This window comes from Talpa occidentalis, unplaced genomic scaffold (assembly GCF_014898055.3).
Source record: "Talpa occidentalis isolate TD23 unplaced genomic scaffold, MPIMG_talOcc4v2.1 talOcc4.8, whole genome shotgun sequence".
Classification (NCBI taxonomy): Eukaryota; Metazoa; Chordata; class Mammalia; order Eulipotyphla; family Talpidae; genus Talpa; species Talpa occidentalis.
This window is the reverse complement of record NW_023605194.1, coordinates 63,610,053-63,754,231: the sequence shown is the minus strand read 5'-3', so window position 1 is coordinate 63,754,231 and position 144,179 is coordinate 63,610,053. Positions and strand designations below refer to the sequence as shown.

At 43.1% G+C, this 144,179-nt stretch overlaps 1 protein-coding gene and 2 pseudogenes across 1 annotated transcript; 1 reads left to right on the top strand and 2 right to left on the bottom strand.

Moving 5' to 3' along the window:
• Window positions 1–8,935: 8,935 nt before the first annotated feature.
• Window positions 8,936–10,134, top strand: LOC119234564 (SWI/SNF-related matrix-associated actin-dependent regulator of chromatin subfamily E member 1-like; annotated as a pseudogene).
• A 31,513-nt stretch (window positions 10,135–41,647) lies between these two features.
• Window positions 41,648–111,110, bottom strand: LOC119234666 (uncharacterized). The gene is given in 5 exon segments (XM_054690680.1): window positions 41,648–42,821; window positions 42,894–45,297; window positions 45,574–45,648; window positions 45,745–46,545; window positions 111,045–111,110. Coding segments are annotated over 5 exon segments (4,500 nt in total). The 3' UTR covers window positions 41,648–41,667.
• Window positions 111,111–116,424: 5,314 nt separating this feature from the next.
• LOC119234665 (40S ribosomal protein S7-like) lies at window positions 116,425–116,980 on the bottom strand (annotated as a pseudogene).
• Window positions 116,981–144,179: the final 27,199 nt, after the last annotated feature.

The window sequence follows — 144,179 nt, the reverse complement described above, 5'->3', positions numbered from 1 at the left end:
GGCAGATCCACTGAAATACACTGCTAAGGGCAGCAGCAGGAGAGACAGGAGAGGTCTGCTGTGCCACGTGGGTAGCTCTCTGGCTGGGGATCGAACCCAGACCATAGTGGTGATAGCTCAGACTCAACCCCTAGGCCATCAGGGAGGCCCAATATATTTAGTAGCTTAGAATATACCCACTCACCCCTTGTTTCCCTGCTACAGACAGTGATATCTCCCTACTCTTCTTTTTTGGTGACTATAATGAATTGCATATTATTGCAATTCTGTTCCATGTAATCTTGCATGCTACTTTCTCTCCATGAAGTTTTGGAATTTATCTGTGTTGGTGTGGGTAACTACCTATAATTTATTAATTTTCTCTGTTGTGAAATGATATTCCTTCATATGCATTGCTACAATTTATTGATTTGTTCTGTGCTGGTGGGCACATGGGTTGTGTTCACTTTTTCCTATTATTAGCATTGCTCCAACCAACCTGAAAGATGCATGGGCAAGAATTTCCCCTGTGTGCGTGCAAGTGTGTGTGTGTGTGTATTTGTCTATACCATCTATATCCTTGTCTAGGTACTTACAGAAGAGAAGTGCTGGCTTGCAGGGTACACCTGCATAGGTCATATCTTGTGGGTAATGCCAAACTGTTACTCAGAGTGGTTTGTACCAACTTTGGCTCTGCCAGCAGTCATGAGAACTCCCATTGCTCATCATTACCAATACTAGGGCTGAACTATTAAATTGTTGTCAATCTGGAGGGTATAAAATGGTATCTTATCATGGTTTTAATTTGTGTTTCTCTCATCAGTAACATAATCAAGCATCTTTTCATATTTTATTGGCCATTCAGGTTTTTTGTGACTTCTTGAAAATCTCCAGTTTTTTGAGAAATTTTCTATTGGGTTCTTTTTCTTTTACTTTTGTGTTGGAACCTCTCACCAGGTGCTCCTCTCTTCTCACCCCTGAACTTGGCAACCTCATATTGGAGACTTGAAATTGGTTCCATAAGAGTATTTATATCACAGAAAACAGCAAATAGGAACTTTATTCTGGAGAGAACACCGGTATTTATAGGCATCCTTTATATTCAGGCACTAGTCATTTGTTGAAGATATGTGTTGCATATCCCATATCATGGTTTTTAAAAATTGTTTCATTTGAAATGAGTTAAATTTACAGATGTTGATATTTTTAAGGTGGCTATATCTTTTTTTCCTAGAGGCATAGTATGTTTCATGTTTTAAGAAATTTCCCTCACTCTAAATATGTTTTCATATTTTCTTCTGAAATTTTTGGTATTTTGCATTTTCCATTTGAGTAATATATCTGAAATTGGTTTGTGTGGGTTGTGAAATAGGAGATCAATTTTTTTTTTATTTTGGAAAGCCTAGATCTCTTATACATCTCCATAGATCATAGATACAATATGATACATTATCTGATAGCTGTTATAAATTGAGTGAGATAAGGCAAAAAATCCAATAACTGAGTTAGAATATGCTGTAGTAATAAGATGTCCAAATATTTCATTATTTTATGTCTGTAATTTGAATGAATTGTTCCAAGACACACATCTGCAAAGCACCCAGTGTGATAGATTACAGAGAAAGGCCCAATTATTTGTGTTGCCCTATAACCAATCACTTAGGGAGAGTCCCCCAACATTGATGCTGGATTTGGTGTCATGACTTTGGGGTAGTAGCAGAGGCATGGAAGAGCAATTATAGATTTTCACTCTTTTCTTGTTAGTTCTGCCACTACCTGGTGTGGCCACTAGAAGGATGCACATAATGAATACAAGAGAGATGAGTCATTTCATCTGGAGCCTCCCCCAGATGTTCAGAACAGGTCTTCCCAAGACTTTGGTACATGGATTATTTTGTGCTGAGGTCAACCAAAGACCTGTAAGCCCAAGGGAAACTTTTTACCACTCCCTTAACTATCTAAAGAATGAAGATAGGGGGTAGGTGTATCTCCAGAAATAACCTTTCTATCAGAGAAACTCATCTACATGGCAGGGCAAATATTGAGTTACAGAGTATCTGGTTTTTGTCCTACAAGTGACTCTGTCCTCGCCACACTAGTCCCCTTCTCTCTCCCTGAAGACCCAGGCACTTATTTTATTCCTTTGCTCAGGATAAATACCCGAATTTTGCCCCCATTTTCTTTGGAACCTACATCCATGTATTAAAGATTCTCCATAGGCATGTAATTAAATATTACATTCTCCATAGGCATGTAATTAAATATTTTCTCCTGCTAGTCTATCTGATATTAATTTGATTGCTCAACCAGCCTAAGAAAAATCCAGAGGGTTGGGGAAATTTCCTCTTCATCCCTACATCATTCTAGATTGACCAGTTTCCAGTCAACACATCAGTTGATTATTAATGAGCCCAGCCAAGATCAGCTAAGTCCAGCCAAGAGTACAGGACTGCCCACTAACCTCTGAACTCATGAGAAGTAATCTATGGTTACTGTTTTAAAGTAACGGTTAAGTAACCACTAAGTTTTGGGGGTGTTGTTACACAGAAATACCTAACTGATACATCAATTATCTGGAAGAGTTCACATCTTTAAAAAACTCAGTGACACTGTTTTATTTAGATTATAAATGTACTGAATACCTTCTAAACATGATGTTCTTTTAAAATTTTAGTCAAGTTTACCATTTTTTTTAAAGATTTATTTATATAAGCACAAGGTACAATCAGAAGCGCGGGAGGGTGAGAGAATTCACCAGAGCCAGAGCGGGGAGCAGAACAGGCAGAAGGACCAAAGTACACTGCTGAGGGGAGCAGCAGGCAGCAGGAGAGGTCTGCTGCGCCATGTGGGACCCTCCTCCGGTGGCCAGGGAGTCAGATCGAACCAGCTGCGGGCAGCTTCACAACCCAGCGCTCAACCGCTGCGCCACCGGGGAGGCCCCAAGTTTACCATTTTTTTAATAGTGTTCAGGCCTGTTATTGTTATGGTTATATTTTTGTTATTTCCTCCAAGGCATATTTCTCAAACTTGATAAGCACTCTGTCATTTCAGCATGCTGAGAGCTTTAGTAGCACTTGTGAAGAACCAAAATATAATGGTTATGGTTAATGAAAATCTGTTAATTTTTTTGGGAATTAACTGATTTTTTTTCATTAGAAGCATCAATGATACTTATGAAAAACTGCTCTCACTTAAGTGTTGATGATATTGTTTTAGTGGAGTCAATATTTCTACAAATATTATTTCACCTTTTATATGTGCACAAGAAAACTTGAAACTTAAAGTGAGAGAAATTAATTTATGATAAATAGTAACTTGATCTAAGTGAAAAGTCATGTTTCACATAGTGGTATATAACATACCTTCTGTGGATAGTTATTAAAACATAGTCGTTTCAGGCAGAGCGCAGCAGATATTGATGCTTCTTTAGCAGATTAGTGTCAATTGTTCTTTTTAAATTTTAAAGCCATTTAAAACTATAGATTCACCACTGAGCATAGATAGCTTTGACAGCTTCTTTGGTTATGAAATATTTTGCTTTTATCATCTGTTATTTTACTCCAAATGTATTCTTGATGCAAAAATTATTCAGTAGTTGAAGAAAATTGGTGCCAAGTTCTGAATCCCACATGGGTATCCTTGGCTTCTTCTCTATTCAGGTATAATCATTTATCTGCTCTCACCTTTTTAGCTCTGTACTGACCACCTGATTTTGTTCCTCTCCAGGAAAGATAGGTAGTAGATCCTGGCAGAAATAGAACACAATGTTTTTAGAATCTGGATTTGGATTTATTCAAATTCTTTTAAATAGTACATGATGTAAGTTTTGGATTATGAAGAGACATAAATGATTAGAGGATTCTTTTTGCTATTCCAATAATAATAATAATAATGTATAAAGATAGCATTTATGTGTGCCAGGCACTTTTGTAAGCATTATAGATACACTGGCTCATGTTAATCTTCAAAACAATCGAGGAAGATAGCGCCTACTGAAATACCTATTCTGTGATAAAGGAAATAGAGCTTTAGCAGTAAATGAATTTGACCAAGATCACATAGCTTGTAAGTATAACAGGGATTTAGTAATCTAGTTATGTATTTATAATCTTGTTATGGTTATATTTTTGTTATTTCCTCCAAGGCATATTTCTCCAACTTGATAAACACTCTGTCATTTCAGCATGCTAAGAGCTTTAGCAAGATATAATGGTAATGTTTAATGAAAATATCTTTTAGGGCCTCCCTGGTGGTGCAGGCGGTTGAGCGCCGCACTATGAAGCTGTCTGCAGCCTCTGCAGCACAGGTGCGATCCCAGCTGGCAGCGAGAATCCCACATGCACGGCAGACCTCTCCTCTCTCAACCACTACTCCCCTCAGCAGTGTAATTTGTCAGTCTGCCTGTTCTGTTCCCCGCTCTGTCTGTGGTGAATCCTCTCACCCTCCCACGTATCTGGCCTGTACCCCAGTTCTTGTATAAATAAATAATTCTTTAACAAAAAAGAAAATATCTTTTAATTTTTGGGGGGAATTAACTGTTTTTTTTTTTTATTAGAAGCATCAATGATACTTATGAAAAACTGATCTCACTCAGTGAACACTCAGTGAACACTACTGTGTTCATAGCCAAGATAGTGATAGGCTATATCCCAATATTAGCAGCACTGCACACCATCCTGTAATAAGCGTGAGGGTTGGCTTCAAACATCCAAGCAGCCTTGGTTAGACTCCTGAGCTGACATGACTGGCCTGGTTTTAGAATGAACACAGAGAAATTTATCTGCAACTCACATTCCCTGTCTATGTATCTTTCACATTGAGTCACCAGTAATATTTTGTCCTACTTGTTCTTTCTTTCTCCCTCTCTCTCCCTCCCTGTCTCTCTCTCTCCCTCCCTCCCCTCCTCCCTCCCACAAGTACCATTTGTGAATAAGTTGCAGATATCATAACAATCCCTAAATATTTTAACCTGTCTTCTTTTATAGAACCATAATGTAATCATTTAATTTGACACTGATTTTTTGGGACAATTTTTAAGAATATAGGGTAGTTGCTTTGTGGAATGTGTTTTATTTGAGTTTGATGTTCGTTCACGATTAAAGTCATACATTTTTGTAGGGTATGTATTTTGTGATTGAAATTCATTCATGGACTCATTCATTCTTTCGTTCATTTGACAAGAACATTGTAGGTTGATGTATCTCTCTCTGGGCATTCATCTGGACTCCAGTTTGTTGTATTACTAGTGATGTTAAATTTGAGTCAACATCACTGTCTGCCAGATCTTTCCACTGTAAAGGTTTCTTTTCTCCCCTTCAAAATTCATAAATAAGCTGTACAAAGAACATATCCATCCTGTTAACTTCCATCTAGTGGAATTTAGGATCCATTGATATTTCCATTGATAATCAATTATGACATTGGTGTTTACACCATAGAGTTTCTAACTCTATATCATTCCTTATAAAGAATGATTTATTCATTTTTTTCATTCAGTTGTTCACTTTATTTTTTTAAAGATGTATAAAATTTATGTATACAAGAACTGGGGTACAGGCCAGAGGTGTTGGGGGTGAGAGGATTCACCAGAGACAGAGTGGGGAACAGGAGTGATGAGTACAATTAGATCTTGCTTTCTAAATGCCATTTCCTCACTAAACTGAATCAAGGCTTCTTGATAAAATGGCAGATTGACTGAAATACACTGCTGAGGGGAGCACCGGGTGAGTCGGGAGAGGTCTGATGCACCATGTGGCTAGTTCACTGCCCAGGGATCGAACTCGTGCTGCAGTGGCTGAGGATAGCTTCATAGGTTGCATCTTAACTTCTTGCACCACCAGAGATGCTCCCAGTTGTTCACTTTATTGCTTGTACTAATACAATGATACCAAGTATTCTATTTTTATTTGCTAACTTATATTACATTATTGTTTCTATTCCTTTTAATGCTCAGATTTTCTCATATTTGGCTAGTGGGAGCTTGTTCAAGTTGAATTCTGTGCCCTTTTCATGCCCTGATCAATTTTCAAGCATTTCCTTACTTTCTGGCACAACAAGATATTCTAGATTCACAATGCATTTTCCTGCCCCAGTCTTAGATTTAGCCATTTTATCAAGAAGCCTTGATTCAGTTTAGTGAGGAAATGGCATTTAGAAAGCAAGATCTAATTGCACTCATCACTTCTGGAGTGCCAGGCTTCACAGCCTTTTCTGTGAACAAAGGGAGGAAATAGATGGGGTTTTTATTTGTTTGCTTGTTTTTTAAATTAAGAGTTTGTACTATTGGCTCTAGTTCTAATCCAACATAGGATTCTTCTCCTTGCTTCATTCATTCTTTTATTTCCTTCTTTCAAAAGGATAGGCTATTTATTTATTCATTTGCTCAATTCTGTAATATACACAAAGTGGTTTTAGAATTACTTCTGGGTTTTCAAGTAATTTGCAAATCATCTCCTATAATCTTTAGTTTCTGTATTTCAGTGATTTTTTTCAACTTGTTTTTTATTTTATATTTCCTTTTTAACATTTTTTGCTAAATCATCAGAATTTCAATCAATCAATTAGTTTTATTTTTCTGTTCTCAAACTTATTCATTTTTGATTTTATCTTTATTTTATCTTCATGCCTTTTTTAATATTTTATTTTAATAATAAAAAATAATAATTCTTACATCATTTTTCATCTTTGCACAATGTATGCATTTTCATTATGGTTATATTCCCCATACAATTGCACCCCCCCCCTTATTTTGACTCTAGTCCTTCCTCTCCCTGCCCCTCACTCCCCACCCCTGCCCCATAGAGTGTCTCTGGTTTATAGCTGCTTGTTGATTTTTGTTTTTACTTAAACACATGTAGTTTGCAGCAACATGGATGGAGCTAGAAGGGATCATGCTCAGCGAAATAAGTCAGAAAGAAAAAGAAAAATACCAGATGGTCTCACTCATAGCAGGAATTTAGAAAACTTAAATAAGAGACCAGGAAAAAGATTAATCATTACAAAGTAAAAATCAAAATCTTTATGCCTTTTTTGGTTGATTTTGTCATCCACTTTTGGATTTATGAACGAACATGTACTTCAGATTATAAATTTGTCTTTGACCATACACTAAGTAAAGCATTTCTATTATCTTTATTTTTTAGTCATTCTATATTATTTACTTCTATTTTTTCTTTCATCGAGTATCTTAATAGAAAAATTTTAATTTTCAGAGTGAATGACTTTTTAAAAATTTGGTATTAATTTCCAATTATTTTTGTAAATTGATAAAAATGTTGGTTTTCACCTCATGGAACTTATTGATGTATTCACATGTAATCAATTTTATGAACATTCCATGTACACTTGAGAAGAAAGTATATTCTCTATTACCAAGGTGTAATATTCAATATGTGGTCATAAGATTTACTTTTTCAATATATAGTCATAAGACTTACTTTATCAATTATGTTGTTTAGATATTCTTTATTTCTAGTCATTTTTTGGTTCAGTTGATCTCTTTTGTATGTTAAAGTCTCCTCATTTTGGTGTTTCTCTATCAACTTCTCCTTAAAGATATTCATCATTTTGATGAGCATAAATTCATCAACTTTTGCCTATGGTTCATCATTTGAGATTTTGTATAAGGCCTCCTTTTCCATCATTAGGTCACAAAGGTATTCCTTTATGTTTTGTTGCCTTTAGAGTTTGACATTTTGTAGTTTGTCTTTTATTCATCTGGATTTCATCTTTGCATATTGTGTTAGGTAGTAATTCAATTTTATTATTTCTATAGAGTAAGTCAGTTTTACCAACCACTAAACATAAATTTTGTTTTTAATGTTCTGTTTTTAGCATAAATGTTCTGCTAAACATAAATTTTGTTTTAAGTTTCCACATATATCTATATAATATGTTTTTTATTTTACATTCTATATTACATTATATATCTGAGATCTCAATTCTGTTTCCTTGGTCTGTTTGGCTGTTCCTGCATCAATACCATATTATGTGGGTGGTAATTTTGTAGTATTCCTTAATCTTAATATCTGCTCAGTAAAACAAATTATCATTTGTTACTCTTCTTTATAAAATTATCTAATTCATAGCCTTTATTTTTTCATATAAATTTTATGTTATTTACCTAGTTTCTCACAAAATGTAACTGAACTTTACTAGGACTGAGTTGAATTTGTAGCTTAGGAGAAAATTGACATTTAAGAAATGTCTCATTCAAGAGTTTGAACTGTTCCTCCGTATTTCAAATCATCTTATCTTTTTTTTTTTTAAAGTTTTACTTATTTATGCATACAAGAGCTGGGGTGTAGGCTAGAGGTGCAGGGGGAGGAGTGAGAGGATTCATCAGAGACAGAGTGGGGAACAGAACAGGCAGACTGACTGAAATACACTGCTGAGGGAATCAGCAGGTGAGACAGGAGAGGTCTGCTGCGCCATGTGGGTCACCTCCCTGGCCGGGGATCGAACTCATGTTGCAGTGGCTGAGGATAGCTTCATAGTGCTGAGACTTAACTCCTTGTGCCAGCAGGGAGGCCCTTCATTTTATCTTTTTACAAAAAAAAAAAAATTTTAAAGATTTATTTATTTATTTATACAAGCACTGGGTACAGTCAGAAGCGCAGGAAGGTGAGAGGATTCACCAGAGCCAGAGCAGGGAACAGAACAGGCAGACTGACGAAATACACTGCTGAGGGGAGCAGTGGGCGCGGCAGGCGAGGTCTGTCGCACCATGTGGGACACTTGCTGGCAGCTGAGGATCGAACCGATGCTGCAGAGGCTGTGGGCAGTTTCTCAGGCCAGCGCTCAACTGCTGCGCCACCAGGGGAGGCCCTTGACAAAAATTTTTAAGAAATTTCCAGGAGGAAGACAAAAGGAAGCAACACCAGAGGTGTGGGCATTTTTTTCCTGCCCACTGTGTCTGAGATTCATTCTTAAGGAACTGAGAACTTAATCTTCCAAAATGTGAAAAAGACCATTTTATGTCCCATCTCCCACTCTAGCTCCTCAACAAAAATGCCCAGGACACCAGAGTTTGTGGGATACAGTCCGTACAGTCATCTCACCTTCAAAAACAGGCTGAAGGGAGTGTGGCATCAACAGCTGGTCATGGGTATTATGGGTACCAACACAAGTCACCAGATAAGCCACTGATGCCCTACACAAGGTACAGCAGAAAGATCTGGGACCAAGTAAAACCTTCCAACCCTGACTTAAAGTTGTGGTATAATGGCAAGATTATTGGTGGCATGTGGCAAGATCTCACTGATGAAGAAAAGAAAGAATATTTAGTTAAACATGAAGCAGAAAAGACAGTACAATGAATCTATCAAGGGCTTTCATAACCCACCATACCTTGCATATGCAACCATACCTAGCATACACAAATGCAAACATCATGCAGAAACTGCTTTAGAGGAAGAAAGTCAGCAGAGACAGTCTTGCATGAAAAGGAGGACCTTACACGAATGCTCAGCCTGCTGAAGATCCAGGTGATTGCGCTGATGACTTTTCAGGGAAGCATACAGCCACTGCCTCTTTCCAGAGAAACCACCGTGTCATCAGTGAAATCCTCAGTGAGAGTGTGTGTCAGACATCTGGTCAGTAGTCACAACAGCTAGAATGCAGGTCCTCAAATGAAAGGACCAGTCCTTAATAATGATCCATCAGTGAAAACTAGAAGCTGAACTCAGATATAGGAACCACACCAGGAAAAGAAGAGGAAATTCCTGGAAAGCACAGATTCATTTAACAACAAACTGAAAGGATTGTGCAGCTTGAAAGTAGAAGTGGATGTGGAAAAAAATGCAGCTGAAATTGCACAGGCAGAGGAGCAGTCTCTCAAAAGGGAGGAGGATAGGGAGAAAGAGGCAGCAGTGAAGTCAGAGGAGCTTAGTTCCTGAGGAAGAGCAAGGAGCTACTAAGATGGAAGAAAAGAAAGAAGGTGAAACCATTCCAATGGAAACATAGGAGACACATCTAGAAGAAAGATGGAAAGTCAAGAAAATGGGGAAGAAGGATTGTTTTCTCCTGATGACAAGGAGAGTGGGCAGCGGTGGGTGGACAGTGTGGCAGAGGAAGAGACCAGTGATAGGAAACCAGCTGGCAGCCTCACTGAAGGAGCTGCCAACAGATCCCATACCAGGATATGAGAAAGAATAAATATTGTCATGTTTTATGTGTTCCTAATACTTTTTAAAATGAAGTGATGTTTTTGGGGAAAAGAACTTTGCAGCAAAGATAAAAATATAGAGAAAGATATTCTTTTTCAGATTATATGAGCATATCCTCTGCAAATAAGAGTTTTAAATCTTCCCTTCCAATGCATACACATCTTCTCTCTACTTCCTTACAGTCTAAAACAAGTCTTCCATTCTTGTCTTACTATTGACGTTAAAGGGTATGCATCTAATGTTTCTTCATTAAATCTGACATTTGCTGCAGGATTTTAAGATATAATCCGAACCAAGTTAATAAAATTGCATCATAATCATAGGTTAAAAAGTGTTCTTTAAAAAATTATGTGTTGAACTTTATTAAAATACTTTTCTCAATCAAGTGAGATAATCACATCATATTCCTCCAGCCAGTTGTGCTAAATTACATTGGTAGATTTTATGATGTTGAGACATCCTTGCTTTCTTACAGTAGACACTATTGGCTTATATTTTATAATTTTATAAAATGTAATGACTGTCTTTTAGGTCCATAATAAAATGTCTCTATAATTTTATCTTGTCTAAGTTTGTCCTTAATTAGTGTTGGCATCAAAATCTTCTTAGGATGAATGGGTGGATGTGTCCCTTTTGGCCATATTTTGGAACAACTTGTGTAACTTGAACATTTGTATATAATTTGAAAATTTTGTAGAATTTACCTTTAAAATCACTTTGGCCTGGAATTGTTTGTTTGTCTAAGGGCTGGGGTGGTGGAAGGGAGCTTTGACAACAAAGTTCAATTTTGTTAATGTTTCCTGGTTTACCTATTTATACTTGCCTTATGCAATTTGACTTTCTATTTTTTATTTTATTCATTTCATTTAGGGTTTCATTTTTTCCCACATATTACAAAATACCCCTTTGTAATTTTTAAAATAGCAGCTGTGCCTGCAGCTATTACTTCTTTTTTGTCCTATATCTTCTCTATTCGTTTTATATTTATCTTTTTTCTTGATGAATATATTGTGAAATATGTCTCTCTAATTTTTACAAAGATTTCATTTTTGCTTTTGTTAGTATCTGCATTGTTTTCTTTGATTGATCTTCACTCTAATACTTTCTTTCTGCTCTGTTTCTTTGGTTTTATTTTGTGCAATTTTCCAGCTGTTTAAATCAAATTGCTTGCCCTTCATCTTCTTTTTTCCCAAGAAATGCATATAAAGATATAATTTTCCCTCTAAGGTGAATTTTTTGACAAATGCTGTTTTTGTTTACATTTATTTTTTAGTATCACTCAATTTCCTTCCCAAGGGCTACTTTTACTTCCCCCATATATGGGATTAAAAGATCTCTCTCATGTTGTTTTAGTTGTATTGGTGGTATATTATATTCGTAGTAAATGTGTAAATATGTGTTTAGTGAACAGTTTTTTTTTGTGAAATTAATTCTTTGGAATCTGTGGGTACTTCCTTTATGTCCTAATGCATGGCCAATATTTGTACATGTTGCATGCGAGGTCTAATTCAATGTGAATCATCTATTTGTTGGAGTTAAATATCTGTTTGTTTATGTATACTTACAGTAGTTAAATCTTGATATGTGTGCTTATTGTGTTTTATCTGCTTAATCTCTTGGTTTCTGAGATGGTATGTTGAAATATACTATCATAATTGTTGATTCATCTGTTCATAACATCTGTTATTTTGTTAGCTGTTGCTTTATATATTGTGATGTTGTAGTGATAGGGACACATCTTTTTCGTGATGGCAACATGTGCAATTCATTTTTCTTTAAGTAGTTTATAACATTCTTATTTTCCCTAACATTGTATCCTAAATTGTATTTTGTAAGATATCATATTTTATTATTTTAAGTCAAGCATCCTTCCATATTTTAGCATCTCTAAATTGAGTTGCTTCTTACACTTACTGTAAGGGAAGCAACAGATGTGACCTACTTGTCATTGCCTGTACTTATGTGAACATAATAATAGTTGTTCTTTTCGTCATTATTTCAATTGAATTATGTGTGTTGTTGGTATTATATGTGTTGAGTTTAACTGCTGTTTAATGTTTTCAAAAGCTTATTATAATCTGGCACTGAAATAAAAGGTTATTATGTATGCAGAAAGACATGAAAATAGAACAACATGGAGTATGTTTGATGTAAAAAATATTATTTGTCATCGGAGAAATGATTGCAATTCTAAATTTTCATGCTAAGCAATAATGAAATGCTTTTAGGAATCCAAGAATTGAAGATACCCTTGGGTAGATAGAGGTGTAATACATTTGTTACTAAGATTCATGAAAAAAGATTATCTGTCATAACAAGTACTCCTGTCAAATCCTTTGGAATGGATGAACAAAAATTGAAGACATTGTGTAGCACGATAGTCGAAGTGTCACATATCAATTGCCAGAAACTTCCTGTTGACTTGATCAGAGGTTATTTAGCTTCCAGTTACTTATGATTCAGTTGAGAAAAACCATGACACAATGAATTAAATAAAATAAGAAGTGCTAATAAACCCTGATATTTTATGGAGTCATTGCTGAAGTGTGAGTGCAGGTTATAAAAAGTAGTGCATCACTCTGATGCTATGAATAACTACCAAAGATCAAAAGTTGCCACCATACTTAATTTTAAACTGCAGAGCAATAAGAGTGTGATATTTCCCTAAATATGTTACTGTGCTTGCACTAAAAAGAAAAGTAGGACATTTGTAAATTGACAGCAGATTAACTAAAAGAATTTGGAACAGGTGTCCATGAAACCTAAGTAACTAACCATGTGTATTTGTTTCAATGCATCTGATCAGCTGAAAAATATACTCACTAAAAGTGAATTGAATTGTTTGTTATTCCAGGATATATGGACAGAGTAGGACCCCTTAATGATTCTATCAACAAACTGTTTAGGAGCTATTTGAAAAAGAAACATGACTCTGTTTTCTGAAAACCTTCTACCAGCAAATTCTGGTAAGATCATGAAACACTAGAATCAGCTAGTAGAATTGTGTCATTATCTTGGAAGAAAAATGCCAAAGAGAATAGTGGAATGCTCTTCAATTCACCACAAATTCTATTATATCACAGGAATTTTTTTTTAAGATCTTTTTTTTGGTTTTTTAATTTTGTATATTTTTTACATCCTTTTTCATTTTTTGTACAATGTATGCATTTTCATCTTGGTTATAGTCCCCATACAATTCCAACCCCCCTTGTTTTGATCCTATTCCCTTCTCCCCCTAGCCCCGTAGTGTGTCTCTGGTTTATAGTTGCTTGTTGATTTTGATTTTTACTTTATTATAATTAGTCTTTTTCCTGATCCCTTGTTTAGGTTTTCTAAATTCCTGCTATGAGTGAGACCATCCGGTATTTTTCTTTTCTTTCTGGCTTATTTTGCTGAGCATCATCCCTTCGAGCTCCATCCATGTTGCTGCAAATTGCACGAGTTTATCTTTTTTGATTGCTGAGTAATATTCCATTGTGTATATGTACCACATCTCCTTGATCCAGTCATCTAATTTTGGGCATTTGAGTTGTTTCCATAGCTTACCTAATGTAAATAGTGCTGCGATAAACATAGGGGTGCAGGTGCCCTTTGGAATTAATGTTTCTGTGTCATTTAGGTAAATACCTAGGAGTGGAATTGCTGGGTCATATGGAAGCTCCATCTTTAGCAGATTGAGGAATCTCCACACAGCTCTCCATAGTGGCTGGACCAGTTTGCACTCCTGCCAGCAGTGCAGGAGAGTTCCTTTTTTCTCCACACCCTCGCCAACATTTGTTGTTGCTAGTTTTCTTAGTATGTGCCATTCGCACTCTTGTAAGGTCGTATCTCATTGTAGTTTTGATTTGCATTTCCCTGATTATCAGTGATGTTGAACATTTTTTTGTATGCCTATTGGCCATTTGCATTTCATCCCTGGAGAAGTTTCTTTTTAGCTCTTCTACCCATTCTTTGACTGGGTTATTTACTTTGTTTTTGTTGAGTCTCATCAGCTCTTTGTAGATTTTTGTGATCAGTCCTTTATCATTAGTATATCACAGGACATTTTAGTATGTGTATAAGCTTGGGTAACTAAGTGAAAATAACTCAGAAAAGTTTTACTCTGATGCAAAGAAGTTTTAATTTTCCTTTTTATTTATTAATAAGAGTGATTGATAATAAACATCTAAATAGATTAAAAGTTATTTTAATATATCTAAACTGAAAATTCTAAGCAATGAGAAAGCATTGTTTTGTGATTTTATTGGTAGAGATTTTTTCTTTCTTAGTTATACATAAAATAATAATCTTATTGAAAGGACTGGTACTGTAAAGAAAAGGAAAGCCAGGCCAAGTTTCTCAGAGGCAGGAAATTTATTGCACTCCCGGGCGAGGTTCACCGACCCCCGTGGGGGTCAGAGAAGTCTCACCCGTTGGGGGATAAGGGCAAGCTTTTATAGGGTGGGGTCTGGCCTTGGTGGCAAGTGGAGAATGCGGAGTCGAAGTTGCTTTTCAAAGAAGTTTTTTTCTCTCGGAACTGGTTGTTCTTTCAGTGCTGCTTATCAGGGCCCATGCAAACCTGGCAGAGCCGGCTCCTAGGATGCAGGTGCAGCAGTCTCAAGTCCCCCCGCCCATACCCCATCTCTACCCTGGCCTCGACCTTACACTTACAACTCATGAGTCTCAGATGAATGCAATATAGATATTTCAATTTCTCCACAATCATTTTATTCATTAACTTATATTTTTTTATAGAGTGTCTATTTCCAGCTTTTCTTTTCAATGTGTCCCTTTATCTGAAAAATTCTGGAGACCACCTATTTTTGAATTCTGTTTTTGTTTTAATCACATCTGAGATTCTAAGTCTTTTAATCATTAGTTAAGCCATTTATATTTTTATAATTGCTATTATAGTAGTGGTTATTTCTGCTAACCGATTTTATATTTCCATTTATGTTGTCCATTAAATATATTATTTTCTTTCATTGACTTAAAGCTTACAGTGGTTATTTTTACTCTAGTGGCAATTGTCCTATGGTCAAACATATCTTTTTACCATTTTTGTTTATTTTTTTCCCACTACTATCCATTATATCCCCTCTTTCTCCCTGACCCTCCCTTTTACCTCAGGGCCCTATCTACTTTTATCAATGCCCACTAGATTTAGTGAGTATTTTACTTTGTCAAACCATCTGTTATATAAATGTCCAGTATTTGTTTCAGAGAATGATATTCTCTGAAATGATATTCTCTGCCTTGCTTTACTACACAAAGTCCCTTGAAATTCCTCCATTTTGCTATAAATGGTTGCACTATATCTTTCCTTATGGATGAATGGTATTCCATAGTGTGGATATCCTGCTTCTTCTTGATCTACTCATGTATTGGTTATTTAGGCTGCTTGCATGTCCTCACTATTGTAAATGCCACACATTGTAGAGCACATAGTTTTTTGCATTCACAGTTTCATGTTTTTTTTTTTTTTGTTTGTTTGTTTGTTTTTGTGGGCCCCTCGCCAGTGGCCTGGGATTGAACTGGCGCTGCAGAGACTGCGGGCAGCCTCGCAACGTAGCGCTCAACCACTGTGCCAACGGGGGGGAGGCCCTCATGTTTTTTTTGACACCCAAGAGTGGGATTGCTGAATTGTTCAGTATTTTCCATTTTCAGTTCTTCAGATGAATCCATACTACTTTCCATAATGACCACAGTTTAAATTCTTACAACAGTGCAACAGGGTTCCTCTTTCTCTAGCACTTGCTGTTTTGTGTCTTTTTAATATCTGCCATTTTCACTGGTGTGAGGTGTTACCTCATTGTGGTTGTAACATTTATCTCTCTTACTGGAAGCGATGGTGAAGATTTTTTCATAGATTTATTGGTTTTCTGGATATCCAGTGTCTTCTGCCCATTTATTAATTGAGTTGTTTGTTTTCCTGTTGTTAAATTGTGTAAGTTTTTAAATATACATCTTGTATATTACCCCGTCAGTAATATATTATATGAATATTTTCTCCCATTCAGTAAGTGTCTTTTTAATCTTAAATATTTTTTCACAGTGTAAAACCTTATTAATTTGAGGTAATCTCAGTTATTTATTTTTGCTTTTATTCCCCTTGCCATAGGGATCAAGGCTCCAAAAATATATTTTTTTAAAATTTTAATTAATTAATTTGTTTATACAAGCACTGGGTATAGTCAGAAGCGCGGGAGGGTGAGAGAATTCACCAGAGCCAGAGCGGGGAGCAGAGCAGGCAGAAGGACCGAAGTACACTGCTGAGGGGAGCAGCGGGCGGCAGGAGAGGTCTGCGCGCCATGTGGGACCCTCCTCCGGTGGCCGGGGAGCAGCCGGGGATCAAACCAGCGCTGCAGAGGCTGAGGGCAGCTTCGCAACCCAGCGCTCAACCGCTGCGCCACCGGGAGGCCCTCCAAAAATATCTTTATAGTTGATGTCATGGAACATATTGTGAAAGTTTTCTTCTAAATATTTTATCATTGCAAGTCTTATATATAAATCTTTAATCTGTTTGGAGTTCAGTTTTGTGCATGAAGATAGAGTGATTCAAATTCATTGTTTTACTTGTGACCTTTGGTTTTCCCAGCATCTTTTATTAAAGAGAGTTTCCTTTCTCCATTACATGGTCATGGTTGCTTTATTATAATATGTATGTGATAGGTGTGTAGATTATTTCTGGGCCATCAATTCTATTCTACTGCTTCATGTATTTATTTTTGTACCAATTCCATATTGTTTTCAATATGGTTTCTTTCCTTTTTTCCCCAGAATTGTTTTTGCTATTTGAGGCCTTTTGTGATTCCAAATAAATTTTAATATATTTTGTTCAATTTATTTGAAAGATATTGTTGGTATTTTGATGGGAGATTGCATTAAATTTATATAATTTATGTATCACTCTAGGTTATCTATATAGGATATCTATCTATCTATCTATCTATCTATCTATCTATCTATCTATCTATCTATCTATCTATCTATCTATCTATCTCATACTGTCTGTGAATAAGTGATAGTTTCATTTCATTTTCAGTTTTGTATTTGCTTTATTTATTGCTTTGTCTGATACTTCTGGCCAAAGCCACTATTACTAAGTTAAAAGTGGCAGTGGGTATCCTTTCTCTTGTTCCTGATTTTAAAGAGAAAAGCTTCCAGTTTTTCATCATTAAGTATTATATTGGCTACTGGTTTATAATATATTACCTTAATTACAGTGAGATAGGTTACTTCAATTCTCACCTTGTTTAAAACGTTATAAAAAATGGGTACTGAATCTCATCAAACACTTCCTCTTTATCTATTGATATTATCATGATTTTTGTCTTTTGTTGATATGATGGATTATATTGATTGACTTATGTATGTTAAACCATTCTAGTATTCTTGTGATAAATCCCACTTGTTCATGATGCAAAATCTATGACATATTGTTGAATTCAATTTATTAGTGTTTTGCTGAAGATTTTTGCATCAAAGTTAATCAGGGATTTTGGTCTGTAATTTTCTTGTGCTTTATTTATCTGCTTTCAGTATTAAGGTGATGGTATTGTAAAATGTAGTAGGGAGTGATCCCTCTTGTGTTTAAAAAAAACTATTTGACCAAGAAAAAGACTAATTATAATAAAGTAAAAATCAAAATCAACAAGCAACTATAAACCAGAGACACACCGGGTGGGGGAAGGGAGGAGGGATTAGGGTCAAAACAAGGGGTGGGTAGGAATTGTATGGGGAATATAACCAATATGAAAATGCATATATTGTACAAAAATGAAAAATGATGTAAAAATATATAAAATAAAAAATAAAATAACAAAAATAAATTTATATATAATAAAAAAAAACTTTTTGAGCAAGATGGGCATTAATTCTTTGAAGATTTGATAACATTAATTTGTAAAGTCATCTGGTCCTGGGTTTTTGCTTTTGGTAAGATTTTTTATTGTTGTTTCAATTTCCATGCTAGTGATCAGTTTGTTCAATTCTTGTATTTCTTCCTGGGTTTGGTTTTCTATATTGAGCTAGAGACTTGTCCATTTCTTCAAGGTTACCAAATTTCTTAGTATATAATTCATAGTAATCTCTTATGAGCCTTTGTATTTCTATGTTCTATGTGGTAATTTCTCTTCCTTTATTTCTGATTCTTTGTTAATGTTTTCCCTCTTCTTTTCTTTGTTAACCCAGCTAGAGCCTTGTCTATTTTGTTTATCTTGTCTAAGAACCAACTCTTGGTTTCATTGATCTTTTGAATAGTCTCTTTTGATTTCCATTTCACTCTTTCCACTATGATTTTGTTATTCTTCCCTTTTACTAACTTTGAGTCTTGTTTGTTCCTCTTTTTCAAAGTGTTGTAAGTGTAGTATTAGGTTGTTTATTTGGGTGAGTTTTTATTTGTTTGTTTGTTTAGTTTCTTATTGAGGGCCTGTATAGCAATTATCTTCCCTCTTATGACTACTTTTGCTATTTCCCATTGATTCTGGTAGCTTGTGCCCCTGCATTTTCATTAATGTCAAGGTATTTTTTCATTTCTGTTTCAATTTCCTTTTTTTATCCAATGGCTATTAAGCAGCTTATTGTTCAGTTTTTCCCTTTTTATAATTGATTTCTAGCATTATAGTGTTATGGTCAGAGAGTATGTGGTATAATTCTGATCTTTGTGGTTTCATTGACAATTGAATTGTGTCCCAAACATATGGTCTATTCTTGAAACTATTCTATGTGCACTTGTGAAAAATGTATATGCAGTGGTTTTTGGGTGGAGTGTTCTGTAAATATCTTTTAAACCTATTTGGTCTAACTTCTCATTTAAGACTATTGTTTCCTGATTTGTTCTTTGTCTTATTGATCTGTCCATAGTTGTAAGTGGAATATTAAAATCCTCTAGTATTATTATATTGTCAATAACTCTCTTTAGCGCTGTTAGATATTATCTTATGCATCTTGGTGCTCCATCATTCAGTGCATGTTTTTTTAATGAGTGTTATTTCTTCTTGTTTTATTAGACCATCTTTATCTTGTATTACCCTTTTAAATTGGAGGTCTATTTTTTATCTAATATAAGCATAGCTATTTTGGACTTTTCAAATTTATCACTTGTTTGTGGTATTGTCTTCCAATCTGTAGCTCTAAGACTGCTTATCTTTGTTGGTAAAATGGGTCATTTGTCAAAAACAAGAGGCTGGACTCTGTTTTGAAATCCATTTTGGAATCTGTTCAGTCACTGTGCACATTTGACTAGTGTCAGGCCATTTTTTTCTTACATCGTTGGTCACCTTTTTATATTTATTCTTTCCCTTAGGTGTGGTCCTCTCACCAATATTCCATCCATGAATCACCACCTCACTCTTCTGCATCTCTCTCTCTCTTCCTCCCCCCCAACCCCTGATCATTCCAACTCTTCCCTGCATGCTTAGATCAATGGTTGGCCCAAGAATTTTGTCCTTTTCCTAGAACTTTGTTCTTTTTCTGAAACCTTGTCCTTTTCCTGGGTGAGGGCCTATGCTCCTGGACCATGGCAGACCAGGCTGCTCAGATTCCCAGGAGCAACTGTGAGGATCAAGGCAGAGCACCTCAGGACCCGCTTATAGGGCAGGTATATGGAGTTGTTCTCCAGACTCCTTGATTCTGGAACTTTCCATGTTATAGGAGACTGTCCTAATTTCTCCAGACCTATTTTCTCTGGGTTCTGTGCCTCCTCATTCACACTGATTGTCCCATCCACTCTGATGAATGTCACATGATGCTGCTTCTGAGTCTTATAATTCTGGTGTCAGCAACCCAGCTCCCAGCCAATATTAGTGGGAAAGTTCCCCAGTGGGGACACTCTCAGCAGTTGGTCAGTCTAGTTCCTCTCATGGTTTCTAGTCCTGCCCTGGGTCATCAGTCACATCTCTGATGTTTTCTTCCTCCAGCTGGAAAGGAGGAAGCCTCACTCATGTTGCATACATTTCTGGACCAGAGGTTTTGTTCCCCAGCCTCTGGAGATATTGCAGGTGGAGCTCACGTCACCACACCAACTCATCTCCCAGTCTTCTCTCTCATGGCTCCAACCATGCTGTTTGGATCCGCCCCAAATGATGACTGTGTCCATGGCTTTGATTTGTCCCTCTCATCTCCTGGAGGCAAGACCCTGGAGGTCTGCAGTGGGAGTGCCTGAATGACAGGTGCCTTGCACAGATCTGAATGAAGCGGGGGCCAGCCTAGAGGGAGACAACCCTCCTTTAGCCCACACACTTGCCACCACCACTGGCCTGTGGCCTAGGTCACAATGGGTTGGGTTAGAGTCCCCTTCCCAGGACCCAGGTCAAGCTGGGGTGCCTGGCTCCTAACTCCAGTCCACGACTCCAGTCTCCTAGAGGTGGGCCTGGTGTCAGGCCATTTTTACTTTAGGTGACTAATGAGCATGGGTACTCATTGACTTTTTTGTTTGTTTGTTTGTCTTTTTTTCTTTTTTGATGTCTTTCTTTTATGTTTTGTTTAAGTTCCATTTTTCATGTCTTATGTGTTACTTTTATTGATTTTTGCTTGAAAGTTCTACTGAGGTTAATATAAGATGGACTATTTGAATGACTTGTTGGATGGTCTAGTCTCAAATTGATTATGATGGGCCACAATGTTACTCTCTCCTCCTCCATAGTCCATAATTAGGTGTCTGTTACCACCATATTTGTTGTTCTGTTGCTTTACTACTCCATTCATGTGTGGATTTATGTGGACAAATTCTTTTAGTTTTTGCTTTTAGAAAAAACTCCTTGCCGTTTCTTCTGCATTGAATGTTAATCTAACAGGCAAAAGGATTCTAGGCTGGAAATTGTTTTCTTTTGTTACTTTAAACATTTCCTGCCAATCCCTTCTTGTTTACAGTATTTCTACTGAAAATTGTACTGACAATATGATTGGTGTTATCTTACAGGTTACCCTTTTTTTTTTCTTTGATTTTTTTTTTTTTAAAATATTAAATTTTATTTTTATATTCCCCCATAGATTTTTTTTTTTTGTATTCTGTCCTTGCCATTGGCTTTCAGCAGTTGTATTATATATGTCTTGCTGTATGTCTATCTGGCATTATTTTGTTTAGAACTTTTTGGACCTCTTGGAACACAACATCTGGCTTGTTTCTCAGATTGAGTTGGTTCTCAGTGATTATTTCTTTAAATAAATTTTCTATGCCTTTCTCTTTCTCTTTTCCTTCTGGGATCCCAATGTTACAGATGTTACTTTTCTTTAGATTTTTCCAAAAGCTCCTATGGTACTTACATTTCATTTAAAATTTTTTTTCTATTTGTGTGTTCTCTGATATTGTGCTTTCAAGCTCAGAAAATCTAAATTCTCTCCATTAATTGCATTTGTTTGCTGTTGAGGCCCTCTATTGTGATTTTTAATTTGTTTATAGTATTTTTTAGATCCATTAATTCTGATTGTAGCTTAACTGTTATTTTTTCTTGACTTCATTCTGTTTTTGTTTTATGTCATCCTTTCTTTTTATTTCTCTAAGCATTATTGTAACTGTTACTTTAAACTCCTCTTCAGGCATATTCTATTGATCTGCCAGATAAAGATTTCTCTCAGGTTTTTTTTTTTTTCTCTAGCATTTATGATAGTTCTTCTTTATCTTTATTTTTTGTTTTTTATGGATGGTAATAGGTATAGACTTTCACAGTGCTGGCTTTGTACCTGTTGAAGTGATCAGAGAACCAATACCAGGAAGGGATAATTGGTCAAAAGAAATTGGAGAAGTAGGAAACTGGAGGTTCCTCCAATGAATGTCCAGATTCAAGTTTCCTACTGTACCAGATTTGTATGGTGGAGATCCACAGTGATCCTCATCTCTAGACCAACTTCTTGGTCAAAGTGTCTCCTACTTGTGTCAGTTTCCACCTCTAGGTTATGTCCGAGCATTGGATGCAGTGCTAGGCATGATTATAGTTAGGTGGTATCACAAGCTGGGAGCTGTTCTCTTTTCTTTTTTAGTGCAGAAACTTATTCTGGGATGTTTACTCCTGTTGTTAACAAGTACTTAAGTTCTCTTTATTGAAAGTATTTAATTGTTGTCTTAGTTTTAGACTTGAATGGGGAGTTGGTGGTGGGTGTTTTGAAAATTCCAGCATCAGGCTTTTAGTAGTAGCCTCTTTTATGAAGAGCCAGGTGATCTAAACTGGTTCTCACCTGTTTTTTTTCAGGCTTTAGTTGTTCTATATTGAGAGTTGCAGGCTCGAGTCAGTAATCCTATAGCTGCACCCCTGCTCCTATAGCTCTCCTATAATGTACTCTCTGTTCTGGACACCAACTATGTGCACCCCCTTATCTAGCACACTGTTGTATCTCCTGAGTCCCCAATGTGTGTATATACCCGGGTCAACAACTACATGGGGGCTCCATACAATAGCCACCCCTCCCTCTCAAAGGTTGTAATACCCTGATATTGCTGAAAACACTGTTCAATTAAAGTTTTTCCTACCCTTTTCTGCTAGATGATTGCTCCTGAAGTGTACTGCAGTTGTTCATTTATCTTTCAGATGTTATTGGTTTTTTTTTTTCTGCTGCAATTTAGTTGTGAGTATTGGAAGAGGAGAGTCTGCCATATTCACTTTGCCACCATCTTGCTGGACTCCCCCCCCTTATTTTTTAAGCCTATTAATACATTTGTCTTTCCCCTAACAATGTAAGTTCATTGGATGTTCACAATTCCTTTGATCTCTCCTTCCTGCTCCTTCAATCTTGGTCATGTGATATTGTTTAGAATTTTAGTTCTTAGTAGTTGCCATGGATATGTTTTCTTCTTTTCTTTTGTCTTGTATGTTCCTTCCTTCTTCCTTTCTTTACTTCAATTATTCCTTCCTTCCATCTTCCTTTCTTCTTGACTTATTTTTTTCTCTTTCTTCCTTTTATTCTTTCATTTTTTTCTTTTTTTTTCTTTTTTTTTAAAGATTTATTGATTGACTGATTGATCCATACAGACATATAAGCACTGGGTACAGTCAAAAGCGCGGGAGGGTGAGAGAACTCACCAGAGCCAGAGCGGGGAGCAGAGCAGGCAGAAGGACCGAAGTACTCTGCTGAGGGGAGCAGCGGGCGGCAGGAGAGGTCTGCGCGCCACGGGGGACCCTCCTCCGGTGGCTGGGGAGCCGCCGGGGATCGAACTGGCACAGCAGAAGCTATGGGTGGCTTCGCAACCCAGCGCTCAACCACTGCGCCACCAGGAAGGCCCTCTTTCATTTCTTTCTAAGACAAAGATACTTGCAAAGATGTATTTTATTTGGGGACTTTCTTGCTTATATCTCTTGCTTCATCCTTCTGAATTTGTTTTTCTTTTTATTTCTGCATTTTTATTCTGGGTCTTTGTGTGGCAAACCTGAGATCCTATGTGCCTGAGCATACTTTGAATATACTCAGGTTTTCATGAAAAAAATTTTGGACATAAAAATTCTAGCTTTGAAATACCTTTTCTTCAAAACCTTAAAGTATTTCCTTGTTATCTTATTGCTTTCCATGTTGCTTTTGAAAAGATTAATGCTAGTGTGATGCTCATACATATAAGAGTGCTCTCTGGATGTTTTTAGGATTTTTCTTTGTCTTTTATTTTCTTAAATTTCACTGTGATGTATCTGGTAGTTTTTTTTATCTTTTCTGACTGACACTTTATGAGTCCTTTCAATATGAAGTCTTTATTTTGGTGAAATTTTCTTTACCTTTATTAAATAATTCCATTTTCTCCCCTTTTTTGGAGGGGAGGGAATCCTTCCCCCACCCCCTTTGGAATATTGACACTACACATCTATCCTTTATGCCTTTTAGCTTTCTCCTGCAGTTTTAAAATCTTTGTTTTTTTTTTTCCTTCTGAAACATTATTAACCTTTGCATCAAGTCCCGAACCTGCTCTTCCTCTGTTCAACATGCTATAAAGCCCATGCTGATAAACATTTAAGTAGTTTCCAAACAATGTTTATCCTAACACGCAGTGCTTCAGTGACTAACCTACACTATTTTAAAGATCTGAAAGAATGTCTATAGGGTAAATCCCCCCCACATTGCAACTGCTAAGTCAAATGGGCATATGTTTTTCTGATTTCTGATAGTTGAACTGCTCTCCACAGGCTGGATCAGTCTATATTCCCATCAGCAATGTGTATAGGAGACTGTTACACTCCAGGCACAAACCAAAATTCTCACATTTTAAAAAGATTTTGCCAACTGATAGGTGAAAACTTGTTATTAACATAGGTTGAATTTGCATTTTCCCCAAGCTGAGTAAGTTAACACCTTTCCAGAGTTCTTTGTATTTTTTAAAATTTTTTTTTAAACATTACATGCATATGGGTGACATGCTTTGTTTTTGTTTTTGTTTTTAAGATTTATTTATTTATTCATACAAGCACTGGGCACAGTCAGAAGCGCGGGAGGGTGAGAGGACTCACCAGAGCCAGAGCAGGGAACAGAACAGGCAGATTGACGAAGTACACTGCTGAGGGGAGCAGCAGGCGGGCAGCAGGAATGGTCTGCGCACCATGTGGGACCCTCGCCGGTGGATGGGGATCAAACTGGCACTGCAGAGGCCATGGGCAGCCTCACAGCCCAGCATTCAACCGCTGCGCCACCAAGGGAGGCCCCTGTTCTTTGTATTTTTTTATGAACTTTTTATTCAATGCTTTTACACATTTAAAAATTAAATATTTGGTTTTATTCATGATAATTCCTAGTAGCTCTTTGTATATTAAGGAATTCAGCTCTCTGTCTGATGTAAGATACTGTGTTTCCCCCAGATTATCATGTGTCTTTTTCTGGAGATTCAAAATTCTCTTATAGACACACTTATCAATCTTTTCATTCATGGAATTTAGATTTTGAGTCATGGTAAGAAAATATCCCCACTTCAAAGTTTAAAAAGAATATTTTACTGCTTTCTTCTAGAACTTTTAATGCTCATTTAAAAATATTGTAAACTTTGATCTATTCAGAATTTATCTTGATTTAAGGAGTCAAGGACAGGCATACTATTTTTTCAAGATGGTTGCTAAGTTGTCACCACATTATTCATCAAAAGAAAAACTATGTTCCTCCATTGTTTGAGTTGCACCTATATTGCATATTAATTTGCTCTCTCTCTCTCTCTATATATATATGTATATGAATCTGTTACTATATTTTAAATATATTTCCTTGGGGCCAGCAGTCCGAGCCCGGAGGGGGAGCGGGCACCCACAGCCAGGGCAGCCGGCGCTCAGGGGAGTGCGTCTCCGCATCACCATTTTAGAACAGGGACCTTTCTTCAATAAAGACTGCTTGAAACCAGCAGAAGGCTCCCTGCAGAGCCAGAGGTGAGCTGGGAAGTTCGCCCATGCCAGGCCCTTTCTGGCCAGCAGTCCAAGCCCTGAGGGGGAGTGGCACCCAAGGCCGGGGTAGACCGTGCAGGGGAGTTCGTCTCTGCATCGCCATTTTAGAACAGGGACCTTTCTTCAATAAAGACTGCATGAAATTGGCAGAAGTCTCCCCATGGAGCCAGAGGGAGAAGGTTCCCTGCACAGTCAGAGGTGAGCTGAAGGCCCTCACAAGCCTGGTCCACCTGGCAGGAAGTCGGAGCCCAGAGGGGGATCCAGTGATTTGGAAGCCACAGTGCAATCCAGCTGCCCCACCTCCAGGGAAGTTTGTGGGACTTTAAGACACACCTTTGTAATTAAACCCAGAAGGAGGAGATATTCTGTAACAGCGACCATTAATATACTCAAAGTACCACTGCCTCACTAGACTTCTGGCATAACAGTATTTGAATCATTTGGACTGCAAGCTTCCAAAACCCCACAAAGAGCACACCAAAAAGATGCCGGCCAGATCCAGCAACACAGTGTCCCAACGCATATGGCAAATTAGAAAACAGGCAGCAGGGAGAAGAAAAACTACATGCAACCTAGCAACTCCTCAGGAAAAAGACAAACCACAAAAAGAAAACCACCTACCAGATTGCAACGACAGTGACTTGGAAGAACTTCTGATCCTTCCAGAAAGAGAATTTACAATTGCCATGATTAAAAATCTGAAGAAAGTAAAAAATGACATGGGAAAAATAATCAACAATCAGAAGAATGAAATTGAGTCCCTAAAGAGGGAAGTAAAAGAAATTCAGGAGATCAAAGAATCAATGGAGGTGCTAAAGAACTCTGGGAAAAGCAATGAAAGCAGAATAGATGAAATGGAAGAACGAATAATCACTCTTGAAGACACAGAACTAAAAAGAACCAAAACAGAAAAGGAAAGAGAAGTATGAAGGAAAAAGACCAAAGAAAGACTTCAGGAACTCTCTGACTCTATGAGGAAAGGAAATATAAGAGTTACAGGAATCCCAGAGGAGAGGAGAGAGATGTAGGAACAGAGAAAATTTTCGAGGAAATAATTGAAGAAAACTTCCCAAACATGAAGGAGCAGAAAATAGACATACAAGAAGCAAGAAGAACACCAAACTTCCATGATGAAAGGAAAAATAGAGCAAGACATATAATAGTAAAGCTCCCAAGAATCCAAGGCAAGAAAAAAATAATGAAGCTGACAAGAGGGAAGAAACAGATAACATTCAAAGGAAAACCAGTCAGACTGACATCAGACTTCTCGGAAGAAACACTCCGGGCAAGGAGAGAGTGGAGGGACATAGTCAACAGACTCTAAGACAACAAATGCCAACCAAGAATACCAAAATATATCAGACAACTATTATCATCTTTGAAAACAGACATCAGAGAAAACACATATGTAGTAGGAGACCAACACATCACCATCAACAATGGATAGATCAACAAGACAAACAATAAGTAAAGACACTAAATCTCTAAATAATGATCTAGAGTGCTTGGGTTTAACAGTCATATATAGAACACTAAACCCCAAAAAATCTGAGTACACATTTTTCTCAAGCGCACATGGATCATTCTCCAGGAACAATCACATACTGGGACACAAGGCAAACATCAACAGATACACCAAGATTGAAATCATACCAACCATCTTCTCTGACCATGAAGGCATCAAACTAGAAATAAACCATAAAAGAAGGCAAGGAATCCTCTCACCTCATGGAGATTGAAACCCACACTACTAGAAGACCACTGGACTAATGAGGAGATCAAAGAAGAAATTTAAAAATTCTTTGAGTTGAACAACAAGGAGGACACCAATTCCTAAATGTATAGGATGCAGCAAAAGCAGTAATAAGAGGAAAATATATAGCAATAGAGGCTCACATCAAGGAACAAGAAAGAACTCAAAGAAACAATCTACTCTCAAAGATCAAAGAACTAGAAAAAGAACAACAACAAAAAAAACCCCTAAAACCAGTTGAAGAAAAGAAATAATAAAAACCAAAGCAGAAATAAATGAAATTGAAACTAAAAAAAATCCAAAAGATCAAAGAAACCAAGCTGGTTCTTTGAAAAAATCAATAAAATAGACAAACCCCTAGCCAGGCTCACAAATGAAAAACGGGAGAAAGCACGAATAAACAGGATCACAAATGAAAGACGAGAAATCACAACGAACACAGCAGAAATCAAAAGAATAATCAGAAACTACTATGAACAATTATATGGAAACAAGTTCAACAATCTAGAGGAGATGGACAAATTCCTACAACTCTACAATCACCCAAAGCTAGATAAAGAAGAAATAGAACACCTAAACAAACCAATTACATGCAGTGAAATTGAAATAGTACTCAAAAACCTCCCCCAAAACAAAAGCCCAGGACCTGATGGATTTACAAACGAATTCTACCAAACATTCAGAGACGAATTAGTGCCTATCCTTCACAAACTCTTCCAAAAAATTGAGAAGGAAGGGATAATACCAAACACGTTCTATGAAGCCAACATTACACTAATACCAAAACTGAATAAGGACAACACAAAAAAAGAAAACTACAGGCCAATCTCCCTAATGAACACTGATGCAAAAATCCTCAATAAAAATTTAGCTATCAGAATCCAACAATGTATCCATAAGATAATTCACCTTGACCAAGTAGAATTCATTCCAGGGACACAAGGATGGTTCAACATCCAAAAATCAATCAAGGTCATCCAACACATCAACAAAAAGAAATATAAAAACCATATGATAATATCAATAGATGCTGAGAAAGCTTTTGACAAAGTACTACACCCACTCATGATAAAAGCCCTTGAAATTCTTGGGATACAAGGAACATACCTCAACATCATAAAGACCATATACGACAAGCCAACAGCCAGTATCATTCTCAATGGCGAAAGCTGAAGGCATTTCCATTAAGATCTGGAATAAGACAAGGATGTCCACTCTCACCACTGCTTTTCAATATAATACTGGAAGCCCTAGCCAGAGCAATAAGACAAGAGAAAGACATACAAGGAATCCAAATAGGAAAAGAAGAAGTTAAACTATCACTATTTGCAGATGATATGATAATATACATAGAGAAACCCAAAAATTCCACAGAAAAACTAATTAAACTAATCAATCAGTTTAGTAAAGTGGCAGGATACGAAATCAACCTGCAAAAATCAGTAGCCTTCCTATACACAAACAATAAATCTGAAGAAGAAGAAATAAAAAAAAACATACCTTTTATTATTGAAACAAAAAAATCAAATACTTGGGAATAAATCTAACAAAAGAGGTAAAGGACCTATACAAAGAAAACTATAAAACACTGTTAAAGAAACAGAAGAAGACACAAAGAAATGGAAAGACATCCCCTGCTTATGGACTGGAAGAATTAACATTATCAAAGTGGCCATCCTCCCAAAAGCAATATACAGATACAATGCTATACCAATAAAAATTTCAATGACATTCTTCAAAGAAATAGAACAATTACTGATGAAATTCATATGGAATCACCAAAATCCCTGAATAGACAAAGTTCTTCTGAAAAAAAAAAAGAAGGAAATAGAGGCATCACACTCCCAGATTTCAAACTATACTACAAAGCCATAATCATCGAAACTGCATGATATTGGAACAAGAACAGACACATAGACCAATGGAATTGAATAGAAATCCAGAAATAAACCCACAGATTTATGGTCAACTAATCTTTGACAAAGGAGCAAAGAATATGCAATGGAGCAAAGAAAGTTTGTTCAATAAATGGTGCTGAGAAAACTGGGTCGCTATATGCAAAAGAATGAAGCTTGACCACTACCTCACAGCATGCATAAAAACCAACTCAAAATGGATTAAAGAACTAGACATAAGACCTGAAACCATAAAATACATAGAAGAAAATATAGGCGAAACACTACATGACATGCACATCAAAGACATCTTTACAGACACATCACCCAAAGCAGTGATAGTGAAGGCAAAGATAAACAGCTGGGACTACATCAAATTAAAGAGCTTCTGCACAGCAAAAGAGACAATAACAAAAACAAAGAGAAACCCCACCAACTGGGAGAACATTTTTGCACACAACACTAATGATAAAGGACTGATCACAAAAATCTACAAAGAGCTGATGAAACTCAACAAAAACAAAGAAAATAATCCAGTCAAAAATGGGCAGAAGAGCTAAAAAGAAACTTCTTTGAAGAAGAAATGCAAATGGCCAACAGGCATATGAAAAAATGTTCAACATCACTTGTAACCAGGGAAATGCAAATCAAAACTAGGAGGAGATACCATCTTACACCAGTGAGAATGGCACATATTAAAAAAACTAGCAACAGGGACTCCCCTGGTGGCACAGACATTGAGCGGTGGGCTGCGAGGCTGCCCACAGCCTCTGCAGTGCCAGTTCATTCCCTGGCTGCTGGCAAGGGTCCCACAAAAAAAACAAAAAAACTAAAAAAACATAACTAGCAACAACAAATGTTGGCGAGGTTGTGGAGAAAAAGGAACTCTCCTGCACTGCCGGTGGGAGTGCAAACTGGTCCAACCACTATGGAAAGCTGTGTGGAGATTTCTTGAACTACTGAACATAGAGCTTCCATATAATCCAGCAATTCCTCTCCTAGGTATTTACCCAAATGACACAGAAACAGTAATTTCAAAGGGCACCTGCATGCCTGTGTTTATAGCAGCCCTGTTTACAATAGCTAAGCTATGGAAACAACCCAAATGCCCAAAAATAGATGACTGGATCAAGAAGATGTGGTACATATACACAATGGAATATTACTCAGCAATCAAAAAAGATAAACACATGCAGTTTGTAGCAACATGGATGGAGCTAGAAGGGATCATGCTCAGCAAAATAAGTCAGAAAGAAAAAGAAAAATACCAGATGGTCTCACTCATAGGAGGAATTTAGAAAACCTAAATAAGATACCAGGAAAAAGACTAATCAATACAAAGTAAAAATCAAAATCAACAAGCAACTATAAACCAGAGACACACTTGTGGGGGGGGGGAGGGAGGAGTGGGGAAAGGAAGGACTACAGTCCAAATAAGGGGGGGGTGCAATTGTATGGGGAATATAACCATAATGAAAATGCATACATTGTGCGAAGATGAAAAATGATGTAAGAATTATATAAAATGAAATATAAAAAAACTGTTTTAAAAAAAAAATAAATGTATTTTATTGGACCATCTGTCTGTTCATGAAGTCAAAACCATATTGTTTCAGTTATTGAGATTTTCAAATATTTTTTATAACTGACAATCGTGCTACCCTGTCATTACTTTTTTCCTCAGAATTGAACTGAACATTCTTTTCACTCTCCAATGTATAGTATAGGAATAGTTTTATGTTAAAAATAAGTGTTACATTTTCATAGAATTCCCATTAAATTTGTGACGTTAGGGAAAATCTCTCTTTTTATGTTACTTATTCTTCATGTACTATATCATGTTATATCTTTTCATTTGATCAAGATTTTGTATATTTTTCTTCAGTGTTACTTTCATAACTTAAGTTTTTTTCTTTAAATTTAACATATCACTCTTGCATATTTCATGAGTTTATTCCTAGGTATTTTAACTGAATCCCATATTTTCTCTTTTTTTGAGCTTTATTGACTGTATTTCACACATCATAAACTTCATGCATTTTAAGTGTGTTTAGCATATTAACAAAGTTGTGCAACAACACTACAATCTAATTTTAGAACATCTTCAATACCCCAGAGGAAACCTGGCATATAGTAGCAGTTGTGTTTCTCCTCCCCCTGCTCCAGCCCCACGCACCCACTAATCTGCTATCTGCCACTGTAGATTTACCTGTTCTCGATATTTTACATAATGTGTGATCTTTTGTGACTACTTTTTTTGCATAACATTTTTTCAAAGTTCATCTGTGCTACATCATGAATGAGTAATTCATTTTGTACCCAATAACATTCCAAATTTTGGAATTCATTTTGTACCAAATAATATTGTATGGAATATTTTGTATATCTATTTACTAGTTGATAAGCATTTTGGTCATTTACACATTTTGACTACTACAGTTAATGCTACTATGGTATAAAACTTTGTTTAGACATATGTTTTTAATTATCTTGGGTATTAAGAAGTTCTGGAACCAATTCCAATGGGTGGTGGTTCCCATACCACTAGGCAAATTTTGGATACTGTTTGAGTGTCCTACAATTCAATTCAATTCTGAGACTTATCTACATGGAGAGAGAATGAGATTCCACTGATTAAGAGCTCAGTCCTAGAAGACTTCAACTCCCCTCACGTTGGATGCCAACTGCAGCTCCAGGTTGTTCTCTGGATTTCTGACTGACTCACTGCAGTCCAGATGTTCCAAGGACACCCTCCTTTTTCAATTTGCTAGGGTGGCTCACAGAATTCACATTTACTTCCTAGATCACTGGTTTATTATAAAAGATTTAACCTGGAAAACTCGATAGAAGAGATGCATAGGATAATGTTTGGGGAAAGGGCACAGATTCCATGCTCTCTCCCTCAGGGTATCACTGACCTCAAATCTCCACATGGTCACCAACCCAGAATCTTTTGAGAGTTTTTATGGAGGCTGCATTACGTAAGTATTGTAGATTAAATCATGGACCATCAGTGATTGATTCAACCTCCAGCCTTTCTCCCTTGCTAAGAAATCAGGGGTTCCTCTGGTAACCAGGCCCCATTCTTAGGTGCTTTCCAAAATCTAGTTTATTGTAGAAAGGGATCTGTTATGAATAACAAGATCCCTTAAGTGATTTCTTCATATCTGAATATTTGAGGACCAGATATTATAACAAAAGATGTTTCCATTGCTTTCACATTCAGGAAATCCCAAGGATTTTGAAAGCTGTGAACCAGGAGCTGTGAAGGAAGACCAAATGCATATGAAAAATACAAATTTTTCATCTGAATGACCAAATGTATATTTTTTGTAAATCACAATGCAACAGTGCACACCAAGGAGTGGAATTGCTGGGTCATTTTATAACTATTTTTAACATTTTGAAGAATCATTAAATGGTACTCTAAAGTAACTGGCCTGAGAACCACCACAGGTCCCACCCATGAGCCCTAGCTGCCCTGACCTGATGGCCAGTCCATCACTTGCTCAGACCCATGCCAGGGAAGGCCCCAGCTACTGTACCCACCACCGGGTAAACACTCAGAATATTGGGAGAGGGAAACCCATATCAACAGAAGCCCCATCTACAGCAGAGCAAATCTGAAAGTAAACAATGGCAAGAAAGAAAAATACAAATGGTCAAGCAAGCACTAAGTGGAACAATACAACACAGAAAGAAAATCAATCTCCAGACCCCAATAACACAGACATGAAAGAGATTTTCTTTACATTAGAGAAAGAATTCAAAATTGTCATAATTAAGAAAGTCAACAAATAAGAGCAATACAAAGAAAACTTAGAAAAACAGATCAGAGATATATAAGGAAACTCAGAAAAGGAAAAGAATGCTGTGAGAAATACCATCAATGAACAGAAGATAGAGAGTGAAACTTTAAATAAGAAAATTAGGGAACTGCGTGATATAAAAAGATCAGTGGAGGAGGTAAAAATATTCTGGAAAAAAGCATGAAAATAGAATAAAAGATATGGAAGAATGAATGAATAATCTTGAAGATGCAGGTATGAAAAGAATCAAGTTAGAAAGATACAAAGGAAAACAAATGAAGAAACACTTTGAGGATTATCTGATGCCATGAGGAAAGAAAATATGAGTCATAGGAATCCCAGAAGGATAAGAGAGAGAGAAGGGAGCTGAAAATCTATTTAAGGAAATAATTGAAGAAAACTTCCAGACTTTGAAGAAGGAAATGAAAATAGACATACAAGAAGCAAACTACCTTAATAAAAGGAGATATATAACAAGACATATAATGGTTAAACTTCCAAGAATCCAAGACAAAGAAATAAAATGAAGTTGAATAGGGGGAAGAAACAGATAACCTATAAAGAAACTGGTTATGTTAGTATCAGACTTCTCTGAAGAAACACTATGGGTAAGACAAGAATGGAATGACATATTAAAAAAACTCTAAGACAAAAGGTGTCAAGAATATTTTATCCTGCAGAGCTCACCTTCCTATATAAGGGATAAATAAGGGCATTTTTCAAACAAACAAAATCTTTGGGAATTTGCTACTACTAAGCCCTAACTCCAAGATATATCAAAAGGAGACTTAAGAATTAAACTAAAGAAAGGAATGAACACAAAGAACTGAATAAGGAATTAAATATAGCCACAAAACAATGAACATAATGTCAGTAACAGACTTTCACATATCAACAATCACCCTAAACATTAATGGACTAAACTCACCAATAAAAAGACACACAGAGTAACATGTTAGATTAGGAAACAGAATCCAGCCTTATGTTGCCTCCAGGAAACATACCTAAGTTCCAAAGATAAATATAATCAGAAAGTAAAGCATTGGAAAACAATTCTACAAGCAAATGGCACTAAAAAGATGACAAGGGCAGCTTAATTTATATCAGATAAAATAGACTTCCATGACAAACATGGATAGACAGAATACAATGATCAAAGGGACAATGCACAGGAAGACATAACACTCATCAATATATAACTCACTAAACAATGGAACAACAAAATACATTAGGCAATTACTCTCATCTCTGAAAACAGACATCGGAGAATATACATATGTGGTAGGAGACTTCAACACCCCACTTTAACTAATGGACAGGTCAATGGGAAAGAAAATAAACAAGGACACAATTGCCTTAAAAAGGTTCTAGAGTACATGGGTCTCATAGATACCACACCCCCTAAAACTTGAATACACATTTTTCTCAAGATCACATGGATCATTCTCCAGGATTGACCACATACTGGGTCACCAGACAAATACCAACAAGAACATTGAAATCATACCAAGTATCTTTTCTGACCATAAAGCTATGAAACTAGCAATCAACTTCAAAAAGAAAGTTTCATTACATGGAGACTGAACAACATGCTACTGAAAGACAACTAGATTAAAGAGGAAATTAAAAAATACCTTGAGAAAAATGGTATGGGGACACAACCTTCTAGAATATATGGGACACAGCAAATGCAGTAATAAGAGGAAAGTATATAGCAATACAGGCTCACATCAAGAAACAAGAAGGAATCCAAAGAAACAACCTAATCTCCCAGTTTGATCTGTGGTAAGTTTTGTCTTTTTCCTGACCCTTTGCTTGGTTTATATATATTCCACATATAAATGAAACCATCCAATATTTGTCTTTCTCTTTCTGACTTATTTCACTAGTTCTTTGAAAAAATAAAATAGACAAACCTCTAGCTATGCACACTAAGGAGTAAAGCAGAAAATTCAGATAAAATGCATAAAAAATGAAAGGGAAGTCATAACAGACACTGCAGAAATTTAGAAGATAAGAGATTGCTATGAACATTTTATGTGCAAACAAGTTCATACAAGGATGAGTAAAAAGAAATAGACAACATAAACGAACCAATTACAAGCAAGGAAATTGAAATAGTAATCAAAACTCTTCCAAAAACAAAAATCCAGGACCAGATGGTTTTCATAAGTGAGTTTTACCAAACATTCAAAGATGAACTATTCTGTCCAAACTCAGTCAAAAAACTGAGAAAGAAGGAATACTTCCAAATATGTTTTATGAGGCCAACAATGCGCTAATACCAAAACCAAGCAAAGACAACAAACAAAAAAAGAAAACTACAGAGCAATCTCTCTGATGAACACAGATGCTAAAATCCTCAATAAAATCTTAGCAAACAGAATCCAACAATGCATCAAAAGGATTATACACCATGACCAAGTGGGATTTCTTACAGGGACACAAGGATGGTTCAATATCTAAAAACAATTAATGTAATTCACCACATCATCAAAAAGAAAAATAAAAACCATATGATTCTATCAATAGATGTGAGAAAGCATTTGATAAAATTCAGCATCTACCTATGATGAAATACTTGGATAAAAGGAACATATATTAATATAATAACAGCCATATATGTCAAAACCAGAGGTAACACCATTCTCAAAGGTGCATTCTCAAAGGTGAAAAACTGAAAGCCTTTCCAATAAGATCTGGGACAAGATAAAGATGTCACTCTCACCACTACTATTCAATATAGTACTGGAAGTCCTAGGTAGAGCAATTTGGTAAGAGGAAGATATAAAAGGAATCCAAAGAAGAAGTAAAGCTATCATTATTTGCAGATAATATTATAATATGTAGAGAGAACCCTTAAAAATCCATGGAAAAACTAATTAAAATAATAAACCAGTTCAGTAAAGTAGCAGGTTACAAAATCAAAAATCAGTACCCTTCCTATATGCAAACAATCATTCTGAAGAGGAAGAAATTAAGAAAACTATCCCTTTTACAATTGTACAAAAAAAAAAAAATAGGTCCTCCCTGGTGGCGCAGGTGGTTGCATGCTGCACTGTGAAGCTGTCCGCAGCCTCTGCAGCACAGGTTTGATCCTGGCCAGCTGGCGAGAATCCTACATGGCAGGGTGGACCTCTCCTGTCTCGCCCACTGCTCCTCTCAGCAGTGTATTTCGTCAGTCTGCCTGTTCTGTTCCCCGCTCTGTTGCTCTGTCTCTGTAAGACCTGACCCCATAGAAGAAAATCTAGGCAAAATACTCCATGACATAAACTTCAGAAATATCTTTGGGGACTGTCTCCAAAATCAAAGAAAACAAAGATGACTAGAAACAGCTAGGAATACATCAAACTAAAGAGCCTCTATATAGCAAAAAAGCCAGCAACCAAAATAACACCCCAATGAATGGGAGAAAGTATATGCACACCATATATCCAATAAGGGACTGAAAAGGAAGATCAACAAAGAGCTCTCACAGCTCAACAAAAAATAAAGAAAACGCCCAATCAAAAAATGGGCAGAAAAGCAGACACTTCTCCAAAAAAATGCAAGTGACCAACGGGCACATGAAAAATGTTCAATATCACTTATTATTATCAGGGAAATGCAAATCAAAGTCACAATGAGATGCCAACTCACAACGATGAGAATGGCCTATATTAAAAAAAAAAACAGAAACAAGTGCTGGCAAGGATGTGGTGAAAAAGGAACCTTCTTACATTGCTGGTGGGAATGTCAACTGGTCAAACCACTATGGAAAGATGTGTGGCAGTTCCTCAGAACACTGAAAATGGATCTACTATAGGACCCAGCTATTCCACTCCTAGGAATCTACTCAAAGGACACAAAAATATTAATTCAAAAGGAAATCTGCTTTTCTGTGTTTATTGCAGCACCATTTACAATAGCCAAGAAATGGAAACAACTTAAATTCCCCAAAACAGTTTTTTTTAAAGATTTATTTATGCATACAGGAACTGGGGTATAGGCCAGAGGTACAGGGCATGAGAGGATTCACCAGAGACAGAGTGGAGAACAGAACAGGCAAACTGATCGAAACACACTGCTGAGGGCAGCAGTGGGCAAGACAGTAGAGATCTGATGTGCCATGTGGGTTGCTCCCTGGCCGGCTGGGATTGAACTCATGCTGTAGAGGCTGCAGATAGCTTCCAGTGCTGTGCTTAACTCCTTGCACCACCAGGGAGGCCCCTCCCCAAAACACATAAATGGATCAAGAACATGTAGTTTATATACATAATGAAATATTACAGTGATTAAAAAGATAAATGCCATTTTATGCCAATATGGATGGAACTAGAAAGGATTTTGCTAAACTAGATAAGTCAGAAGGAAAAAGATAAATATTGGATGAATTCACTTACATGTGGAATAAGAGAAACCAAATAAAGTATCAGAAAAGAGAAAAAACTTGCAAGTTGACCATAGATCTGAGGCATCAAGAAGGAGAGGGGTTTGGTGAGTGGTAGAAACAGGTGAGAGAAAAGCACAAGGGACTGTCGTGATGGATCATGGAGGCTATGGTAGCAGAAGAACTAGGGGGACTACAACTGAGGGGACAAATCGAATATTGTCCAAAAATTAACAATGTAAGAAAGAAAAAAAAATGAAATAAAATATAAAAACTAAAAGGATAAAGTATCTGGACCATTTTATATGACCTTATATAAAGGTTATATTGAAGGTTTTCAGTTCTATATAACCTTGTTATTATCTGTCTTATTTTTTATTTTAGCCATTCTAGAGACTGTGAAGTGGTATTTCATTGTGGTTTTGATTTATGTTTCCCTAATGACTAATTATGTTGAACATCTTTTTATATGTTTATTGACCACTTGTACATCTTCTTCAAATATATATTCATGTCTTTGACCTATTTTGAAAATAAAGTTATTTTTCTTTTTGTTAATGGGTTGGTAATATTTTCTATTTGACCATTGCTTTTATATGTGAAAAGTTATAAATTTTGGTGTAAAAAATCATATTCTTTGCTAGTTTAGTGTGTTTTCTTATTTGTTATTTTTTTTTCATTATCTTGCATTTTTCAGGGATATAATCATATCATCTACTGAGTTAGAGTTCCCCCACCCCATTTATTTATTTATTTCTCTTATTTAAGTTATTAAATAATAATTGCAATAATAATAATAATTGCAACATTAGTGATATTCCTTTTATTGTTCGTTTGTTTGGCTTAGATATACATTTGCTACAGGACCCATTGGACCTAGATCTTACTTGCTTAATTCTATAGTTAACGCAACGACTGACTAATCAGAATTCTGTCAAGCACCAGTGAGAACAGACTCTCCACCTTGCGGAATCTCACTGGTTTCAGGCAATGGTTCCACAACCAGCTGAAACCTGCTGGCAGCATAGATGCAGAAGGCAGAAAGCTGACCTACAAGTAACGTAGGACTCATTAGCATGCTAAAATGCACAACTGTGGGTGGAGACTCAAGATGTTAATGAGACAAATGAAGAAGGCTGTAACCGGCCCTGCTACCCATCTCGCACCCCCGCCCCGCCCCGCCCCGCCCCCGCGCCTTACCGCAGCCTCTCCCGCCTGAAACCTGCTATCCCACCTGGTAACCAACACTAGAAAACCGGCCCCCCCCACACCTCCCGCATCCCTCCCCCCTGCAACTCTCAAACTTGGGCAGTTGCTTCCCCTCTTCTATTGTGTGAGCCACACAATAAATGCTACTCGCTTGAAACCTGTTACTGTTTTTTTCAGTTTGGGGCGGAGGATTAATTGGTGGAAGCCCAACAAAGACCCTTTGGAATCTGTAACACTTGTATTATGTTATGAAGTATTCACCTAGTCTTATTTCATGTAAAATATTAAAACTAAGACTGGATGTAAAATTTTAATGTCTATGGAGGTGAGCATGTTACTTTTCTCTTTAGAGCCACTGATCTCACTAATATCCAGTCAGCCTATCTTTCCTGGAATAAATTCTGTTTAGTCACAATGGTGTATTTTTATTTTAATGTACTGTTAAATTCTGTTTTGTAATATTTTATTGAGTATATTTAAATTAGAACTTAATAATTAAGATTGTTCTATGCCTTCCCCTCTTTCGTGGGTACACTCCTCATCAGGTTTCAATGTGTACTTGTAGAATGTGTACTTGTGTTGTGCCCACGTCGACCAGTGCAGCCCCCAAGGACACAGACAACCGATGCAAGGGCACAAAGGAGTTTAATACGGGCTCGAGACCGGGCCCTCGACACGCACCGATGCAACGGCAGAGGTCGAGAGCCCCGAACAGAGGAAGCTGGGACATCTTATAGGGTCGCGAGTGGCGGGAACTTTGAAAGAAGTTGGCAATTATTCATTGGCTACTACAAAGGCACTTTGGGCGCGCGCGGTTACAGTTTCAAACTGATTGGACGGTTAGAGATGCTGTCCCATTTATGGACAGGATTGCCCTCATTGGTGGCTGGGGTGGTCTGCTTTTTCGTCACCAAGTGGAGTGAGGGTTGTGACTGCTGAAACTATCTCCGGAATGCGGCAGGACAAGGACTAACATATCAAGGTGGAGGATATACAAAATGGCGAAACCTCAGCTAAGCTTGGTTCCACATTTCCCCATTTTTTTTTTTTTTTTGAAAAAAAAACGGCTAGTCAGTTAAGAAAATAACACAGCTACCAAGCCTTTTATCAGTTAGTCAGTCTCAGAATTATGGTTACGTTTAGTCACACTATGTGTCATTTTGTTGTTCATTCACAGGGTTATAGGTCCAGCAAAAGTTCTCAGCCACAAATGAGAATTACTCTGCTTAAACAAGAGATGTTTCTTTAGTTGTTTTTATCCCTGAAGCCTTCCTAAACTCCTTAGAGGTCCTCTTTTGTACTGTTCCTGAAACTTGCTTAATCACCCTAACTCGCCCTATGTCTCATTCCTCCCTTTTTGGGAATGGAGCCCCTAACTGCAGTCAGGGAAAAGGGGCGTCGTTCTGATCAGTAACTGCTTCCTGCTGAAAGTGGGCGATGAGGGGAAACAGTCAGGGCTCCACTCCTATGTATTGGGAGGGGTCCTGTTTTAGGGGTTGTTGGGGAGAGTTATATTGGCGTAAGGGGGCATATTGGGAGCGCAGCACCATTAACTGGACCGTGTTTACCCGTTGTTTAATAAAGGCCACGAGTCGATTAATGACACAGGGCCCGATAGACAGAATTAAGAAGAGGGTAACGACTGGGCCCAGAAGAGGCAAGAGATAGGGCAGCCATCCTCCTAAGCCTTCCCAAAGAAATGCATTGTTGTCTTCTAGCTTTTTTCTCCGGTGTTCTAGTTCCTCTTGTAATTGCTTAATTTTATTTCTAACTATTCCTGACTTGTTAGCATAGAAGCAACATTCTTCCCGCAGGTAGAGACAGATGCCTCCTTCCTTTGCTGTGAGAAGATCTAGCCCGCGGCGGTTTTGCAGGACCACCGCGGCCAAAGAGTCTAACTGAGACTGTAACTCTAAGGTTGTATCTGCTAGCCGCCCAATGTCCCCCACCAGCTGAGCTGAAATTTTTTGGTAAAGGTTAACAGAGGTCCCAATTCCAGCAACTCCGGTCCCCACTCCGGCTGCCACCCCCAGGCCGAGCAGTAGTGGGGTAATTATGGCCCGCTTATGTCCGGCAGGCACAGACTGGATGAGCTGTATGGGAAGGCTTTGGTTGCCTGGGACCACTCCCACATCGGGCATGAGATATGTTAAAATGCACAAGCCCGACCAGTTAGCAGGGAGTACGGGGTAGGCTGTGGTGCCACAGAAGAAAATAGTGCCCAGTGCCGGCGGGCACATAGAGGCAGAGCCATTAAAACTGGGCGCCTTAGTTGCACTGACTACTGAACTGCAGAGTACCTTATTTACTTGACCCACTCTTAAGGTCCCATTGTGACTAAGGCATGGCATCTGAGCAACTGTTGGGGAGAGCTTGACATTATTGATGGGCAAGGTCTGGTTACACGTATGGGTTGGGCCCTTTAGGTTCGTCCAATTAATCCAGTTGTACACAGCAGGGATCGCTGTGTAACGGGGGGGGTCCTTCTCTTAGACATAACCAGCAATCGCTGGCCAGGGTTGGGTTGGTCTTGTTTAAAAATTGTAGGGCTGAGTCTAACATGGCCTGTACTGTCTTTTCCAATTTAAGGGAACCCACCGGGCCTGGGATGTGTATCGGCTTGAACCACCGATCCTGTGTTTGGGCAACTTGTTCAAAAACCCTCTGAACTTCCTGCTTTCGTGCGTGGTCTTGCACACCCCCACCATCTGTCATCCCCCAGTGGGTTTGCAGAGTCCAACAAAAGGGTTTTCCTGCTTTGACAGGGCATACATGTCCCGCGTTATTTCCTAAGGATATACCAGTCCAGAAAGTTTGATTGGACTCTGTGCACTGATAAACAGTAGACCTTTCATAGCACTGTGAATGAACAAAGGTATAGGCTGAAAAACTCCCCCCTTTTTACAGTGATTGCAACTTTTATTTTTAGGCGGCATTTGATTTAAACGCTTCCAACAGACCACCCTCCCCACTGTACCTGGACATCCATGGGTGGTGCCCTTAATCAGGGTCGCCACAAACAGAGGAACTCCCTTAAGGCTGCAAGCACGCTTACTAACATAGCACTTGCTCTGAATATGACCGAATATGCCTTCGGTGATGCACCGTCGGCAGGGATCCCAGTCAGCCCCGACAAGGAGAAAAAAAGGAAGGACAGTAGGTAGCCAACATTACAGTTTGGTGTCATTTTTCACGGCGTGGGCAGTGGTCTGGGAGCGATGGGTTGTAGCCGGGAGCGCCTGAAGAGTCAGCTTGAGTGGATTGGTGGGATGCTTCCGGGCTCGCCACTGCAGCTGGGAGTCATCAGTTGGTGCCGTCTTGACGTGTGAGTGATGAACCCAGGCCGCGATGCCGTCCACTTTGAGTGCGGTGGGTGTGGTCAGGAGGACGATGTAGGGACCCTTCCACCGGGGCTGGAGGCCACGACCGTCGGTCTTGTGTCGGCGGACAAGGACAAGATCTCCAGGCTGAAATTTGTGGGCTGTCTGAGAAGGTCCTCCCCCTTCATAGAGCGCTCTGAGGCGGGGCCAGACCTCCTGGTGAGCCTGCTGTACAGCCCACACAGAAAGAAAAAGTTCACAATCAGAAGGCAAATCACAAGCTAACTGCGCACCGTGCGGTGTGGTTGGGGGGGCGGTTCCATAGATAATCTTGAACGGAGACAGACCCAGACGATAAGGGGAATTGCGAGCCCGGAAGAGGGCATAGGGAAGGAGAGTCACCCAGTCCCCGCCAGACTCTAAAGTTAATTTAGTTAAAGTTTCTTTTAAAGTTCTGTTCATTCTCTCCACCTGCCCTGAACTCTGGGGCCGATAGGCACAATGGAGCTTCCACTCTGCTCCCAGGGCAGAAGCCACAGATTTTGATACCTGAGAGACAAAGGCTGGTCCATTGTCTGACCCAATGGTCACTGGAAACCCAAATCTAGGAAAAATGTTTTCCAACAGGATTTTGGCTACCACTCGAGCTGACTCACCTCTTGTCGGGAACGCCTCCGGCCATCCGGAAAACGTGTCCACCAGGACCAGCAGGTATCGATAGCCAAATTTACCTGGTCTTACCTCGGTGAAGTCTATTTCTCAATGGACCCCCGGGCGCGTTCCTCGCGGCCTCATTCCTGGTTCACCGGTTGTCTTGGTGGCGTTTACCATGGCACACGACTGGCAGGATGCCACTACTTGTCGCACGGTACAGGTTGCGTCCCGGACATGGAGGTTCCATTGCCTGATTAGAGTTAGAATTTTTCTCTCTCCCAAATGCGTGGCTTGGTGCAAGCGCTGAATGAGATTAGTGGCCAAGTGTGCTGGCAAGATGGCCTTAGTTTCTTGGGTGTACCACCAGTGTCCCAAAGAAAAAGCACCCGGTAGAGACTGTATGTAGTCAAAGTCCATAGCACTATACTCTGGGTCTTTCGGCAGCTGCGGGTCCCCTGGGTCTGGGAGTTTTACTGTCAGGGCATTTACCGGCATTAGGGCAGCTTGGCGTGCTGCCTCATCCGCCCGCTTATTACCTTGAGTTGGAGTCGAGGAGTCCTTTTGATGACCTGGATGGTGTACTATAGCCAGCTTACGTGGTAGCCACAGCGCTGCCAGGAGATCCATAATTTCTTGAGCGTTTTTAATGCCTTTGCCGTCGGAGGTTAAGAGCCCGCGCTCTCGATATATGGCCCCGTGTACGTGGGCCGTGGCAAATGCATATCTGCTGTCAGTATACACAGTTAAATTTTTCCCTCGAGCCAAGGTGAGAGCTTTGGTTAGGGCAATTAGTTCAGCCTTTTGAGCGGACGTCCCGGATGGCAAAGGCTCAGCCCATATGACTTCCTGCATGGACACCACTGCCGCCCCTGCCGCTCTTCGGCCCTCGTGGATAAAACTGCTCCCATCCGTAAACCAAACCAGTCCGTCCGGCAGAGGGTTATCTCGCAGATCAGGGCGTAACCCTTGGACCTGGGCCAAGATATCAACACAGTCTAGATGGGCCTCCAGGTCAGGGGCAGGTAGGAGGGAGGCGGGGTTTAGCCCCGTGGGTGGCGAAAAATTGACCCTCTCTGGGTTGAGCAATAGGCTTTGGTAATGCGTGATTCGGGCATTACTCATCCACCTCTCTGGCGGCTGCCTGAGGACTCCTTCCACCGCATGGGGGGTGATTATGGAAGTAACTTGTCCCAGAGACAGTTTTTGGGAGTCCTTGAAAAGGAGGGCAGCCGCTGCCACCATGCGTAAGCACGGTGGCCAGCCGGACGCCACCGGGTCTAACTTTTTAGACAGATAAGCCACAGGACGCCTCCAGGGGCCCAAGGACTGAGTGAGCACCCCTTTAGCTATGCCCTTTGCCTCATCTACGAACAAATGGAAAGGCTTTGTAATGTCCGGAAGACCCAGGGCTGGTGCAGACAGTAAAGCCCTCTTTAAGGACTCAAAAGACTGCTGCATCTGGGGAGTCCACTGAAAAGTTACTTTTTCCCGGGTAGCCTCATACAAGGGTTGGGCCAGGTCTGCGAATCCAGGTATCCATAGCCGGCAAAACCCAGCAGATCCCAGGAACTCACGTACCTCCCTTTTGGTGGTGGGTGTCGGCAACTGTAAGACAGTAGCTTTTCTGGCTTCCGTCAGCCACCTATAACCGTTTTTGAGGCGGTAGCCCAGATAGATTACCTCGGGCAGGCAAATTTGTGCCTTTTTTGCGGAGACGCGGTATCCCATCTGGCCCAGTTCCGTCAGTAATTCGGCTGTTCCTGTTCGGCAGGCATGCTCACTTTCCGCTGCAAGTAACAGATCATCAACATACTGGAGCAAAGTTAGTTCGGGAAATCGGCTGCGGAATTTTCTTAAATCCTCATGAAGGGCCTCGTCAAAAAGGGTGGGAGAGTTTTTAAACCCTTGAGGCAACCTTGTCCAAGTTAATTGTCCACTGATGCCCCGTTCCGCATCCTGCCATTCAAAGGCAAACATTTCCTGGCTTTGGGGTGCTAGTGGTAGACTAAAGAAGGCATCTTTTAAGTCCAATACTGTGTACCACACATGAGTAGGTGGCAAGGCACTCAGCAAGGTATAAGGGTTTGGGACTGTGGGGTGGATATCTATGACCCGTTTATTTACTTCTCTGAGGTCCTGTACCGGCCTGAAGTCTTGCGAGTGTGGTTTTCGCACCGGTAACAAAGGGGTGTTCCATGACGAATGGCATGTTTTAAGGATACCACTGTCCAATAGCCTCCGAATATGAGGCGTTATTCCTGCCTTGGCTTCTGCAGGCATAGGGTACTGTTTTACCCGAATGGGTTCAGCCCCAGGCTTTAGCTGGACTATAATGGGTGGTCTGTGGGACGCCAGGCCAACGCCCCCGGTTTCTGCCCAAACATTCGAGAAAGATTCCATCCACCACCCAGAAAGGGGTGGGTGATCTGGCGCCACCAAAAGGCGGTACTCATCTTGAAGGGAAATCGTGAGGACGTGTAGGGGAGAGCCCTTAAAGTCCTTGATTTCGACACCTTCCTGTCCAAATGAGATTTGCGCTCCTACCTTGGTTAAAAGGTCTCTTCCAATTAATGGGTACGGGCATTCAGGCATTACAACGAAGGTGTGCGAGACCTGACCTTTTCCCAGGTCTACAGATCTTTTCGTGGTCCAGGGATACTGCTTGCATCCCGTAGCCCCTTGCACCCACGAAGTTTTACCGGAAAGTTTACCCAAGGGTTCCGTGAGGACTGAATGCTGTGCCCCCGTGTCCACAAGGAAATTAACGGGTCTCCCCTCCACTTTTAAGGTTAGCCGGGGCTCGGGGAGGGTCGAGCCCTGACGGTCCTAGTCACTGTCATCTCTTGTGCCCCCGAGCACCAGGACAGGAGTGTCAGAAACGGCGGGGTTGTTTGAGGTTATTCCCCGTTTCTTTGGGCAATGTTTGGCCCAGTGTCCTTTTTGAGTGCAGTATGCACATTGATCACGCTGTAGGGTCCTGCCTGTCCCTGTGGAGCTGGGGCGGCGGGAGGGGTGTAGCTTACCTGGGTCGTCCTTTTGAGTGACGGCGAACAGGATTCTGGCCATATCCCGAGTGTGGCGTGCGTTTTCAGCCGCCCTTACCTTCCGTTCTTCCTGGCGGATGCGGTCTTCTCTTTGCTCAGGAGTTTCACGGCGATTGTACACCTTTTCTGCCACCTCCATAAGATCTCGAATAGATTTTTCTCCCAGTTTATCTATTCTTTGTAGTTTTTGTTTAATGTCAGGAGCCGCCTGGTTAACAAAGGCCATTACCACCGCGGCCCTGTTCTCCGTTGCCTCCGGATCCATAGGAGTATATTGCCGAAAAGCTTCCATGAGGCGTTCTAGAAAAGCCGCGGGGGTCTCCTCCCTTCCCTGCTGCACATCCCCTACCTTGGCCAAATTGGTGGGCTTGCGGGCTGCTGCACGCAACCCTGCCATTAGAGTCTGGCGGTACACCCGGAGTCTCTCCTTACCTTCAGCCTGGTTAAAATCCCAGTCAGGTCGGGTCAAGGGAAACACTAAATCTATGCGGGCCGCGTTTGTGGTGGGTGTGCCATCTTCTCCAGGGACTAATTTCCTGGCGGCCGTCAGTATACGATCTCGCTCCTCAGTGGTGAAGAGGACCTGCAAGAGCTGTTGGCAATCATCCCAGGTGGGCTGATGAGTAAATAGAACAGTGTCTAGGAGATTAACAAGGTCTTTAGGGTTGTCAGAGAAACGTGCATTTTGTGCTCTCCAGTTGTAGAGGTCACTGGTCGCAAACGGCCAGTAGTGCATGGGCTGGTTGCCCTGCTCATTAGGCAATCCTGCCACACGCAGGGGCAGGACGGTGGAATCCGGGGAATTCGCCTTCACTGAGCGGGTGCCTGCCGCCGGACCCTGCCCACGAGCCCCGCCCGCCTCTGGGGGAGGGTGGTCAGCCGACCGCAGGAGTTGGGGAGGGTTACTACAAGGGTTATGATAGGGTGGTGGAAATAGAAGTTCCTCCGGGGTAGAGTCTTGGAAAACCGCAGGTGCCGACGGGGTGTTGGGGTGGGACCCAAGCAGTTTAGCCGGCAGTACGGGTTGTGCCTGTAACGACAAAAATGGCTTTAACCAAGCAGGGGGGTTCTGGACTAGATCTTGCCAGACTAAGATATACGGGAGTTGGTCAGGATGTCCGAATTTTCTTTCACTGGTGATGATTTCCTTTACGCGACGGACAATCTGTAAATCAAAAGTTCCCTCCGGGGGCCAACCAACTCCGAACTTCGGCCACTCTGAGGAACAAAAGGTGATTAGAGGGGATTTTTTTATTTTTACACTGAGGTCCGACCCTCTGGACCTGACATCTTTAAAATGCTGTAAAACAACGGATAGAGGGGTAGATGGTGATTGACCCATGATGACAAATGCTAGAAGTACAGTGGCTGTCGTCACAAGAAACAGGCCAAAGACTGATTTTTCAAAAGGCCCCCAAAAGGGGTATCTGCTTCCCCGCAAAGGGTGTGGCCTTCCTAACATGTGGTCCGGGGACGTCTCCCGCGGTCCACGCCGGCGGCTTTCAAGTGCGTCCACTTAAGCCTGACCCGGCTATTGAACAGATTTTCAGGTTTGCAAACAATTACAGCTTTTACAGGTACAAAGTACAAAAGATACAGGTACTAAGTACAAAACAGCTTCTACAGGTACAAAGTACAAAAGATACAGGTACTAAGTACAACTACAGGTCTGCAGACTTGAAGCTTACCTGGGCGAGTGTTGGAACTCACCTGCGCGCTTTAGAACTCCTTTCGGTTGCTCGGCAGTTGGGGTCTGCACTCGTCGATCCCGGACGAGCCCCCAAAATGTTGTGCCCACGTCGACCAGTGCAGCCCCCAAGGACACAGACAACCGATGCAAGGGCACAAAGGAGTTTAATACGGGCTCGAGACCGGGCCCTCGACATGCGCCGATGCAACGGCAGAGGTCGAGAGCCCCGAACAGAGGAAGCTGGGACATCTTATAGGGTCGCGAGTGGCGGGAACTTTGAAAGAAGTTGGCAATTATTCATTGGCTACTACAAAGGCACTTTGGGCGCGCGCGGTTACAGTTTCAAACTGATTGGACGGTTAGAGATGCTGTCCCATTTATGGACAGGATTGCCCTCATTGGTGGCTGGGGTGGTCTGCTTTTTCGTCACCAAGTGGAGTGAGGGTTGTGACTGCTGAAACTATCTCCGGAATGCGGCAGGACAAGGACTAACATATCAAGGTGGAGGATATACAAAATGGCGAAACCTCAGCTAAGCTTGGTTCCACACTTGTAGGAAAAAAAACTTGAAATTTTTCCCATTTCATCACTTTGTGGCAGTTTAGAAAGCACTGAGAGTGTTATTTGTTAAAGGCTATGTAAATTCCTTTATAAAATTGTCTAAGGTTATTTTGGTGACTAGTTCTTTGAAAACTATTTTGGTTTGCTGGAACTGCCATAACAAAGCACCACAAACTAACAGAGTGACTTAAGCAAAGGAAATTTATTGTCTTGAAATTCTAGAGGGTGGAAGGTTGAAACTGAGGTGTTGGCAGGACCATGCTCCCTTCAAGGCTTTTGGGGATCTGTTCCAGGCTTCTCTCCCAGTTTTTCAGTCTCTTAACTCATGAAAGTGTAGCTCCAGGGTCCACGTGGCTCTATCCAAATTTCCATTTTTTGTAAGGACACCAGTCCTTACAGGCTTCGGGCTCAGCCTGCTCCAGCGTAACCTCATCCCAACTTAATTACATTTGCAATGTGTCTACAAATAAGAGCATAGTACTGGGGGCTAGGAACTGGACACATGAATTTTAGAAATAATTCAAGCCATGGTAACACTCTTACTTATTTCTTCTTATAAATCACTTATTTAAATTTTGTAACTCTGTTGGAGCTAATTCTGGTTTGTTTAATTTTTCTAGGAAATTGTTGGTTTCATAAATGATTTCAAGTATATTTGAATAGAATTGTCCAGGTAAAGTTGTATGATTCTTTTAATTTTCTGTTTCTGGTTATTTCTCCCTATTATTCCTTCTTTATGATATTTTTAAAAACTATTTCCTGATCATTCTATTTGGTGGTTTATAGATTCTAGCCCACCATCCTCATAATAACCTTTTTGATTTGTCAATTATGCTACTTTTCTTTGTTTCCAAATCTCTGGTTTCGGTTTTATCTTTTTTAATACTCCCTTATGTTTTCTTTCAGTTTATTTTTTCTCTAAATGACTAAGTGCATTTGTTTTAAAAATAACTATACAGTAAAATTTAAAAAATCCTTTTGTTGTACAAGTCTATGAATTGTAACATATATATATATATATATATGTGCTTAAAGTGGCAGTATTTATGTGCATATATGTGCAGTTGTGTGTGTGAGCATAGTATTAGTCCTCACCTAATGTCATCAGTAGATGTGACTTTAAGTGAGATGTAAAACAAAAGCAGCTCCTGAATAATAACGTTTCCTTCAATGTCACTGGGATTGTTTTCTCTCATCAACATTATAACCATAACCGTAACCAGCATTCACCATAACCAGGATTCAGAACTATTCTGTGACCTAAAATACAAAGTAAGGCTCTCTTACTGCTCACAGTCTCCCCCATTCCTAGCCCCTGTCAACTACTGATCTGTTCTCCATCGCCACACTTTTGTCTTTTAGAAAATTATATATGACTAGAACCCTTTTTTAAGATTTATTTATTTATGCATAGAAGAACTGGGGTGTAGGCCAGAGGGGTGGGGGTGAGAGGAGTCACCAGAGACAGAGTGGGGAACAGAACAGGCAGACTGACTGAAATACACTGCTGAGGGGAGCAGCGGGCAAGACAGGAGAGGTCTGCTGCGCCATATGTGGGTTAGCTCCCTTACTGGGGATCGAATTCAAGCCGCAATGGCGATAACATGATAGTGCTAAGACTTAACGCCTATGCTACCAGGGGGGCCCTATGAATAGAATATTATCTTATGCTTATTACTTTATGAAAAAAATTTACTGAGGTGTAATTGACATGTAAGTTTACATAGGCTTGAGGTATGCAACATACTGATTTGATACTTGTATAGATTGTGAGATGAGCACCATCAATAGTCTAGTTAACATCTGTCAATATGAAGAATTAACTTTTAGGCTTTACTGCCTTGGCAGCTTTCTAGTATGCACTGAGATATTATTGACTCTAGTCACCATGATGGACCTTACATCCCCAGGATTTATTTATTTTATCACAGTAACTTTGTTCCTCTTGGACCTCTTCATCCATTTCACCTGTCTACTTTCATTAAACACAAGCCTATAAGATTCATCCAATGGTTCTGGGGATCAATATTCTGTTCTTGTCATTGCTGAGTAGTATTTCATATGTGAATATACCACACCCATCTACTGAAGGGTATTTGGGTTGTTTTGGCAATTATGAATAGAGTTGGCAGGCACATTTGTGTACAGGTGTTTGTGTGAACATACGTTTTCTTTTTTCCAGGACACAAACCCAAGAATGGGGTTGCTGGGTTGCATGTTAAGTGTAGCTGAAACTTTTTAGAAAATATGATCTGTTTTTGAAGTGGCTGTGCCATTTTGCATTCCCAGCATGAAGTATAAGAATTAAACACTTATAATTACAATGTTTTATTTTTTTAAAGATTGATTTATTTATGTATACAAGAGCTGGGGTATAGGCCAGAGGTGTGTGTGGGGAGTGAGAGAATTCACCAGAGACAGAGCAGGGAACAGAACAGCCAGACTGACTGAAATACACTGCTGAGGGGAGCAGCGGGTGAGACAGGAGAGGTCTGCTGCGCCATGTGGGTTGCTCCCTGGCCAGCCAGGGATCGAACTCATGCTGCAGAGGCTGCTGGTTGCTTCATAGTGCAGTGCTTAACCCCTTGCGCCCCCAGGGAGGCCCTAAATACAATGTTTTAAAGAGTGACACTAAGCGACGTGTTTAAACACCACCTGCGTAGATGGGCACAGCCTCTCCATGAAGCACCGTGTTTAGAACTGTGCGGTTCTATGGTTCTTTCTCCGGTGAGACATGTCTGAAGAATGTGCTGAGCAGAGCTGAGCAGAGCTCTATGCACAAGTGAATGATGTTACTTCTTTCCGTTTGTCTGATAAATTTGCCCATCTTTTGGTTTTATTTTGTGATATGATCTGAAAACCCTTTCCCAAAAAAACAGATGAGGAGAACTCACTCACAATTATTGATAGACCAGGCATATTAAGTCTGAGCTCTGCCTCAAATCCTTTTTTTTCCTCTCCAATTTCTTTCAGCTCTTTCACCTGTGTTTCATTTTGGTTGTTTATCTCATTCCATCTATCATAAGCTGTGACGTGTTTTCCTCACTTCTACGCTTTCATTTACTTTCTTTAGTTTTCTTACTATCTTATATTTCTGCTTTGTGATCTTTCATATATGATGTTGCTTTATACAATTTGTTTAATTCATTAAAAGATGTCATTAATAAATTTGTGGCAACATTTTTCAGGTTGGTATTCTTTGCCTGATAAATTTTGCAGCTCTTACTTTTCCCGGGATTTTACCTTTCTTTTAAAAAAAATCATTACATTTATTAATTTATTTTCTTACATTGATGTTGACTTCTCCCCTCAGGTGTAGTCCCCATAGTTCTCCCACCACCACAGCACCTGTGATGCATCACCACAGTCCCTTGTGCTCTTCCCTCCCCTGTTGTAACCTCCTCTGCCCTCCCCTGCTGTAGGCCTCAGTGAGATCTCTGGTCTGCCTGCAACTTTTGTCTTTTTTCCCGACTCTTTATTTGGTTTTTCTATATTCCACATATAAGTGAAACCATCTGGTATTTATCTTTCTCCTTCTGAATTATTTCACTGAGCATAATCCCTTTCAGCTCCATCTATGCTGCTGTAAAACGGCATGAGCTTATCTTTTTTGATGACTGAGTAATATTCTTTCATGTATATATACACCACATCTTCTTAACCCACCGTCTGTTTTGGGACATCTGGGTTGTTTCCATATCTTGGCTGTTGTACATAGTGCAGCAATAAACATAGGAATGCAGGTTTCCTTTCCAGTTAGTGGAATTAGGCTGGATCTTATGGTAGATTGAACTTTAGTGTTTTGAGGAAGCTCCACACATATTTCCATAGTGGCTAGACCGCAGTAGGTTATAATAGGGAGAGTATTTTGCTGGCAACTTCTGAGCCCTCATTCACTGTGTGTTTTCATGATGCTTTCTCCTTTGTTGTCGATTGTCTCCTGCCATGGCTCCACCACCCCCAGCCCTAGTTGTAGGTAGGGATAGTGGGCTATCCTTCTGGGTGTTTCCCTTACCTAAAGGAAAGGAAAGGCAATTTTTGTTACTACCTCCTAAGATCTGCTGCTCAAAATGATGCCTTGCCTGCTTCAGTTTCTACTGCACTTGTCTCACGTGTCTGAGTCAGTTTCAGTTTATTTTGATAGTCTTTAACAAATTTTGAGTCTATAGATCTTACTGTGTGCCCTACTTATGCTGAAGATAGAGTTTATATGTTTTTTCCATTGCCCTATAATTTTTGAAGTTTTTGTGGAGAGGGAAGAAATTACTCTCACACCCCATCCCACTCGGTAATGATTCTGTAAATACTGTGACTTACACCATCATTTCTAAACTGACATCCATATTAGTCCACTTGTCTTTGACCATCCAGTCACCTGCCTCATGCCCAAGGATCATTATGTGTAGTTCCAAACTGTTGACATTACCAACAATGGCTTAAAAATTTTGTTCTGCATGTTCAGATTTTAGGATGAAACACTTATCAGACATACTTGCTTTGTTGAGTTAATTCATCTATTATTAATATTTCCCTTTTTTTTTGACATGGGTGCTTTTCCAACAATTTTGCCATGATTTAGAAAGACTCCATAGTGGGGATTCTGGGCAGCAATTCAGGGATGTGGCTGCTCCCTCTGGGATCACCAGTCTCCTCTTGAGAGTGACCCTTTTGTCCAGTCATACTACAGATTCCTTCACATCAGTGGCACATGATCTTTGCCTCTATCCAGGTTTTCAGATCCTACTGAAGTCATTTGCTTACATGCCATCATCATATGACATCATATTGTTCCATATTTGTCAAGCACCTTCACATGGTTGTCTTCTCTGGAGAGTTACCATTCTGGAACATCACTGTTGTTATGGACTGTGTGCTTGTTCCCTCTCCCCATTCATATGTTGAAATCTTAACCCCCAATAGAATATTACGAGATGGGACCTTTGGGGAGTATTTAGATCAAGAGGGTGGAGGCTCCACTATGGAATTAGTACCCTTACAAGAAGAGGAAAAGCTCTCTCTTCCTCTGCCATGTGAGGATACATGAGAATGCTATCTGCAAACCAGGAAGTGCTGTCGCCAGAACCTGTGAGGAATAAATGTCTGTTGTTTAACCCCATCCACTCCATCATAATTTGTCATAGCAGCCCAAGCTCATTGAGAAAGATGCCAGTGAGTGAGTGCCCTGCCCAGAACCTGCTGACACTGTGTGGGAGTACCAGAGCCCTACCCCTCACTTACCCGTCCTTGGTGGTCAGGCTCTCACTCTGGCTTCCATCTTAGTGTGGTTTCATGATGAGGACCAGGATGTTCTTGGGCCAGAGGACTCAGAGGAATCTTGACTGTGGCTGGGAATGTGTGCAAAGGCTCTGACACCATAATCTGGTCTCCTTGGGGGTTGCCTGGCCACCACCCCTGTCCCACCAACACACCCCCAAGTGGGGCAAGTGCTCTGGCATGATAGCTTCTGACAGAAACCTCAAGCAGCAGACAGGCACAGTGCCCAACAGTTTTCTCTTCTCCCTCATAACAACTTGAACAACTGATCTGGGAAGGAACACCCAGCCCTTGACAAAACTTCCTTAAGATTCCCAATATCATCCATTTCAAAAAGAGGAAAAATCATTTCATTGCAGCAAGTGCTGGGAGTGAGATGGGAGGGTAGTCTCAGGCTGGAAAGGATGATTTGGCAGAGTGTTCCCGTACATGGTGCTGACGTGTTTCCTGGTCACCCACCCTATTCTCCAACACACATTGCCTGACACTGGCCTGTGTCCTGACCCCCAACCACACTCCAGTCAGAGGGTTCTCCTGATGTACCGTGGTGGGGAAGAGTGGGTGTCATATCCATTTAAATGGCTCATCCTGTCTGGCTTAAAGCTCTGTAGGCCAGTCTTTTTGTTTATTTTATTGCAAATGTGATACATGCTGGTTGCAAGAAAATGCAACTAATATAGAAGTATATTCAGCAAAACAAAACATTTTCTCCCCTCATTGCTGTCTTCCACCCCCAATTTCCAGGCAACTTTGACTGCCAATTTGGGGGTTATTCTTCTGGAATTTTTTTCTGTGTACCTGCAAAGACACGCCACCTGTACATCTATATTAAATATTGTTGCTACTGCCTGTATTTTCTGTATCTGGCCAGTGCGCCTATCCCAGCTACTAAAGGTTGAGTTGCTCCCTCTGCAGATAATCACCCTGGGCAGAAATGATCTGCCTGATCCAGTAGTATCTGGAAGGCCATGCCCATCCATGGGGAAAGCCCCAACCAAAACTCAAATAATAAACATACAAAAGCCAGATCAATTTGCTTCAAGGTGGGGCAGCTCTGTGATGCCATTCGCATTCCAAGCTCACCTCTGAGCATGAGGCCCAGGGCAGATATCAGGGAAACTCAAGACCTTGCCTGCTTCCTCCCCTGCCCTTTCCTGCTTCCTTCATCCTTCATAGGTTTCACCTGAGAGCCCTTTCACACACACAAAAAAAATCCCTTTTGCATAAATATACATGAGTAACATATAAAATGTAGGGACATTTATATATACACACATGCACACAGGTATTTTCAGAAAGGAGCCCATGATTATTGCTCACTTTTTCCATTTTATGTTATATGACATGTAGACACCTTGGAATATCAGTCTACTCTGCCTGAAATCGATCTCCCATAATTTAGGTAATCAATAGCCCTATCAGTGAAATTTGGTTTATTCATTCATTAACTGAATGGTTTTTCAAGTGCTACTGTATTCCAGGTGCTGCCTTAAGTATTGGACTTAACTCCAGTTATGCTTTCCTAGAAAAAAAAAGCTAGTATTTTTTAAGCACATTCAAACATTTGTGTATAAGTGATCTTGAAGGAGATTCTTGGCGGTAGATTTGAGGCTCAGCAGGAAACTGCACTGACAATTTTAAGGGGTCTTCCTCCTTCAACTCTTACAACATCTCCTAGCTGTGTATCTGCTTTTTTCTTTCTGCCCCTCCTTTGCAACTTCTCCTCCTGGGGCCTTTCCCACCTGCCAGTGAATGCCCAGAAACCCCAGGGGGCAGGTCTTTCTGCTCAGCCCTCTTTGCTCTGGTGCTGCTCCTCCCCTGGGCTGTGACTATCCACCCATTACCACCATCATTTGGAGACCAAGGACCTTGGATCCGCTTTCTCTCAGGTCCCCGTGTGACATGGGAGGGTATTGGGACTTGAGGTAAGTAACTCTATTAGTAAGGGTTCTTCAGAGAAACAGAACCAATAGGATATATGTAGATAATATACAAGAGATTAATGGTAGGAGTTGGCTTATGCAATATGGAGGCCAAAACGTCCCCCAATTTGTTGTCTACACGTTGGGAAAGCAGGAAAGACTGTGGTATAGTTCATTCTGAGGGCAGGTGGTGCCTGTCCAGACCTGAGTCTGAAAGCCTGAGAACCGGGAGCACCTGACCTGAACCAGGAGCACGAGAAGATGGATGTCTCAGCTCAAGCGGAAAGAGTGAATTCACCCTTCTTCCACCTTTTTGTTCTAGTTGGTGCTCAGTGATTAGATGCTGCCCCTTCATCCTTCACTCAGTTCACCACTTCAAATGCTAATCTCTTCTGGACACACCCTCACAGACAGTCCCAGAGAGTTCTACCTGCAAACTGGGAACCCTTTAACTCTGTCAAGTTTGACACCTACAATTAACCATCAGAGTGACCCACTTTTTCTCAGTCACATGTCCGGGTTTCTACCCAACCTTTCCACTGGCTTATTCCAGGGGAGCTTCAAATTCACCATGTCCCAAATGATACTCTTAACCTCGGCCCCAAACTCACTTTTTCTGTTCCCTATATTATCCAAGGGCAAATGTCCCCCATCCCCTTAATACTCTTCCTCAACATTCAGCACGGTCCTCTCAGCTGAGTCTCTGATGCATTTCCACACCTGATTGCTCCTGGAGTCCCTTGTTTCTGTCCTGGTCCAGGCTCTGGTCTGGATTCACGGCCTCCATCTGGCTTTTTACCTCCACTGGCAAAGCAGTTCCTCCTCCTGGCGGGACTGTTAGAAGGTGTTTGGAGAGTCTAACACTGCTCCTTGACCCACCCAGTCCCCTGTAGATCTCAGGAGAGGGGAACAAGGGATCATTTGGTGGCAATAGGATGGCATAGTCTGACTCAGGCTATGGTGTGTTTGGGTCTTCAGGCACCAGCTCCAGCCACACTGAGGCCTGTTGAGCTGACAACACACCTTAGGTCACTCTTGCTGGCAGCCTCCTCTCACCTTGTACAGTCTTGTCCCTCAGCCCCTTGGGCAGACATTCACCAATGAACAAACATACGGCAGAATGTTGTCTGCATGATGGAGCTGGGAGGACTGAGATGTGCTCCTAGGCGCACCGTCGCCAGGGCGCCAGGATGGGAGAGGATGATCTTACAGACTGGAGACCCTGGGCTGTCACCACTCCACTTGGCTCAGGTCCCTCACTGGCAAATCAGAGGGTCTCAGTAGGCTTGTCGAAGAAAGAACTTTCTTGGTAGCTTAATAACAAAAGGAAATCGGGAGAAAGAGAGCATTTCTAGTGGGTCTTTGTTCTTTCCTGGATGGTGACTGCTTCACACTTGTGCCTTTCCAGTGCTTCTTGTAATGCCCTGTGGTAGAGGAGGTGGGAAGAATGTACGGTAAATGAGAGAGTGAAAACCTGGATTTTTTCATGACAAAAAATGTCTGACTTTCCTGATGTAGCAAAAGTAGAGACAGGAAACTGGAGGTGTCATTTGATTTTACTTCTCTGGAGAATATTTTAATCAAATTTAATTTCGAAATTAAATTTGTTTTCTTATAGCATTGTTCACTTTTGTTCAGTATTTGATTTCTCCCCTCAGGTGTAGTCCCATAGTAGGAGAATTGTTTTTTTTTTTTTTTTTTTCATTTATTTATTTATTTATTATATTTTTTACATCATTTTTCATTTTTGCACAATGTATGCATTTTCATCTTGGTTATATTCCCCATACAATTCCCAGCCCCTTTATTTTCACCCTACTCTCTCCCTCTCTTCCCCATCCCCCATAGTATGTCTCTGGTTTATAGTTGCTTGTTGATTTTGATTTTTACTTTATTATAATTAGTCTTTTTCCTGGTCCCTTATTTAGGTTTACTAAATTCCTGCTATGAGTGAGACCATACAGTACTTTTCTTTTTCTTTCTGGCTTATTTCACTGAGCATGATACCTTCCAGCTCCACCCAGGTTGGAGCTGCAAATGGCATGTGTTTATCTTTTTTGAATGCCGAGTAATATTCCATGGTATATATGTACCACATCTTCTTGATCCAGTCATCTATTTTTGGGCATTTGGGTTGTTTCCAAAGCTTAGCTATTGTAAACAGTGCTGCTATAAACATAGGAGTGCAGGTGCTCTTTGGAATTGATGTTTCTGTGTCCTTTGGGTAAATACCTAGGAGTGGAATTGCTGGATAATATGGAAGCTCCATCTTTAGCAGGTTGAGCAATCTCCACACAGCTTAGTAAGAGAATTGATTTAAAGGGGGTGACTGGCACACTGCTGGTGGCTGTTTGTAGGTAAATCTTTTTGAGGGCAGTTTATTCGTCTCTAGGGAGGGTCCTAAAATGCCTGTCTTTAATCTTACAGATCAAAATTCCAAATAAATAATTAATGATGTATGATAAAATTTAGTCACAAGGGCCTCCCTGTTGGCACAAGGGATTAAGCACTGCGCTATGAAGCAATCCTCAGCCTCTGCAGCACAAGTTCAATCCCCGGCCAGCCAGGGAGGCAGAGCACATGGTGAGGTAGACCTCCCCTGTCTCGCCCGCTGCTCCCCTCAGCAGTGCATTTCAGTCAGTCTGCCTATTCTGTTCCCCATTCTGTTTCTGGTGAATCCTCTCACCCCCCGCATCTCTGGCCTGTACCCCAGCTCTTGTATACATAAATAAATGAATCTTCAAAAAAATTTAGTCATAAGATTCAACTTTGCAGGTGCTAATTTATAATAGAAAAAAAGTTTAATACAATCCATGTGACCAATAATAGGAGATTAGTTAAACAGACTCTCGAACTTACATACATTGGAACCCTGAGTAGTCATTAAAATGTATCATTGAAGAATGTTTTGATATGGAAAAGGATTCATAATAAGTTATTAAATTGAGTCATGTTACAAAATGGAGCACATTTATATTTAAAAACATCTAGCAGACCTTCCTACTCAAAGTGTGGTCCCTGGACCAGCAGTCTGCCTCACCTGGGAGTTTGTCAGAAGTGCAAAGCCTCAGTTCAGGGCAGCCCCCACCCCTGTGATTCTTGACAATGAGGCTAAGCATCCACTTAAATGTGATATCTACGTGTATGACTATGTGTAGCTTCATTTTTTCCTTTTTGTTTATTTGTAACAAGTACAGATTATCATTAGAATCATGTAAGAAGAGACTCTTCAAAGCATATGGGTGGGTTTCTTTGTTGCTGAGCCTTTCTTGCTAGTTGGCTTCCCACTGACCATCCTCATTTTAAGCTTCATTCCTTCTAAGCTGAATTTCACCCATCCAGGTTGGCTCTAGGTTTAAAGAATGGCATTTCAGAAACATCACTGTTTTCAAAGGCACTCTGGCTCCCAGGCAGAGCATGAGGTGAAAGGCACATGGCACCTTGGCACAGGCCAGGCCCTTTTGCCAGCCTTCTCATCCCACTGCCTGGTGCTCCTATTAAGATTCAGGGCTAGCTTGTCAGATTAGGTCATTTCTTTTCCAGTAAGAGAGCTGGCTACTTGTGCATTCTCCTGCGGCAAAACACCAGACACATTTCTCAATCCTCCTCTGCTAGTTGGACAAGGCCAGGAACAGACAGTATCCACCTTCCTTACGTGGAATCAATCTGTCAGGCTGTGGCAGGTGGCTGTCAGAAGGCCATGCCCTCGTCCCCGCTGTCCAGGCGACCGTCTGCCTCCAGCTCCACTGACGTCAGGCAGATGCTCCACCTGCACACAAGAACAGCTGCCTCTCTCTGGAGTGACTTTTCCAGTTAGAAACCCTGAAAGCATAATGAGAGCATGACAAGAGTTGGCAGCTCTCCGTGAGCATCCACATGGGATGGCGATGCTCTCCAAAACCTCTGAAACAAGTGAGATTTTCAACCCCCGAAAGAGAGCTAGACCAAGCCTATTGTTCCTTCCAGTTACGCGCAGAGGAACCTCAGTTCTGGGCCAACTCTTGTCCTAATGGCAGGTGTTCTAGTAGTGGAGTTGCCAATGCATGTATTTGATGATGGTTTACAAATCTCCAAATTTGGGATTACCACAGATTTTAAGAGCCCCAGAGAGTACCGAGACCTGATTTTGTTTACTTTATTTATTCCTTACTGAGCACTGATCTCCCATCAGGTTTAGGGTCATCTTACATGGGTGGGTTTTGGGCATGACAGAGAGAACCAAGATACCTAAAATGTGTTTGCACCTCAAGGAGCCTATCACATGGATGGGGAAGTCATATTGGCTGGAAGAAACCTGAGCTCAAGCCCTTCACACACCTTTGCCAACCAATCCTCTGAGATCCTGGGGAAATGCAGATCCTGATGGGGGACTGCGCTGGACAAAGCTCAAGGTGCTATGGACACATGCTGAGGAGGAAGGCCTGGGGGTATATATGGGTTCACAAACATCATGCCTTTTCTGGCTCCATGACACCATAATGGTTGGAGAACAAGCTGAGACCTGTGACCAGTGCTTATGCTGGAGAGGGGTATGCTCAGAGCCTTCTCCCTGCCCTCGATGCACCCCATCACTTCTCAAACATGGTGCCCCACAGTTAACAAATGTGGCCCATAGCAGCCTAAGGGGGATGTCAGGGGCCTCCTCCACCTTTCTGGGCTTTAACATGGCTTGTACTCACTGCTAACTCCAGGGGCCTTCCCCTGTACTGGTGCCCTTTTCATGGTGGCACACATTGCCCCACTGATCTTGGCCAAAGTGCATGGAGCCAGCACCACAAGACAGACCATGGCAGGAACATGCTATATTGTTGTACTTTGCTGTGTGTTCCCAAAAAATGTCTGACAAAACTAGAGGATTCCTTGGAAACTCTTCTTCAACCGACAACTCCTTGGTTGCACATGAAGTTGCTACAGTCCTGGAGTTCCTGTGAAAGGCATCCCCAGAGATGTATTCTTGGCTTCTTGGGACTTTTCCCAGAGGTAGGAGTGACAGGTGGGAGAGGCAATTTCAATAACATCTATTGATTGCTTAATAGAAATATTATTAGAACAGCCTTGTGTGGGGGCAGGGGATAGGGTGGGGCTGAAGAGGGATATAGTCAAATCAGGCCAGGTGGGAACACTGAGTTGTGGAGGCCACCAGCTTCCAGAAACCTGGCCTCATGGGACCCAAGGGGACATGGAAGGACACCTGTGTCCTTAAACCCAGCTGGATGCACCTCCATCTGTCTTTTCCTCTTCCCCACCTGCTCTGGCTTTTATTATGAAGCAGAGGAAGCAAGAATAGGTTCTGACTGGAGTCTGGACTTTTGTTTTGGAGACCCCTGTGTGGAGGAGGATGGGGTAGAGGGAAGAGACAAGTAACAGGAGAGGAGGAAAATTGCCTGTAAATGGAAAGAGGCTCAAGGTATGATTTCTTTAATGAAAAATATGTTCACATATTCCTTCAGTTATTAGAATGTCTGAGCTCAAGAAGGCTCTAGCCCAAATATATCTTGACAGGGAAAGTGCCCCCCCAGTCTTTTTGCTGAAAGGGTATACCATATACCTATGGAAGGTTGGCTGCCCCTGGGTCCCACATGCTGGGGCCCAGATATACCCCACATGCTCAGAGACAGCCCAGCTGTACACAGACCCTCCCTGAGCCCTGGGCTAGGGCTGCAGCCTCCGACAGCTGTTTGAGACTCTGTCTTCCCGAGTCCTTCAACAGCCAGCGGAACATTCTTGGCACAGCCTTCTGTTGACGCCACCTCTCCCCTCTCCCCAATGAGTTGTTGAACTTCTGACGCCCTCCACCTGCAGGGCCAGCCTGGTGATGTCACTGGCTGATGTCACCGGCTGGAGAAACAGGAGCACACTCCAGCTTCCTCACCCTCCCACCCTTGGCCGCATGCCCATCTCTGCCAGAGCGTAGTGGGACTGGTGGGCAGCCCTGAGGGGCTGGGTGTTGCTTGTCCTCACACAACTGTCCTTGGATTCATCCAAGTTCTCTGCTCTAGGTATGTTTAGATGCCAGTACAGGGAGGAGAGAGACTGAGGTCCTGATCAACAGTCAGCCAAGTCAAAAGTCAGTTAAGTCAATTAAGGACATGGTCAGGGGAATCAGGACCTGTGACCCTTGTGCTCTCAGGTGCTCCCCAATATCCAGTGCCTGTCCCATACAGGGAAAATAGAACTTTGAGCAATGTTGTGCAGTAGTTCCTAGGTCACTTGTATCAGCTGATGATATAAGTCACAGTCCACATTATTTTTACTGATGTTCTAATCCTAGCATTACTCATTCTTTATCAAGAGGGTCAATAAAAGCATTTGTGACAAGGTTAGATGGTCTTCTCATCATTTTTGTCACACTGTTCTTTTTAACACGGAACAGGAGACCACACATCACAGGCCACACACACAGGTGTTCAGAATAGCACTCTGCGTTGCAGTGGGCACAGATGTATGTGTACAAATGCATGAAAAGGTCTAGGAGCATAGGGGTCAACCTACCCTGGTGCCCGCTCCCCACCCTGGCTGTGGGTGGTGGCCTTGGGAGATCTAACTTTACAAGATCTGATTTTTTTTTTTAAAGATTTATTTATTTATTTATACAAGCACTGGGTACAGTCAGAAGCACGGGAGGGTAAGAGGATTCACCAGAGCCAGAGAGGGGAGCAGAACAGGCAGACTGACAAAATACACAGCTGAGGGGAGCAGTGGGCGCGGCAGGAGAGATCTGCGAGCCATGTGGGACCCTCGCCAGCGGCCAGGGATTGAACCAGCACTGCAGAGGCCGTGGGCAGCTTCGCAGCCAAGCTCAACGGCTGTGCCACCAGGGGAGGCCCTACAAGGTCTGATTTTTTAAAAAAAATATTTTATTTATGTATTTATTTATACAAGCACTGGGTACAGTCAGAAGCGCGGGAGGGTGAGAGAATTCACCAGAGCCAGAGCGGGGAGCAGAGCAGGCAGAAGGACCGAAGTACACTGCTGAGGGGAGCAGAGGGCGGCAGGAGAGGTCTGCGCGCCATGTGGGACCCTCCTCTGGTGGCCGGGGAGCAGCCGGGGATCAAACCAGCGCTGCAGAGGCTGCGGGCAGCTTCGCAACCCAGCACTCAACCGCTGCGCCACCGGGGAGGCCCAAGATCTGATTTTTTAATGAAAAATGTGTTCACATATCCCTTCAGTAATTGGAATGCAGTATCTTAAAAGAAAGACAAAAAGATATGTTAAAAAATAGGATTCTACAACATTAAAAACATATGAAAACTCGTGAATATTTAACAAAACAGATGAGTGACTAGCACTGTGCCTGGTCCCCTGTCTCATCTGTCAGAGCTGCTCAGTCAGTGCTTACTGAGCTTATGGAATTGGGAGAGAAAAAATGGACATGGACCTTCTATCACCATGTGTCCAGGAGGTGCCTCTGAAAGCCCAGAGACTGGCCCAGGGGGAGTGGCTTCTAGGAGCGACTAAGGGGCCACCAAAGGACCAGACTTAGGGAGGTTTAGGGTGGGTAGGGGGAGAGGTGGACTCAGTAGAGGAAGAAGCATGAGAAAACCCATAGCCGGTGGGGCCCTGCCTTCTTAGAGGATGGGCCTAGGTCCAGCGCACTGAGTCACCATGGCTGCAGGGCTAGCAGGTTGAAGGCAGGGAACATGCACTGGGCCTGACACCAGCCCACTGCACACTGGCTAACCACCAGTGCTAACCACTCACTCCACCTCTCTGTGTCTGAAAGAGGACCTAGACCAGATGCTTTATAAAATCTTCTCGTTCCTCTCTGGAAGGGGTTTGAGGCTCTCAGGTTGTTTACAACCCCCAGAGCACAGCTCTCTTGGGACCACCCTATTCCCAGTCTGTACAGACCCGGGCGCACCTCCTTCCCAGGGTGCTGGGCTATTCTGCCCCAGAATATTACATCCACCTTGGGCCTCTCTTGATGGGCATCAGGGGCTCAGGGAGCATCTGTCAGATAAATAGATGTCAAGTCTTCAGTGACAGAGGCCTCAGCGCCTCCACAGAGCAGGTCCTTGGAATCCCAGGTCATGAAAAGCAAGGCTGGACAGCGCAGCCATTTTCTTTCTCTAGGGACTCTGTAATTACAGCTGGTGATAAACTTGCTGTTTTTCCCAATTAGCAGCCTTAATACCTCACATGAGCCATTAACAGGCTGGTGCAGTGGATACACATCTTTACATGTAATTAGTAATGTCGTTAGCCTAATTCATAATCAATATGTGGGCAATTGCTTCCTTAGGCTTATATTTAGTCCTTGGGGTCTTAGTGCCACTAGGAATATCCATCAAAGATGTGCTGATAGGTGTGCATCAGCCACGACTGCTCAGCTCACCCCAGACCATTCAGGAACAAGGCTCAGCCCAGCAGACTGATGGTCAGACAGCAGGTTCTGGCTCTGCTGGCAACCAGGGACCATTGGAGTCTGTGGCTGCCAATGCCTCCTGTGTCCATCAAGGGCATGGGCCTCTGCTATGGGACGAGAGGGGCCATTTCAGAAAACAAGTCAAAAGGTGCTCTTAGCGCCTCGGGGTGGTCTCAGAACATGGGCAGAATTCCCATCCCCCCAAAAGAATCCAGGGATAGTACCAAGGACAGCCCTCTAATTAAGATGCTGAGACATCCTGGCCATCACATTCTGCCTCCCCTTATTGCTTCAGCCTTATTCCCCAAAACCCACCCATGGCCAACCCCCTCAGCTATCCGGGAACTGGGACTGAACCCAGTGAGGTTTCCTTTCTTTCTGAAGCTGATGGCAGCAATGATGGCTCAAGGTCAGAACAGAGAGGCAGAGAGGAGCCTGTCGAAGGCAATCCTTATGAATGGGCTCTCATCTGACTGTAATTGGAATTAATATTGAGGTTCCGTTTCCAGGAACTTCCCTAGCAGACGAATCTGGGCCGCCGAGGTCTGAGCCGGAATGCTCCAAAAGCCAGCCATAAATCTCTCCCCAAAATGACGATGCACAAGCTAATTGCTCTGGAGGCACACAACATGTCATTCTGCATCCTCCCAGGCTCCAATGCTTGCTGGGAACAGGGCCAGGGAGAGGTGGACGGGAGTTGGCAAAGTCACCGTGAAGGAAAACATTTTAATTCATTTAATTATGAGCCTCTCAGAAAATTGAGCTCTGTTTCTTCTTGAACTGGTCAAAGGAAATGAGAAGTGACACTTTCCTACCCCCACCTTCCCTTTGACTGAGGAAGCTTGAGTTGGAAGAACTGGGTGTGGGCAGTACCAGGCTGCATGCACCAGGGAGCAGAATCAGAGGGGGCCTGGTAGTTGGCCCGGCAGCTCTCTCCACCCAGCCACAGAGCTATGATCACTTTCTCTTTCCCTCTATTTCTCTTACACACACACACACACACACACACACACACACACACACACACACACAGAGTCAGCATTATCTCATCTTTCCTTCAACAATGCACAAGGTTTCGTGTTGGATCGACCCTTTGGTACTGTTGCTAAACTTATACACTCTTCCCTCTATTTCGAAGCAAGTGTGTGATAGCAAGATGGTTACAGATATGAAACTTCAGATAATAATCATAAAGTACTGAATGACAGCCATAAGCCCTTCACCAGAGTGTCTTTATCCATCTGCCCCTTGATCTGTTCATGGCATGTATGACAGTGTCAACAACATGCCTTGCATGGTACTGGGCACAGCTATACAGTTGACCCTTTAACAACACAGGGAGGGCTAACCCTGCACAGTCAAAATGCAAGTTTTGTCTTTCCAAAAAGTTAACTTAAAGTCAGTCATCCCTTGGTATTTGCAGGACTGGCTTCAGGACCCCAGCAGATACTGAAGTCCTTGGATGCGCAGGTCCGTTGCAGTTGGCCCTCCAGATCCATGGATTCAACCAACTGGCATCCAGTGTCATGTGATACATGGGCCCCTGGATATGGAGGGCTAACTGTATTTAATGAAAAATATCTGCATAAGTGGACCTGCACAGTTCAAATGTGTGTTATTCAAGGATCAACTGTAGTCACTGTGCACATAGACAGGGTCTCTGTCACTCTGGAGCTTGTCTCAGAGTAAAGACAAAAGTCTACAATATCAGAGGGACACACACTAACCAAATGGGTCTCCAACTAGTACTGACCCTATGGTCACCCAGCCCCGCAAATGGCACACCCCAGTGAAAACCATTTTGTTTTACCTCTACTCCATGGTACAGATAGGAACCTGGGACCCAGAAAGGGTGTGAGCCTGGTCTAGGAACTAGGGCACTGACAGAAGAACCTATATTTCCCAACTTCTCCCCCCAGGATGGCTCCTCTAAACCATGCTGCTCCATTTTAATGAGCAGTTATTGGTCCTTCCCTGTTGTTGTGGTTTGGCAGCCAGGAGGCTCCTCTACGATACCCTGACCATGACTCTGCCCAAGTCTTGGACTCTGGATGGTGTGGCCCATGCCAGACAGCTGTGGGAACATCAGGACTTCATGCCTCACTTTATAAGGCAGTTAGTGGAGGGCAGTGAGGGCAGGACACGTAGGCTGACCACACAGGAGCCAGACCTTGAGCCTGCCCACTTGTTCCAGGCAAGGAGTTGAGGCTTAAGAATAGGACTAATCCATGCATGGAGGAATGCAGAACATTTTTAGGACAGGCAAGGACCCCACTCTCTGGTCAAGACTGTACCAGAGAGAGACGAAAGGAGTTGTAACAGCTTCCTCAGTTCCACTGCATCAGTGGGTCTCCTGCTGACACCCTAGTCTCTGCTAGCGTGCAGACTCTTGCACGGGGGACAGACCCTGGCCAGCTCAGTCCTGCTCTAGACACAGTGCAGACAGCACCTGGTAGGCCTTGGGCATGCATCTATTTGCTTTGCTTATTGAGCCTGGGCAGAAACAAGAATACCCCATCCCATACCATGGTGTCCCAGGGAAAACAAAGATGTAAAAAAATAAATATGTAAGATAATTAGAAAGAGATGTGTTCTGTAAAGAAATGAAGAGGGCAACAGGAACAAGAGTGATGGAGCGGGAGCCTTGTGACTGTGTCTAGGTGACGGGGAGGCCTCTCTCTTGAGGTGGCTAACAAAAAAGAAGCCATTCATGTCCAGAATCATCTAAGGTGAGGGAGCGGCAGAGCAAAGCCTGTGGCAGGATAGGCTTGCAATGTTGTAGGCAAGAGGTGGAAAGAACCACAAAGTCAAGTGACTCAATAAAGTCCAAAGGCAAGTGAATCAAGTGACTGGGCCTATGAAGCTTGGGGTTTGGGTTCCATTCTAAGTTCAGCAGAGTAGGATCTGGAACAAGTGTTGACCTGGTGCTGCTTTTAGAAGAGTCAGTATGGGGGCCTCCCTGGTGGCGCAAGGGATAAAGACAGCGCTATCAGGCCGTTGCCAGCCACTGAAGCACGAGTTCGATCGCTGGCCATGGAGGTAACCCACATGGCACAGCAGACCTCTCCTGCCTCATCCACTGCTCCCCTCAACAGTGTATTTCAGTAGATCTGCCTGCTCTGGTCTGGTCTCCACTCTCTTTGGTGAAAACTCTCCCCACCTGCACCTCTGGCTTACATCCCTTTTCTTGTATGAGTAAATAAATAAATCTTATAAAAAAAAAAAAAAAAGAAGAGTCAGTCAATATGAAGGGCCCCGTATGGCAGTCAAAAGAGGTAAGACTTTATCCTGGACAAGACAGGAAGCCAATAGAGGGTGTTCGCTAGGGAACTGACTCATTGCCATGCCCACACCCAGAAGAACACATTATTGTTCAGGGATTTCCCTCAATGGGGGGCCAGGCAGGGAGCAATTGCAAGACTCTCCTATGCCTCCCACCAGGCCTATAATCAAGCCCTAGTGAGGGAGTAAAACTCTCACCCCCACATAGAATAGTGAGGCGCCCTCTCCCAGTGTGTCAGCAGAAGCCATGTGGGAAATCCCTCAACAATAATGTGTTCCTCTCTCCATGCCCCACTGAAGTGGTAACAGAATAAGTCAGTTCATATTTTATTCCAGAATCTCATGATTAATACACAAAATGGTCAGGTTTTAATTTATAAATCATTCATCAGTAAAACCTCAACTGGAAAGAAAAAAGATAATACCTAGATGCCCACATTGAGATGAGTGAATTTAAGTGATCAAACAAAGATCTTAAATCAGCCAGCATAAAAATGCTTCGATGAGCAATTATAGCACACTGGAAAGAAATGAACAGTAAAAAGTCTCAAAACACAAAAGGAAGCAATAAGGAAGAAACAAATATAAATGTTAGAACTGAAAACTATAATAACCAAAATAACAGATAAGCTCAACAGCAGAATGGTGGCGACAGAAGAATGTAGCCATGAACTTGAAGAGAAATAATAGAACTAACCACTTTGAACAAAGAGTTACAATAGACTGTGAAGGGGGAAAAAAAGGACAGTTATTTAATAACCTGTGAGACTATAATGGAAAATTTGTTTTACCAGAATGTCAAAGGAGTGGAAAAGAGGTAGACCTGAAAAAGTCCTCAAAGAAATAATGGCTGAAAACTCCCAAAATTTGGCAAAAGACACAGATCTATAGATTCAAAAGCTGAACATTTCACACAGACTATATCCCCCAAGATCTGACAAATTATATAATAGATTTCTGAAAATCAGAAACAAAGAAAAAATTCTTTAAAGCAATTCATAAATAACTCCTTACTATCTAAAGGTCTTTGACCACAGTTCAAATAGGAACTCTCAAGTGAAATGAAACTGAAAATGAAAACATAATATATCAAAATTAATAAGAAACAGCTACAGCAGTGCTGTGAGGAAAATACAGTATTAAATGCTTATTTTAAAAAAGAGGGACCATATTAAATCAGTAATCTGTACTTCTACCTCAAGAACTTAAGAATAAAATAGACACAAAATAAGCAGAAGGGAGTGAATAATCAAAACAAGAGCAGACAAAATAAAATTGAAAACAGAAAAGTTAGAGAAAGTCAGTGAAACAAAAATTAGAGAAAGTCAGTGAAACAAAAGCTGATTCTTGAAAAGGTCAAAAACCTTTAGCAAGGCTGCCAATAAAAGGGAGAAGGCAAAAATCAAGAACATGACAAATGAAACAGAGATTGCTACTACAGAATCTGCAGACATTCTGAGGTTATTGAGGGAATACTATGAACACATGAAATTAACAATTTAGGTGAAATGGTTGACTTCTTTGAAAACCACAAACTACCACAACTCACTGAATATGAAATAGATAATTTTAATATCCCAAACCATTAAGGAAATTGAAGTCATAATTTAAAACCTCCCCTAAAGGAAATTTCTAAGCCCACATGTTATCACTGAAGAATTCTACCAAACGTTTAATGAAGAATTAGCTCCAATTCTACATGACCTCTTCCCAGAAGTGGAATAGGAGCAAACACTTCCCAATACTACAATTACTAATATTATTCTGATTTATTTATTTATTTAACTATTTGTTTATATATTTTTAAGGTTCATTTTATTTATTTATTTATGCATACAAGAGCTAGGGTGTAGGCCAGAAGTGGGGTGGGGGGCGGTAAGATTCACCATGGACAGAGTGGGAAGCAGAACAGACAGATATACTGAAATACACTGAGGAGGGGAGCAGCGGGTGAGACAGGAGATGCCTGCTGCCCCATGTATGTGAGCTCCCTGGCCAGGGATCAAACTCATGCTGCAGTGTCTACAGATAGCTTCAAAGTGGGGAGACATAACCCCTTGTGCCACCAGGGAGGCCCTTATTCTGATTTTAAAAAACAGACTAAGACAGCACAAAATAAAAAGAAAGAAACCTGCATGTTACTTTTATTCAAGAATATAGATACAAAAAACCTCAACAAAATATTGGCAAGTAGAAGGTAGGGTCAAGTGTGGTTTATTCCAGAGATGCAAAAGCTCTTTCACTGTTTGAATATCAATCAATGTAATCCCTCTTAACAGGCTGAAAGACAGAAAATCACATGATCATATCAGTTGAGAAAGAAAGATTTTTTTCTGGTTCATACTTTATTTTTTTATTATTTTATATATATTTTTTACATCATTTTTCATTTTTGCACAATGTATGCATTTTCATCTTGGTTATATTCCCCATACAATTCCCACCCCCCTTATTTAGACCTTAATCCCTCCCCTTGCCCCTGTAGTGTGTCTCTGGTTTATAGTTGCTTGTTGATTTTGATTTTCACTTTATTATAATTAGTCTTTTTCCTGGTCCCTTATTTAGGTTTTCTATATTCCTGTTATGAGTGAAACCATCCAGTATTTTTCTTTTTCTTTCTGGCTTATTTCACTGAGCATGATCCCTTCCAGCTCCATCCATGTTGCTGCAAATTGCATGCATTTATCTTTTTTGATTGCTGGGTAATATTCCATTGTGTATATGTACCACATCTTCTTGATCCAGTCATCTGTTTTTGGGCATATGGGTTGTTTCCATAGCTTACCTATTGTAAATAGTGCTGCTATAAACATAGAGGTGCAGGTGCCCTTTTGAATGAATGATTCTGTGTCCTCTGGGTAAATACCTAGGAGTGGAATTGCTGAATCATGTGGAAGCTCCATCTTTAGCAGATTGAGGAATCTCCACAGAGCTCTCCTTAGTGGTTGGAGAAGTTTGCACTTCCACCAGCAGTGAAGGAGAATTCCTTTTTCTCCACATCCTCACCAATGTTTGCTGTTGCTAGTTTTTTTAATATGTGCCATTCTCACTGGTGTAAGATGGTATCTCATGGTAGTTTTGATTTGCATTTCCCTGATTACAAGTGATGTTGAACATTTTTTCATATGCCTGTTGGCCATTTGCATTTCCTCTTTGGAGAAGTTCCTTTTTACTTCTTCTGCCCATTTTTTGACTGGATTATTTACTTTGTTTTTGTTGAGTCTTACCAGCTCTTTGTAGATTTTTGTGATCAGTCCTTTATCATTAGTGCAAAAATTTTCTCCCAGTCAGTGGGGTGTCTCTTTTTTTGGTTACTGTCTCTTTTGCTGTATAGAAGCTCTCTTTAATTTGATGCAGTCCCAGCTGTTTATCCTTGCCTTCACTATCACTGCTTTGGGTGATGAGTCTTTAAAGATGTTGCTGAGGTACATGTCATGTAGTGTTTTGCCTATATTTCCTTCTATATATTTTATGGTTTCAGGTTTTATGTCTAGTTCTTTAATCCATTTTGAGTTTTTTTTGTGCATGGCGTGAGGTAGTAGTCAAGCTTCATTCTTTTGCATGTGGTGACCCAGTTTTCCCAGCACCATTTATTGAACAAACTTTCTTTGTTCCATTGCATATTCTTTGCTCCTTTGTCAAAGGTTAGTTGACCATAAATCTGTGGGTTTGTTTCTGGATTTTCTATTTGGTTCTGTTGGTCTGTGTGTTTGTTCTTGTTCCAATACCATGCAGTTTTGATTATCATGGCTTTGTAGTATAGTCTGAAGTCTGGGCGTGTGATGCCTCCATTCCCTTCTTTTTTTTTCAGGAGACCCTTGGGTATTCAGAGTTTTTGGTGGCTCCATATTAATTTCATCAATACTTGTTCTATTTCTTTGAAGAATGTCATTGAAATTTTTATTGGAATAGCATTGAATCTGTAAATTGCTTTTGGGAGGATGGCCATTTTGATAATGTTAATTCCTCCAATCCATGAGCAGGGGATGTCTTTCCATTTCTCTGCACCCCTATGTTTATAGCAGCACTGTTTACAATAGGTAAGCTATGGAAACAACCCAAATGCCCAAAAATAGATGACTGGATCAAGAAGATGTGGTACATATACACAATGGAATATTACCCAGCAATCAAAAAAGATAAATGCATGCAATTTGCAGCAACATGGATGGAGCTGGAAGGGATCATGTTCAGTGAAATAAGCCAGAAAGAAAAAGAAAAATACCAGATGGTCTCACTCATAGCAGGAATGTAAAAAACCTAAATAAGGGACCAGGAAAAAGACTAATTATAATAAAGTGAAAATCAAAATCAACAAGCAACTATAAACCAGAGACACACTACGGGGGCGGAGTGGAGGGATTAGGGTCTAAATAAGGTGGGTGGGAATTGTGTGGGGAATACAACCAAGATGAAAATGCATACATTGTGCAAAAATGAAAAATGATGTAAGAATAAAATTTATATTTATAATAAAAATAATAAAGAATAAAATTTTTATTTATAAAATAAAAAAACTAAACATGAAGCTATGACATAACTCAGCAGCTGATTTCCTGCATGAGAAATGAAAATTTATATTTACATTAAAATCTATACAAGATAGCTCATAGCAACTTTTGTTGTAGTAACTGAAAACTAGGAACACCCCAGATATCTTTCCTGGAGTGAATAGTTAAATAAACTCTGAAACATCCATACCATAGAATAATACTCAGCAATGAAAAGAGGAAAAAACACTGATACATGCATCTACTGATACATGGCATGATTCCCCAGAGAATTATTTTGAGTGAAAAAAGCCAAAGTCAAATGTTACACACTTTATGATTCCATTTATGTAATATTCTGAAAATGACAAATTATAGAGATGGAGAATAGATTAATGGTTCCCAGGTGTTAAGGAGGGGGTGGGGTTCAGGGTCAGAGAATTCCTCTCTCTGGGGGAGCTGTGAGGGAAGTATGTGGCTATAATAGGGCAGCATGAGGGATCCTCATGATGATGGAAATGTTCTGTTTCTCCACTTTATCCATGTCAATATCCTGGTCATGACATTGCAGTACAGTTTTGCAAGATGTTATCATCGGAGAAAACTAGGTATAAAACACACAAAATCTCGCTATTATTTATTAGAACAACATGTGAATTTAGATTTCAAAATAAAAAGCTTAACTTAATAAAAAAGAAAGTACTAAAAAATGCTGCCTACATTTTACAAAATTAAACCAATCTGTGAATTTAATGACCTCTTATAAAGCTTCAAACCAAAGTCATCTTTTATTACTTACTTTAAAAATTTCATCCAAACAATATGTATACATTGTCTAAAACATTTGAACACACCATAAGGTTTATAAAGAAAAATGGCAATTCCATGCCATACCCCTCTCCACCCCCATCAGTATCCCTTGGCTCTTCCTTCTAGCATCTACTTTCATGATTCTAAGTAAAATGCTTACACTGCTGTTTCTTGATTATTTTTCATTTTGGATGTTAACTAAATGATGGACTTCCTTCCAAGGAAATGGAAAGTTTGATTTACTTGGAAGGAAATCCCTCCCCCACCTCACCTCATCCCCCACATACTTCTCTCTCCTTGCTTCTAATTGAGTCAGTTCACAATATCTGCTTAATGTTTTCACTTTATCACATGGCTAAATAAATATGTTTATTTATTTATCTATCAAAATACCAACCTTTTCTATTCATTCAGTTTATTGGCACCCACTATGTGTCAGGCACTGTTCTGGGCCCTGGGGAAACAGCACTGAACAAAACAAATGCAATCCTTTACATTCTTGAGATTCAGAAAGTGGAATAAGAAACAAATGTGTACACAGTTTCCTGGGGTTAAGTGCTATGGGAAAACAGGGAATGGGATGCAAAATGTTCTGAACAATAACCTACTTGAAAGATAGTGCTATAGTAGATGAATTACCAAGAATCTAGCCATGAATTATAAAGGGAGCATGTCAGTGTAACAAATATGTATTGTGCATGTACTGTTGAAAAGTCCTTAGCAGTGCTATAGAGGGCAAAGGACAGTGCCAAGGCAGAGGACATCTCACTGTCTATGGGTTCTCACCCATGTGCAAAGTTGCAAGACCCCTTAAGCACAGGAAACAACAATGTGGTTTATTTAACAAACAGAGGAAACAAAGAGTTTCTAAGTTCACAAGTAACACTGTGGACACTCCAGATAGTGTCCACAGTGCCCCAAAGTCCCAAAGAAAAAGCTGCTCATTCAAGATGATGCTGTCAATGAGGGCCTGGAGTTCATGACACATTACAGAATTAAACACGTGGTGGCAGCTAGAGTTGCTCACAGGTGGGGCTATTGAGAAGTATCTACAATAGTTCACAGCAACAGTCTGAAGGCTTGGCTGGACAGCACTGGATGCTGGACCAGACAGCAACAGAAGCAACAGCACCATGCAGTGGTACAAGACAGTCAGAAGCCAGTGAACAGTTCTCAGAGGTTACCCAGACACAGGTGCTGGTCACCTGTCAACAGTGCTGGACAGCACTGGCCAGTAGTACCAGTCACCACCCATAACCAGGAGGCAGTGTCAGAGACCCCAGTGTTAACAGCTCTATGTGAATTGTTGGCTTATACCAACAACAAATCACTCTTTGAGAAGCCAAGCTGAGGCCTATCATGCTCCTCTCAGGTGATGTCAGAGGCAGGGCTGGAGGCAGGTGCAGCAGCCAGGTCTTTACAAAGGTCCTCGGTTACTCTTCTTTCTTCAGAGGTTGGCTGCTGATCTTTCTTCTTTCTTCGGAGGTCAGGAACAGAATTTTCAAGTTGGTTCCTGCCCTGCCTTAGATCCTCTTTCAGGGTCCCCCACCCTGCAAGCCTTGTTGGACCATTTTCAAGCCTAAGTGAATAGGAATTCACTTATTCTATTCATTGATTTCTCGTCACTGAATAGAACATTTGGCACCAATAAGATCATTCTCATTTTTCCATCCAAATAATTAACTAATGAACTGGGCTTGAGCCTGATTGGTTCATTTAGCTTTCACCTGATTGGCCCATTCTATGATCCAGGAGCCAAATATAAAAGGGAAAACTTGGTGCCTACACAGATCTGACCTGCTCTGACCTCAGGGCAGGATCATGGGCTGGCGGGCTCTGACGAGCCAAAGCCTGAGCCAGCCTCAGTGGGGCCAGAGGCTCTCTACACCTGGTACCCCTTCAGCAGGGCTGGATGTAACAGCATAAAAAGGAGAGGGCAGGAGGTGGCCCGCAGCAGCACTGGGACACGGGTCCAGCTGCTGCAGTATAGGCTCTGCTGGGAGCCCACCACGTTGCCCCAGGACTCCACGGCCTCTTTAGAGCCCATGGCTCCAGGGAGCCACAGCACTGGAGCTGGCCCAAAGGGGCCCATGCTCCTCCTTGCAGCCCTGAGCCTTGGGGCTTGCTGTCGCTTTCTCTGCCGGAGCTGGCTCTGGTGTAGGGTAGCCTTGCTGCTGCAGCCTAGCAGGGCTGCTTCTCTTCCTTGTCAATTCGATTTTAAGGTCTTCATCATTTGCACAGTTTTTTTTTTCAATGTCATGTGCTTGTATATTAGAGATGTGATCGTGTCTATGTTGAAACAAATCTAATGCTCAAGTATTTATTGCGTTTAAAAATTTGCCTTTGAGTATTGAAGGCACATAGTTTACCCTGTAAAAGCCCTTCGCAAAGAATTCAAGCAGCAGGACTACTGGAAGTTGCCAACCTTTGCATGCAATGTGTGTGTGTGTGTGTGTGTGTGTGTGCGCGCGCGCACGTGCCTGCATACCCAATAATGAAAATATAAACTACTATTGGCTCAAACATGCAACAGTGTTTTACACCTAAGGACACAGAACAAACATATAGAGTACAGTTCTTAAAAATTGAAATACAAGTTACTATCTGCATAGTTGCTACTTTTAAGTAATATTAAAAGCAGAGATACAGAGTAAACCAGTGCCAGGAATGAAGCAACTGTTTAGATAAAATGGTTCTTACTCATCCAGCAGTGTGAGTCTTTCTCTGGGTCTTTCTGCAGAGCTTACTGCAGAGACCAGTTACAGGGACAGCTTCTCTCCTCTCTGAACTGTCTGAAGAGGAGACACAGACTTGACAAGTGCAGGGAATGGGGGTGGTGTGGCTGGGAGCTCTGCGTTTGAACCCTTGACGGGGAGCATACCCAGGCAGAGGAAATGCAAAGGTCCTAGATGGGAGTACATTTTTTGCCTCTAGACCAATGTGCCTCTTTCCCACTTCCAGGGAAGATAGGTTCATAATTCATTCTACCCCTACTCCTGGAGATAGGTGGGGTTCAGCCCTTTTCGCTCTATGAAGTCCACTCATCCTTTCCATCTTCTGAAATTCCGTGACTCCTCTCCTCTGCTCTGCGTCCTCTCCGCGCAGTGCTGTGCCACCTTCCTCCTGCTGCACTTCACTTCCCAGGGGGACAAGCTCCACGCCTGAAGGAGTGATGGGGCGTGCGTACTTGTGAGCCCACACAGAAGGCTGAGGTGTTGGCAGAGACTTCTCCAAGGAAATGGGCTTGAGCCAAATTTGAACAAGTAGGGAGGAGGTGAGGACACTGCCCTCCCAACAGCTGGGCTGCAGCATCCTTGTCACGCTTTGGTTTCCCAACCCAGGCTATTTTGGGTCAGGTTGCAGGGACCTGTTGCAGCAGCATGGTGGGTGGTGAGTGGCAGGCTCACCCACCTCTTCCAGCTGGCTGGGAACACTGCCAGGCTGGGCCCAGCTCAGACAGGCTGAGGGGTCACCATTCCTCAGAGGAGAGCAGGGAGGACCCCTTGGAGCCAGGGATAGTGGCCCCAGTGGGAAATCAGGCCTCAGAGATGCTCCGAAGGGGAGGGGACAGGGGTCTATGCAGACATCAACGAAGTGGATGAAGTATGCACACTGAGGTGCACACTTTGGGTGAGCTAAGGTCTGGGGAAAGGTTTCACTACAAGCAAGCAGATGACTGAGGCCCTAAAGGCCAAATGTGCTGGGCTGAGTGGGGCTGGCCAAAGGACAGAGGACTCAGACACTCTTTGGGGAGGTACACTCTCACCTGCAGATGCTTTGGCTCGGATGTGGAGCCAGCAGTGAGGTGTGCTGCCATCAGGGCCAGCCAAGCAGGAGCCATGCTTTTCTCAGCTCCAAGCAACCTTTCCAGCAACCTGGGAAGTGGCCTTCTGTCCCAGTGGAAGTGGCCAAAGGCGCATGCCCAGGCCAGCTTCACATTTTCTGTCTCAGTGACCACCACTGCGGATGACCGAATAAAGCCTCTTAACACAGACCTTTTGAAAAGTCAAAATGCTCCATTCTTGGATACAAGGAGAGAAAGGGAGAGATAGAAATGACACAATATCCCCAGTCTCCTGTCCCCTGCCCTGCCCCATGGAGGTCACATGGTCTGAAACAGCCTGGGACAGGAACAGGCGTGGCTATCCTGCTCTTGGAAAAGCAGCAGGTGTGACAGCTGCAGCTGTCAGAGGCTTCGCCCTCACTATGGTCAGTGGGACAGAATCTGCTGCTGTCCCTCAAATAAGGGACATGGCTGCCAGTAGCTGGGCTGCTGCAGAATCCTGGGCAGGGAAACACTGTTCCCCCCTCACCCCGGCTACCTGTGCTTGGTTACTGCAGTTTGATGAAAGGACCAGGCCTATGACCATGGCAGAACATGCTTGGATTTGGGTGCACTTTGTTCCAAAATGTGCATCCTCTCAAAATTCATCATAACCATGTTGTCTTGTTTGCTTGAAACAACAACAAAATACCAGAAGGAAGAATATCTGTAGTAAGAAATCCCTTGGTTAGGCCAAAACCTTCCTTCCATTTTCAGAAGTCCAAGCTGGAGCTAAAAGTGGTACAAGTGTCCATTTTGCCAGCTACAGTGCTGGCCAAATGCTCAGATCTCCTCCACTGACCCTCAAATGGCTCTTCCAGGGAGGCATATTTGTCCCCCTGCCACAGAAAGGGAAAATGGGGCTCACAGGGGCTATGCCTATGCGGTGGAAGAAAGAGAAGCAGGTTAAGAAGGGCCCTAAAGGAACGCTGGATCTGGCTCATCTGGTACAGAGGATCTAAGGCAGGGCAGGAACCAACTTCTGCAGGTGTCTTGAAGGTCTGAGCAGATCTGAGAGGAGGTCTCTGCTCTGAGGAAAGCAAACAGAAGCTTTCTCTCCTGGCCGCCTTTTCTGGGAGAGCCCCACAGGGGTCAATGAATGAGGGGAACCCAGTTGACTTTAGATGTACAGAGGGATCCTGGAGGAAAGTACCGGGGTGAGGAGGCTGCACCACTTATTCTGAGGCTCAGACATGCAGTTTCTACCCACGCAAACATTGGCTCAGCAAGGGGTGACTTTGAGATGCCCTGACCTGAGAGTCAGTGTGAACTGGCAACAGCCAGCAGCCCCGAGTATGGGTGTGCTAGGAGCCCAGGGGTGCGTGGCCCCAGTCTCCCAGTGGGTGTCTGGCATAACTGCACTCCTACAGTGGGTGCCGTGGAGTCACTGAGCAAGCTGGCTCCCAGACTTGGACTTCTGCAGGCCCCACCTTGACTGAGAGTCCCACGCGCCACAGGAGGACTGCTCTCTTTACCCCTACACTTATCTCTCCCTCTCAGGAGGATCTGCAGCGAAGGGAAGCAGCTCCAGCCCCAGGCTAGGGTGTGGGTTTGCCTGCAGGGTTGGGATGGTCTGGGGAGGGAAGTGGCAAGCTCCTCAATCTCAGCGTGGCCTCTGCTCTCGGTGGCCATGGCTTTCCTCCCTGCGTCCCAGTTGGTAGAGTGGCGTTGCATGCTCCTCACACCCACATCATCCCAGCCCTGCTGATTAATTGCATAATTACTTGGAAGCAACATGTTGCCACTCAGGATGAATTTGGTCTAAAAATATTTTCCAATGAAAAACACAACAGGGCCTAAAAATATCCCCTCTGCGGTTGCCCAGGGATGCCTCCTGCTTGGGCCATCCCAAGCTGTGACTGGTTTCTTGGAGACAGCAGGCTGGCTTGTTTGTTTCCCTCCAGTGCTGTTGAGCTGGAATTATCCATCCAGCACTGCCAGGTCCCACCAACCCCAACTCCCACAGAAAGCCAGAGGCCTCCTGAGTCCTGCATCAGGGGAATTGTGGCAACGGCATGCCAGGCAAATGGAAACCTGTGGAAGGGTTTCGTCACCCATTGAGAGCAATGGGAGAAGACCCACAAAGCTGAACTGGATGTGACTTCACAGGCCAGAGACATGAGTGTGGGCAGTAGGACAGGAGAAAGGGACCGATGCATCAAAGCTCAATGGAAGTCCCTGCTGACGGGCGCAGGGGCACAGGGAGAGCTGCAGGGAAAGTGGGGTTGACACCAGATGACTGGATCAGCTCTAGAACACTTAAACCAAGCACTTTTGGGCAGAGGGTCCCCAGGGACCTGCCCCATGCCAGTGGGGCACTTGACCATTCGGTTGCATGTCCGGTGGTGGACAAACAAGATCAGGGACTCTTTGAGCACATATTTTCTCCAAACACCTGCACCCCTACTCTGCACATGCATCACCCTGAACAGATTACTCAAGGGAGGAGCTCACTCCCCTGCCCTTCTCTTCCTCCCTTGTGGTCTCCTTAAATATGGTCCACCACTCATATGAAGAAAGGCCCCCCTCACCTGCCTTATCCAGGCTCTGTCTGAAGTCTAGCTAGTCGGCCATTCCTCTGAATCTCTTCTTCCTTCTTTGGCCTTTTGGAGCATCCAAGCACACATCCAGACCCTTCTGTCTGGTCCCATAGACAGGTGGGAGTGTACCTGGGGTGGACACTGCCTTCTCGTGAACCAACTTGTGAGTTTTCTAAGGGCCCTGTTCTGCAACCATCCCAAGCCAGGTAGGTTCATCATTGGTTCAGGCAGCTTAAAAGAGAACCTTGGAGCCCTTGACAACATCCCCATAGGTTAGGAGAACAAGCCAGCAGGGACACAGCAACTTGGGCTCCCCTGTGAATCCTCATACCCTCTTTCTCCTCATATCCATTCTCTGCCACTCTCCCCTGCACTCTGCACATGATCCTCTGCCATCCTTATATGCTCTGTCTCTCGGCTCAGGTGTGCCCACTTACACATGCCCACACCATACTCCAGGTATCCACCATCAGGCATTCATGCCCCCAGCCCATGCTCCCGAGTACCTCCTGCATTCAAGGCTGCAGATGATAGCCACAGGCCAACGGTTCAAAAGCCTGAGCAATCTTCGTTTACCCTACACCCTCCATGTACTCCCCTGCTCTCCACCCAGTCCCGAGTGTCTCTGGAGCCCAGGGTGGTAGAGGCAGGGATGAGAGGGGCATGGCCTATAGAGGAGCACCACCTAGGTTTAACTGTGCGTAAGGACAGGAAGGACACAGTGCCGGTTTTCTGATGCAGCTGACCAGGTAAAGGAGGAGTCCTGGAGCCCTCAGTGGCTTTTGTAGGCTTTTACTGGGATTTACTGGGTACACGGCAGGCAGGGGTGCTGGGGGCCTGGGAGGCCTGTCTTCAGCAAGTCTTCACTCTATCTGGGCTCTCCGGCATTCTCTGGTGGTCTCTGCTTCTCTGCTCTCTCTCTCCTGGTTCTCTCTCTCTCAGCTTCTGCTGGCGTCCCCGTGACGCCGCCCTTAAAAGCCCAGTCTCAGCCCAGGTGAATCCCATCTACCTATGCCCACACCCTATTCCAGGTGCCCGCCATCAGGCATGCATTCAGGACCGCAAGGATCCATCATCTATCCTGATGGCAGGAGGGCAGAAAAGCCTGACACTTTTACCTTACCCTACACTGTGGCACTGACCTTGGCCTGTGTGTGACCTTGGGCAGGTCATTTACAGATCTGAGCATTGGCTTCTTCATCTGTGAAAAGGGACAATACCGCCAACTGCTTAGGGTATGTGAAGATCAAATAGACAGTGTATAGGAAATGAGTGGTGTCTGGTAGTGTGGGGTAAATGGACGTGTGTAGGGTAAGGAAAAAATATCAGGTTTTTCTGCCCTCCTGCCATTAGGATAGATGATGGAAACCTGCGGTCCTGAATGCATGCCTGATGGCGGGCACCTGGAGTAGGGTATAGGCATAGGTAAATGGAATTCACTTGGGCTAAGACTGGGCTTTTAAGGGTGGCGTCATGGGGAAGCCAGCAGAAGCAGAAAAGCAGAGAGAGAGAGAGGGAGAGAGAAGACTGGAGAGCCCAGAAAGAGTGAAGACTTGCTGGGGGCAGGGAGGCATACCAGCCTCCCGTCCCCCCAGCACCCCTGCCTGCCGTGTACCTGGTAAATCTAAATAAAAAGCCTGCAAAAGCCACTGAGGGCGCCTCCTTTACCCGGTCTGCATGGGATCATAGAAAACCTGCCCTGTGTCATTGCTGCCTCTACAACGTGATCAGGGTATTCCGCCCTCCCGCCATTAGCATCTGTGATGGACCCCTGTGGCCTTACACGGGTGCCTGATGGCGGCATCCGGGGCGTGGTGTGCGCGTGCGCACCTGAGCCGAGAGACTGAGGACAGGGTGGCAGAGGACGGTGTGGCAGAGTACAATGCAGAGTGTCAGCGAACAGCTGAGAGAGGAAAGAGCGTATAGGGTTTCCCAGGGCGGCCCAAGTTGCTGTCTCCCTGCTGGCTTGCTTTCCCCTAACCTGTGGGGATGATGCCATGGGCTCCAAGATTCTCTTTCAAGCTGCCTGAACCGACCATGAACCTACCCTGCCTGGGGTGGTTGCCGAACAGATAGGTTCTTATAAATAGTAGCTGTCGAGTCATTACCTGATGCAGGGAAAACGGACTGGCCCAGGCTCTTTGTTGCCCACCACTCGCCGCTATGTCTGCCACCTGTGGCCTTTCTTTCCTCCCAGGTTTCATTGCCCACGCATGATACTGTGTTGGTGCAAAAAGCATTGGAAGTGTGAGCACAGGGCACACACGGACTCTGGAGGACAAGAGATGTAAACACGGGGTGCACGTGCCTATTATTAAGGACACGCGGGTCAGGAATCTGGAGAGTATGGGCTGTGCATAGCTGTAAGTGTGGGATGCCTGGGCCAAGAGAGCGTGATGGAGAGAGAACACGAGAGGAGAAAGAGTGAGGGCAGAGACCCCAGGCTTGGGACCTTGAGAGGCTTGGTTGCTTCCAGCCTCCTGGCCCCTGCCTGCCTGCCTCCCTACCTGCTGGCGTGCCTGTGTGCCTGGTTCCCTGCTTCCGCATTAAAGGCCTGGCAAATCTACCAAAGGCTCCAAAATCTTTTTCCATTTGCCTGAATCAACAATTAAACTGCCCGCTCTGCTCTTAATCTACACCTGAGTAAATCACTCTCCAACCATGCAGTTAATTTAAGGCTTTGGGTAACAAACTATAGCATCCCTGGAAGGTTTGCTAAATACAGATAGTTGAGCCCCAATCCTGGAGTTCTGGATCAGTAGGTCTGGGTTGGAGCCCCTGGATTTGTATTGTTTTAATTTTATTTAATTTTATATATTTTTTACATCATTTTTCATTTTTGCAAAATGTATGCATTTTCATCTTGGTTATAGTCCCCATACAATTCCCACCCCCTTATTTTGACCCGCCTTCCTCCTCCCCGTGCCCCCCGTAGTGTGTCTCTGGTTTACAGTTGCTTGTTGATTTTGATTTTTACTTTATTATTATTGAATTTGCATTTTTAACCAGCTCTCAGGTGATGTGCTTGGGGGACCCTACTCTGAGAATCACTTCTCCATGGTGCAATGACCCAGAGCACTAGATTCAGAGTCCAAAGTCCTGATGTGAATCCCAGCCAGGCAGAGGAGGGGAAGAGATCACATGGCTCCCCAGGGTCTCACGGTTGAATGGTCTCAAGCCACATGACGAGTCCTGCCAGCATCCTCCCTCAGCCTGTCTCATCTCATGAAGTTGTAAGGACCAGATGAGCAACAGACCCCCTGTTGCACAAAACCACATCACTATTGCTCCTGTCTCTCCTACACTCCCCTGGGCTGCTGTTTTGGGTCAGCCAGCTGTGGAGAGTGGAGAGGTGTACTTGGAGCCACACCTCAGTATCTCAGCAAACTCTTGTGAGTTGCCTTAGAGCCTGAGTGCTTTGGCACTGGCTACCATCCTGGAGGTGGAGGGTGATGATGAGGCCATGCTGTAGTAAGTTCTGGAGCCTGTCAAGGTTCCCCAGCACAGACCCTGCAGTTTGTCTTCCCATTGTTGGAATTAGACATGGAGTAGCTGTGGGTGTTGATGCACCTGCCCCAGGTCAGGGTCAGTAAGGCTCCCAGCCTCTACACCCCTTGTCTGCCCCACACAGAGTCTACTGATCTCCTTGGTCACAGTAAGAAGGGATGAGGGTGCAGCCCCCTGATGTGTTCATCTGCTTGGCTGCTGTCCTGGCATCATGGCACTGCACAGCACCACACACACAACCCATTCGCCTTCACGGTCCATGAACCCCACAAGTGTTTCCCATATTATAAATAACAGTGAGTGATAGAGTTACCCAGAGTCTAATTAGGAGATGCAGGATCCATGAGGCTGCACACCTGCCCCAGATTCACCATGGGAGGGGAATTCATTCTTGTGATCTGAGCAGAGTGAGATCTGAGAGACAGAGAAGGAGCAAGGCTCTGCTCTGCCTCCCTGAGACCTGCTTCTACATTTCCTATGATTCCTTTGGCAGTATCATGACCTGGTGAGCATATCTGTAAATCCCTTAGGGGGTCCCTTCATTTAGGGATCCTATTTAAATACACGAATTGAACAATAGCTGTTTTGATAATCAGGCATCTGGTCTCTGCTAGAATCCTTATTTAGCAGAACTCATCACGTTGTAGACAGCTCATTCCTTCCTGAGGTTTCTCTAACTGAAACAATCTCCTTTGCTTGAGCTAAAATGTGCTTCGTATGGCCTCTAGTCATTGACTGTAATTCTACCTCCCTATTTGTTTTTTGCAACTACCTATGAATCTATAATTTTTTAAACAAAAAGTTAAAAATAAAGTAGATGGAAGAAATAAGATGTATCCAAAAACCATTTCTGGAGATGAATACTACAATGTCTAGAGATGAAAAATGCACTGAATGGGATGAATGGCAAATCAGACATTGCAGAAGAAGAGATTAATGAATTTGAAGACAGCAACAGGGAGACCCAAAATGAAGCACAAAGAGAATCAAGAATAAGTGAAAAGAGCATTAATGAACTGAAAGACAATGTCAAACAGCCTAACAAATGTGTAGTTATAGTCTCTAAAGGAGTGGGAGATTTAAAAAAATTGAAGAAATAATAGTTGAAAATTTTCCAAAATCGATGAAAACTTTAACTCACAATACCAAGATGTACAACCAACACAAGCACAAGCACTGTGAAGAAAATGACACTGACACTAAGGAATATCATAATCACTCAAAAATCAATATTCAATAGAACACCATATAACCAGAGAGAAAAATGACATATCACATAAAGACGACCTATGCTATCCTGGATCTCACACCATGTTGAAGTGGTATGATTTCACTACCTTCAATATCACTTGATGGTCGAACTGTGGGAACAGGGTGATCCCCAGGAAAGGGGGAAGTTCTAGTTTCCTGCCCCTCCCAAGAGGAAGGAAGGGATGAAAGCAGGATGGAGAGCAAGGAGGAGACCTGAAGGAGGCACTTGGAGCGGAGGGACATGTGAAGAAGCAGCACTTGTTTCTCCGTCCTGGGCTGGTTGAAACAGATGTGGGTGAGAGACTTGTGGGAAGGTTAACAATGGCAGCTTTTACCTTGATTTTGTTCCCTTTGTCCCAAATGTGCTGGGCCCCTTCTGTCCTTTTTCTATCGGTCCCCATCAGAAGGTGCCTTAGAATTTTAGCAGGATTGGGGACCTCCTTGGTGGTGCAAGGAGTTAAGACTCAGCACTGTGAAGCTGTCTGCAGGCACTGTACCACAAGCTCCATCCCCGGCCAGGGAGCTACCCACGTGGCTCAGCAGACCTTTCCTGTCTCATCCGCTGTTCCCCTTAGCAGTGTATTTTGGTCAATCTGCCTGTTCTGTTCCCCACTCTGTCTTTGGTGAGTCCTCTCACCCTCCAGACCTCTGGCCTGTACCCCAGTTCTTGTATGCATAAATAAATCTTTAGAAAAAAAACGAATTGTGGTTTTTGGGCTTTTTGGTCTCTGTGGCCTTGCTTTGGGCCAACCCTGCTTGGCTGGACATTTATCTATGAGGGGAAGGGTAACTTTAGGTGCTTGATTTTGAAACTTTATTCTTCCCCTTTCTTTGTTGCACACTAATTATATTAAAGTTCCTTTCCATTAAAGGTCTTATGTATTTTGTCTTGGTGCAGCGGATGGGAGAATGTATTTAGAGCGGGCAGGTTTGAGGGTTCTGGAATGTGCCTGGCACAGTCCTGTAACACTGTGACTACTCAAAGACATACTATAAGCCTTGAAACAATGAAATAACAAAATAGTTACAGTTAATGAACCTACGGAGATAAAATGGAATCATAACAAATGCTTGATTAATGCAAAAGAATGGCAGGAAAAGATGAAAGGGGAAACAAAACTAAATAAACTAGATAGAGTTCAATTTCCAGAACAGCAGCACAAAGACTTTTGTGGAGCTGCTCTAGAGAATAAATTCCTGTTATATAACTTTCTATTGTTTTAAGGCACCAACTCTATGTCATTTTGTTATAGCAGCCACAACAAGCTAATGCAGATCTTGGCACTAGGAAGTTGCTGTAACAAATACCTAAAAAAGTAGAAGTGACTAGAAGGATAACAGTTAAGTTGGCAGAATTGTGAGAAGCATGATAGAACAATCCAAGAGTGATTTGAACAGACAGTAAAAATCTGAATGTTAAAGATTCTGCCTGTGAGGGCTTGGGTAGAGAAAACCTGTGTCATCTCAGAAAATACATATATTTTCATAAACAGAATGTGTGTGGAAAAACGAACATTAACGACACTTGCGGTGAAGGTTCAGGAGGAAATGAGGAACATTTGGAACTGGAGGAAAGGCATTCCTTGTTAGCGTCAGGAAACTTGGCTGAATTGTGTTTCATAGTGTGTACAAAACAGAAATTGTTAGCAATGATTTAGACCATTTAGCTGAGATTTCTAAGCAGTGTGGAAGTTACAACTTGTTCTTTTTCTTTCTTGCTGTTTATTGTAAAATGTAATAGTAGATAAATTGAGGAAAGAACTGATATAAAAAGGAACACTTAATGATTTGGAAAATTCTCAGCCTACCCAGATTCAAAATGTGCTAATATTAGGAGATTCATTCTTAGGTGTATGCTGTGAGGGAAGTCCAAGGGTGTGGCTGAACAATACTTTCTTATAAATGCACGGACAGATATAATTCCAAAGCTGCATACCCAGAACTGTATGGAAGTACTGGTGGTGATTCTCATTTCCACCTGTAAGTGGCAGAGGGTAGAACCAGAGAAAAAGTGGCCTTTGATGGCTCCAACGTGGGGCTTCTCTAAACTGAACAAAATAAAGACAAGTCGAGCCTCCCTGGTGGCGCAGGAGGTTGAGCTCCGCACTGTGAAGCTGTCCGCAGCCTCTGCAGAGCTGGTTTGATCCCTGCTGGCCAGCAAGAATCCCACATGGCACAGCAGACCTCTCCTGTCTCTCCCACTGCTCCCCTTAGCAGTGTACTTCATCAAGTCTGCCTGTTTTGCTCCCCACTCTGTCTCTGGTGAATCCTCTCACCCTCCCATGCATCTGGCCTATACCCAGTTCTTGTATAAATAACTAAATCTTTTTAAAAAATAAATAAAGACAAGTCCTTCACAATAGTCCATCAGGGAGCCACCAAGCTGGTTAAACACACACACACACACACACACACACACACACACTTTTTTTTAGAACAAGTTTCATTCATTCCTATCCCTCTGATACCTGGAATCCATGCTGGGACAGTGAATCAGGGTTTTTGGACCAGGCCTGGAGTCTGAGGGACCCAGATGAGCTCTTTCTAGCTTCTTGTCTTTGGCAAGGAAAGAATTTATGCTGAGACCAAAGTTACAGAAAAGCACGAGGTTTATTTATTTATTTATTTATTTATTTATTTATTTATTTATTTATGCATGCATGCAAGCCCTGGGTACAGTCAGAAGCGCGGGAGGGTGAGAGAATTCACCAGAGCCAGAGCGGAGAACAGAACAGGCAGACTGATAAAGTACACTGCTGAGGGGAGCAGCGGGCAGCAGGAGAGGTCTGCACTCCATGTGGGACCCTGGCCCAGTGGCCGGGGATCAAACTGGTGCTGCAGAGGCTGCAGGTAGCTTTGCATCCCAGCACTCAACCGCTGCACCACTGGGGAGGCCCATGAGGTTTATTGATAGAAAGAACATTAAAGAAGAACATTAAAGCTCTCTGATGGAGAGGGGTCCCTAGTGGGTAGCCACTGAGGAGGCGAGAAGGTGCTTAAATAGGTATGGGGCCAAGGAGTGGGGGTTTGGCCATTGGGTGTCTCTGTGTTATGTCTCTTGATGATTGGCTGGGTCCAAGGAGGGTTTCCCAGTCTACCGAGGCCCACTGAGTTTTCCCTCCTTACCTAGCCTACTTTTCCGAAATCATTGGTATTGTGCTATTATGTTGGTGTTCTGAACATTCCATTTTTAATTGAATGGGGGAGATACCCTCCTGGTCTATGATTGTTTCTTAATCAGGTTGATAAATGGACTTGGGACTTGGGGCACCTTGTTTCTAACTGACTGCCTATGCCCGTTGCTAAAATCAGGCACTAGGAAGTGCCTCAATAGTGTGGAATCCACACCATCTTTAAGATGGCCACCAAGTTGGGGAGGGAAGGTGAAACCAGGGTAAAACCACCACACAGCTCTCCTACCAAGATTCAGCTGATATTTTTTTCTTTTCTTTGTTTTTAAAGACCTATTTATTTATGCATACAAGAGCTGGGGTATAGGCCAGAGGCGCGGAGGGTGAGAGGATTCACCAGAGACAGAGTGGGGAACAGAACAGGCAGACCAACCAAAACACACTGCTGAGGGGAGCATCAGGCAAGACAGGAGAGGTCTGCCGTGCCATGTGGGTTGCTCCCTGGCCAGGGATCGAACTTGTGCTGCAGAAGCTGTGGATTCTTCATAGTGCAGTGCTCAACCCCCTGTGCCATCAGGGAGGCCCCCTGATATTTTTTCTTGATGAAATATTGACCTGATTGTTGTAAATCTTTGAACAGTTCCCAGAGTCAGAAAGTGAAATCTGAAAGTTTTTGCTAGTGTTTAGGCATCCAACTAATGTAGCCACTCAATCTCTGAAGTCACAATATAGATTGGATTATCTGGGAAGATCCTGAAGAGATTCTTCCTAATGGCATATGTGACATAAATGAGACACTCACAGGGCTTTTGAGAATATCATACAGGAGAAATACTGCCAAATTGGACCTAGATGGACCAAGAGGGAAAAAAATGAAAGAAAGCTATCTGATATCCCACACTTTACAGGCAGAAAGCAGGTTGATGAAACCTGTCAACTACAAGCATGTGCTTTCCCTTCTGGAAAGAAAGGATGGATCACTCTGAGTGCAGAGACTGCAGTTTTGGGGATAGAGCCCATAGCTACAGGCACATAGGTTGGATTTTTTTTGGACGCTGCACCTCAAACCACTTAACTGAATTTATCCTAACTGATTTCAAAATTGTTTGGATGTGGTAACCCTTTTCTTCATTTCATTTTCCCTCTTCTGGACTTTAATTCTCATGTTGTGCCTGTCCCACTGGTGTGTTTGGGAATAGATAACTTGTTTTCTAGTTTCAAATACCTGCAGATGGACAGGGATTTTTGGCCTTGGATGGATGTACCCATTGTCACCCATATGCAATTTGGATGATTTAGATGATGAGATTTGGAACTTTTGAGTTGACGAGATTCTGGATTTTGAGTTGAATCTGCACATCTTTGCATGTGAGATGCAGACATCTCACTAAGATTACAAGTGAATCTATGGGCTCAGGGCAGGCCAGGGGAGGCAGGACAATAGTCCTCCAAAGGCACAGTCTGGTCCTTATCCTAGAAAATGTCGATGTTTCCTTGTAATGAAAAGGTTCTCTGGAAATATGATAAAATTAAGGCTCTTGAAATGAGATTTGACACACAAAGAAGAGGAGGCAAAGTGGCCCTGGAGGCAGAGACAGCACGGTGCTGACACGGGCCAAGGGATGTCAGTGCCTCCACTGCTGGAAGACAGAAGTGGGTTCTGCCCTAAAGTCTCTTTTAAGTTTTTCTATCCTGCCAACACTTTGATGTCAGCTTAGTGATAGAATTTCAGACTTCTGGCTTCCAGAACTGTGAGAGAATAAAATGCTCTTATTTTCAGCCACCAAGTTTATGGTAATTTGTTGTAGCAGCCATGCAAATGAATACATAGTATCTTGCTGGAAATGGCAGACCACTACTATTCATCACCTCCTCCAACTCTGATTTGCAGAGGCAAAATTATAGTTGTACATGGTGTAACAACAGGAATAAGTGAGGAATGCATTGTTAGGCTGTTTTGCTGTTATGTGAACATCAAAGTATATTTACACAAAACTAAGTGGGGAAGCCTGTTTGACACATAGACTGCATGTAGGGACAGATTGCTACAGAGTGTCCCCACTGCGGAGAGAGAGGCCACCCATAACAACACAGAGCTCCAAAGCTCCCCACTAAGGCACTAACTGTATTTGGAACTGAATGTGAATCAAGTCAAAGAGTCATCTTAAAAACAAGGCAAATTTTGGCAGTGGGCAAAGAAGAAACCGATAACTCAGTGGATAAAAAGTTAAACTGTAGGCCAACTAGTTACCTAGGAGGACCAGGAAAGAGGTAGCTAAAAGAGCCCTCCTAGGGTCAGAAAATATCCAAAAGTTACCCCACATGAAATGAATTACATCAGGGTGTGGAGCAATTTATTCTCCAGTGTGTTATCGAAAACAAGAGTGGAGCCTGACAGCTGGGTGTAGTACCAAGTGAGGCTGAGGTTTAACATAAAGACTGAGGATCCTGCAAAAGCTGCTCTTTTCCCAGAGTCGCCGTGCACATGCCCAAGCCTGCTGTCTACCTTGCAGAATGAAGGGCTTCAAGCTATGGGAATATAGACGTCACTAGAATAGTTTAATCAAGTCATTAAACAAATAAAGAACACCACACAAGCAAAAGCAAGCCCTGGAGAGGGAACAGAAGTATCCAGACTTGCTGCAATTTATTGCCTAAAATATCCAGTTTTCAACAGAAGATCACAGAACATGCAGAGAAACAGCCAATGTGACTTACGCCAAAGAGGGAGGCAAAGAAAGGAAACAGAAGTTACCTGTGAGAGGACCCCAATACTGTATTTATAAGGCAAAGACTTCAAAATAGGTATTTAAATACATTCAAAGAATTCTTAAGAAGCTACGATGACAGTATCTTATCAAATAGAAAGTTAAAAATAATAGAAATCATAGGATGACACTTAATGGAAATTCTGGAGTTGACTTTATAGAATAAAAATGTAGATAAAGACAGGGAGTTCTGCCTCCAGACCTCACCAAAGCTGTGTGGAACTGAGAAAGGGCCGACCCCACAGTCAGAGGTGAGCTGAAATCCCGTGCAAGCCAGGCCTCACCACTGGCTGCTGGTTGGAACCCAGATGGGAATCCAGCAATTGGGAACCCAGGGGGTGCCATCCAGCCACCACTGTGGCAGACCAAGGGCACAGGGAAGTGCCTCCCAGTAGCGCTGTATCTAAGACAGGGAGCTTTGTGTCTGGACCTCACCAAAACTGTGTGGAACTGAGAAAGGGCTGTCCTCACAGTCAGAGGTGAGCTGAAAGCCTGCACAAGCTAGGCCCCGGGACTGGCTACCGGTTGGAGCCCAGAGGGGGATCCAGCCACTACCAGGGCAGTCTGAGGGAGCAGCGAAGTGCCTCCCAAACAAGCCATTCTTAAGACTGGGAGTTTTGAGTCCAGACCTCACCAAAACTGTGTGGAACTGAGAATGGGCTATCCCCACAGTCAGAGGTGAGTCAAAAAGTATGCACAAACCAGGCCCCACGCCTGGCCTTGAGTCGGAACCCAGAAGGGGATCCAGCAATTAGGTGCCTAGGGGTGATCCAGCCACTGCCAGGGCAGTCTGAGGGACCTCAAGACCCACCTCTGGTACTAAATAAATACAGAGGGAGTGGATTTCCAGGGACAGCTCCCATCAATATATCCTCAGTACCATACCCTACTGGAATTCTGTCATAACAGTATTGGCCTTGACTGGGCCACCAGTTTCTGACATCCCAGAAGGAGCACACCAAAGATATGCCAGCCAGTACCAACAAAACAGTGTCCCAATGAACAGGACAAATTAGAAAACAAGCAGCAGGGAGAAGAAAAACTATAAGCAACCAAGCAAGTCCTCAGGGAAAAGACACACCACCAGGGAGCTTTGAGTCCAGACCTCAGATTGCAACAAGAGTGACTTGGAAGAACTTCTGAGCCTTCCAGATAGGGAATTTAAAATTGCAATGATTAAAAAACTGAAAAAATTCATAAAGGAAAACAATGATAAGGGAAAAATAATCAATTACCAGAAGAATGAAATTGAGTCCCTAAAGAGGGAAGTGAAGGACATGCAGGAGATCAAAGGATTAATGGAGGAGCTAAAGAACTCTGGGAAAAGCAGTGAAAGCAGAATAGATGAAATGGAAGAATGAATAAGCACTCTTGAAGACACATAAATAAAAAGAACCAAAACCGGAAAGGAAAGAGAAATACAAAGGAAAAAGAATGAAGAAAAACTTCGGGAACTATCTGACTCCAAGAGTAAAAGAAATATAAGAGTTATAGGAATCCCAGAAGGAGAGGAGAGAGACATAGGAACAGAGAAAATATTCAAGGAAATAATTGAAGAGGACTTCCCAAGCATGAAGAAGGAGCTGAAAATAGACATACAAGAAGCAAGAAGAACACCACACTCCCATGATGAAAGGAAAAATACAGCAAGACACGTAACAGTAAAGCTCCCAAGAATCCAAGACAAGGAAAAAGTAATGAAGCTGACAAGAGGGAAGAAACAGGTAACATACAAAGGAAAACCAATCAGGCTCACATCAGACTTCTCCAAAGAAACACTATGGGCAAGGAGAGAGTGGAGGGACATAGTCAACAAACTCCAAGACAACAAATGCCAACCAAGAATACTCTATCCCGCAAAGCTTTCCTTCCTCTATGAAGAAAAAATAAGGACCTTCCCAGACAAACAGAAACTCTGGAATTTCATTACAACTAAACACCCACTCCAAAAAATACTACAAGGAGTCCTAAAGCCAGAACCAACAGACGGATGAATAAGAACAAAACAAGACAAAAAAAATTATTAAAAAAGTAAATAAATAAAACCAGAGAAAAGACAAACACAATGGCAAATACAGATGCTAACATATCAATATTAACTCTAAATGCAAATGGACTAAATTCTTCAATAAAAAGACACAGAGTCGCAGGCTGGATTAAGAAACAAAACCCAATCTTTGGCTGTCTCCAGGAAACACATTTAACTATAAAAGATGAAAATAGACTCAAAGTTAAAGGATGGAAAACAATCCTACAAGCAAATGGACCAAAAAAGAAGGCAGGAACAGCTATACTTATATCAGATAAAAAAGAGACCCAGACAGTCACTACATTATGATCAAGGGAAAAATACATCAAGAAGACATAACACCCATTAACATATACTCACCAGATGAAGGCACACCAAAATATATCAGACAACTATTATCATCTCTGAAAACAGACATCAGAGAAAGTACATACGTAGTAGGAGACTTCAACACACCACTATCAACAATGGATAGATCAATGAGACAAAAAAATAAGTAAAGACACTAAAGCTCTAAATGAGGATCTAGATCTCAAGGGCTTAACAGACATTTATAGAACACTACACCCCAAAATATCTGAGTACACATTTTTCTCAAGTGCACGCAGATCATTCTCCAGTATCAATCACATACTGGGACATAAAACAAACATTAACAGATACACCAAGATTGAAATCATACCAATCATCTTCTCTGATCATGAAGGCATCAAACTAGAAATAAACCATAAAAGAAGGCAAGGAATCCTCTCACCTCATGGAGATTGAAACCCACACTACTGGAAGACCACTGGACTAACAAGGAGATCAAAGAAGAAATTTTGAGTTGAACAACAAGGAGTACACCAATTTCTTAAATGTATGGGATGCAGCAAAAGCAGGAATAAGAGGAAAATATATAGCAATACAGGCTCATATCAAAAAATAAGAAAGAACTCAAAGAAACAATCTAATCTCACATCTCAAAAAATTAGAAAAAGAACAACAAAAAACCCTAAAACCAGTAGAAGAAAGGAAATAATAAAAATCAAAGCAGAAATAAATGAAATCAAACTAAAAAAACAATTCAAAAGATCAATGAAACCAAAAGTTGGTTCTTCAAATAAATAAATAAAATAGACAAACCCCTAGCCAGGCTCACAAAGGAAAAATGAGAGAAAGCACAAATAAATAGGATCACAAATGAAAGAGGAGATACCATCTTACGCCAGTGAGAATGGCACATATTAAAAAAACTAGCAACAACAAATGATGGCAAGGTGTGGAGAAAAAGGAACTCTCCGGCACTGCTGGTGGGAGTGTAAACTGGTCCAACCACTATGGAGAGCTGTGTGAAGATTCCTCAACCTGCTAAAGATGGAACTTCCATATGATCCAGCAATTCCACTCCTAGGTATGTACCCAGAGGACACAGAAACATTAATCCTAAAGGGCACCTGCACCCCTATGTTTATAGCAGCACTATTTACAATAGCTAAGCTTTGGAAACAACCCAAATGCCCAAAAATAGATGACTGGATCAAGGAGATGTGGTACATATACACAATGGAATATTACTCAGCATTCAAAAAAGATAAACACATGCAATTTGCAGCAAGAAATAAGCCAGAAAGATAAAGAAAAATACCAGATGGTCTCACTCATAGCAGGAATTTAGTAAACCTAAATAAGGGACCAGGAAAAAGACTAATTATAATAAAGTAAAAATCAAAATCAATAAGCAACTATAAACCAGAGACACACTATGTGGGGATGGGATGGGGTGAAGGGGGTAGGATCAAAACAAGGGTGATGGGAGTTGTATGGGACTATACCCAAGAAGAAAATGCATACACTGTGCAAAAATGAAAAATGATGTGAATATTACATAAAATAAAAAATTTTTAAATAAATTTTAAAAAAGAAGAAAATGTAGATAATTTAGAAGAAAGTCCTAGAAAGACACAAACTGCTGACATGAACTCAAAGAAGAATAAAACAGCTAATAAGACAAATGAAAATGAAATTGAACAGTAGTAAACATGTTAGCCATAAAGAAAAGGCCAGGCCCAAAATATCTTTGCTGTTCACTTAGACCAAATATTTAAAGATTAATTACTACCAATCCTTCACAAACTTTTCCAAAAAGCAAAATAGAAGGAAACAATTCCCAAATCATTCTATAGGTCAGTATTACCTGATTCCAAAACCAGACAAAATAAAACAACACTAATAACTCTTATGAATATAGGGCCTCCCTGGTGGTACAAGGGGTTGAGACACAACCTATGAAGCTCTCCACAGCCACCACAGCATGAGTTCGATCCCCAGCCAGGGAGTAACCCACATGGAGCAGCGACCTCTCCTGACTCACCCCCTGCTCCCCTCAGCAGTGTATTTCAGTCAATCTGCCTGTTCCGTTCCCCACTCTGTCTCTGGTGAATCCTCTCACCCCCCCACCTCTGGCCTGTACCCCAGTTCTTGTATGCATGAATAAAATAGATCTTTTAAAAAAAAACTCTTATGAATATAGACAGAAAATTCCTCAAAAGAATATTAGTAAGCTGAACTTCACAATATATAAAGAGTACTATATACCATGACTACATGGGATTTAACCAAGGGATGCTAGGTTAGCTTAACATCCCTAAACAATGTTAAACATCAATGCTGTAAATCAATAGACTAAAGGACAAACCCCATGGCTGTCTCAATAGATGCAGGAGAAAACATTTTGACAAAATTCAACACCCATTCAACAACAAGAGTTATCAAATTAGAAATAGAAGGGAACTTTCTTTTCCTTCTAAAGGGGATCCATGGGCGTCCCCTGGTGTTGCAGCGGTTGAGCACTGGGCTGCGAAGCTGCCCACAGCCGCTGCAACACCGGTTCTATCCCCAGCTGCTGGCGATGGTCCCACATGGGGCACAGACCTCTCCTGCTGCTCACTGCTCCCCTCAGCAGTGTGTTTCGTCGTCTGCTCTGGCTCTGGTGAAGTCTCTCACCCTCTGGTGCTTCTGACTGTACTCAGTGCTTGTATAAATAAATAAATAAATCTTTAAAGGGCATCCATGAAAGTCTATAGTTAACATCAGACTTAATGGTGGAAGACCAGATACCGTGCTCCTAAAATCAGAACCAAAACAAGGATTTCTGCCCTTGCCACTTCTATTCAATGCTGAACTGGAGGTTATATCCAGGCAGTTAGGAAAGAAAAATAAATAAAAGACATTGATATTAGGAAGGAAGAAGTAAAACTCTCTATTTGTTGATAGCAATATCTTTTAAATAGAAAAGTCCCAAGGAATTCACTGAAAGACTATTAGGACTAGCAAGTCGGCAAGATGCAGGATATAAATCAACAGACAAACATCAATTGCATTTATATACCCTTTATGTCCACAACAAACATGTATTTCTCACAATTCTTGGGGCTGGAAAGTCCAAAATTGAGGATTGAGGCACTAGCAAATGCAGTGTCTCACAGTTGCAAGTTCATGGATGGCAATCTTTTTGCTTATTCTCACATGATGGAAGAAGGCTAGGGGGCTTTCTAGGGTCTCTTTTATAAAAAATTTCTTGTAGCTACATTTTTCAAAAGTAAAAAGAAATCAGTAAAATTTAATTAAAAATTAAAAGTTAATTTGAATACTATATTTTATTTAACCCAATATATCTAAAGTAGCATTTCAACAATTGATGAATATAAAAAATTGTTCATGATGAAAAAAAATAAAGGTACTAACCCCATTCATGGACTCCACCCTCATTACCTAATCATCTCCCCAAATCTCTATCCCTCAAAAACATTAATTTGGGTATTAGGTTTTAACTTATGAATTTCAGGGGCACACAGATATTCAGGCAACAGCACTTGGAACATTATTTATGGGTCCTCCAGGGAGAATTTGCCTTGCATCTTTGAAGTACTGCAGGAACACCATTGGAAATTAAATTAACTTGAGATTTTCAGACTACCAAGATCTGGTGAGCAGGTTGAAAACTTATATGAAGGTCATGGGCTTCTCTTTACAAATTCTCATCAGGGATCTTTTGCCTATCTCCTCTTAGCCCTGAAGTTCAAGGTGCCCAATTTTCTCTGTTGCCAATGAGGGTCTCCACTTTACTGGGATCTCCTGTAGAAATCGGGGCCAGTTGTGGACTTTGACTTCTGTCCACTGCTTGCCAGGAAGTGACGAAAGCCAAATTTCAAGTTTACTTTGTTGAACAAATTCCCTCGGGCAGCACTCTTGGCTTGTCTTTCTGGGTTTCCACATTGTCTAAAAGTTTTGAGTTGAGAAGTTCTGGCTTTTTGGCTAACTCTCTAATGCATTTTAGAAGGTCATTTTAAAATTTTATCCAGACTTTCAGTTGTTTTCAGTGGAAGAATTGGTCAAGGTATCTAGCAAATCATATCAAATGATCTAATTTTTAAGTTTCCAAATGATACAATTTCAAAATATGCATGTATTTTGTCTCTAAGATTTTGAAAGATTGCGAACTCTACTTTAGCCACAGGATAAACTGGCATTCTTTCTATTTCACCCCCAGCTCTATCCATAGCACATGCTTATAATCTGTGCAGGGCCAATGAGTCCCAGATCTCTGTGTCATAGACCCCAGTTATGACCTTCTTTGGGTCATGGGCCTCTTTAAGAATCAATGAAAGCTAGACAAGTAGTCACAGACAGTTTCTGCTGGCTGCGACTCCAGGAGGCTTGTGAATTCTGTGCAGAGGGATCCCTGCCTCCCAGACAAGGACTGCTGCCAATCCTCTTTATCATATCTATGGGGTTGCTGTTGGCAGGGTAGGGGGCAGCAGGAGCTCAGCTGTGGGTGTTGCAGTATGAATCAGCTGTGCCCATGTTACATACCATGGCCATGATTAAGGGCTAATACAGAGTAGGGGGTAGCCTAACCTTGCCCCCTCCCCCACTCTTCTGGGATCCTCTGAACTTTAGTAGAGACTCTGGCCAAGGACAGATGTCCAGCGGACATCTGGGTCTGTAAGCATCATCCTTGGCAAGTGGCAAAACGGTCAGGCCAATGCCTGGATCCTTCCCAAGCCATAAAAACCTCTGCTGGGATGGGAGCTTCTCAGGCCAGGACCTCTCTCACCCATGCAGGCAGCTGTCCCTGGCACCGTGCACCCTGCTGGAGGCTTCTATCCAGTTGTCAGAGGTGGAGCCTCCTCCTTGCCCTGGGCACTCTGCCTTGATGGGATCACATGTTGGGGGTAGGGGTAGGGGAGGTGGTTTGCCTTCTATCTTTGGGACCCTGAAACAGAGAACTGGGAGCAAATGCAGCCACATGTGCTGTGGATGTCATGAGTGCCCACAGGGCCCAGAGGAGTAAATGGGCCCGGGTGAGCGGGAAGGCCTTCCAGAGCCAACCTGGGAATGGTCAGGCAGCTTTTGCTGCTCCGTTCCACCTGCCCCCTCATGCCTCACTTACTGGGGAAAAAACGGCCCTGCCCACCTGCCCCTTGGCCTCCCTGCAGAAGATAAGCAGCAAATGTTAGGATTTTCTCAGGGCTAATAGCTGTGGCTGGCTATCTCCAAAGCACACTTAGCTGTCCTTGGGGCTCAGCCAGCTCCACACACAGGAGGAACAAGGCTCTCAGAGGCAAAGGCTTAGCCACATAGCTCAGGGCTTCTTAAGCTGCATTTTAGAATGTTTCTGTTTGTACAATATTAGCTTTGTGACTGTTTATAGTCAGAGATAATCCTGATGATATTTTAAAATCCATGTATTGTTTTCCCAATTTAGACTCATTCAGAGGTGGTCCATACTCCCAGGGTGACACGGCCAGAGCTGCCACCCGCTTGCTTTGGTGAAAACCCTGACGCAGCTTCCCAGCCCCCCACTGCAGACAGAGCCATCCCACCCTCTGAGAAGATGTAACAGCTGGTCTCAGAGGTGCTAAATCTTACCTGTTTGGGTTGCCTGCGTGACTTTGGGTAAACACTGACCCTCTCTGGGGCTCTGTTCTTCTCACCTGTATTCAGGAGAAACAAGCTGCCTAGCTCTCCTTGCTGCGGTGATTTTGTGGATTGCCCAATGGGTTGTGAGCACTTACAATAGTAAGTGATCATGTTTCTCGGATGTCCCCAAAAGGCCAGAACTGCTCTGGGGAACACAGGCCGGGTAGAGCAGGTTAGAGCAATCTTGTCTCCTCAGGTAGCATGAATGCCACCACCCACCCCTGCCTGGGTTCCATCTTGGTTTGCTCTCCAACATGAACCTCCCACAGGTCCCCCCCACACAGTGAGAACCAGGAGAGGAGAGGCCAACTCAGGCCATTTCTCTGTGCCCTAAGCCCAGTGTCCACTGGCCCGCTTTATTGAGCAGCACTGGGTCAGCCTGGGATCCTAAAATCAGAGCCTACTGTGTGCGGTGGTAGGGAGACCAGCTGCTGCCCAGGGCGGGCACAGGGCCAGAGTAAGCACCTCCTCTTCCCAACTGTGGCGGCAGCAGGCCCACCACAGACTTGTGGTCTCATCGTGATCCCAGCTGAATGTGCAGAATCCCTCCTCCCAGCTGGGTCCCCCCTTGCCGCCACTGAGACCACTTTGCCCTCTCCAGGCTCCCCATGTGTCAGGACATCTGTGTCTTTCCTTCAGGGACAGGCTGGGGAGGGGCAGGGAAGTGGGAGAGGGAGCAGCAGTTACAGCGGCTGCATCTGGATGGGGAGCAGGAGTCCCCCAAAAGGGAGGTCTGGGAGGAGTTAGGCAGATGTGTCACCCTGCAGCAGAGGTTTCCACCATAGCCACCTGGCTGGGTGTGCTGGCTGCAGGAGTGATGATGTCATGGGGCTCTGGCCTCCTGCCCAGAGATCCTCCTGTTGTGGGCACTGGCTGCATCTATGACCAGACCTTCTTTACCCCTCACCCCACAATTACTAGGAGGAAAGAGCTCATCTCCCTCTTGCATTCCCTGGGCATTCCCTGAGGCTCTCAGCACCTGCTTCCTCTCTCACCACACAAAGTAGCATCGATCGCCCTGCAAATATTTATGCAAGGCAGTCCCATGGGGTCATTAATTCTCACGACCCTTCATACCACACAGTCAGAGGGTCCTGTTATACAAAAATCAGTATAGACCTTTATCCCTCTGTGGATCCTACTTCAGAGGCCTGGCAAGGTCACCCCAGTCTCCAGCCTGCTGGCAAGGACGGTTCTCCTGACAAACTGAGTTGAGTGCCCAGCGTGACCTACTGATACCCTATAGGGGCACTGTAGAAGTCCAGGAGGTTGGGTACCCTCAGGGGCTGTTTTTCTTCTCCTGGCACACATTGGGGACTAGCTTACAGGGAGGGAAGCTATAAGGCCTTCTGCAATGGGACAGACTGAGGAGCTGGAGGAGGCTTTGGCCCTCACTAACCTTTGGCAATGGGCAGACACCAGCTCATGTGTCCACCTGAACATCACCTGGACAACAAGGAATGCGACAAGTTGAAGTCTGGCTTGGAGAGCTGGCTGAAGTGCAGGGAGGCCTCAGGAACCATGAGGCCAGAGGATCAACTGGCCCAGGCTGGAGCCATAGCTCACAAACTGAGGAACTCGAAATAGCTTTGGGGGGACTGTCAGCTTTGGGTAATGCTTTATTTATGGATAAGAAGAAGATGCCCTAAGTCCATGTGGGACTCATAGGAGGGTTCCAGCATCATGGCTGACTTAGATCCACCCCATCGGCCAGGTCACTCACGGCAGGCAGCCTTTTCATGAGTGTTCAAGCTGGTGACACCAGCAACAGCCACAGTGGAGAGCCTCAAGGCCTGGACTCAGCGGCTTCCACCTCTTTGATCCCCAGTTTCCCTCTCTGTGCGAAGTAGGTCCATAGGCCTCTTCAGTAGGGTTGACAGGAATATTATTCCAGATGGTTTGTTGTGCTAAAAATGAGAACACAGGTAATGATCCAGGGCTTCTATGGATCTGTGTTTTAGCTCCTTTGAACCCCCAAACTGGGGATGAGACACTACGGATGAGGAAACAGAGGTGCCAAGTCACTCACTAGGGCAAGTGGAGTTGCCCAGGTCTGACCCCAGGGGTGGGGGCTGTGGAGAGCACTCCACAATTCCCCAAGCCTGGACCTCTCTGGCCCATGGCTCCTGCCCCAGAAATCCTCATATCATGGCCACTCACTACTGCCCTTCTGCTGAAACTTTGGAATTTATTGGTACCTTGAACTTCAATGGGAAGAACATTACATCTACAGGTAGATGAGTATCTACTGGAAATTTAGCATTTAGGCCACAAATGGCAACAGTATAAGCAGTGATGCTGGCTTGGCACCAGAGGGCGTCACATATTTGTTTTAATATAGAGATGCCTTTGCTTTATTTATATTTTTAACTTTTTTTTTCACTACTATCCCTTATAACCCTTAGACCCTCTTGCCCTCCCCTCTCTCTCGCTTAGCCTCAGAAACCTCATTCATTCACTGATGTTCACTAGCTTTTATACAGAGTTTGCTTTGTCAAACCACCGGCTGTGGACTTGCCTTTGTGATTCTGACTTTCTGTACTACACATAATCCCCTCGAGTTCCTTCTATTTTGCTGCAAATGGCAACATCACATCTTTCTTCATGGGTGAGTAGTATTCTATTGTGTGACTTTATCCAGTCCTCTAGCAGTGGGCACGTAGGTGTTTTTTTCCAAATCTTGGCTATTAAAAGTAATGCTGCAATAAACATTGTAGAGCATAAATTTTTTGAGCTGATGGTTTCATGTTCTTTGGATTGAGCCCCAGGAGTGAGATTGTTGGATCATGAAGTATTTCCATGTGTAGGTTAAAGATAATCCTGATGACCTTCCGAAGTCACTGTCCCAGTTTACATTCCCACTGACTGCGTAATAGTGCTCGTCTCCTCACCCCCCCCCAATCTTCTCCAGCACTTGTTATTGTGGGTCTTTTTAATATGTACCATTCTCATGGTTGTGAGATGATCTCTCATTGTGGTTTTGACCTACATCTCCCTTATTAAAAGTGATGATGAACGTTTTCCCTTCTATTTATTGTCATTCTGGAGATCCTCTTTGGTGAATTGTCTGTTCAGACCTGCAAGACATCATATAACATAACAGATGTTTAAAATGTCATTTATGCCCAAGAGTACTTCAAAAAGACAACATTTACTATTGGACCTGCCAACAGATCTCATTATTTAACATGTCAATAAAGAAGCACATGGAGTGCTATGCCTCAAGTCTGCTTTGAACTATTTTAATGATTGTCAGTATATTTGGTTTTCTCTGAAACCCTATTATTTTTATCGCCTGCATAGAAAACTTAAATAAGGGACCAGGAAAATGAATATAAGAAAGTGAAAATCAAAATCAACAAAAAACTATGAACCAGAGACACTTTTTGGAGGGTGGGGGGCGGGAAGGGAGGGATTGGGGTCAGAATGGGGGGGTTGCAATTGTATGAGGAATATAAAAATAAAATTTATTATTTAAAAAAATTTAAAAAATAAAGGCAAAGTAATATTAATATATAATTTAAATGAAAAAAAGAACATGTAAAAAAATAAATAAATAAAACATGCTTTTGGGAAAGGGCTACAAGCCAGAATCTGGTCAAGAGGACTGTTCTGAAGTTCATTTTCTCTTGAGCGTCTCCATGTGCCACCAGGGACAGGCCTGAATGTTTATCTTTCTGGGGCAGCTCTACTGTGTAAAGGGTTTTCAATAAATGACTGCTCTTGTGCAAGACACAGATCCCTGCCCCACCCTGTCTGTTCTTTACAGTCCCTCTGGCCCACTAGCTGCATACTTCAGCAAGTTATATCGGCCTTAAAAAAGAAAAACAACTTTGAGATAATTATATATTCCCAGGTAGTTATAAGAAATAATACAGAGAGGTCCCTTATATGCTTTACTTTGGTTTCCCCAATGGCAACATCTTGCACAACTGTAGTACAATACCCAACCAGGATGTTGACATTGGACAGTTAGGATACACTGTGCCTGATTTATAATAGCCACAGGGGCTGGGGGTGGGTAAAATTGGTAAAGGGGATCATTTGTGTGGATTGTAGTGGATTGATTGTAGTGGATTGATGGAGGTGACTATGATGCGAGGTACGGAGATGTTGAGTTATAATGCTATATGCCTGAAATTGATAAAAGGTTGTAAACCAATGTTACCTCAATAAAAGCTTTAAACAAAGATACAGACCTTTTCCATCCTCACAAGGACCTCTAATGTTACCCTTTGTAACCACACCCACTTCCCTCCCATCCACAGCCCCTTCTTTAACCTTGGCAAACAATAATCTCTGTTCTCCATTTCTACCATTTCATCATTCCACCAATATAAATGGAATCATGATGTTATATAACTTTTTGGCATTGGCTTTTCCACTCAGCCTAAGTCCCTGGAGAGCCATCTAAGTTGTTGTATGTATCAATTGTTGATTCTTTTTAATGGTGAGTTGTATTCCATGGTTTGGATATCCTGCAGTTTGTTTAAACCTGTTGAAGGGTATCTGAATGGTTCCCAGTTTGGGGTTATTATGAAAAAACCTTAGCAAACTTTCATGTACAAGATTTTGTATGACAATGGCTTAATTTCTCTGAGATAAATGTCCATGAGTGCAATTTCCAAGAGTTCATGACAATTACAAGTCTAATTTTACAAGAAACTGCCCAACTGTTTTCTAGAGTGATTATACCATTTCCCAGTCTCACCAGCAACATATGCTTAAGCCAGCTTCTCCATGTCCTCATCAGCCTTTGGTACTGCCACCATTTTAATTTTTAAGGAATATAGTGATATTTCATTGTAGTTTTCCTCTGCATTTCCCTCATGAGTAATGATGATGAACATGTTTTCATGGGTTTATTTGCCATGCAAATAAAATGTAAAACTCTTTTGTAAAATATCTGCTCAGCCCATTTTATAATTGGGTTATTTCAGTTCTTTTTTACTATTGGTATTGAGAGTTCTTTATTTATTTTAGATCCTATTGGCCATTGTCAAATATGTAGTTTATGAATCTTCTCCCAATCTATAGCATGTCTCATCAACCACTTAAAGCTTTCTTTCATAACAAAGTTTTAAATTTTGAATAAGTCCAATTGTTTTTGGTATCAAGTCTAAGAACTGTGGGTTAACATTAGAGTCTAAAATTTTTTGTATTTTTTCTAAGTTTTATAGTTTTACATTTATATCCATGATCCATTTTGAGTTAGGTTTTATACAAGGTATAAAATTTTGCTCAAGTAGATTATTTTTAGCTTTGAATGTCAACTGCTTTAGTGCCATTTGTTGAAAAGGCTGTACTTCCTCTACTAAATGGCTTTGTACTTCTGTCAAAGATTAATTGGGCCTATCAGCATGGGTCTATTTCTAGGTTCACTGTGTCTACCCTTTGCTGATAGAACACTGTCTTGATGTGAGTTTTAATACCAGGGAGAATGATTCCTTCCACTTCATTCTTTCTTTTTAAGATTGTTTATGCTGTGCTAGAGTTACCTCTTTCCAAATAATTTTTTTAAATAAGCTTGTCTGTATTTGCAAAAAAAAAATTCTTGTTAAGGATTTTGACATACCCATTGATGAATTTGGAAACTTGGAAATAATTGATCTGTTTGGAATTAACTGACATTGAGTCCTATGCATGTTGTGCTAATTTTATGCCTAAGTACTTCATAGTTTTTGACAATGAAAGAAGGCCAAAAAAAAAAGTTACTAAAGGAATAAATAATAAAATCAAAGGAAAGACAAACACAATGGCAAATACAGATGCTAACATATCAATATTAACTCTAAATGTAAATGGACTAAACTCTTCAATAAAAAGACATAGAGTCGCAGGCTGGATTAAGAAACAAAACCCAACCTTTTCCTGTCTCCAGGAAACACATTTAACTACAAAAGATAAAAATAGACTCAAAGTTAAAGGATGGAAAACAATCCTACAAGCAAATGGAACAAAAAAGAAAGCAGGAAGAGCTATGCTTATATCAGATAAAACAGATTTCAAACTCAAAAAGGTAAAAAGAGACCCCAACGGTCACTACATTATGATCAAGGGGACAATACTTCAGAAGAAATAACACTCATTAACATATATTCACCAAACGAAGGAGCACCAAAATATATCAGACAACTATTATCATTTTTGAAAACAGAATCAGAGAAAACACATACGTAGTGGGAGACTTCAACACACCACTATCAACAATGGATAGATCAACGAGACAAAAAATAAGTAAAGACACTAAAGCTCTAAATAAGGATCTAGAGTGCTTGGGCTTAACAGACATCTATAGAACACTAAACCCAAAAAAATCTGAGTACACATTTTTCTCAAGCACACACGGATCATTCTCCAGGATCGATCACATACTGGGGCACAAGACAAACATCAACAGACACACCAAGATTGAAATCATATCAACCATCTTTCTGACCATGAAGGCATCAAACTAGAAATAAACCATAAAAAGAAGGCAAGGAACTCTCCTATCTCATGGATATTGAAAAACACACTACTGGAAGACCACTGGACTAATGAGGAGATCAAAGAAGAAATTAAAAAATTCTTTGAATTGAATGACAAGGAGGACACCAATTTCCTAAATGTATGGGAAGCAACAAAAGCAGTAATAAGAGGAAAATATATAGCAATAGAAGCTCACATCAAGAAACAAGAAAGAACTCAAAGAAACAACCTAATCTCGAAGCTCAAAGATCTAGAAAAAGAACAACCAAAAACCCCAATACCAGTAGAAGAAAAGAAATAATAAAAACCAAAGCAGAAATAAATGAAATTGAAACTAAAAAAACAATCCAAAAGATCAATGAAACCAAGAGCTGGTTCTTTGAAAAAATCAATAAAATAGACAAACCCCTAGCCAGGCTCACAAAGGAAAAAAGGGAGAAAGCACAAATAAACAGGATCACAAATGAAAGAGGAGAAATCACAACGGACACAGCAGAAATCAAAAGAATAATCAGAAACTACTATGAACAATTATATGGAAACAAGTTCAACAATCTAGAGGAGATGGACAAATTCCTACAACTCTACAATCACCCAAAGCTAGATAAAGAAGAAATAGAACACCTAAACAGACCAATTACAAGCAGTGAAATTGAAATGATAATCAAAAATCTCCCCAAAAACAAAAGCCCAGGACCTGATGGATTTACAAATGAATTCTACCAAACATTCAGAGATGAATTAGTGCCTATCCTTCACAAACTCTTCCAAAAAATTGAGAAGGAAGGGACAATACCAAACACATTCTATGAAGCCAACAAGACACTAATACCAAAACCGAACAAGGACAACACAAAAAAGGAAAACTACAGGCCAATCTCCCTAATGAACACTGATGCAAAAATCCTCAATAAAATTTTAGCTATCAGAATCCAACAATGTATCCATAAGATAATTCACCACGACCAAGTAGGATTCATTCCAGGGACACAAGGATGGTTCAACATCCAAAAATCAATCAAGGTCATCCAACACATCAACAAAAAGAAATATAAAAACCATATGATAATATCAGTAGACGCTGAGAAAGCTTTCGACAAAGTGCAACACCCATTCATGATAAAAGCCCTTGAAATTCTTGGGATACAAGGAACATACCTCAACATCATAAAGGCCATATATGACAAGCCAACAGCCAGTATCATTCTCAATGGCGAAAAGCTGAAATCATTCCCATTAAGATCTGGAACAAGACAAGGATGTCCACTCTTACCACTGCTTTTCAATATAATACTGGAAGTCCTAGCCAGAGCAATAAGACAAGAGAAAGACATACAAGGAATCCAAATAGGAAAAGAAGTCAAACTATCACTATTTGCAGATGATATGATAATATACATAGAGAACCCCAAAAACTCCACAGAAAAACTAATTCAACTCATCAATCAGTTCAGTAAAGTGGCAGGATACAAAATCAACACGCAAAAGTCAGTAGCCTTCCTATACACAAACAATAAATCTGATGAAGAAGAAATCAAAAACACCATCCCTTTTATTATCGAAACAAAAAAATTAAATATTTGGGAATAAATCTAACAAAAGAGGTAAAGGACCTATGCAAAGAAAACTATAAAACACTGTTAAAAGAAATAGAAGAAGACACAAAGAAACGGAAAGACATCCCCTGCTCATGGATAGGAAGAATAAACATTATTAAAATGGCCATCCTACCAAAAGCAATATACAGATTCAATGCTATTCCAATCAAAATTTCAATGTCATTCTTCAAAGAAATAGAACAATTATTCATGAAATTCATATGGAATCACAAAAAACCCTGAATAGCCAAAGCTCTCCTGAAAAAAAAAGAAGGGAATGGAGGCATCACACTCCCAGACTTCAAACTATACTACAAAGCCACAATCATCAAAACTACATGGTATTGGAACAAGAACAGACATACAGACCAATGGAATCAAATAGAAAATCCAGAAATAAATCCACAGATTTATGGTCAACTAATCTTTGACAAAGGAGCAAAGACTATGCATTGGAGCAAAGAAAGTTTGTTCAATAAATGGTGCTGGGAAAACTGGGTCGCTACATGCAAAAGAATGAAGCTTGACCACTACCTCACACCATACACAAAAATCAACTCAAAATGGATTAAAGAACTAGACATAAGACCTGAAACCAGAAAATACATAGAAGGAAATATAGGCGAAACACTACGTGATATGCACATCAAAGACATCTTTACAGACACATCACCCAAAGCAGTGATAGTGAAGGCAAAGATAAACAGCTGGGACTACATCAAATTAAAGAGCTTCTGCACAGCAAAAGAGACAATAACAAAAACAAAGAGAAACCCCCACCAACTGGGAGAACATTTTTGCACCCAACACTAATGATAAAGGACTGATCACAAAAATCTGCAAAGAGCTGATGAGACTCAATAACAACAAAGAAAATAATCCAGTCAAAAAATGGTCAGAAGAGCTAAAAAGAAACTTCTCTGAAGAAGAAATGCAAATGGCCAACAGGCATATGAAAAAATGTTCAACATCACTTGTAATCAGGGAAATGCAAATCAAAACTACAATGAGATACCATCTTACACCAGTGAGAATGGCACATATTAAAAAAACTAGCAACAACAAATGTTGGCAAGGTGTGGAGAAAAAGGAACTCTCCTGCACTGTTGGTGGGAGTGCAAGCTGGTCCAACCACTATGGAGAGCTGTGTGGAGATTTCTTGAATTACTAAACATAGAGCTTCCATATGATCCAGCAATTCCACTCCTAGGTATTTACCCAAAGGACACAGAAACATCAATTCCAAAGAGCACCTGCACCCCTATGTTTATAGCAGCTCTATTTACAATAGCTAAGCTTTGGAAACAACCCAAATGCCCAAAAATAGATGACTGGATCAAGAAGATGTGGTCCATATACACCATGGAATATTACTCAGCATTCAAAAAAGATAAACACATGTAATTTGCAGCAACTTGGATGGAGCTGGAAGGGATCATGCTCAGCGAAATAAGCCAGAAAGAAAAAGAAAAATACCAGATGGTCTCACTCCTAGCAGGAATCTAGAAAACTTAAAGAAGGGACCAGGAAAAAGAATAACTATAAGAAAGAAAGTATCAAAATCAACAAACAACTATAAACCAGAGACACTCTATGGGGGGTGAGGGGCAGGGAAAGGAGGGTTTGGGGTCAAAATAAGGGGGTTGTAATTGTAAGGGGAATATAAAAATAAAATTTAAATTAAAAAAAAGAAAAAAGTACTTCATAGTTTTTGAAGTGATTATAAACAATAGTGATTTTTTTAGTGGTTCATCATTAGTGTATAAAACGAGATTGACTTTTTGCTGTTGATTTTGTATACTGCAACTTTACTAAATTCACTCATTAATTTTAGAAGTTTTTAGTGTCAATTCCTTGGGATTTTCTACACAGACCATCAATTATCTGTAAATAAGAAGAGTTAATTTCTTCTTTTCCTGTCTGGTTTCCTTATCACAATGGACGTAATTTATAATACTATACTGAAGAGCTAAGACCAAACATCCTTACCTCATTCTGATTCTGAGAGGGAAAGGTTTTAGTTTTTCATCATTAAGCTTGATGTTAGCTAGAGGTTTTTTGTTGTTGTTGTTGTTGTTATTGTTGTTTTGTGGACCCTTCCCAGCTGCCAGTAACGAACCAGCACTGCAGAGGCTGCAGGCAGCGTTGCAGCCCAGAGCTCAACTGCTGCACCACCAGGGGAGGCCCTAGAGGGTTTTTTTTTTTAAGATGATCTTTGTGAGATTGAGTAAATGTTCCTCCAAGTTTGCTGAGAGATTTTTTTTCTTATCATGAATGTGTCAGACTTTATCAAATGATTTTTTCTAAGAATTTATATGTGAAACATGGTATGATCATGTTTTTCCTTCTCTAACCTGTTGGTATGTTGTCTGCTCTAGTGCCAGCATGCACAGGGCAGGCTCACTTTCTGCTAGGTGAAAGAGCGTCTCAGAACCCTTGGTGGATTTTTCAGGCCTTAATCACTCTCTCAGGGAACCAGGTGTACAGGCACACCAGGCAGGGAGGCTGGCATGCAAGAAGGCAGGCACAGGCCCAGCAGAGGGTGCTGGGAGGCAAGCAGGCAACCAAGCCTCCCATTCCCCCATGAATCTTTATGCTCTTTCTCTGGGCTCTCTCTGGCATTCTCTCTCTTGTGTCACCTCATGGTCTCACCTCTTCTGTAGTCACAGCACTTATCCTCCTCTCACTGTTGCCACTGACACTTTTATGCCCACCAGTTTTATCCCTGCCTCTAGGCTCAGGTGTGCATACTTACACATGCCTGCACACCCATACTCCAAGTGTCCACAGTCAAGCACATGGGCCCCTTGTCCATGCTCCCAAACACTTTCTGCATTAACACAATCAAAGCCACAGGTGATAGCAACAGAGGCTAGTGGTATAAAAGCCTGATTAATTCATTTACCCTATATGTACACTAACTGATTTTCTTCTTAGTATTGAATCAATCTTGCACACTTGGAATAAATCCCAACTAGTCTCTCTTGTAATTGCTCTCTTGTAAATTCCTCTTGTAATTGCTGAATTTGATAACCTCTTGTGTTGTTAGGGATTTTTGTCTTGCGGGTTATGAGAGATAGTGGTCTGTGGTTCTCTTGTGTACTCTCCTTGTCTGACTTTGATATTAGACATAGAGTGGGCATAAGTATTGCCTCTACTTCCATTTTCTGCAAGGATTTGTGTAAAATTGATATTAATTCTTCATAACTATTTGCTAGAATTCTCCAATGCAACCATCTTGGCATGGATCTTTCTTTCAAATTTCAAATGCCATTTCTTTAATTCTTATAGGATTTCAGGTTGTAGCTTTTCATATTGGTTGAGTTCTGATGGTGTGTGGTTTTTGAGGAACTGGCCCATTTCTTCTATGTTGTCAAGTTTATGTGTGTGAAGTTGTTCATAGTATTCCCTTATCCTTTAAATGGCTTACAGGATCTGTAATGATCCTGTTTCATTCCCAGTAGAGGTGATTTGTGTCCTCTCTGTTTTTATGTCTTTGTCAATCTTATCAGATTTATTTTTTGAAAGAGTCAAAGATGTATTGTTTTTTCCTCTATTGTTTTCTTGTTGCCATTAACTTCTACACATATCTATACTATTTCCTTCATTCTGATGACTCTGATTTTTTGTTTTGTTTTGCTCTGTTTTACATTTCTTGAGGCAGTAATTTGTTGATAATTTCCCTCATATTTAATATAAGCATTTAGTGCTATATATTTCTCATTCACAAAGGAAAGATTAGCAGAAGCACATGAAGGTTAGTAGAGGCACCTGGCCAAGGATCAGCTCTGTGACCATTCTGCGTCATCCTTGGATTGCTTATGTCAGCTCTAGGAGCTTCTTCATTAGAGAATGGAGATCTACTCCTTGTAATGAATTTCTGGAAAAACTAAGGCTTGACATCTCAGAGCATGATTCCACAAGGAGCAAAACCTCACCAAACCTCCTGGGCCTCCCCGGTGGCGCAGTGGTTGAGCGCTGGGTTGCGAAGCTGCCTGTAGCCTCTGCAGCGCCGGTTCAATCCCCGGCTGCTCCCCGGCCACCAGAGGAGGGTCCCACATGGCGCGCAGACCTCTCCTGCCGCCCACTGCTCCCCTCAGCAGTGTACTTCGGTCCTTCTGCCTGCTCTGCTCCCTGCTCTGGCTCTGGTGAATTCTCTCACCCTCCCGCGCTTCTGACTGTACCCAGTGCGTGTATAAATAAATAAATAAATAAATAAATATAAACCTTAAAAAAAAATTAAAAAAAAAAAAAAACTCACCAAACCTTTCTGCTCCAACAGTTTGATTCTGTGATTAACTTTAAAATAACATTTATTTTACACAATTATAAATACATTTTCATTTGAGAAATTTTTTAAAATATAAAAAAAATTATAGAGAAAACAATGTATTGAAAAGCTTGCCCCTTCCATCACTCCCTCACCACCACTCACCTCAAAGGATGCTCTCCAAGCTTTTAAAACATTTTTTCATACATATATTGACATTTTAAAGCTTTACTTTTAATAGTTAATTTTAATTTTTTTTTCTTATATCATTGTTAATTTTTGGACTGTATTTGATTCCTCCCCTCAAGTGTAGTCCCTGTAGTTCTCCCACCACCAAGCCCCCATGACCGTCTGCCCTGTCCCTATGTTCTTCCCTCCGCCTTTTGCTATATGCCTCAGAACAATGGTCAGATTGCAAGTTTTATCTTTTTGCTGACCCTTTGTTCAGTTTCCCTATATTCCACATGTAAGTGAAACCATCCAATATTTATCTTTCTCCTTATTTTGCTCAGCAGAGTCTCTTCCAGCTCTATCCATGTTGCCACAAATGGCATGAGTTTATCTTTTTTGATCACTGAATTGTAGTCTATTTTGTGGGTGGTAAATATATATATATATACCACATCTTCTTGATCCATTCACCTAAAACATGAACATTTTTCTTTTTTAAAGCACACACACCTTTTGAACATTTTCACTTAACAGTATAGGCTGTTAAGTGAAATAAAATAAAAACAAAATAACATGAAAACACAAAGCCATCCAGAGTTTGGGTAACAATCAGAGCCAGGGGGCTGTTGAGGGTGGGGTACCAGGCACGTGCAGGAGCCATCTCCCCCACCCCCAGGCCAAGAAAGAAGTGAAACCAAGCTGGTAAGCCATGCTCAGCATTGAAACCTGACCAATCACCATTGACAAACTTTCCACCAATCAGAACTGCACTGACTGAAAATTTTATTTGCATAAAGTGGACCTACCCCTGCTCTTTGTGCCTATATTAGCATGCTCTCTGCAAAGTTCCTTGGGGATGCACATAGCTCAAGTGTTTCTTGAGTCTATATTCCCCTGAAAGACAGTCCTGAATGTGCCAATAGAACAAAGATTTGCTATGATTCCTGCGAGAACTGTAACATTACTACTACAACACTGTGGTTATAACAGAGAGCTGTAATACTACTACCATAACAGGAGAGCTATAACACAATTGCTATAACTTGACCAAACTTCTTGGTCAGCACAAATATATCTTTGTGTTATTATGTATCTTTCTAAAATGTAATTTAAACTGATGTGGATACATCATAATTCCACAGTATTTAAATTTGTTTCTAATTTTTATCTTTACAAGTTGAATTTTGAATAAGCCTGTGGATATGTCTCTGACCATTTCCTGAAGTTGAATTCCTAGAAAAGGAAATTTTGTGTCAAAGGATATGATCATTTTTAAGATAGCCCTCCAGAAAATTTATTCCCTAATCTACTCCCACGCAGAAGTATGCTCTGCATTTTCTTATATAGAATGTTCAATTTTTTTTTAATATTGCATTTGCTTTTATTAAGGGTGACATCTTACACAGTACTGTTTTAGTTTTCATTCCTTGCTAGGAAAGCAAGTGTGATTCTCAATGCATAATTAATGGGTATAAAGAAAAATCATCCGTTTCTTTCTTTAAATTGATTTCGTTCCAAGCTTGAATATTCCCCGTGGTGAAGTCCCAAGGTCCTGGGTCTCTTAGGGAGACTTTCCAGCTTCAGCAACCCATTTGTACTGGTCACTGGATACCCCCGAAGTCCTCGTGTACACAGAGCCTCCAGGTTGGCAGTCGGCTGCTTTTGCCCCCTTGGCCATAACGCCCTTTGCCCCAGCCCCATAACCCTCCTCTCAGAGCTAGAATAAGGCTTTGAATCCCTCTGCTGGTGTAGCATCCAGACCCCTACAATCTCTGCAAAGACACTAACCCTTTTCTTCTCACACGCTCTCTGCCCATCCTTCCCAGGGCACCCAGCACTATCCATTCATAGTGTAAGATCAGTCTCCCCAAAGGAGTCAGACAGGCCTTTCCCAAGACATCTAATCTATGCCTTTTCCAATACCTGTCACCTTGGTTTGTGAAACTAGGTTGACTGAGGTCCTGTGAGCCTTGAGAGAAACTGTTACCAATACTTAAAGAATTCAGAGTACTTAGATTCAGGGTTCTTTTCAGAAACAACCTATTTTTTTTGAGAAACTTATCTTAAGGCAGGGCAAATGTCATCTTCTTATAATATGAGACCCTCTCCTCTCCTTGATACCTCAGGCTTCCAGTTTGTTCAATTAATTGATAGTGTGAAAGCATGTAAATTCTTCATATGTATGCTATTAAATGCAGACTTTTTCTCCTACTAATCTGTCTGATGTTAATTTGTTTGTCCAGCTCAGAAAAACCCAGCAGAGTGGAGAATTTCCCTCTTTGTCTAGACAAGGGCATTAAGCTATTAAGGGAGGATTGCTCTCTGGGATGTTCCCAACTCCTGAAAGGACAAAACAGAAAATAACACACAATTAGCAACTCAAAAATCACATTGCTGAATGAGCAAGGATCTCCTGGTTTTGTACATTTCCCAACCCACCCACCTTCTTTATAATGTGAACACTGTTCCTAGCTCATGTTCATCATCTCCTTTCTTAATTATAAGAACTCTTTATACAGGACCTCAGCCCTCTGGTTATCATATGTGTGACAAAATCTCCCCTGAGGAAGGTATTATTTGTCTTTGAAGTTTGCCTGGGAGTTTTGTGTGTTCATTTTATTTCGCTTTTTAAATATGGTGTGAGATATTAATTGGGATAAATGTCTCAGTAATAGACAAAATTTAGTAGATAATCAAAATGAGAGTTTGAACCCAGGAAGCAATCCAACAGATTTTATTCTGTGAGAACTATTCCAACAATCACAAGTTTGAGTATAATTTATATAGGTAGTAACATTGACATAAAAATGCAATTATTCCTGACAGGGGGCTTCTGGTGTTCAGTTATTTTGACCTAAAGGTATGTTGGTGCTATCTGTGCACAGAGGAGGGCAAATGATGGCATTTAAACTCTTCCTGTCTAAATAATGCAAAGGTTGGGTGTCTATTGCTTAAATCTTCTTTATCTGTCTCTTTGGTCATTTGGTGGGAATTAAAAAGGCTGGTTTACCCACAGGCAGCAGATGTTTGCATAGCTGTTTCACAGACCAACTCTACGCAGATGGCTTTGCTTTTTTGTCTGCTGACCAGGGAAGGGGATTCCCAGACCATTTTACAATATGTTCACAGTGGAATCCTTCACTTACGTTTTAAATGGTTTTGCTGTGTTTTTATAATTTTGTAATTTATAATTTTATAACCTTCCTTGCCCTTACCATTTAGTTTTTTATAGTTTCCTTTGTTAATTTTAGAAACTGAATTGTCTGGAATGCAATTCAAGTTCTAAAATTAACAAAGGTATTATGGGGTGGGAGCCATTCTCATTTTCTCACTAGGTCTTGCATGCAGCAGTGCTCACTATGAAGGCAACTTCTGTCTGTGATTTGCCTTTGAAGGGATGAGCACGAGGCCGCAGGTCCCCTGAGGGGACAGAAAATGCTGAGATCCACAAAAAGTCTCCCTGAGACTCAGGGTGTCTAGCACCTGAGGGTGTCATGGACCTGCTGTGGCTGAGGGCACTCACAGACACTCCAAGGTCTGAGGGGTCCTGTATTCCTACTCTCTGAAACAAAAGACAGGGTTTCATCTTTGTCCTGCCATCAGGGCCATGTGAATGAGCTCTTCCTTCTCAGGCTGGGTGATAATGGGATTCAGATGAGTGGGGGTTAGATGATGGGCTTCAGTGAGGGGGGTCCTTGGGTTCCCTCTGAGAAAGGTTTTGGTCGAGTTTCCCATTCACCAGCACACGGTGAGTTTACTAAAGATAAAGGCACCTGCACAGACACAAACAGGCAAAGACTGCAATTTAAAACGGCAGGTTTATTAAAAGAAATACCTGCATAGACACAGGTGGGCAGTATTGTGACAAGACCTGCATTTTGCCAGAGCAAGGGGTATGTTCATATAGAGTTTCACTGGGAGTTTCATTCCTTTGTGGGATTTTATTTATTGTGAAATCTATCATTTCTAAGGCCTGATTGGGTAAATCTGTAAGTATTTGTGTTTCTTTGTTAGGGCCAATAATTCTCCACATCCCTCCCATCGGTCTGCGCCTGTAGATTTTCCATAGCAGGTTTAATGACTCCTATATCATTTCGATTCCCACCTCCAGTTTCTGGCCTTGTGAAGCTTCCATCCTAAATTTTGTACTCTAAGCTTCCATCAAGTGAGACCCTCTAAATGGTTTCCTTCTTACTCCCAGGCCTGCCAGTGTTTCCAGTGCTCAACAGAATTTGTCCCATACAAAGGGAACTTGTCACCTAAGGCTTGACAGAAGCATTAGGTTACTGATTGCTTGCTGGGTCAATTCATTGTTGATGTGAGCAGAAAAAAAGAGAATTTTGTACCAGGTACATAGGCAGACCAGGCAGGGAGGCAACAACTGAGCCCCCTAGCCTCAGAGTGACCCAGCCCTGAACGCCAGAACTGCGGAGCCCCTATTAGCCCCTACCCCCTTTCTCAGCCCGGCTGTCTGTATTTACATAAGCGAATGCCCTGTGTTCTCTGGCCCCAGGTATCCACAATCACAGGCATGCCCCCCATGTACTCTCTCAGCCCCAGCCATAGAGCTGGTAACACAACCTGGGAGGAATGCGAGGCCACAGGTGGCGCTGTAGAGGCCAGCAGCGGGAGGGCGGGGCAAGGGAGGCCTGAGGCGCTCCATTTCCCTACACTGCTCCGTAGCAACTAAGGCTCAGAATTCTGGAGCTCAGCTTGTTATAGGACAGCCCCAATATTGAACGGGTTGCCTGGCTGTGGGTCCTCACCCGCGCGCTTAAAAGGGACTTATTAATACTCCACTACAGGCACACACAAAAGGTTAATAAAAGGTTTATTTACAAGGGAAAAGGAAATAAGGAAAATGTACAACTCAGGGAGAAAATAGGGAAATAAAGTCTTTAATGCGTCCTACCCAATCCGCCGACCTGGAAACCCAAAGTCACTCTCAGAGCTGGCTGGACGCTGCGAGCTGGCGGAGAGCCAAAATGCCCCCCGCCCCCACACACACACCAAAGCCCACATGTCTGGCTTTATACCAACTTGGCTGCTTAACCCCACCCTCAGGTCCCAGCCACCTTCCCTTTGGTGGTGATGGGATTTGGAGTTCCCAGTGTCTTTGGCTTTGGCCTGGGGTGGGGGTGGAGTCCACAAAGCCTGTATGGAATTAGCTTTAGGACATCCTTTTCCCCCTAACAAGCTCAGTCAATTCCTGACAGTATCAGGGTCTGAAGGCCACAGGACAGGGGCCTTGTTCTCCCTCCTTTCTCTGACTCTCCACCAAAAATGTGTATTAGGCGGGGGTTTGTTGGGTGGGGGCACAAGCAGGAAGTGAATGTAGGAACAGAGGCCCAGAGCAGAAGCTGCAGCCTTTAAATGGTTGCAGGGCCATCTTCTGGTGCTGAAGAGCGGATGTGATCCTTCTTAAGATGTCATCTGAGAGTCCCAAAGTAAATTAGAAGGCATTTTCAATCACTGTCATTAAAGGGGAGACAATTACCAAGACAAGGAACCCTCAACCCCAAGGAGTTCCAACCAATAACACAGCTGTGGGTGCTGCCTTCCCAATCACCTCCCCCAGTCTCTGCTAGGTCTGAGTTTACCCTTGGGCTCTTGGCTGCTCCTCCCCCTAGTGCTCCTCCTGGGGGCCCAGTTTCTCAGCGGAAGCCACAGGAGGTAGTGGGGGCCAGGCCCCCAAACACTCTGTGTAGAGCAGCCACTTGCTGACCTCAAAGCACCAGCTCAGGGCCCAGATGCAGAGAGGGGGCAGCAATCTGTGTCTGGTATTTGAAAAAGAAGAAGAGATCCATCAAGTGCAATTACGTGATCAGCTCCTTCCTGCTCTGTTTAGCTGACTAATTCAATAGGAGCCAAACCAGAGGCCTGGGCTGGGAGAGGCGCTCCCAAATTGAATGAAGGCCTTGCTTCTGCTGTAACATGTCAACTTCCGCTCAGCCCCAGGCTTGCCCAGGAGTCAGGCCAGGTCCACAGTAGAGGTACTGGGACATACAGCCACCTCCCCTCTAGAGCACTTAAGTCAGGCATCGGGCTCAAGGCTACATGCCTGGGGAGGGAAGGAGACTGGTAATGCCATCAGTAGGCTACTGGGTAATACTGCTGCCCAAACCCAGGACTGTCTACAGTTGATGTCCTTGTCTTACAGAGTTACTTCCTCATCAGAGTGCTATTCCCCTGAGCAGCAATGCCCTGGGTCAGTTGGAAGGGCAGGTGAGAATCAACCATGGGGGGTTTTATTGGGTGGGGGTGCAGGAGGGGATCTGTACATCCCTGGTTTCAGGCTCCAGCTAATCCTGTAGAAGGAAGGCAGGATTAGCCTTCCTGGGGTTTCCCCCATGGGGCTCATTAAGCCTAAGACTGTATCCCAAACAACCCTGTGTCCTTCAACACCCAGCCTAGATTGATTAATTCATTGAGTTCAAGTCTTGGACCCAGAGATGCCTCCCTGGTGGCCTGGGAGTTAAGTCTCAGAGCTATAATCGCCATAGCCTGAGTTCGATTTCAGCCAGGGAGCTAACCCATGTGACGCAGCTGACCTCTCCTGCTTCTCCTGCTACTCCCCTCAGCAGTGTATTTCAGTCAGTCTGCCTGTTCTGTCCCCAACTGTGTCTGGTGAATCCTCTCACTACCTTCTGCACTTCTGGCCTACACCCCAGTTCTTCTATGCAAAAAAAAAAAAAAAAATCTAAAAAAAAATCTTGGACTCAGAGGGATGGACATTTCAGGACTCCAGGAAATTATAGACCTTACCAAATCCAACTCCTACTCACCCAACTCTGGGATGCCATTACCAGCCAGATTCCAAGAAGGGACACCAGAAGCATTTAGTTCAAGGGAGAGCAGCAGGAAGTATTTCAGAGGCGTGGCGGTAGGTAAAAGCAAGAACGTTAGGAAAACTGACATAAAGGGGCCAAGAAGAAAGTAACTGACCCAGTTTTTTCTTTTTATGGTGAATGACATTTTATTCAGTCATTTGTTTACAGTTGAAACTCTGAGAATTCAACATTCTTGCCCCTGAGCGTCTTATAGACGCCAGAAAAATTTTAACCTTGTGTTCCATGTTGTTCTGCTCTTTATCCAAGTGGACCTTTATGCACCGGCTGCCATCCAGTTTCATGCAGGTTCTACTTCCCACAGTTTCACTGGGGAAGACCAAGTCCTTCAGGATTTCGTCATGCAGGGCTGTCAGAGTGGGGCTCCTGGGACACTTTTTTTTCCAGCCTTTTTGAGTTTGTTCTAGGAGAATTCTCTGCTGACCAATGAAAACCACATGCTTCCCGCTGAACTCCAGTTCCCGCACTAGATGAACTTGGATTTTCTGGAAAGCCTTTAGTGGAGGGATGGGAAGGAAAATTATAACCAACTTATTATAAAAATTATAAAATCTCTACCAACTTAAATATTCTAGCCTGCTGTGTTGTTCAACTCCCACAGCTTGGCCTTGAGGTCAGGTTTCTCTAGCTGGAGGAATGCCTAGGAGATGCTAGATCAGAACTAGTCCAGTTTCTCACCACTGGGCTTTACCATCTTCATGATGGAAATAAACGTGGCCTTTTCCTTGTTCAGTCCCAGCCAGGGAAGAGGCCTAGGACTCTCTCTTCTATCCCCAGTTGATCCATTTCCTAAGAGAGACTGGTATGATACAAAAGCCCCAGCAATGTTCAATATAAGAGATATTGGGAAAACAGTAGTCACAAGAACTCAAGGAACCAAAATAGCTTCTGATGGTCTCAAGGGTCTTGCTGATCTGAAGAATGATTAAGTTGCATTTAGAAGATTCATGCTAATTATTGAGTTTGTCAAGGCAAAAAGTGCCGGACTGGCTTTCATAGCATGAATCTTACCTGTGACAAAATGTGCTCTGTGGTCAAAAAATAGCAGACTATGATTGAATCTCATCTTGATGTAAGATGACTGATGGTTATTGGCTTTGTCTATTCTGTGCTAGTTTTAAAACTGTGCAAAACTTGGGGAAGGTCACAGTTCATGATTCCTCACCCATGCATACATAATCGCAAGACACAAATCAGGCTCAGAGGGAAACAACAGGGTTTATTAACAAAAGGGAAATTGGGGAAAAGGAAAGAATTTCTAATGCCACAAATAGCCAGTTATCCTACCCCAGATAGTGTCTGCAGTGTCCAGTAGTCCAAACCAAAAGCTGCTAATGCAAGATGGCATTGTCCCTTCGATGAGAGCCTGGAGCTGGTGGCACATCAAATAAGTGGTGGACCAGCCTCAACTCATGATGGCAGCTGGAGGTAGTCACATGTGACTCTGCTGAGGCAGCACTGCAGCACTGCAGCAGAAATCCGAAGGCTGGGCTGGACAACACTGGATCCAACAGCCCTAGGGAGGCAGGGCCAAACATGCTAGAGACAGGAGAAGTGATCAGGCCATCGTGTCAGAGGATCAGAAGTGGTGGACTGCTGTTAGAGATGAACACAGGTCAGCCATGCCAGTCAGCACCGGTCAGCAGGTGGCCAGGATCAGGCACTCGTGTTACATCTCTGCACTAGTGTTATATCTCTGCAAAGGCCACTGGCAGACGGGTCTTTTAGAAGGGGCACCAGGGGACCAGGCACCAGTGTGTAGCTCTTTCAGAGACACCGGCCATAGGCTCATGATGCCAGTCAGCAGCAATGTTGGAGGCAGAGCTAGAGGTCTGACATGAAGATCTCAAAGGTCTGTGAAGGTCTTAGAGGCCTCATGTGTGCATTGAAGATCTTTTTAGGAGAGAGTCTAGATGAGTCTATCTGGAGCCATCTGAAATGTTGCTCATATCCCCATCAGGGAGACTGACTGCCTTTCAAGCCTGATTGGTCCATTTACAAAACCAGTTTTAAGACTTGATTGGTGGTATAAGCTTGAATCTGATTGCTCTGTTTACAAAACCAGTGCATCGAAACTGACCTGCTCTGAGGTCGAATAGTTTTGAGTTGGTGGAGGGTCCCACAGATTATCTGGTCATGACCCACTGCACCCAGGTGCTGAGCTGGGCCTCAGAGTCCTCTCTTCCCATCCCTGCCGAAATGGAGTTGGGCAGGCATTCTGCTGCACCTGCATGGCACTAGTCAGGTTCAATCCTGTCTGGCATGTGTCCAAAACACATTTTTTATAAAAACCCAAATGTGGCATCAGTGTGAAAACCTTCCTTTTGTTGGCTTTGGCCATCTTTCATGGTGGCCTAGGGAGACACTCCATCATACCCTCAAACCAGGAGCCATAGGGACTCCTCTTACAGTTTTACTAAAAACCCACAACAATCAGACTCGGAAGATCTTATGCTTGCTACCAATAGGTCTACCTATTGGTAGAAGAAGATGAAAATAATAACCCAAGAGGTACAGAAAAGTGGTTTGAAGGAGGTGGTCAATAAATTGATTCCAGTCCACATTGGGAAAGACAGAAAAAGCTTGCCAGTCTATTTACCCACTCTGTGATGTTCTCGTTTAAAAAGTGTAAGTGCTGAAGAAGTCCAAGTTTGAATTAAGAGAACTTCGCGGTGAAGGGAGTAGTTCTGGCAAAGCTATTAGGATGATACAGGTATGAAAGTTGAACACGTTGGTGGGTATGAGCCACCAGTCCATGAATTTGTTTAAAATTCAGAATTTAGGGCCTCCCCGGTGGCGCAGCGGTTGAGCGCTGGGTTGCGAAGCTGCCCACGGCCTCTGCGGCGCCGGTTCAATCCCCAGCTGCTCCCCGGCCACCGGAGGAGGGTCCCACATGGCGCGCAGACCTCTCCTGCCGCCCGCTGCTCCCCTCAGCAGTGTACTTTGGTCCTTCTGCCTGCTCTGCTCCCCGCTCTGGCTCTGGTGAATTCTCTCACCCTCCCGCGCTTCTGACTGTGCCCAGTGCTTGTATAAACAAAACAAACAAACAAACAAACAAATAAATAAATAAAACATGCCTCTATTAAAAAAAAATTCAGAATTTAATGTTGACAAAAAGTGTTATTTGTGGGGGGAAAAAACAAAATTAATAAGGCATTACAATGCTTTTAATCTTATTAGCATATGTCTTGTAAATTATATGAATAAAAGTGTGATTCGTTCAAACCCACTGAATTTCAAAACCACTTTCTGGAGAGAAAGGCAGCACAATGCTTACCCAGGTTGGTTAGAGTATGACCCATCCTTCCAGCACAAGGCCCCGCTGGGTAATGAACAGCAACCTGCTTCCAAGTACCCCTAACACATCTGGGCTGAGAGCTTGCTGCTCAGAGCACATTCATTCCTTTTCTGGATCAGCATGACTGCCTGAAATGATTTACTGGCCACAGACTTTGAGGGTATAGATCCAAACCTTTGGCACCCTCTGTTGAATTAATAGATTTTTTTGTTGTTATTTTATTTTTGTCTGTATGTTGCTCTTTGTTGTTATTGTTTTAATTTGTCCTTAACCCTTATTTATTTGATTTTTATCATTACTTTAATTTTGGAGTTACATTTTTACTCCTCCACATGTACACATGTTCCATTCACTGTCCATCACGGTCTGTTTCATTTTTTTATTAAAAGCAATATCTGCACTTGATAAACTTCAAACAATACATGAAATAAAATCAAATAAATGAAATATTTAAAATTAAAAGCACACCCCCCAACAACCCGTCTCTCTCCTGGTAACTGCTATTAATCATTTCTTGCGCATACTGGCAGAGAAAAAATTATGCATATTCAGCATATACACAATTAGCATCATACTACACACTTTTTTGTATCATGCTACAAATGTAACTCCTTTTTTAAGGTTTCATAGTGGATTGATCCCTGTGCATGGATCCATTTACCATGGTTAGCCTATTTCCCGCTGATGGACATTGAGGCTATTTCTAGTCATCGGCCCCTGCAGGCAATGCTCCAGGGCATTTACCCAGACAATTTTTCTTGGTGCATTTTTCCAAGTGTGTTTTTAGGATAAATTTCTGGCAGTAGAATCCAAAAGAATCTACCTAGACCAAAGGTAATGTGGCATTAAAAGGAAATCTTGCCAAATTATTATAGAAGTCTGATCAATTTCCTTGTCTCTCAACAGTTTATAGTATTAATGCTTTTGAAAGAAAAGACTGTCTCATTCCATTTTGTATTTATTTAACTAGGAGTGAAGCTGAGTACTTTTTAATATTTTTGCCCATTTTTCTATTAAGACTGTCTTTTTCGGTGTGTGAAAGCTCTTGGTCACTTGAGAAATTGGACCGTTGGATGTCACATGTGTTGCAAATATTTTCCTTCACCTGCTTATTTATTTGACTATACTAAAGTTTTAAGAATTTTTATTTACGCAAATGTATCGGTAATTTTGAAATCAATTTTGTTGGTGTTGCTTTTTTTTTAAATCATGCTTACTTCTAGTAATTTGATTTTTTTTTTAATTTTATGCTTAAATTTCTTATGTCTAGAATGGAGTTAGAGTAAAATTACTTTATCCGAAAATTAGCTTTATTTTTTCCAAATGGCTAATCTGTTGTCACATGGTTATTTATTGAATGGTCCTTCATCACCTTCATGGATTTGGCACTGCTCCATCTCCTATTAAATTTCCATATATTCTGATGTTTAATTTTGGACTTTTCTCTGTAAATTTCTTATGTAATATCATCTATCTTAATTATTGCAGCTATGAAATGGATTTCACTGTTCTAGTATAAGTCTTTTTGTGTCTTTCAGTAGCAGTTCAAAGTTTTCATGTAGGTCTGATACATTTATGGTTAAGATTATTTCTAAAATCTTCTATGATTTGCTTTTGCATATGAAAATTTGAATTCATTATCTTTATTTAGTTGTCCTTTATGTTTTGGAACATTGCTAATATGTGTATATTGTTTTTGTTAGTAGAAACTCTACAAAACTCCTACTGATTGTTTTGGGATTTACTTGGCAGCCAGCCATAGGTCTGCACACAATGATCATTCGGCCCCCACTTTCCTCCTCCTGCATCCCATTCCCTCCTCTTGATGGACAGATTCAGGGCAGCACTGGCTCCTAGTGGATGCCTAGCCTCACTCTGTGACGGCTCCTGACTCTACTGGCCATACTTCTATGACATTTTGTTGCACGTTGGCAGTGTATCCATTTATTGCCCATCTTCTTAAGATTAATCATTGTGGCTTTATGTCAAAAGCCTTTGTTGCATTTGTTAAAATGTAAAATGTATGGTTCTTTGTCTTTAGGGATTAATTTTGTTTTGTTTTTGTTTTTTTTTTTAAAGATTTATTTGTTTATGCAGGAACTGGGGTATACAAGTCAGAGGCATGGGAGGGTGAGAGAATTCACCAGAGAGAGCCAGGAGCAGAACAGGCAGACCGATGAAGACATTGCTGAAGGGAGCAGCGGGCGAGACAGGAGAAATCTACCACGCCCTGGCTGGCCAGAAATTGAACCCGCACTGCAGAGGCTGCGGACAGCCCCACAGTGCTGCGCTCATCCCCACAGTGCTGCGGTCAACCCACCGCGCCACCCGGTGAGGCCCTCTTTAGGGATTAATTTTGGTCATTTACATATTCCTAGAAATGTATGAATTAAATATCTAGGTGTTTAAATTTATTTGCGTAACAGGCCTCTGTAGTATCTTGCAAATTTCTTTAGCCTCCATGATTAATTCTCCTTATTCATTTCTTCTTTTCTAGCTTGTTCAACTGCCATCCCAATTTTCATCTTTCTTTGCTGGGAAACAACAGTCACCCTTACTGACATACAACTCCAGCCCTGTGCTTTCCAGGCTGACAGTCCAGTTCCCATTGGTGAAGGGTGGCTCCCTGGGTCTTGTTTGGTGCTAGTCAATCCCTCTTCCCCAGGAGAAGAGATGTGAACACTGTCCTTGGATGGGGGCTGGATGAAAGATATAACTGCCAGGTGATGCTGAGGAATGTCCCACTATTTGGGGTCTTCCTCATTTTGTTTCATCTTATTTTATTAACTCTCGGATAGAATTCCTGAATCTAGAGTCTTCCTCACTCCTAGAAGCAACTTTTTGTGGTTTTCAGTACCAGTTCAAGAATTCAGCCTGGGAATTCAACTCAATTTGACACTAGTTACCAGAGATAGCATCAGATTCCACAGGTATATGGACTCAGTCTCCCAAGGACACCCCTCCAGGTGCCAGTCACAAGTCCAGGCTGTTACCTGACCAGCCAGCTATAAACCAGATGTTCCCACAGCTTGTGCTTCAGATTCCATCTACTTGCTAGAATGAGTGACAGAACTTAGGAAACCATTTATTCACCAGATCACTGATATACTACAAAGGATATTGCTCAGAAACAGTCAGTTGGAAGAGATGCATAGGGAAAGGATTGGGGAAAAAACACAGCTTCCATGCCCTTGCCAGGCATTTCATATCCCAGCACCTCCACAATTTCACCACTTAAGCAGCTCTCCGAAGCCCCTCCCTTCTGGACTTTTATGACTATTTCATGACAGATTAACTCATCCACCATTGATGATTGAACTCATTCTCCAACTCCTCTGACCTTCCTGGAGGTCTAAGAGTGGGACTGCCAGTGCCAACCTCTAATCATGTGGTTGATTCACCTAGCAACCAGCCCTCATCCCCAGGTATTTCCCAATACTTCCCTTTATTAGCATAGCAAGAAACGATACCTTTATCACTCTTAGCATTTTGGGAGCTGTGAGTTAGAAACTGTGGATGCAGGCCAAACATATATGAGAAATGTACTTCAATCATCTGAATGACCAAAATATATATTTCTTATGAGTCATAATATTGCAGTTCTTTATTAATTTAAAAGTAGACATAAAAATAGACAAACATAAACATGAAAGTAGACAGATTTGTATGAGGAAGCCCTAACTACCATCATCCAATACCCCCAAAATAACCCAAGCTACTTCTTGCCTGTCCAAACCCCAACTACTTCCTGCTTTAATTACCTTGAAGCAAATTCAAGTTATCATATTTCATCCAGGAACATTTCAGTTGTATCTCAAAAAATAGACAATTAAAACACAGCCACAACACTGTTACCACATCTGAAAAAATTAACCATAATTCTTTATTTTCATTAACCATCCAATCAGTGTTCAAATTTTCAATTGTTCGCCCAAAGTCTTATTTTTTATAGTTTTTATGAGCCACATCTAAGGAAGGGCCACTCTTTTAATCTATTGTTGCTGCCCCTACCCATCTTATTTTGCTTATATTACTCATTGAAGCATCACTTGTCTGTAGAGTCCGCCTATCAGCATTGGGCTGATTGCAGCCCCATGGTGGCATATGACATGTTCCTCTGTCCTGTGTATTTTCCACAACTTGGCAGTTAGATCAAAAGGCAGCAGGACTTCTAACCCATCATAGCACATACAGGGGTTGGCAAATTTTTCTGTGAAGTGACAGATAGTAAATATTTTCGGCTCTGGCAGTCATGTGAGTGTCTGTTTCATCTACTCAACTGAAAGCAGCCACAGACAATGCACACACAAGTGGGCATGGTTGCTCCAGTGAAACTTCAGTGATAATAATGGGCAGCCTCAAGGCCCTTGGGTTAGTTTGCCATCCTTGACCATTAATCACAACAGCAAGGAAAAGCCCCTTAACTCTGCTTGATGCAGACCCGTAGGAATGATATCAGTAGGGGAGCCTGGGGTACGGGGTGGGGGGAGTCTGTATTCCCACCACAGAGGGGCTTTGGGATCTTCATAGTGTTTCCCATTCTCAGATGAAACTGATGTGCACCTGTCAGAAGGATCCCCAGGAAGAAAAGTCTTCTTTCTCTGGACACATTCCAAGAGCAAAGCTGTGACCTGGGCAAGTGGCTCTCTTGAGCGAGTTGGTAATAGCGTTGAGGCCTGTGCTCTGAGGTGGGATGGGAGTGGACTGAATGCAGCTCCTATGCAGTCACCAGAACAATCCTGGCCACCCAGGTCATTCTGCCAATCACAGACCCAGGTAGTTGCTCTTGGGGCCTGACCACAGGGATACTGGGGTACAACCTCTTCAGGACAGTGGTCAACAGCCTCTCTACTGGATCAGTGGGTTCTCACTGCTTATCCTTCCTGGGTATGGAGTCATGGTTCCACCTGCCCTTTGAAGCACACCTCCTCCTCCACCAGCAAACCTACCTCTTCTTCCTCTGCAGCCTGGAACTCTTAGTGTCAATGTGGGTTGGGGAAAGGTCAAGCTGCTCAGGAAAGTCTGAGGAGAGGCCATGGTGCACTTAAGTGAGTTGGCCCAGCAGGCTTCAGGATGCTCCTCGGGTGCATCTGCCCAGATGTTGAGGCTGCTGAGGACAAAAGGGGCCATGTAGACAGGGTGGGCAGGGCCCTGGAAGTGCTCTGTCTCTAGCAGGGAATTCAGGTCCAGAGGTGATGGGAAAAGGTGACTCAGGAACTCATCCATTCCTTGCACACCTGTGATTTCTCGGGTCCTAAGATGAATGAGACAAAGTGGGCTGTGGGGGAACCTGACCCCTCTCTTTTGGTGTGCAGGGCTGTGCACCTGGGTTAGCAGTTCAGAGGCCAGGAGGGCCCCCACGCCTCACTCTGATGCCCACTCAGACATTCCATCTCAGGCAGCTTACCTTGGAGTTGAGGCTCTGAACTTCCCTTGTGAAGGGCTGTGGATCCTATAGTTGGAGGACATGGATGACAGCATCACAGTTAGCCACACATAACTATGCCAGACACCCTGGCCCTCCTCCTGCAGCCACAGCAGCACAGCGTCCTACAGAGCTAGCTGCCCCCATCCCGGTGCTGCCCACGGCTGAAGGCGGGCAAAGACCCTGCAGGAGAGCACAGCCTGGCACTCGCACCTGACCTCTAGACTCAGGAGCCAGAATAACTTGGCTATACCCAGCTTGGAAGTTCATGCTGACATTTTTTTCAGATGTGGGCAACAACGTTGCTCCTTAGGATAGAGGAGCAGAAAATGCAAGGCTTGACCTGCAACCAATAAACCAGACTTTTCTTGGAAGGGGGAGTCCATGATTTGCAAACATGCTTGAGAGGAAGTGCGAATTCTGACTCTGGAGAGCTGTGAGCACCCAGGTTCAGCACCCTAGGACCTTAGGCTAGGTGGGCATGGGAAGGAGTGAACTGGGGTGCACGGAGTCACAGCAGGCCACATACAGGCTACAGAATTGGGTGGGCAGTTCAATGCCAGGATCTGTAATTTTCTCCCCTTTTTCAGAAAATCGCCATGTTCCCCAGTAGGAAGGACTGGGCATTATTAAACTTAGCTTATTTGACTTCTTTTCAGAAAATATTTAATTTGTTCCAAATGAAAATTTCCATTGAACAGGGTGCTGCGCCACGTGGAACTGCTCTTAGACCCTGCTGGGTGCCTTCTGCAGAAAACGGCAGCAGCCCCAGAGAGCACACCTCTCACCTCACCTTGGCGAAGCTAAGAGCCCTGCCCTGGGAAAGGAGGAGGAGCAAGGCCAGATTGTCAAGTCCACAGCCCTAAGGAGCAAGGTTTTGTTCACACCAGGGAGACTTCATCAGTGTGACCCAAGCGAGCTGGGGCTTGGTCCAGAAGGGCAGCATAAACTAGGAAATCTTCAATCCAGGGTGGGATATGAGTGATGTCTGGGGGCTTAGGGGCATCCAGGCTAAACCTGACCCACGTCAGTGTGTTCCCAGGGCCTGGGAAAGGGATGGAAACAAGAGGGAATGGCCTCATGGCTAGTGTTTGCATCACAGCATCTCCAGTCGGCAGCAGCCCTAGCAGCTGCTAGCAGCAGCCCGGTCATCAGACCCTGGCTTAGCTGAGAGCAACTCAGTCACTCCCAGTCACTCTCACTGGACACAAACACAGCCCCTGCCAGCTGAGTGGAGAATGAAGGGAACAGAGCCTTGGATGGGGCGTGTCAACCAGTGCTGCAACTAGGAAAGGATTCTCGATGAAGTGAGGCTTACAAGATGAAGGGTTGGAACTGGTAGAGGAAGGAGGTCCAGCAGGGAGCAGCAGGGCTGGACTCCAAGGTCAAAGGCAGCTGCAGCAGTGGCAGCCCAAGATAGAGTGGCAGGTGAGGAACTAAGCAGCGGAAGTGCCAGGCTCCGCATGGAAGAAGGTCACCCGGGAGGGGTGTACATGAGACTCTGTGGGAGACCTGAGGCATATGTGCTTGGAGGGAGGACGGTGAACTGCCCCACACTGGTGCCTTTGTACCCACTTTTTGTTATGAAAAGTATCAAACACAGACATTGGAAGAGTGGAAGGATAGTGCAAGCACCCTGGGCTGAGCAGTCGTTTCCCAGAAGGGTTGCTTCTGCTCCCTCCCTCCCTCCTTACCTTCCTCCCTCTCATTGCACACACACATACATACATGTACACACAGATGCACACAACATTTTACTAAATGATTGAAATTAAGTCATAAATATCATGATACTTTACCCCTAAATATTTCAACCTGCATCACACAAACATGAAGACAGTTCCTCATAGAACCATCCCATTGTGATATCTAAGAAAATCATGAATAATTCCAAACTGAAATTTCCATACTGAAATTTCCCAAATGTACCCAAGTATATATTTATGGTCTTTTTAAAAGTCTGAATTCAGTATGGGTCTGAGCACTCATCTGGCTATGCTTCTGTGGTCTCTACTTAAGAACAGCCCTCTTCATAACTCTGCCTGTTGAAGAATACAGGCCTGCTGTCCTGCGGAAGGCCTGTGTCCAGGATCTGCCTGGTTGTTTCCTCAGGGAGTCGTTGAACTTGTGCTTCTGTCCCTGTGTTTCCTGTAGCTAGAAGTTAGGCCTGGTGGCTTGATCAGATGATTCTCAGCCAGTTTTGGGGGGACTGTCTCATGGTTGGGCATTTCCTTAATAACAAGAGGCTTTCAGCCAGGGTGTCCATCACTGATTCTGATGGCACCACAAGGTGCTGACTGCCAGCTCTTCCCATTTTTAGGGTTTAATTCCCTTGATGAGACATTTTTGTCCTCTCTGGCAGATTAACAGAGCCGAGGCCCAGCAGCTCTGGGCTGTCAGGATAACTGACAGGGTCAAAGAGTCACCAAGGGACAGGTGGAGGTTAAAGTCCAGTCATGTGTCACTCTCCTGGCTTAATGGTGGCTTCACCCCAATAGGGCCTGACGGGTCCTAGGGATGTCCAGTCAAGTGTGGAGCTTAACATTGGCATTCTCTCTCTCTCTCTCTCTCTCTCTCATACATACACACACATGCACACACAATACTTGTGAGTTCATGGAAACTACATTACTGGGGAAACTGGGGAGTTTCTTGGCTGGATAGAAGAGACAGGTAACAGAACAGTCCTCTAGAGAGAGGTAGCCAGAGGCAACTTTTTTGCCATTTAAAATTGTCCCCTCAATTTGATCCTTAGCCAAGGAGCTGACCCGCATGGCACAGCAGACCTCTCCTGTCCCGCCCACTGCTCCCCTCAGCAGTGTATTTCAGTCAGTCTGCCTGTTCTGTTCCCCACTCTGTCTCTGGTGGATTCTCTCACTCCCTCACCACTGGCCTGTACCCCAGTTCTTGTATGCATAAATAAATAAATCTTTTTTTTAAAAAAGGACTATTCTAGTCCCATTTTATAGAAGAGCCCAAAGTTCAGAGGCAGCAGCTTCACATGACTATTCCTTCTAAGTCAGTCATCTCTGATTTTTATTTTATTTTTTTATAAAGGCTTATTTCTATTCCCAGACATTTCCTGCCCTTTGGCAGGAAGTGATACCAAACACTAAGCTTCAGGTCCACCCCAACTCGGTACCAGTCGTGGCTGGTAGACCTCCCTGCAGGCTGAGACCAGGCCTGAGTGGCCCTGTGGGAAAGGGAGGACTGGCTTCTCCAGGCAGCCTCCCTCAAACTACCCTGGGCTAACCCTGAGCAATTTAGGTCAAAAGGGCCTCTGGGATTTCCTAACAGCCTTTGTCCCAGAGCACAGCCCAGAGTAATCAAATAAGCCATTACTCACAGGAGACTTAAGGGCCCCTGACTTGTTCAACTCATCCCTCTGCGGACCCTGTGCACCTCGATGTTTCCTTCCTGAGGCCCTGCACCTCTGAGCCCCTGAGACACCAGCATCTCCAAGCATCTCACAGCCAATACGGGGAGGACAGAAGTGTGGGGCTCAAAGGGAAAGGACTGTCCTAGAGGGTGGGAGGCACAGGTGGGGAAGGGGCGTGCCCTGCAGTGTAAGTCATGAGCACCTCAGGGCCCAGGTTATACCTGCATGAGCCCCAGAAGAGGCTGAGACAATCTGTGGAGTCAAACCACAGACTGTTCAGCCCCAGGTCCTTCTTAGAGACCAGAAAACAGACCTGGGAATCAGGAGCAGGGCAGAGACAGGGGGCTCTGCCTCATTTATAGATGTAGAAAGTGAGGCTGGGGGCTTTCTGAGAACACAGAGCAGGATTTAAAACTAGGAGACTCCCCTCCCACCCCCATGCTGGTTTGCATGGCTCCTCTGTCACTGGGACACACACTGTGGCACCATTGGCCACATAAGTCAGCACCCACAGTGCCAAGTGTGGAAAGAGCAGAGACATCGACATGGTTGGGGTCCGGGAGGATGCATGTTTCCTTGGCAGATTCAGAGGCTTCTTCTACTTTTCACAGAAGCCCACAGCCCTGAGGTCCCAGCTTCCAGAAGGACAGGAAACCCAATACCTCCTGTGAGTGCAATGAGACCATTTTTTTACCAGGCTGCCCATATGGATGGGGGAACAAATTGGATCTATTGATTAACATTCACTTTGGGGACATATCTGTGGCAGATGAGAAATTCCTGAAGGGGTGATGGTTTGGATCCCTGTTCCGCCTAACTTCAAGGGGATGGAGATGGATTCCCCCACCAACTACCTGCCTGCAGAATCCCATCAACAGCCACTGGTGGAGGCTGTGTCTCTTGCGGGGCTGATTCTTGTGCTGCCATAAAGCAGGGAGAATTCCAGGCAGGATCCAGAGGTTAATGCAACCCTCCTTATCTCCAACTCCGCTGGGAGAGGAGGCTTGTCTGTAATTCAGCTGCCAGCTCTCCTTTCTGCAGGCAGATCTGATTGAGACAGCAAGGCCAGGTCCCTCAGAAAACAAAACAGTAAAGGGATAGCTCCACAGAGGAAAAACAGGAAAATTCCTGTCCCTTCCAAGGGGCAGAGGCTGGGCTCATGGGCAGGGGCAGCCTTTCTGTCCAGTTGGGGAGAGCCAGGATAGGCTGCAGTGAAAGTGAAGGGTGCAGACTGGGAGTTGAGGTACCAGGTTCAAACTCCCATTCTATCTTACCGCACAGGGCTCCTGGAAAGGCCATTTATCCTCCCTGATCTTAACTTTCCTCATCCATGAAGTGATGCTGGTGGACAAGAAAGAAATACATTTATCTGAGAAAAGTACTTGGTCAGGAGCTTGACATTTTATGGAAACTCCTATTATTAGGAGGCCTGAGGAAAAACCAGGGGTCTTGGTTCTTTTTCTGAGGAGACTTCCCAAGAGGGCAGGGGGCTGAGCCTGGGGGCAGCTCTTCTCTGACTCAGATCCTTTGGCAGGAAGTGATACATAACATCGGCCTCAGTTTCCCTCAGCCAATAAAAGGAAACAGTTTGAGGAGAAGGAAAGTAGTTGAATTTGTCAATAAACTGAGGAGGGCAGCAGACTCATGTCTGAAATACCACCATCCTGCTCTTTGGCAGAGTGCAGGGGTATTTTACAAAGGAGTAAAACAAAAGGGAGATGGGCAAGGGTCTGCAAAGGGGAGACAGGAAGTGTCAGCGTGTCCTTTTGATGCAGGCATATGGAGATTTCAGGTGGACCCCAGCTTGCTTTGTTAATACCTAATGTTTAAATTCCTTAGTCTCCCTCTTAGGGATGTCCTTCCTTTTCCTTAAAATGCAAGAAGACAAACTTGTTAAATGTAACAGATGGGAATGCTTATCCAATGGTGCAGGAGGGGAGACCTGTCCTGTTTCACTGCATCAGGAGCACCCACTTCTGAGACCGCTGCAGTCAACTCTACTGAACACATTCAGGATGGAGTTAGAGGTCCCAGAGGACATTGCCCTGTCCTCTGAGCCCTTTAGCTTGTGCGGCAGCACACTCTAGGAGACCTTTAGATCTACTCAGGGACCTCTTCACATTTGAGAAGCGACCTCCTAACATTTTACAAAACCAAGGTTCTACTCTCTTCTTCCAGTGCGTGGCACAAGGCACATGACAGGTGCAAACCAACAAGTTAAGTGAATAAAGAGCTAGCAAGCACCGATTGGCATTAAACTTCTTACATGCCCTATATAATGAATTTTGTATATCATATAGGGCTTTGTGGTTGACAAAGTGCTTGATCATCCTTGATTCTGCTTTACTTGCTATGTATCCCTGGAAAGAAGGCAGAAGGAATTATTGTCACTGTTTTCCAGGTCCCCTGAGAACTAGAGGGGGTAATATCTCCAGGATCAGAAACCAGATGTTGAGGTGGGTAGGGAGAGCACCCACGTGCCTGGGTTCACAGAATAGGATTATTTCTTCTATTTTTCTAAATAGAAATAACTTATAGTCTATGTTCTTGTTTCTTTTAAAAACTTTATCAATTTCTGTGTCAGCATTTCTGTACTTGCTTTTTTCATGTCTTTTTAATTTAAATACTTTAAAATCTTTCTTGCAGTTCAAATTGTGTATTCAGGTTATACATTTTCCTCTAAGAATTGCTTTAGCTGCATTCTATAGATTTCAATATATAGTAGTTTCCTGCCCTACAATGCTGAATTATTTAATTTTTTCACATTTATTTCAATTATTTCAGAGCACATTTATAAATTTTCAAGCATGTTTTTATGGAAGTGCTTCTTAATTGTTGATTTCCAATTTATTGCATTGTGGTCAGACTATGAGCTTTCATGAGACTTCCTCTCCTCTTAGTTACTTTTTTTCTGTATCCTTGAACTATCCATTTATGATTTTAAAAAATGTTTTAAAAACTTCTACTGAGATAGTGAACATGTCAACTTTATGCAAACTTTTGTGAACTTGCAAGATAATATTATTAAATGCACAGCACACAAATTAATGGTCATTGACTCTAAATAGTAGACACAAGTGTAGTGTCCTTTAGCCACATTAATGCTTTCTGCCTTGCATTCTGCCCATTGCTATTCCTACATCAGCTGTTTAGACATTTTTATCTAGGGTTCCTGTGTATATCTTTTATCCCTTTGTCTTCCTGTGATCTGGTTTTCGGTATACTGAAATGTCCACTTCACCCACGGGAACCAAGTCCTACCCTGTTATAAAAACCCTAACTGATGCCAAAGCTCAGGAGCAAAGACCCAAGAAATAGCTATGCTTGGGTTCGTGTGACACAGTCCTCGTGCACACACACACGCTTCACATGCTACTTCACACTCATATATACTCTCATACTTTCACACATATTAACTGGAATAAAAGTCTCAATGATAGAGTTTATAAGATAAACAAAGTGAGAATTCAAACCTGGGAAATGATCCAACAGATTTTTCTCTGTGAGAACTATCCCAACTATCACAAGTTCAAGTTTAATTTACATAGGTAGGAACAGTGAGTCATTGACATAAAAAAATGTAATTATTCTTCACGGGGGAGGGGGGGCTTCTGGTTCTAAGTTGTTCTAAGATATGTTGGTGCTAACTATGTGCAGAGGAAGGCAATACAGGGATTTAATGTCTTCCTTTCTAAGGAATGCACTACAGAGATGCAAAGATTGGGTGCCCATTCTTTAAATCTTTATCAATTTCCTTGGTCACTTAATAGAGATGAGAAGACAGGCTTTACCTGCAGGCATCAGATTTTGCATGGCTGTTTTAGACTTCAAGTCTATGCAGATGGCTTTGCTATTTGTTGAAGCAGGGAATTGTCATTCTCAGAACATTTTAAGGTATGTTTCCATATATGCACACTTACACACCACACACATTCACACCTACACACATGAAGCAGTTTTAATTAATAGGAAATAAATTTAAAATTAGCAACATCTTCCTACCTGGACATTATAGACCCTGAAGGAGATGAAAGAGATAGCTGTAATTAGCACAATTCATTACACATAGAGGGAGCCTTGGCAAGTGGGCTGGATTCTGGTCCCTTTGTGTGACCTTGGCTGGCTGGGTAAGATCCTTCTCTCTGGGGCCTTTGTTTGCTCTTCACTAAATGAGGCACATCTGAGGGCATTTCCTGCTGAGCCATTTCTAGCCACCCTGAAGGGGCCTGCTGGCAGAGGAAGTGCTCCCTAGGGGCTTTTGTTAGAGGGATGTTAACTGTGGGAGGAGGGGCAGGAGATGGTTTTGAAGCAAGTGGCCAGTGGAGTCTGTGGTCCCCTTATCAGTCAGCCACACACCATGGACATTTGGACACATGGATCTGCCTCCAGGTGTCAGACCAGGCAATTTAATTAAGCAGAAATTGAGCAGCCAGCCATGTGACATCAGAGTTCCTGGAAACTGAATTGTCGCCATAACTCTAGAATCTCTTTATGTCTTTTAAGTGTTCTAAAATTTTTTTTAAATGTATATCTTTTTGGTGCCCTGGGCTTTGTTTAGTTACCTTCACAGGGGCTGTTCTTCTGGTGAGACCCACCTGCTTGTTAGCAGCCTCCCCCCTCAGGCCTCACTGTGGTCCCACCAGTAATTAAGCCTTTTAAGAGATGTGGGAGGTTCAATATCAGTAATTCAATCTCCCATGTTTACTGATCTCTGCCATTAGTAGAGTTGAAAGCAAAATGTTTTAATTAAAAAGATTGGCAATAAGTTGGTGTAATGCCATAATTTGCACAGGGCCCCTTCTAGAAAATGACTTCGCCCTGTCTTGGTTGCTATGACAACTAATGGACATGATTGTTCTTGTGTGAGAAGCAGCGGGGTGTGGCAGACTAGGAGTGGGAAGAGGGGCTTCTGCTGGGTGACAGCCCAGAGGTGAAAAGACCAGGCCTCCCTATGAGTTTTGGGGTGGGAGGGGGGAGGCAGTTCCTTTCCACACAGAAAGTGTGTCTTGCATCTTTGCTATCTTCCCCTGTGACTTGGCTGGTCCGTGTCGATTGACCCGCCAGAGTCTCTAGGGGTCTTGACTCATGCTATCAGTGGACAATGCATCTGATCGGGACAGTCCAGCCCCAGCAGAGGGTGACACTTGAAGCGGCTCACCTTGGCTCATTTGGGCAGCCTCCCTGTCTCTGAGCTATGCAGATATACAGTGGGGCAGGGGTGACTTGGGGTACAGGCACTATTTGCTGTCCCTTTCCCCACGTAGGAGCGGCCACCACCATGAAAAGGCACCGCATACTGGCATCCAGCCTCAGTGTACTGAATATTGGCTGGGACACCTGTTACAGGACAGGGAGAAGGGCATCCCAGAACCCCCTAACCTGCCCATTCTAAATAGGTTCTGCCATCCTGTGGAAAGGAACTTTAATACAACTAATGTGCAATACAGAAAAGGCGAAGAATAAAGTTTCCAAATCAAGCACCCGAAGTTACCCATCCTCTCGTGGGTAAATGTCCAGCCAAACAGGGTTGGCCCAAAGCAGGGCCACTGGGGCCCGAAAGCCTGCCACAAATCAGCAGGAACCCATAGAAAAGAGTCAGAAACAGCCAGACAACTCTGGGAGGAAAAGCGCAAAATCAAAATCAAGACAAAAACTGCCATTTTTATCTGTTTCTCTCACCCACATCCATTTCACCCAGTCCAAGGCCAGAAGCAAGTGCAGCTTCTTCACATGTCCCTGCTCCATGTGCCTCCCCCAGGTCTCCTTGCTTCCCATCCTTCCTCCTCCTTCTCCTGTCTCCTCTCCAGCTGCTCCTCTCTGCTAAGCTCCACCCTCCCTTGGGTGGGGCAGCAAACCTAGAACCTCCCCTTTCCCTGGGGACCCCCTGTTACACACCCAGGGAAAGGAGAAAGCAGACCTGGGGAGCCTACACATTTGAGCTACTGGTGGAGCTGGGGTGGTCCCGAGGGGAGAGGTTCACCCGGTATCTAACCAGGTCTACCTGGAAGAGGTAAGCCCTTGTGGGGATGAAGGTGGAGAGGCCTTGTGGAAAGGGACTGGGAATTTCTGAGCCTTAATTCATGGGTGAAATGGGAAGAATCATATCTTTCTCGCAGAGTTACTTTAAGGATTGACAGAGACCCAAGGTCTGGTGACATGGGTTGGACAGCTCTGCTGGTGCCTGCATTTGGGGGAGGTGGGTGGGCTCCTCTGCCAGTTGAACTCTAGGTTCCTTGCCCTGTGCATAGCTCCATGTTGCACCACTTGGGGGGGAGGGTGTGGATGGGGGAGCTGGAGTGACTCAGAAAGAGCAGTCTGGGCACACCTGTTGAACCAGGAGTGAGGACAGCAGGGGAAGCAAACATGAGTGCAGGTGAAACACACAATGTGAAACAGCATGCAGCGTGTGTCCTCACTCAGCAGTTTCTGTGGCTGACACCCTGGGTTTCTGGGCCTGAGTGCCCTGAATGAAATGGGAATGACACCTCCTGGAGGGGAGTAGACACTCCCCTATTTCAGTCATCCTGAGGCAGCTCCCCGCCACACTTGTCCCCGCTCTGCCAGGGCAGGGGATGCGACTCTGAGCAGTGCAGACTGGTCAACACTCTCCCAGGGGCAGCCCTGACAATGGCAAGATAATGGCCCAACACAGAGGGATGATGACATGTGGGGTGAAACTGGGTCTTTCCTGGCTGGTGAGTTCAAGGTGTGGGGCTCAATAGTGACAGGCACCACCCACTCTCGGCTCAGGACCCAACAAGGGGTGACTGACAGATCACTGATATTGCCCATCATGACCAAGGTCACCTCATTCTCAGACCAGCCCCCAGATCAGATACCACGAACTACCATGTCCCCACATTGTGTCACCCACTGTAAGTGTTCAAGAACTTTCGCCTCCATTCCCTTCTCAAAGTCATCAGGTGGTGGGGGAGCAGCTGGCAGGGGACAGAACTTTCTGGAGCTGGGGAGGTAAAGAGTCCAGGAGAAGAGGGTCCTGGAGCTCCGGCCCCCTGAGGGTTTGTCAGTCTGAGCTGAAAGTGCTCCTTAGCAGCAGCCGGGAGGGCTATCGATCACGGTCCACTGCACTGGTGTGGAAGGACAATAAAACAGATATCGACCGCGATCCTAATCTGGCATGCTCGCTGCTTGGCTCCATGGAATAAAGCGCACTGGATGATGGGGTCCAGATGCAAGTGGAGGCAAGACCACTTCTGAACAGGAGTGAGATAAGAAAATGCTCTGGTTTATTCAATTTAATGGAACAAGCATTCAGAGCTTCCACTATTCGCTAAGTGCTATGGGGGTACAGGGACAATGAGATACAGTCTGACCTGCAGGTTCAGGGCCCCACTCTATAGGGGGTTTTAGGGGGCAGGGTGACATATGTCCTGGGACCCCCTGGGGTCCAGATTCAAGGCAGGGAAGGGAAGGGCAGTGTGAGAGGAGGGAGAGCTTTGAGTAGCTGTACAGAGAATGTAGTAGGCCTGGATGAGCCAGGGGAGAGCTGTGACTCAGAGCTTGCTGCAGATGGGCCCTCGGCCAGGAGACAGTTCCTCCTACCCCGCTCCTCTTCAGACCTCTGCCTCGTCTCCCTTACTCGTAGAGGTCAGGCACCTGAGTGTGTTCTAGACACCCTACTGTGGTTCTGATACAAGGCAATGAGGGGCACTAAAACTGGCCAAGGACAGTGCCCAAATATTTTACTGGTCACTGTCTGACCGGTATACACGCAAATTACAAGACCACTGAGGTTCAGAGAACTACAATAATGGGATTTATTTAACAAAGGAAAACAAAGAGTCACTGAGGCCACAAGTGACACCCAAAGCAGTATCCAGTGTTTTGAAGTCCAAAACAAAAGATATCTAAGATGTCGTCTTTCTGCCACTGACGACGTGGAACACCTCTCCCAAACAAAAGGCCACATTCCCAAGATGGTGTCTTCCCACCACTGAGGACCTGAGGCCTTGGCAATAGGCCACTCACTAAGACAGCAGAAGACACAACAGGAGATGCTCCCTGGAACTGCCGAGATGCCCCAGCACAGCACCAGACCAGTGACTTTGAAAACAGAAGCTGCAGGGCCTCCCCTGGTGGCGCAGCGGTTGAGCGCTGGGCTGCGAGGCTGCCCGGAGCCTCTGCAGCGCTGGTTCGATCCCCAGCCATGGGCGAGGGTCTCACATGGCGCAACAGACCTCTCCTGCCACCCTGCCGCCCGCTGCTCCCCTCAGCAGTGTACTTCGGTCCTTCTGCCTGTTCTGCTCCCTTCTCTGGCTCTGGTGAATTCTCTCACCCTCCCACGCTTCTGACTGTGCCCAGTGCTTGTATAAATAAATAAATAAATCTTAAAAAAAAAAAAAAAAAAAAAAAAAACCAGCAGCTGCAGTGGCCGAACAACCGACAAATGGCCACACTCACTCAGCTCAGTGAGGTGCCGGCTCCCGTCTTTGCCTTCCCTTCCAGGCTACAACAGCAGCAAAACCAGGAATAGTTTCAGTCGCTTGGCTACCTGCAAAGCCTCTGAACCTTTTTCTGAGGTTGGCTGCTGGAAGTCTCTCCACGTCCTTTGGAAGCCCACAACAGTCTTCTGGAAGATTGGCATGGTGAGGGCAGAAATGGCTGACCCTGGAATGGCTGAATCCTGGAAAAGGCTGAAATCCCAAAAACGCTGAATCCCAGGGCTGCTTCTGCAGTCCCTTATATTTCCTGTCAGAGTCTCTAACACCACCGAAACTTTGTATTTCACCTGGGGCTATGCATCCTCACCTACACATCCCTTCAGAGGCCCTTTAGCTTCTGCCATTCCTGGCAGAAGTTCAGACCAACAGTTCCTATGATCTCATTCAACTCCTCCATGCCCATGGCCACCTAGTGCTGGTAACTTGGACTAAAATTCTGGGCCCACCTCTCCCTAGTCCCCAACTCTCCTCAGCTCCAACTCTCATGCCAGCCGCACACAGTGTATCCCCTTAATGCCTATAGCATCGGGTTCCCAGGGCTAGAACTGGACTAGGACCCACCCCAGATCTCTCTCCTGCCTCAGTTTATCCATCTTTGCTACTCCAGTCAAAACCCCTTTGAGTCCCCTCAAAGATGATCCCTCACTCCTTACATCCAATCTAAGGACACCCTCCATGTTGCTCATCTCCAGAATTCCTGAGCAAGCCTCACCTAGACACACCTCACCTGGATCCTCCTTTCCTTGGACCCCTGCCTCTGGACTCCACTTTATCACCTCAGCTGCCACCCGAGTGCAGCCAGACTCTGATCCATCACTTCCCGCCGCATCAGAGTCTCCTGAAGGGTAGGTTGGGTCTCATCACTTCTCAGCTTAATCCTCCTAGCAGTTGCTGCAGCTGGCCAGGCTGAGCCCACACTCCTCACTACTCCACACAACCCTCCCGTTTCATGTTCCCACTGCCTCTACCCCCCTGTCAGAGGTCCAGCCCTGCTGCCCTGGTCAACCTCACTGCATCCAGTCTCTCCCTGGTTCTTCTGTTTGGGATCTTTCCTCTGAATCCCTGCAGGCCACCTCTTCCCCTCCACTCAGACATCCCTGGGAGGCTTTCCTCCTGCCCAGCCAGAGCTGCTCCCTGGATCCTGCTCTGTCTCCTTCACTGTTACACCCCTGATCTGATGCCCAGCGCAGGGCCTGGAAGGTGTTCAGTGCCACCTGAATATCCCTGTGCTTCCTTGCCTATAAAATGGGAGCCGGGATAGAGGTCAGTACCAGTATCCGCTTACAATGTTGTCGTAAGGATTAAATGTGGGGTTATCTAGGTCTTTAGGACAGTGTTGGGCACCATTACTACTAATGTCACTGATGTTGATCTGCTGCTTCTGTTTGGGACAGTGCAGGCAGCAGGCAGGAGGGCAGACCACGCAGGGCCACGAGGCGGCCACCCGTCTGACTCCAGTGGGAGCAGAAGCCGCCTCAACAGAGCCTCCTCTCCTCTGCCTGCCTGCGCTTCCTCCCTTCCCAGTGTGTTCCTGCTCAGCCTGCCCCACCCCACTTCTCTTGGCTGGGGCTCTGGTCACTGGTTTGGGACTGGTGGAGTGACAGGGGCAGGACGTCAGAGTTCCCAGAGTACCCACTTCTATTTGTGCCACGTGGATCCCAGTGCCAGACCCGTCCTGAAGCGCCAGTTCCCTAATTTGATTTGGCTCTGGCCTCCCGGCACCTCTTGGCCATATCCCGGGCTCTGTCTCTTTAGAGGATAATTGTAGGAAGTAATTCTATTTGAGGAACAATCGCTCCAGCAATTTGACGATGCACTCAAAGCTAATGGATACGGCGGCCCTGCATACTAAGGACGTGTTCAGTTGAGCACAGGGTGTCCTTTGAGAAAGGTCTCATTATCCATCAGGACTCTGCCCTCACAGAGCTATCAGCAGGCCAACTGAGACACAAGTGTCCAGTGGATGTGGACATGCTGTGGGCCCTTGGCTTCTTCGGGGGAGCAGGGGCTGGCTGAGGCAGTGAACACTGCATACCGGTTGCATTGAACCTTAGCCTGCCCTTGAGAGAGTCCCATTGTTAGCCCATTTTATAGTTGAGAATATTGAGGATAGGAAATGTCCAGAACTGGTGAGTGGGGAAGGTAGGAACCCACTAGAAATTGACATGTGTTCTCCCTACCCCCGCTCTCTTTGGCTGACTCCCACTTCCTGCCTGATGGTGGCACAGCCTCTGCCTGTCCTGTTCTCCCTACATTCTCTCTCCCTCCAATCTGTCCTGCACTCACCACCAGCTTAACATTCTAACTGCAAAAACGAGGGGGCCTCCCTGGTGGCACAAGAGGTTAAGACACAGCCTATGAAGCTATCTGCAGCCACTACAGCATGAGTTCGATCCCTGCCCAGGGAGCTACCCACACGGCACAGCAGACTTCTGGCTCACCCACTGCTCCCCTCAGCAGTGTACTTCAGTCATTCCGCCTATTCTGTTCCCCACTCTGTCTCTGGTGAATCCTCTCACCCCCCTATACCTCTGGCCTGTACCCCAGTTCTTGTATGCTTAAATAAATAAATCTTTTTTAAAAATGCAAAAATGAGATTTTCAAACCCTCCTCCATCCTTAACCTTCCACCCTATAACCCCCCAACCTCTGCTTAAAATTTTTCACTGCATTTCAAGAGATGTTGGGGCTCTATAATGCTGTGACTGGCTCCCTCCTGCCGTGGGGCCCCGCTGTGGCACTCCCTGCATGCTGCCTCAGGCCCAGTCATGCCCACATTGGGCAGCATCCTGTGAGGGCCTGGGTCCTTCATACCTCCCACCTGCTGCTCTGTTGGGGTGGATGGCCTTCCCCAGGTCCTGCCTTCCCAGGTAACATCCCCTCTTCCCTCAGGAAGGATTCTGCTGGGACATCTGTTCCCTTGGGCCCACAATCCCAGCAGTGGCCACAATCTGCAGAAGTTCCTGATCCCCTAGCTGTTCCTCATCGGCACTAGGGGTTGCTCGGGGATGGAAAGAATCGGGAACTTGGCGTCAGAACACAGCCCCTGGCAGCCTGTGGGCTAACGCCTGCCGCTGCAACTGCCCAGCTTGCCCGGGCTCCTTCTTCATTCAAAAATATGCTTAAGGACCCTCTATATGTCAAGCCTGGTTTTGGGCCCTGGGACACAGCAGTGACAAAACAATTAAGAATTCTGCCCAAAGGGCTGCAGATACAAGTATCATTCAAGTGCCACATGGGGCACCAGAGCCAAGGCCCTGGCTTGGGGGGGTGACTCTGAGATTAGAGATGAGAGGGGGCCAGCAGGTCAGAGGGAGTCCCAAAGAGGCAGGGTAAGAATGAAGAAGTTGGGGTGAAGGGATTGCCACTGCAGGGTTCTGACTTATGTCTCAGAAGAACCACTGTAATTCCTGGGAGAGAATAGACCACAGGGCAAGTGGGCACAATATAGGTATAGGATGGTATAGGAATTGAGTAAGGGGTCAGGGGATTTGCTAGAAGATGGGGCCTGGGGGTGGGGTGGGAGCAGGAAACACCAGAACTTAGTTGAAGTGGAAGGACATCAGCTGGGGTGGGGAAGAGAGAGGACCATGTCGGGTAGGAGAGCAGGACAGGAGATTTTTGGGTATTGACTGCACATCCAAGGGGAAGTGCCTAATTGGACATTGGATCTATGAGCCTGACAAGACATTTCCCGGCCAGGCCCCTGTTCCTGAGACATGTCAGTGCAACACCAACGTATAGCAAGTACCTTGGGGACCTCCAAAGGCTGTGACAGGACCTGGGCACCACCCACAGACCTAGTACACAGAGATATTTAGTGCATGTATTGTCCCTGAAAGTGGTTTCCTGCTCAGTGGACATTCCCTGTTCATGGATATCTCAGAGCAGTATCTGTATCTTTGACTGGAGCAGGTGAAGGGCAGCCTGGAGGCGGGGCCCCTAAGAGACCTGCTGCCTCTCAGCACATCCAAGTCCACTACTCCCAGGAGAGTTTCTGCACGTTTTCCCTGGAATCAGTCCCAGGAGGGGTGAACTCCCTGCCTGTCACTGTAGTTTGAAGGATGACTCCACAAGCCAGTGAATTAATTCATGTCATCTATTTTCCCAACTCGGATCAAAGGTTGTCAAATTCCTTTACCCACTTAATGATCTGTAATATAACTTTCCATTTCCTGACCAGGCTATTAGATTCAATGGAATTCATAATGGCTTCCCAACAGCATCTGTGCACCTGTGTACATGTGCAAAATGAGGCTGAGATCCTAGGAGTTCCCCTTCAGCCAGGACACTTATTTCAAGAGGTTGTAGATTCTGTCATCCATTTGAGTCTGAACATTTTTGATGTATGTACCACCACTGCCCCTGCCATATCCATGGCAGACATTATTAATCAACTGTAGGCACTCTTCACCATGTAGTATCTCTATACAGCCATCAACAGATAAGATAATCCCCAACCTACATAGAAAAACTCTTGCCCATCCAGGCAAGAAAAGTTAATTGATGGCTCTTGCCACACTACCTTTTTCTTTTTCTTTTTCAAATATGCATTGTGGCTTCTGAGTATGGATAAAGTGAAATGACCAGGGTCTTCCAGTTGAACCTCCTCCAATTTTTCAAGTGGTCCCTGTCTCAGACCCTATTTCAGAGACAGGAAGGAGCAGCCCCTAGCTTGATCACCCGTCGCCCCACAGGGTTATTGTGTAGACCACCCAGTTCCTGGCCATGAAAAAGTCATAATAAAGTCCTGGCCATAATAAAGTCCTGGCCATAATAAAGTCAAGATTATTGGTAGTCAGCAGCAAGCTAGGCCATCGTTAGAAGACACACACTGAGACACCAGCCATACCCCTTTGGTTCCATGCCATCAAATATCAAGGTCAGGCCAACAGTCAAGAGGAGATACGCCCTGTTGGGCTTGCCTGGCCTTCTTTCCCCGCAAGTGGTCTTGTTCCCAGTCCAAGTGTGACACCTGCTTGGGGCACAGATTCCTGGATCCCTGGTGGTTCCTTTTGAGAATGTGCAACCAACTCCTCTGCAGGCCTCAGCCCCTTTGGGCTTCTCCACCTGCTCCTTTCTTTCCTGGCTCACCTGGAGCTCTTTTGAAGTGGGCTGCATGACAGTCAAGAATGGCAAAGGCCAGGACAGTTAAGAATGGCAAAGGCCAGGACAGTCCCCGAGACTGGGTTGGGGACAGCCAATGCCTACAGAGGAAACTAGGACCTCACCATCCCCTTAGCCCCAAGTGAAGGGCTTCAAGAAGGAAAGAGGAGAACTGAGTTAGAGGGAAGCTTGGGGATCGGGGGTGACCTGAACTGGCTGTCTCAAGGCCAGTCAACTTGCCACACGTCCCTTTGTCGGCCAGCCTCTCCTGGACCCTGGTGATTTTTGTCAAGCACTGCGTGGTCTTCCTGGACCTTCAGCCCCGCTCCTTGGAGCAGTGAGGCTCACTTCCCTCACCCCTGCCTCGACCTGAGCCTTTTAAGCAAATCAGCAATGTAATTATTGATCTGTAAGAAAAAAGGAATTAATACGGCCGCCCACATCCTTTGTACATAAGAGTATTTAACAATGAACTCTGCTTAAACTTCATAAAAGCCTCTTCAGCAAATCAGCACACAAGTATTGATCTGGAAGCTGGCCTGTGAATCCCAGCTGTCTGCCTCTCCCGCTGAAGGACCATTAGTTTGTCTTGCTGGACTTTCCTTTTTACATTTATGGCCGCTGCTTACCTCCCGGGACAGTTTCTGCCGCCTCTCGGCAAGGGTAGCACTGCCAGTTTTGCTGACCCTCCCTTTTCCTGGAGTCCGGGTATTGACTTGGGAGCGCCAGGCAGGGGCTCTCAGGCTGGGGTTCTGCAGCTCCTGGTAGGCCCGGCACCCCAAGGCTTGGACCAGCCGGAAGACCTCCCTGTAATGCAACTGGGCACTTGCTGCACCTCTCCAAGTTCACTCTCCCGGTGACCCCGGGCATTCCTATTGCAGAGGAGAAAATCGAGGTTCGAGGTGGGCGAACTGCCCTTGAGTGCATGGACGGTAAGGGCTAAGCTGCAGTATTCCAGCTAATCTCCTGAGCAAATTTCTTCTCAGAATCTGAGTCAGGAGCTGGCATTGCCCACAGTAGAGGAGATTGGGCCAATTGTTCATGATACCACGGCACTAGGGCTGGATATGTCTCTAAACAGGCCTTGTCCAGGCTCCTGAAGGGTCTACAGAGCACCCATAAACCTGATGCCCTCAAGTTAAATTTGACTCTTGACACCTTCCTGTCTACCCCTGACCCAATTTAGCATAGTACCATGGACTTGTAACTGTAAGCTCACAATGTGGGGTCCCTGTCTAACTGGAGATTGTTAGGGCCACCCGTGGGGAGAGTTAATTATACCTTTCGGCTCACTGCCACATGCTTGGAGATGTCACCTGCCCAGCCCTGGGAGCAGGGTAGCCTGGGCCCTGAGTCTTCCTCAAGTTCACCCCTCACCCCAGCTTTGGCTTTGAGTTGTGGGTGAGTGAGGTACCAGCAGCTGAGGTAGAAGGCACAGTGGTGGGAACCTGGGTGAGGAGTCAGAGTCTTTGAGTTTGGCTGGCTCAGGGCTAACATCCAGGTTCCCTGAAATCCCTTCTCCTCTGGCCACTGTGGCTGCTTCAGTGAGATGAGCTCAAGTCTTGGTTTCTAAGACCCCTCCAGGCCTGCACTCTGCACAGCAGCAGGGTCATCCCCCCTTTCCTCCAATCCTGGCCTGCTGGTAAGGTGCTGTCCTCAAGCTTAGACAGCAGCTATAAAGGGCAGTTTCCCAAAGGCCTAAGCCACAGTGAAAGGACATTTAGACCATTTGGACACGGTTCCCACACCCCACTGGGAAGGGGAAGCCCACAGGCCCTGAGCTGGGTACTCAGGTCTCAATGACCTGCCCCATGAGGGCAAACTGGGATGAGCCAAGCAGGGGCAGCCTGGATGCCAGGCTGTGTTGGGGTCTTCAGCACAGCAATGGGGCTGTACTGAGACTCCCTTCCAGCAGTGTCTGGGTCCTCAAGAGCTTTGCCAGCTACCTTGCGGCCTTCTTCAAATACAGATCGTGTTCAGATCTGAACACAAGGGGCTTGGGGAAGGTCAGATCCTTGGATTTCTCCGGAAAGAAGCTGAGGAAGGACAGCTGAGGGGTCCTGCTGATGGGGAATATCCCTCACTCAGCAGCTCTCAGAGCATTTTAAGGAGCCTCAGTGCAGCAGTTTCACTTCAGGCCACTTACACACTATGACTGTCCCAAGGACAGGGAGATTCCTAAGAAGAATTGCAGAAAACAAACAGCCTTAATTTCCTGGAGTTGATGGCA